Source organism: Homo sapiens, chromosome 7 (assembly GCF_000001405.40).
Source record: "Homo sapiens chromosome 7, GRCh38.p14 Primary Assembly".
NCBI classification, from domain to species: Eukaryota; Metazoa; Chordata; class Mammalia; order Primates; family Hominidae; genus Homo; species Homo sapiens.
Window position 1 is genome coordinate 66372307 of NC_000007.14, and position 112971 is coordinate 66485277.

The window sequence follows — 112971 nt, forward strand, 5'->3', positions numbered from 1 at the left end:
AAAAAACAATAAATAAAAAACAATGGTGATCCAAAAGCTGGGCATGGTGGCTCAGGCCTGTAATCCCAGCACTTTGGGAGGCCGAGGCCAGCGGATCACGAGGTCAGGAAATCGAGACCATCCTGGCTAACACGGTGAAACCCTGTCTCTACTAAAAATACAAAAAATTAGCCCGGCATGGTGGCGGGCGCCTGTAGTCCCAGCTACTCGGGAGGCTGAGGCAGGAGAATGGCGTGAACCCAGAAGGCAGAGCTTGCAGTGAGCCGAGATCGCGCCACTACACTCCAGCCTGGGCAACAGAGGGAGACTCCGTCTCAAAATAATAATAATAATAATAATAAAATAAATAAATAAAAAAGAATGGTCATCCAAGTGGAAATCCATTAAACAGAAACCCTCAAACATGGACCAATTCCAAAAATACAGCCACTGTGGGTGAAAATAGAAACTGCAGGTTAAAAAGAATCATGATACTTTTATCTTTTTTCATAATTTTAATGACTTGAATAAAAATGTATCACTTGCACATAGGCATTTATCTGAAGTTCAGAAATTCTCTCACCTTTAGTTTCTTCAGCTTCTGTTGTATCAAGCAAAGGAAAGTTATATATATATTTAAACTAAAACATATATAAAATACATAAAGTTATTTATTTATTTATTTAGAGACAGAGTCTCACCCTGTTGCCAGGCTGGAGTGCTGTGGTGCGATCTCACTCACCGCAACCTCTGCCTCCCAGGTTCAAGAGATTCTCCTCCCTCACCCTCTGAGCTAGCTGGGATTACAGGTGCATGCCACCATACCCAGCTAATCTTTGTATTTTCAGTAGAGACAGGGTTTCACCATGTTGGCCAGAACTGTCTCCATCTCCTGACCTCGTGATCTGCCCACTTCAGCCTCCCAAAGTGCTGGGATTACAGGTGTGAGCCATAGCGCCCGTCAGTTATTTTTAATCCATTAATCTATCTACTTATCTAAGTACCTATTTGCACAAAAAGAGGTGTGAACTATCACTTTTTTTTTTTTTTTTGAGACAGAGTCTGTTTTCCAGGCTAGAGTGGAATGGTGTGATCTTGGGTCATTGCAACCTCTGCCTTCCAGGTTCAAGCGATTCTCGTGCCTCAGCCTCTCGAGTAGTTGGGATTAAAGGCACCTACCACGCCAGCTAATTTTTGTATTTTTAGTAGAGATGGGGTTTCAGCATGTTTGCCAGGCTGGTCTTGAACTCCTGACCTCAAGTGATCCGCCTGCCTCGGCCTCCCAAAGTGCTAAAATTACAGGCATGAGCTATCATGCCTGACCATACCACCTAATGTTAAGAGTTATTTCTTGGTGGTTGAAAATTTCCTGATTTGCTACTTGCTTCTTTGTACTTTTCTTTTCTCTCTCTTGTCTCTCTCTCTCCCCCTCCTTCTCTCTGACAGGGTCTCACTCTGTTGCCCAGGCTGCAGTCTCAAACTCCTGGGTTTTAGTGATCCACCTCCCTCAGCCTCCTGAGTCGCTGGGACTACAGGTGTGCGTTACCATAACTAGTTTTTAATTTTTTATAGAGATGGGATCTGGCTATGTTGCTCATGCTGGTCTCAAACTCCTGGCCTTGAACAATCCTCCTACATTGCCTTCCGAAAGTGCTGGGATTACAGATGTGAGCTATAGCACCCGGCCTGCTTTGTACTTTTCTATAGGACTTAGATTTTACATAATAATTACAAATAATTTTTATAAAAGCAGTGTTCTAAACTTTTTAAAATTAAGCAGTGATTAAGAATGAGCTACAGAAAGTAGCAATAGTTCAGCGCCTATTATATACTAGATATTTTGCATATAGCAGATCACCTAATCCACATATCAAGGCAGGAATTATAGTCTTTATTTTCCAGTAGAGAAAACTGAGGCTTAGAAGCATTTGTTAATTCTAGAGTTACACTGCCACTGCCAAAACAAGTGGCCCCTCCCAGCAGCCTGCCCACTGCTGGTCTTATCAAATTCAAACCCCACTTCCACCCCCACATCTGTGCGCAAGAATGTTCACACACGCACACACACACACACAAACACACACACATTTCTGCAATATTTCATCTTCTTAGGCCAGGAACTTATCATGACGAACCAAATGCAATACCTATTTCCTGACCAAAGCTGTTATTCAATATCTCTATCATTTGAGAAATAGTTTGATTTCACGTTGACAAGGGTCACACTGAGGTCTTAAGAGAAGTAACAATTACAAAGCATCCTAGTCCCTGTGAAAGGGTGTGATGTTCAGATACATCCAGCCCTTTAAGATGCTCTGCTGGAAGGTGGTTGAGGTGCAAAGTACTATTGACTCATGGTCATCTTGGTCCATGGTCATTAATAATGATACTTTGTACTTCTTTTGTCTTTGTTCTAAGGGTGGTTTCAAAACCTGGAAGAAGCTTATCAGTTTCTAGGTATTCAGATATCTCTTTCACAATATATATGTGTGTGTGTGTGCGCTATGAAAATATACACACACATATATTCATATACAAATATATAACACATATACATATATATATTTACAGTATACTAATCAAAAAGCAAGTTCTTTTTTTTTCTTTTGGACAGTCTCACTCTGTCACCCAGGCTGGAGTGCAGTGACACGATGTTGGCTCACTGCCACCTCCTCTCCCCGGGTTCAAGCGATTCTCCTGCTTCAGCCTCCTGAGTAGCTGCGATTATATCACACATGGCTAACTTTTGTATTTTTAGCAGATACAGGGTTTCACTGTCTTGACTAGGCTGGTCTTGAACTCCTGACCTCGTGATCCACCCACCTCGTCCCCTCAAAGTGCTGGGATTACAGGCGTGAGCCACCGTGCCCGGCATAAAGTAAATTCTTAATGATCTATGAAAAGAAAATGGCAGGCCAGGTGTGGATCCCACCTGTAATCCCAGCACTGTGGGAAGCTGATGTGAGAGGATCGCTTGAGCCCAGGAGTTTGAAACCAGCCTGGGAAACATGGTGAGACTTCCTGTCTAGAACAAATATAAAAATTACCTGGGCATGGCGGCTCATACCTGGGGTCCCATTTATTCAGGAGGCTGAGGTGGGAGGATCACTTAAGCCAAAAAAGCAGAGTTTGCAGTGAGCCGAGATCACACCACTGCACTCCATCCTGAATGACGAAGCAGTACCCAGCCTCAAAAAAAAAAAAAAAAAAAAAAAACCGGAAAAATTGGTATCAAAGAAAAATTTAAAGTATCTATATTTACATAAATATATATAGTCATAGAATATTAAGCAAAAAGTAAATTATTAATAGTTCATGACAGAAAAATTGCAGGCAGGGCATGATGGCTCATGCTTGTAATCTCTGCACTTTGGGAGGCCCAGGCAAAAGGAATGCTTGTGTCCAAAAGTTTGGGACCAGACTGGGCAACCTAGTGAGAAAAAACCTCATAAAAAAAACAGAAATCAGCCAGGCATATTGGCATGTGCCTATAGTCTCAGTTACTGAGTTGGGAGGATCACTTGAGGCCAAAAGGCCAAGGATGCAGTAAGCCATAATGACATGACTACACTCCAGCCTGGGTGACAGAGTAAGAACCTAAGGAAAAACAAAAAGAAAAAAAGAAAAGAAAACAGTAAATAATATAAAAACAGAAGAAATGAAGTGAGAAGCTACCATCTCCGGGGCAAAGACAAAGGGCCAAAAATTCATTCCCACCCTCACCCCCAGCAGACAAAAAAACACCATGGGACATTAAATAAAACAGAAATCACTGAAACCACAGAGAAAAAATTTATTATCAATTCGTCAGAAATCCACTCTCAAGGTTAAAAGAAGAGATGGGGTTTTCCCAAGGCACTCTGGTGTGAAGTGAAAAAAATGACAGACCAGGGAAGATTTAGTCTCCTTGATGAGGTTCACCATGGAAGACGTAAAAGCTGTATCCCGAAGAAGGGAATACAAGGCAAGAGCAAAACCAGAAAACGCAATCATCAGGCAAAAGCGAGGCCTTGAGTGACCACTATGAGGCAGAAGATGGGCGTGAAGAGACAATCCTGAGACAGGGGCTGGTGTAAGAGAGGGCCCAAAAGAGGCCAGTATGGGGCAGGGGCCGCGCCCCTCAGGGCCTACGCCGGGCAGGAGGTGGGCCTGGCGAGGCCTACTTTGGGACGCTTTGGGCCACTTTGGGCCACATCGAGGAAGGCAGCTTGGGGCCGGGAGGCGCCGTCAGGCTGGGTGGGAGCTGGGCCCGGAGAGGCCACCGCGAGGCATGAGCTGGGCCCAGAGGGGCCAGCGTGAGGCAGGAGCCGGGCTGGTGGAGGCTGCCGGGAGGCCGGCACGAGCGTGGCAGGGGAAGGCCGCCGGGAGGCGGGAGCTGGGCCTGGAAAGGCTGCTGCGAGGTGAGGCAAGGTGAGGGGAGGCGAGGCGAGGCAAGACGCGGCCCTGGAGAGCTGGACTGGAGGAGGCTTCGGGCCTACGAAGGCCGCCGGGAGCTGGGCAGGAGCCGAGTCGAAGGAGGCTGTTTGGAGACGGGAGCTGGGCCCACGGGCGCAGACGCGAGCAAAGAGCTGGGCCCGGAGAGGAGGCCGGGAGGCAGCCACTGGACCGGGGGAGGCCGACTTGAGGAAGTTCTGGGCCTGGAGAGGCCACCACAAGGGAAAAGCTGGGCCTCAAGAGGCCGCAGCGAGGCACGAGCCGGGCCTAGAGAAGCCTTCGGGACGCAGGAGCTGGGCTTGTGGCGCCTGCCGGCAGGCAGGAGCCTGGCCTGGGGAGGCCGCGGCCGGGCACGAGATGAGCCTCCTCAAGAGGCCCCCGGCAGGCGGGAGCCGGGCCTGCCGGGGCTGCCGTGAGGCAGGCGGAAACGTGGCCTGGGGAGGCCGACGTGAGGCCGCAGCTGGGCCGGGAGAGGCCGCTGGCAGGCAGGAGCCGGGTCTCTCAGGGCCGCCGGAAAGCCGAAGGTGGGTCCGGGAGGCCTGAACGCAGGGAAGCCTGGGGCCTACAACGGCTGCCAGGAGCTGGGCAGGAGCTGGGCCGAACGTGGTTGTCGTGAGGCAGGAGCTGGGCCCGTGGAGGTGGCCGGGAGAGCTGGGCCTGGAGAGGCCGACGGGAACCAGTTCTGGGCCTGGAGAGGAGGCCGAGGGGCAGGAGCCGGGCCTGGAGCGGCCGCCAACAGGCAAGAACTGGGCCTGAGGTGGCCAGGCTGAGGCAAGAGCCCGGCCCCCATGGGCCACTGTGCGGGAGAAGCTATGGTTGTTCGGGCATCCAACACACGTGCTGTTCCTGGCGAGGCTTATTTCAGGACGATTTGGGCCTGCAGAAGCCATTATCAGGAGGCAGTAGCCTGGCCTATAGAGGCTGCGAAAATTTAAATTCTTGACCTGCAGAGGCCATGATCACGTAACATCTAGGCCTGGAGGGTCCACTGTCAGGCAGCGGCGCATCCTGAAGGGGCCTACAACAGGCAGGATCTCGGCCTGTGGAGAGGCATCCCCTGATCCTAAAGAGGCCAGTGTGAGTGATCACATGGCCCACAGAAGCAAGTGTCAGGCCAGATCGTCGCTTGGAGAGTCTGAGAAAGGCATGAGATGGACCTAAACAGACCATTGCGATTCAGCACCTGGGCCTATAGAGGCCAGTGTGAGGCAGGAGCTTGACCTGGAGAGGCTGGAAGACGTATGAGCTTGTCCTAAACTGTCCAGTGTGAAGGAAGAGTTTGGTCTGTCAAGGCCGTCGGGTAACAGGCTGTAACGTGGACTGGGAAAGCAACTGTGAGGCAAGGGCTGGGCCTCGGGAGGCTGGGGGAAGGCAAGACCTGGGCCTGGGGAAGCCATCGTCAGGCAGTAGCTGGGCCTGTGAAGGCCCCTGGGCAGCATGATCTGGGCCTGGAACGCTTGACTTGAGGAAGCTTTAGGCCTACAAAGGCCGCCAGGTGCTGGGCAGGAGCCGAGCCAAAATAGGTTGTTTTGAGTCAGGAGATGGGACTGTAGACCCAGCTGGGAGGAAGAACTGGGCCTGGAGAAGGCACAGGGAGGCAGCAACTTCACCTTGCGAAGCCGAACTGAGGAATTTCTGGGCCTGGAGAAGCCACCAAAGGGAAAAGCTGGGCGTGGATAGGCCGTTTTGAGGAATGAGCTGGGCTTCAAGAGGCAATGAGATGCATGAGCTGGGCCTCTAAAGGCTGCCAAAAGGCAGGAGCTTCATCTGGGGTGGCCACCTTGAGGGATGAGATGAGCCTAACCAGGCCATTAGAGGCAGGAGCTGGGCCTATCGGATCCTGCCATGAGGCAGGCAGAAACTTGGTGTGGGAAGGCCGGCATAAAGCAAGAGTTGGGTCCATCAAGGATGCCACAATGCAGGCAGAAACCTGGCGTTGGGAAGCTGCCATGAGGCAAGAGCTGGTCCTGTCAAAGCCGCTGGGAGGCCAAAGGTGGGCCTAGCAAAGTTGACTTTAAGAAGTCTGGGGCATATAGAGGCCACCAGGTGCTGGGCAGGAGCTGGGCCAAAAGAGGGTGTTGTGAGGCAGCAGTTGGGCCTGTAGACACAGCCAGGAAGAAGAGCTGGGAATGGAGTGGCTGATCTGAGTACATTGTGGGCCTGGAGGGTATGCCAACAGGCAAAAGCTGGGCCAGGAAAGGCTGCCGTAAGGCATGAGCCTGGCCTAAAGAGTCCATTGGGAAGCAGGAGTTGGACCTGTATACACCGCCAGGAGGAAGAGCTGGGCCTGAAGAAGCCACCATACAGCAGAGGCTGGGTTTATAGAGGCCGACAGGAGGCAGGAGCTCAGCCAGGTCGCAGGAGCTCAGCCAGGACAGGCTGACTGGAGGACATTTGGGTGCGCAGAAGCCACTCAGAGGCAGGAGCTGGGCTTTGAGAGGCTGCAAGAGGCAGGACCTGCCCAAACGAGGCCACTGTGGAGGAGGAGCTGACCTGTCACCACTGCCTGAAGACAGGGAGAAACGACCTGGAGAAGCCTCCGTGAGGTAAGAGCTTGGCCTGGAGAGGTCCCTCAGAGCCCGATGAGCTGGGCCTGTAGAGACCATTGTCAGGTTGGAGCTGGGCGTGTCCAGGCCAGTGGGAGGCAGAAGGTGGGCCTAGAGAGCTTGAATTGAGGAATTTTCATGCCGACAGTGGCTGCCGTGAGCTGGACAGGAGCTGGGCAGAAGAGTTTATTTGAGGGAAGTGTTGGGCCTGTAGACGGAACCAGGAGGAGGAGCTTGACCTGCAGAGGCCATCATGAGGCAGAGGCTTGGCCTCTATAGGCCAACGGGAGACAGGAATTGGGCCAGGAGTGGCTCACTTGAAGATAATATTGGAGAAAGTGACAGAGCATCAGGCATTAGATTCTCATAGGGACAGCGCAACGTAGATCCCTCACATGCATGGTTCACAATGGGGTGCATGCTCCTATGAGAATCTAATGCTGCTGCTGATCTGAGAGAAGGCAGAGCTCAGGCAGGAATGTGAGCAATGGGGAGTGGCTGTAAACACAGATGAAGCTTCCCTCATTCAACACCATTCACCTCCGGCTGTGTGGCTCCTTACAGTTCCATGGCTCTGGCGTTGGGGACCCTGCCCAAGTACATCCAGAAGGACCCTTCCACACCAGTCTTCATAGTGGTCAAGTGCAGCAGCCACTTAGCTCCCAAGGCATATGCCACAGCTGGCATTTCATCACAATCAACACTAAGTGGTAGCTTGAGTCATTGTGAGGTCACTTCCTGGAAATCAACAGCATCCCATTTCCCATTGCAAGGAGCTCAGCACGGCCCCTAAGATAACCAAACTGATCCCCAAATCCCATCTGTGTGGGTCTGTCTCCTGGGACCCTTCCCAGCATCAACTCTGTATTAGTCAGGGTCCAATCAGGAGACATAAACCACTCAAAAGCCCAAAGTGCTAAAATTTAATATAGATAATTATTCATTATAACAGGGGAACAGCATGAGAGATTGGCTAGCACAAAGTAAAGAGAATTCTAGAGAATATAGGACTAGCCAAAGTAAGGCATGGTGGCTCATGCCAGTAATTTAAGAAGCCAATGCAGGAGGATTGCTTGAGGCCAGGAGGTAGAGACCAGCCTGGGCAACACCCTGTCTCTATCCAAAAAAAGAAAAAAATTAGCTGCGTGTGGTGGTGCATACTCATAATCCCAGCTACTCGGGAAGCTGAAGTAGGAGGGTAGTTTGAGCCTGTGAGGTCAAGGCTACAGTGAGTCATGATTATGGCACTATAGTCAAGCCTGGGTGACAAAGCAAGACCCTGTCTCAAAGAACAAAACAACTATTTACACACAGAAAAGAAATAGGGCTAATAATGTATAAGATGTTGAAATGTGACAAATAAAGTAATAATAAAATCATAAAACAAAAAATAACTTATTAAATTATAATACCCTGTGCTGGCAAAGATGCAGTGAAATGGGCACTTTCTTATACAATGAGGGGTGTTTAAATTGTATGTAAGCCTTTCACGGTAAAGCTTCCAATTGTTTATTTATTTATTTATTTTTTTTTGAGATGGAGTTTCACTCTTGTTGCCCAGGCTGGAGTGCAATGGTGCGATGTCGGCTCACCACAACCTCCACCTCCTGGGTTCAAGTGATTCTCCTGCCTCAGCCTCTGAGTAGCTGGGATCACATGTGTGTGCCACCACACCCAGCTAATTTTGTATTTTTAGTAGAGACAGGGTTTCTCCATGTTGGTCAGGCTGGTTATCGCAAGCCAGAACTCAGGTGATCCACCCACCTCAGCCTCCCAAAGTGTTGGGATTACAGGCGTGAGCCACCACACCTGACCAGCAATTTTTTTAATAATAGAGACACTGTCTCACCCTACTGTCTCCTCCAAATCCTGGGGTCAAGCAATCCTCCTGCCTTGGCCTCCCAAAGTGCTGGGATTATACCTGCGAGGCACCCAAAACCTTGTCAATTTACATCAAGGACAATGAGAATGTCCATTCACCATGACTCACTGTAATCTTTCTTCTGGAAATACCTTGCAAGACAACTGAACCTAAACAAAAGGTCATCTGCACAAACACAGTGAAAATCTGGTAGTAACTGAAGACAGAGTGGTTAAGTGAAATAAGAAACAGTTATAAGAAATTAAACTATCTGGCCGGGCGCGGTGGCTCACGCTTGTAATCCCAGCACTTTGGGAGGCCGAGGCGGGTGGATCACGAGGTCAGGAGATCGAGACCACGGTGAAACCCCGTCCCTACTAAAAATAAAAAAAAATTAGCCGGGCGTGGTGGCGGGCGCCTGTAGTCCCAGCTACTCGGAGAGGCTGAGGCAGGAGAATGGCGTGAACCCGGGAGGCGGAGCTTGCAGTGAGCCGAGACTGCGCCACTGCACTCCAGCCTGGGTGACAGAGCGAGACTCCGTCTCAAAAAAAAAAAAAAAAAAAGAAATTAAACTATCTATGGTATTTATAGGCACCTGGTAGAAGGACAGTTAATGTTAGCTGCTACTTTTTTGTTGTTTTGAGATGGGGTCACTCTGTCACTCAGGCTGGAGTGCAGAGGCCTGATCATGACTCACTGCAGTCTAAGCCTCCCTGGGCTCAAGTGATCCTCCCACCTCAGCCTCCCAAGTAGCTGGGACTACAAGAACATGCCACCACACTAGGCTAATTCATGTATATTTCTGTAGGGATGGTGATTCCCTTGATTTCTGAGACCTGTCTCAAACTCTTGGCCTTGAGCCATCCTCCTGCTTCAACCTCCCAAAGTGTTGTGATTACCGGTGTGAGCCACCACACCTGGTCAGCTGCTTTTATATTATACCACTAAATTCAAAATTATTTGTCATTAAAAATTACTATTTTCAAGGCTATGGAACAATATGTGTCGTACAGCATAAGTGTAAAAACATATATGGTCGTCCGTCAGTATACAGAAAGGATTCGTTCCAGCCCCCCATCTCTGCATATACCAAAATCCATGCATACTCACGTTTCGCAGTCAGCCCTTTGGAACCCATGTATAGGAAAAGTCCAAATTATTAGTTGGGCATTGTGGCAAGCACGTACAGTCTCAGCCACCTGGGAGGCTGAGGTGGGAGGACTGCTTGAGCCTGAGAGGTTGAGGATGCAGTCAGCTGTGATAGCACTACCGCACTCCAGCCTGGACAACAGAGCAAGACCCTGTCTCAGGAAAAAAAAAAAAAAAAAAAAAAAAGGTTAGAAATTGTAATGATGTCTGTTGGGCAAAATTCCATGTAAGCAAAGTATAAATTAATGGAGCAATTGGTGATAAATCACTACGATTGACTTTCTGGAGTTTCTGACAATAAGGGTAAGAAAAATGCAAAACAAAGAGACAGAGGGTAAAAAAACAAATTAGGGAAGGATTCTACATGTTTAATAGGATGACACTGGCCATGTTCGTGCAGCAGCAGTATGTCACAATATGACATACCTTGGAGAGAAGTTAGCAGATGAGGAAGTTGACAAAAATGATGAGAGATGCAAAATACTGATAGCGATAGTCAAGTAAACCATGAAGAATTTCCATAACTGACATCAGCAAAGTGGGAATATTGTACAGTGTGTGTTGAAGTTCCTGTACAACAGTGTTTATTTGCCTTCTGTTTGTTTGTAAGGAATGTATTTACTAAAAGTTCTTCTTGCTGTCAAAAGAATATGTGTAAGTCATTAGAATTTATTCTTCTGTTTTTCTTTTTTAGAGATAGAGTCTTGCCCTGTCACCCAGGCTGGAGTGCAATGGCACGATCTCAGCTCACTGCAACCTCCACCTCCCAGGTTCTAGCGATTCTCCTGCCTCAGCCTCCCGAGTAGCTGGGATTACAGGCACGTGCCACCACGCCTGGCTAAATTTTTTTGTATCTTTAGTCGAGACGGGGTTTCAACATGTTGGCCAGGCTGGTCTCGAACTCTGACCTCGCGATCCACCCACCTCGGCCTCCCAAAGTGCTGGGATTACAGGCGTGAGCCACCGCGCCCGGCCTATTATTCTGTTTTTCTACTTTATCTTCTGGCCATCATCCCACAGCCTTAATTTGGAAATTTGTTTTTTAGAAAATCGAACAAGTGCTTGTTGTGGTGGCTCATACCTCTAGGATGGGAGGCAGGGGTAGAAGGGTCACTTGAGGCCAGGAGTTTGACACCAGCCTGGCCAACAAAGTGAGACCCCATGTCTACAAAACAATTTAAAGAATAGCCAGGTGTCATCATATATAACTACAGTCCCAGCTACTCAGGAGGCTGAGGCAGGAGGAGCCTTAGCCTAGGAGTTCAAGGCTACAGTGAGCTGTGATTGCACCACTGTACTCCAGCCTGGGTTGCAGAGGAGACCCCATCTTCTAAAACAAAACAAAACAAAAAAAGGAAAGAAAATAGGTAAAGTAGCAAGTTGTACGTGGCTTACTCTGAATATGTCTAAACTACATGTTCCCAATCTTTTTGGGTCTAGCATCCCTTTACATTTTTTAACTCTATTGAAGATCTCTTAAGCCTTTTTCTTTATATAAATAATTATATTAAAATTAGAAAATAAGACAAATTTTAAAATATTATTCATTACATATTAATAATAAAACCATTTCATGTTGATATAGTACAGGACAAATTTTTAAAATATACATTCATTACACATGAATAATAAAACCATTACAAGTTGACGTAAGTAGTACTTTTTTTTGGGGGGGAAACAAAGTCTGACTTACGCACGCTGGAGTGAAGTGGCACGATCTTGACTCACTGCAACCTCCGCCACCTGGGTTCAAGCAATTCTCCTGGCTCAGCTTCCCAAGTAGCTGGCATTACAGGTGCCCACCAACATGGCTGGCTAATTTTTATGTTTTTTTAGTAGAGATGTGGTTTAGCCATGTTGGCCAGGCTGGTCTCGAAATCCTGACCTCAGGTGATCACCTGACCTCAGGTGATCACCTCGGTCACCCAAAGTGCTGGGATTACAGGCGTAAGCCATTGTGCCCACACTGATTAATATATATAATTATATATATTACATATATTAATATATATTTACATATACATTAATGTTTACATACATATTAATATATATTTGCATGTATATTTATATATTAATATATTTACATATATTTTTATACATTATATATATTTACATATATATTTATTTATATATATATATATTTTTTGAGACAGAGTCTCGCTCTGTTCCCCAGGCTGGAGTGCAGTGGCACAATCTCGGCTCACTGCAAGCTCCATCTCCCAGGTTCATACCATTCTCCTGCCTCAGCCTCCCCAGCAGCTGGGACTACAGGTGCCCACTGCCACGCCCGGTTGATTTTTTTGTATTTTTAGTAGAGATAGGGTTTCACCGTGTTAGCCAGGATGGTCTAGATCTCCTGACCTCGTGATCCGCCCGCCTCGGCCTCCCAACAGATTCATATATTTTTTAAAACACTGATTAGTCAGGCAGCAATACTGGGCAGGGGTCTCTTCATTCCCAGCAATGCAAATCCCACTGCACGGCTCCGGGGTTGCAAGGGCTACAAAGCCTAAAGGCTCTAACTTATGATTTCATTACTTAATTTGTATTGTGACACGGTCCTGCTCTGTCGCCCAGGCTGGAGAGCACTTGTGCACTTATAGCTCACTGAAGCCTCGACCTTCTGAATTTAAGCCATCTTCCTGCCTCAGCTCCCCACTGGCTGGTACCACAGTTGAGTGCCACCATACCTGGCTATTTTTTAAATTTTTTTTGCAGAGTGAGGGGTCTTGCTATGTTGCCCAAGCTGGCCTCAAACACCTGACCTCAAAAGATCTGCCCACCTCAGCCTCCTGAGTAGCTGGGACTACAAGTACACATCAGCATGCCTAGCTACATTTCGTTTTACTAAATTTTGAAAAATATATTTATTGAGAGGAGGTCTTGCTATGTTGCCCAGGCTGGTCTCGAACTACTGCCCTTAAAAGATACTCCCATCTCTGCCTCCCAAACAGCTGGGACTACAGGCATGAGCCACTGCACTGAGCCTGAAGATATTTCTTTAATCTAGTATCCCATACTTAATAGGACTGGGAAAGACAGTAGTGTTTTTTAAAATTACTTAATAATTCGGTAAGAATCTAACTCAACCCTGACCCCTGCCTTCTCTCACATTCCACATCCAGTCTGACAGGAAATCCTGTTGACTGTCTTCAACACGTACTGAAGATCCCCACCCAGCAACTCCCTGGCCTCCTCCCCTACTTCTCTCCTCTGACCATCTCTCAACACCACCATGACCCTGGTCAAGACCACTATCATCTCCCACCTGGATGTTGCCACAGCTTGGCCCCCATGCTTCTACCCAAATCTTCCCACAGTCTTTCTCAACTCAGCAGCCAGAGAATGCTTTTAAATCGGCAGACATATCACGTGGCCTCTCTGCTCAGAACCCTCCTGAATTTCCTATCTAGCCCAGCAATAACCTCCCAGGGCTTACACGGTATGTACTGATCCCTGCCCAGCAAATCTCTGGCCTACTGCCCTAATTCTCTCCCTCTCTCCTGCTCCACTGGCCTCCTTCCAGAGCCTCAGACACACCTCAGACACCTTATTCTGTTTTTTCTACCTACAATGCTCTTCCCTCAGCACCTTGGCCAACTCCTTCCCCTCCTTCAAGTCTTTGCTCAATTTTTACTAAGGAGGCCACCCCTGACTATTCTATTAACATTGCCATCTGTCCCCATGCCTACCATACTTTTTTTTTTTTTTTGGAGACAAGATCTCACTCTGCCACCAAGGCTGGAGTGCAGTGGTGCAATCACAGCTCACTGCAACCTCCAATTCCTGGGCTCAAGCAATCCTCCCACCTCAGCCTCCCTAGTAGCTGAGACTACAGGTGCATGTCATCATGCCTGGCTGATTTATTATTTTATTTCATTTTATCTTAAGATGGAATTTCGCTCTTCTTGCCCAGGCTGGAGTGCAATGGTGTGATCCTGACTCACTGCAACCTCCACTTCCCAGTTTCAAGGGTGTCTCCTGCCTCAGCCTTCCTAGTAGCTGGGATTACAGGCGCGTGCCACCATACCTGGCTAACTTTTGTATTTTCATTAGATATGGGGTTTTGCCATGTTGGCCAGGCTGTTCTTGAACTCCTGACCTCAGGTGATCTGCCTGCCTCAGCCTCCCAAAGTGTTGAAATTACAGGCACAAGCCACTGCACTGAGCCATTTTTTAAATTTTTTGTAGAGACAGGGTCTCACTATGTTGCCCAAGCTAGTCTTGAACTCCTGGCCTCAAGTGATCCTCCTGCCTGGATTCCTAAAGTGCTGGGATTACCAGCATGAGCCACCATGCCTGGCTTTATGTTCATTTCTTCTTGTGGCTGCAACAAACTTTCCTACATTTAGTGGCTAAAAACACCACAAATCAACCATCTTTACAGTTCTGGGGGCCAGAAGCCCAAACTAGGTCTATTAAAGCTAAAGTCAAGGTGTCAGCAGGGCTGCATTCCTTTTGAAGGCTCTAGGCTCTAACATTTTCTCTTGGCTTTTCCAGCTTCTAGAAGCCACCCCCATTCCTTGGATCATGGCCCCTTACTCCATTTTCAAAGTCAGAAGTGAAGCATCTTCAAATCTCCCTCTCTGACCTCGGCTTCCATCACATCTCCTGCTCCAGTTCTGACTCTCCTACCCTCTTTCTTTTATAAAGATCATTGTGATTCACCTAAGGTCAAGAGTTTGAGACCAGCCTGACCAACAGGGAGAGACCTCGTCTCTACTAAAAATACAAATATTAGCCGGGTGTAGTGGCGCATGCCTGTATTCCCAGCTACTCTGGAGGCTGAGGCAGGAGAATCGCTTGAAGCCAGGAGGTGGAGGTTTTGGTGAGCCGAGATCGCGCCACTGCACTCCAGCCTGGGCAACAAGATCGAAACTCCGTCTCAAAAAACAAAAAAACAAAAAACCAAAAAAAAATCCTTGTAATTGCTGGGCGTGGTGGCTTCCACCCATAATCCCAACACTTTGGGAGGTCAAAGCAGGAGGAACACTTGAGGCCCAGAGTTTGAAACCAGCCGGGACAACATAGTGAGACCTCACCTCTATGAAAAAATAAAAATAAATATTAGCCAGACATGGTGGTGTGTCCCTGTACTCCCAGCTACTTGAGAGGCTGAGGTGAGATCGCTTTAGCCCAGGAGTTTGAGATCAGCCTGGGCGACATAATTAAATTTCATCTCTACAAAAATGAGCTGGGCATGGGTAACATGCATGTGTAGTCCCAGCTACTTAAGAGGCTCAGGTGGGAGGATCACTTGAGCTCAGGAGGTCAAAGCTATAGTGAGCTATGATCACAACACTGCACTCCACCCTGGATGACATGGGGAGATTTTGTCTCAAAAAAAGAACAGAAAAATATATTTGGTCTCTGTCCCTGGTTCCTGGCACAGAGCTTCTAAAGCTCTTATAAAGACCTCAGTGTTAGAGGTGATAGGAGCATCTTTTGTTTTAATATTTGGTCTTTGTCCCAGGTTTCTAACACAAGAGACTTTAAGAACTTTGGGATCTCCAGCATGACAAGAATGCATTTGGGGATATTGTTGAGATGATGAGTGGCTGCAAGCTCCTAGATTTCTTTAGGAGAAGGGCCGATTGCCAGAAAAAGCAACGACATGATTAGAGGCTTGGAACTTTCAGCCTCACCCGCTTAACTCCAGGAGGCAAGACGGGCTGGAGATTGACTTAATCACCAATGGCCAAGGATTTTATCAATCGTGCTTGCATAATAAAGCCTCCATAAACACCCTGAACAACAGGGATTGCAGAGCTTCTGGGTTGCTGAACATAGGAGATGCTGGGAGGGTAGCATGTTCAACAAAGTGCATGGGAGCTCTGTGCCCCTCCCCACTTACCTTGCCCTGGGCATCTTTTTTTTTTCTTTTTCTTTTTTTTTTTTTTTTGAGAAAGTGTCTGGCTCTTTTATCCAGGCTAGAGTGCAGTGGCACAATCTTACCTCACTGCAACCTAAGCCTCCCCAGTCCCCAGATCAAAACATCCTCCCACCTCAGCTTCCCTAGTAACTGGAACTACAGGTGCATGCCACCACACTCAGTTATTTATTCATTTATTTATTTATTTATTTATTTAATTTATTGAGATGGAGTCTAGTTCTGTAGTAACTGGAATTAGTAACTGCACACCACCGCACTCGGTTAATTTATTTACTGAGACAAGAGTCTAGCTCTGTTGCCCAGGCTAAAGTGCAGTGGTGTGATCTCAGCTCACTGCAACCTCCACCTCCCAGGTTCAAGCGATTCTCCTGCCTCAGCCTCCTAAGTAGCTGGGATTGTACGTGCGTGCCACCACACCTGGCTAACTTTTGCATTTTTAGTTGAGACGGGGTTTCACCATGTTTGTCAGACTGGTCTTCAACTCCTGACCTCGTGATTCACCCACCTTGGCCTCCCAGAGTGCTGGGATTACAGGCTTGAGCCACCGTGCCCAGCTTTTTAAAAATTTTTTACAGAGACAGGGTTTCACCGTGTTGCCCAGGCTGGTCTCAAACTCCTAAGTTTAAGCAATCCTCCTACCTCGGCCTCCCAAAGTGTTGGGATTACAGCGTGAGCCACTGCATCTGGCACATACATCTCTTTCATTAGCTGTTTCTGCGATGTATCCTTTACAAGGAACCAGTAATAGGAAATGTGGTGGCTCACATCTGTAATCCCAGCACTTCAAAGAGGCTGCGGTGGGAGGATTGCTTGGGCCCAGGAATTTGTGGCCAACCTGTGCAACATAACAAGACGCCATATCTACAAAAAATAAATTAGCCAGAAATGGTGGTGCAAGCATGTAGTCTCAGCTACTAGGGAGGCTGAGGTGGGAGGACCACTTGAGCCCAGGCAGTCAAGGCTGCAGTGAGCTATGACTGCACCACTGCACACCAGCCTGGACAACAAAATGAGACCCTGTCTCTCAGAAAAAAAGGAAACAAACTGTTTTTCTGAGTTCTGTAAGCTGCTCTAGCAAATGATTAAACCCCAAGAGGGGGTCATGGGAACCCCTGATTTGTAACAGGTTGGTCAAAAGTGCAGGTGACAACCTAGGACTTGCCATTGCAATGTGAAGCAAGGGTGGTCTTGTGGGACTGAGCCCGTAACCTGTGGGGTCTACGCCAACTCCAGGAAGTGTCAGAATAAAATTGTAGGATACCCAGTTAATATCCAGAGCATTGGAGAACTTGGTGTAGAAATTCCACACACACATTCAGTCGGAAGTGTGTGAGTAGAGACTAACATGGGCTTTTCTTTCACCTGTCTACCTGCTTAACTGCATAGGAGAGGCAATACGTGGTGCTCATGAACAAAGCAAACATTAAAGTCAGACCAGACCCCACATTTGACTCAGTCTTAATATCCAGGTGAGCTTGGGCAAATCACTCATTATTCCTAAGTCTTCATCACTTCATTCACAAAATGGGGATAACTGTGGCACCTACCTGTGATTTTGTGAGAATTAATGAAATATTATGCTTGATGTTATTGTGATCATTATACCTATTCCAAACTATTTGGCAAGGACAGTGATAGATGATAACATCAAAAGATTAGAAACTGTAATGAGGCCTCTTGGGCAAAATTCCATACAAGCAAATTACTATCTCTCCAAAGCATTCCTGCCACACTTAATTCACCATTCCCTGAATAAAATGTGCCGTCTTTATCGTCCAGGTCTTTACAGTGCTGGTCTCCCTACTTGAGCAGCTCACTCCATCCCAGCCCATTCCCCATCCCTCCACCTCCCCCTTCTCTGCCCACTCTCATACAATTCTTCCTCATCTTTCAGGACCCAGCTTCAATGTCACCTTAACTGGATGCTTCTCTCACCCTCCAGAAGTACTTCCTATTGCATTTGATGCATGAACTATTATTTGATCATTTTTGAGTCATAGTCCAAGTCTTTTTGTAACTGAATAACATGTTGCCCAGTCAGTCTCTCTTCCTGGACTCTGAAGTCTTTCATGGTAGATCCAGCTGGAAGTGACAAAAAGATATTCTTTAAAAAAAAAGGATGACACAGACAGACACAAGTTCTTAAACGTTTTAAATGGTATATGAAAAGCAAACAAAATTCAGAGGCTTATGGGGAACACTTAGGAAGCAAAGAATTACTGGGAACTTCATAAAGGGTTAATTTTTTTTTTTTTTTTTTAAAGACAGAGTCTTGCTCTGTTGCCCAGGCTGGAGCGCAGTGGCGCGATCTCGGCTCACTGCAAGCTCTGCCTCCCGGGTTCACACCATTCTCCTGCCTTAGCCTCCCAAGTAGCTGGGACTACAGGCACCTGCCACCACACCTGGCTAATTCGTTGTACTTTTAGAACAGACGGGGTTTCACCATGTTAGCCAGGATGGTCTCGATCTCCTGACCTCGTGATCTGCCTGCCTTGGCTTCCCAAAGTGCTGGGATTACAGGCGTGAGCCACCATGCCCGGTCTAATTTTTATTTTATTTTATCTTATTTTTTGAGACTGAGTCTCATTCTGTTACCTACACTGGAATGCAGTGGTGCAATCAGGGCTCACTGCAGCGTCAACCTCCTGGGCTCAAGTAATCTCCCATAATTTTTATTTGGTTTAAGAAACTCAGTCTTGGTTGAGCGTGGTGGCTTACGCCTGTAATCTCAACAGTTTGGGAGGCTGAGAGGGGTGGATTACTCGAGCCCAGCAGTTTGAGATCAGCCTGGGCAACATATTAAGACCCTGTCTCTACGCAAAAAACAGAGTGAATTTGTGAAAGGCAATTTTTTCCACAGACTGGGGGTGGAGGGAATGACTTCAGGATGATTCAAGTGTGTTACATAGATTGTGCACTTTATTTCTATTATTATTGCATTGTAATATACAATGAAATAATTCTACAACTCATGATAATGTACAATCAGTGGGATTTCTGAACTTATTTTCCTGCAACTAGACTGTCCATCTGGGGTGATGGGAGAAACAGGCATTAGATTCTCATAAGGAGCGTGCAACCTAGATCCCTTACACGCACACTTCACAACAGGGTTCGTGCTCCTATGAGAATCTAATGCTGCCACTGATCTGACAAGACATGGTGCTCAGGTGGTCATGTGAGCGATGGGGAGGGGCTATAAATACAGATGAAGTTTCCCCTCACTCACCCACTGCTCCTCTCCGGCTCTGTGGCCCTGCGGATGGAGACCCCTACTCCAGTGCATTCGAAAGTATCCATCCCATACCATTCTTCAGACTCATCTATACTACCGCAGCGGTCAAGTGTAGCACCCCTTAGCTTGAATGGCATATGCCTTGGCTGGCATTTCATCACAATCAACAGTAAGTGGTAGCTTGAGTTATTGTGAGGTCACTTCCTAGAAATCACCAGCATCCCATGTCCCACTGGCAAGGAGCTCAGCTCTGCTCCTTGGATAACCAAACCTATGCCCAAATCCCATCTGTGTGGGTCCATCTCCTGGTACCCTTCCTAGCATCAATTCTGTATTTCTAGGAGTCCAATCAGGAGATATAAACCACTCAGAAGTTTAAACTAAAATGGGCACGGTGGCTCACACCTGTAATCCCAGCACTTTGGGAGGCCAAGGCAGGTGATCGCTTTGAGCTCAGGAGTTTGAGACCAGCCTGGGAAACACGGCGAAACACCATCTCTACAAAAAACACAAAAATTAGCCAGGGGTGGTGGCACATATCTGTAATCCCAGCTACTCGGGAGGCTGAGGAAGGAGAACTGCTTGAGCCTGGGAAGTGGAGGTAGCCGTGAACAGAGATCGTGCCACTGCACTTTAGCCTAGGTGATCGAGACCCAGTACCAATAAAAAACAAAAAAAAGTAAAAAATATATATATAAATTTAATATGAAAAGTATTAATTATAACAGAGGATTGGCGTAATGACTGACACACTAGCACAAATGAAAGACGACTCTAGAGAATACAGAACTAGCAGAGGCCAGGCATGGTGGCTCATGCCTGTAATCCCAGCAATTTGGGAAGCCTAGGCAGGAGGATCGCTTGAGGACAGGAGTTGGAGACCAGCCTGGGCAACATAGTGAGACCCTGTTGTCTACCAAAAAATTTTTTTAAATTAGCCAGATGTGGTGGTGGTGCCCACCTATAGTTCCGGCTACTTTGGAGTCTGGGGTGGGAAGATCCCTTGAGCCTGAAAAGTCTAGGCTGCAGTGGGTATGGGTGGATTTTGGTATACACAGAAATGGGGGAGCTGGAACTAATCCCCCCCATATACCAAGGGACAAATTGTATCTGTTTTTACAATTATACTGTAGGATACATTATGTTCCATGACAATGGTAATTTTTAATGACAGTTTTTAATTGAGTGGAATTACCATAAAAATAATAAAAGTAGCAGCTAATATTTACTGAGCCGTTACTAGGTGCCTATAAATACCATAAATTTTTATTTTTTTTTTTTATTTTTTTTTTTTCCAGCAATTGGATTTCTTTTTATTTTATTTTATTTTATTTTATTTTTTTTTTTTATTGATCATTCTTGGGTGTTTCTCGCAGAGGGGGATTTGGCAGGGTCATAGGACAATAGTGGAGGGAAGGTCAGCAGATAAACAAGTGAACAAAGGTCTCTGGTTTTCCTAGGCAGAGGACCCTGCGGCCTTCCGCAGTGTTTGTGTCCCTGGGTACTTAAGATTAGGGAGTGGTGATGACTCTTAACGAGCATGCTGCCTTCAAGCATCTGTTTAACCAAGCACATCTTGCACCGCCCTTAATCCATTTAACCCTGAGTGGACGCAGCACATGTTTCAGAGAGCACAGGGTTGGGGATAAGGTCACAGATCAACAGGATCCCAAGGCAGAAGAATTTTTCTTAGTACAGAGCAAAATGAAAAGTCTCCCATGTCTACTTCTATCCACACAGACCCGGCAACCATCCGATTTCTCAATTTTTTCCCCACCCTTCCCGCCTTTCTATTCCACAAAACCGCCATTGTCATCATGGCCCATCCCCAATGAGCCGCTGGGCACACCTCCCAGACGGGGTCGTGGCCAGGCAGAGGGGCTCCTCACTTCCCAGTAGGGGCGGCCGGGCAGAAGCGCCCCTCACCTCCCGGATGGGGCGGCTGGCCGGGCGGGGGCTGACCCCCCACCACCCTCCCGGACGGGGCGGCTGGCCAGGCAGAGCGGCTCCTCACTTCCCAGTAGGGGCGGCCGGGCAGAGGCGCCCCTCACCTCCTGGATAGGGCGGCTGGCCGGGCGGGGGGCTGTCCCCCCTACCTCCCTCCCGGACGGGGCGGCTGGCCGGGCAGAGGGGTCCTCACTTCCCAGTAGGGGCGGCCGGGCAGAGGCGCCCCTCACCTCCCGGACGGGGCGGCCGGCCGGAAGGGGGGCTGACCCCCTCCACCTCCCTCCCGGACGGGGCGGCTGGCCGACCCCCGCCCGCCTCCCTCCCGGACTGGGCGGCTGGCCGGGCAGAGGAGCTCCTCACTTTCCAGTAGGGGCGGCCGGGCAGAGGCGCCCCTCACCTCCCGGACGGGGCGGCTGGCCAGGCGGGGGGCTGATCCCCCCACCTCCCTCCCGGACGGGGCGGCTGGCCGGGCGGGGGGCTGACCCCCCCACCTCCCTCCCGGATGGGGCGGCTGGCCAGGCGGGGGGCTGATCCCCCCACCTCCCTCCCGGACGGGGCGGCTGGCCGGGCAGGGGGCTGACCCCCCACCTCCCTCCCGGACTGGGCGGCTGGCCGGGCGGGGGGCTGACCCCCCCACCTCCCTCCCGGACGGGGCGGCTGGCCGGGCAGAGGGGTCCTCACTTCCCAGTAGGGGCAGCCGGGCAGAGGCGCCCCTCACCTCCCGGACGGGGGCTGACCCCCCCACCTCCCTCCCGGACGGGGCGGCTGGCCGACCCCCCACCCCCGCCTCCCTCCCGGACGGGGCGGCTGGCCGGGCAGAGGGGCTCCTCACTTCCCAGTAGGGGCGGCCGGGCAGAGGAGCCCCTCACCTCCCGGACGGGGCGGCTGGCCGGGCGGGGGGCTGACCCCCCCCACCTCCCTCCCGGACGGGGTGGCTGCCGGGCGGAGACGCTCCTCACTTCCCAGACGGGGTGGTTGCCGGACGGAGGGGCTCCTCACTTCTCAGACGGGGCGGTTGCCAGGCAGAGGGTTTCCTCACTTCTCAGACGGAGCGGCCGGGCAGAGACGCTCCTCACCTCCCAGACAGGGTTGCGGCCCAGCAGAGGCGCTCCTCACATCCCAGACAGGGCGGTGGGGCAGAGGTGCTCCCCACATCTCAGACGATGGGCAGCCGCGCAGAGACGCTCCTCACTTCCTAGATGGGATGGAGGCGGGGAAGAGGCGCTCCTCACTTTCCAGACTGGGCAGCCAGGCAGAGGGGCTCCTCATATCCCAGACGATGGGCGGCCAGGCAGAGACGCTCCTCACTTCCCAGACAGGGTGGCGGCCGGGCAGAGGCTGCAATCTCGGCTCTTTGGGAGGCCAAGGCAGGCGGCTGGGAGGTGGTTGTAGCGAGCCGAGATCACGCCACTGCACTCCAGCCTGGGCACCATTGAGCACTGAGTGAACGAGACTCCATCTGCAATCCCGGCACCTCGGGAGGCCGAGGCTGGCGGATCACTCGCGGTTAGGAGCTGGAGACCAGCCCGGCCAACACAGCGAAACCCCGTCTCCACCAAAAAAAAACGAAAACCAGTCAGGCGTGGCGGCGCGCGCCTGCAATCGCAGGCACTCGGCAGGCTGAGGCAGGAGAATCAGGCAGGGAGGTTGCAGTGAGCCGAGATGGCAGCAGTACCGTCCAGCTTTGGCTCGGCATCAGAGGGAGACCGTGGAGGGAGAGGGAGGGGGAGGGGGAGGGGGAGGGGGAGAGGGAGAGGGAGAGGGAGTATACCATAAATTTTTAAATTCCCCATAACTCTTCCTTATTCCACTTAACCACTTTATCTTAAATTACTCATGTTTGCTTCAGTAGCACATATACTAAAGTTGGAACGATAGATTGGCATGGCCTCTGTGCAAGAATGACATGCAAATTTGTGAATCATTCCATATGTTTTTAAAAAGAAAAAAATTACATCCGGATTTTCACTGTGTACATATGACCTTTTGTTTAGGTTGAATTATATCCAAAGATGGTATTTCCAGAAGTGAGATTACTGTGAGTCACAGGGCATGAGCATTCTTATTACACTTGATGTAAATTGTCAAGTTTTCAGGCATGGTGGCTGTCTGCTTATAATTCCAGCACTTTCAGAGGCTGAGGTGGGAGGACTGCTTGAGCCCAGTAAGTTGTGGCTGCAGTGAGCCATAACTGCACCACTGCACCGCTGCACTCCAGTCTGGGCAAGAGAGTGAGATAGAAGGTTGACTTTTTAATAGAATTTTTCTGTTCACTTAAAGATATGGCCAGGACTGTGCTATATGAAAATTTTCATAAAATAATTATCTCATCCAATTAATGTTGGAATTGGGAACAGAAAATGTTTTGGTGACTATTTATTCCTTCACTTGCTGTTATAGAAACTATTGCCAGTGGGCACTTAACAACGAAGTGTCATCTCTGAGCTACTCACAATGAAAGGTGATGTCTGGGGCCCAGGTGTGTTGAGGTCCCCATGTCTGGGCTATGGGTGCTGAGTGGGACTTACTTGTCCATCCATTTTCTGTATTCCAGCACTGGGAAACTTGCGTTTATCCATCTTGATAAAAGGTCATTTAAATTCCACCTGGCAAAAACCACAAATGGAAAAAAGGCCATGAAACTACAGGCTAGCCCTTGTTCTCAAAAGAATATTTAGCTAAGGTGGTTCTGTAAAAGAGGAATCACATTGTTGAAAACTCATCGCAGGTCAGGTGAGGTGGCTCACACCTGTAATCCCAGCCCATTGGGAGACTAAGGCAGGAGGATATCCCGTGAGGCCAGAAATTCAAGACCAGCCTGAGCAACAGAGCGAAACCTCATCTCTGCAAAAAATTAGAAAATGAGCTGGGTGTGGTGGCACATTCCTATAGTCCCAGTTACTTTGGAGGCTGAAGTGGGAGGATCAAAGTGGAAGCTGCAGAAGTAGAAGCTGCAGTGAGCTCTGATCTCACCACTGCACTCCAGCCTGGGTGACAGAGTGAGACCCTGTCTCAACATACACACACACACACAAACACACACACACACACACACACCCCTCATCTCAGTCTGCCCAGCCTTGACTAGTGAAAAGGGTCTTCTGGTTACAGAAGAGGTATGCTCTTTTTTAGGACAGGGAGGGACCAGCAAGCTTGTTCACAGCCTTTCCCTCATTCTCTGCTTAGTTTTCCAAGAACCTTCAGGTGGAAAGGGAGTCCCTGGAGAAAAGACCTAACTCATCAGGTTACCAAAGGAGAAATATGCATCCTTTGTCAATTAATAAATGGAACACCTGCCTTAAAAACCAGGGAGTTCTGCTAGGGTGAATCACTCCCTACGACCCTGACCTATGTAGGGAACATAAAAACCTGGAGTTTGGGGACCTATAATATTGAAGGCCACATTGCAGTTGTGGAGACCTTACCAAAGTACAGCCTTTCCACAAGCAACTACCAAACACCAGCTGCCTCTCTCCATGGGGCACAGCTGTATCTCTGGCTCTCGTTTCCCCCGGAGATGCTCTATTCCAGCCTTCTCTTACATTTTGTATCCCGCACAGTTCCTGGCATAAGGACTTACAACATAGCAGGCTGCTATGTTAATGGTGATATACTGCAGATCCAACCTGAAATTCCAGCAGGGCGCTTTGTGTTTGAGAAATTAAAGGGGAGAGAATGGACCCAGCCTGCTAGAATATAAAAAATTTAAAGAAGAAAAAAATATTAAAATAAAATTTTCTCCTAAAGAGCACTCAAAAGCACACTCCCACCAATGCTGGATCTATTTATCTCTCTCTTGCTTTTTTCTTTCTGAGATAGGGTCTCACTCTGTCACTCAGACTGGAGTGCAATGGCAAGATCACCGCTTACTGTAGCTTTCAATTCCTGGGCTCAAGCTATCCTCCCACTTCAGCCTCCCGAGTAGCTGCGATTGCAGGTGCATGCCACCATGCCTGGCTAATTTTTAAATTTTTTGTAGAGATGGGGTCTCACTATGGCCCAGACTGGTCTTGAACTCCTGGGTCAAACTAATCCTCCTGCCTTGGCCTAGTGCTAGGATTATAGGCTTTAGCCACTGAGCCCAGTCTATTTATCTTTCTATAACTCACATATTAAATCTTCCTCCTTAAATCACCTCCTACCCACCCATCTGCAGGGACAGCAAACACAGGTCTCAGAGGGTCAGGCAACCTACAGGAGGGAATGAGGCCAGAGTAATATGGGAGACCGGGGGGAACTGTAGCAAACTGCAAGGTATTCACTTCAACAGTTCTTCAACACTGTGATGGTCAAACCAAACACAGAAACAGGAAGCCCAGTTCAATCACCAGCAGCCAATGTGGGATATTTGATCCACATGCTACAGGGCAAACTGCTTACGATAAATGACCTGGTCTCCACCAACCTGCTCTTGAAGTCTAGCCGCTCCTGCCCAACTTCCTACACTCTACTGACATGACCCACATTCACAGTACTCTCCTGAAACTTTGCTTGTTCACTCTTTTATTTTCCCAACGAATATTTTTCTTTTTCTTTTTTTTACTTTTTTTGAGACACAGTCCCCTTCTGTCACACAGGCTGAAGTACAGCAGGATGATTATGGCTCACTGCAGCTTCCATCACCTGGGCTCAAGTGATCCTCCCACCTTAGCCTCCCAAGTAGTTGATATTACAGCCATGTAACACCACACCCAGCTAAATTTATTATTTTTTCTTTTTCTTTTTTTTTTTTTCAGACGGAGTCTCGCTCTGTCGCCCAGACTGGAGTGCAGTGGCATGATCTCGGCTCTCTGCAACCTCTGCCTCCTGGGTTCAAGCGATTCTCTTTCCTCAGCCTTCCGAGTAGCTGGGATTACAGGTGTGTGCCACTATGCCCGACTAACTTTTATATTTTTAGTAGAGACAGGGTTTCACCATGTTCGCCAGGCTGGTCTTGAACTCCTGACCTCAGGTGATCTGCCCACCTCAGCCTCCCAAAGTGCTGGGATTACAGGTGTGAGCCACCGTGCCTGGCCAGTTTATTATTTTTTCTAGAGACAGGGTCTCACTATGTTGCCCAGACTGGCCTTGAACTCCTGGGCACAAGTAATCCTCTGGCCCCCACCTCCCAAAGAGCTGGGATTACAGGATTGCACCAACACATCAGGCCCTAACAAACACTTCTTGAGCTCCTACTAAATACCAGGCACTATAATAGGTGCCCAGGAAACAGCAGTGAACAAGGTATAAGAGTTTCTGCCCTTGGCCGGGCGTGGTGGCTCACGCCTGTAATCCCAGCACTTTGGGAAGCTGAGGCAGGTGAATCACCTCAAGTCAGGAGTTCGAGACCAGCCTGACAAACATGGTGAAACCCTGTCTCTACTAAAAGTACAAAAATTAGCAAGGCATGGTTGTGCATGTCTGTAATCCCAGCTACAGCTACTCGGGAGGCTGAGGCAGGAGAATCGCTTCAACCCAGGAGGCGGAGGTTGCAATGAGCTGAGGCGCTGCACTCCAGCCTGGGCAACAAGAGTGAAACTCCGTATCAAAAAAAAAAAAAAAAAAAAAGTTTCTGCCCTCGCAGAGCTTATAGGGTAGCAGGAAATTGATATAGCTTGAACGTTTGTCTCTTCCAAATCTTATTGAAATTGAATCCCTAATGTTGGAGGTGGGGCCTGGTGGGAGGTGTGTGAGTCATGAGGGCAGATCCCTCATGAATGGCTTGGTGCCCTCCCCAAGGTAATGAGTGAGTTCTCTCTCTACTAGTTCACATGAGAGCTGATTGTTTAAAGAGCCTGGCACCTCCTCCCCTCTCCCTTGCTCCCTCTTCTCAACAAGTGACATGCCGGCTCCTCCTTCATCTTCCGCCATGAGAGGAAGCCTCCTGAGGTCCTCACCAGCAGATGCTGGTACTATGCTTTTTTTTTTTTCCTGAGACAGAGTCTCACTCTGACACTCAGGCGAGAGAGCAGTAGTGTAATTATGGCTCACTGCAACCCTGACATCCCGGGCTAAAGAGGTCTTTTTACCTTAGCCTTTCAAGTAGCTGAAATCACAGGCATGCATCAGTGTACCATCATACTTGGCTATTTTTTTTTTTATTTTTAGCAGAGACAAGATCTTATCATGTTTCCCAGGCTGCTTTTGAACTTCTGGGCTCAAGCAATCCTCCTGCTTCAGCGTCCCAAAGTGCCGGGATTACAGGTGTGGGCCACTGCTCCCAGCCTGGCACCATGCTACTTGTATAGTCTGCAGGACTGTGAGCCAAATAAACTGTTTTTCTTTATAAACTACCCAGCCTGAGGTGTTTCCTTACAGCAATGCAAAATGGACTAACCTAGGAATCACAGGCCAACACTTACCAGACTGTGATGAGCACATGACAATAGTACAGACTGGGACTGAAACATTCCCCAGGGGCTTCTTGTTGCATCATAGAGAGTAGGGTGAGACATCTTGGCTGAGGCTAAAGATGAGCAAAGATGAGAGTGAAAGAGTGATGATGGAGGTAGGGAGAGGGATTCCTGAAGGACCAGTGAAGTCCCCCAAGGAAACTGACATTCCTGTGGCTGGAGGGTAGGGATTTGGGGAGGCTGGTGCAGGATAAAACTGGGAAGGTGAGCAGAGGCCAGCTCTTACCAGGCCCTGTGGCCAAATTAGTTTGGACTTTGTCTTAAAGGCAATGGGCAGTCACCAGCAGGTTTTAATCAAGAACTATTTTGATCCAAATTTGCCTTTTAGGAGAATTCCTCTGGCTTCAGTGAACAGGCCGAAGTGAGCAAGCCTAATAGGAAGACAATTGGAGGCCCTCACAATAAACCAGTGTAAAAGAGAATAGGGCCGGGCATGGTGGCTCCTGCCTGTAATCTCAAAACTTTAGAAGTCCAAGGTGGGTGGATGGCTTGAGCCCAGGAGTTTGAGACCAGCCAGAGCAATGTGATGAAACACATCTCTACAAAACACAAAAATTAGTTGGGCATGATGGCTCGTACCTGTTGTCCCAGCTACCCCAGAGTCTGAGGCAGAAGGATAGCTTGAGCCTGAGAGGTTGAGACTGCAGTGAGCCAAGATCAAACCACTGTGCTCCAGCCTGGGCAACACAGGAAGACTGTCTCAAAAAAAAAAAAAAAAAAGAAAAGAGAAAAAGTTCCCATTCTTCACTTATTAGTGCCCTAACATTATCATGAGAACCCTGGTGACACAGTGAATTCAACTGTCATGGTAATTCAGCAACCAACACGTTTAATAATTATTGATTACCAATTGATATTGATTACCAATAATATCACCCCTGTGGATACAAGAAATAAGGAATTGTGTTTGTGCTATCATGGGAGCTCTCTGGATCTCAGACCATGACTTATGCTGAGAGGTAAAGACTTGAGCTTTTTGCTTTTCTCTCTGTAAGTGCTCAAGTGCAGCGGTCTCCAATTTTGGGGGGACCAGGGACCGGTTTTGTGGAAGACAGTTTTTCCATAGACTAGGGGCAGCGAAGGTCAGTTTTGGGATATATAAAGCACATTACATTTATTGTGCACTTTATTTCTATTATTATTACATTGTAGCATATAACAAAATAATTACATAACTCACCATAATGTAGAATGAGTGGGAGTCTTGACCTTCTTTTCCTGCAACTAGATGGTCCCATCTGGGGGTGATGGGAGACAATGACAGTTCATCAGGCATTAGATTCTCCTAAGGACAGAGCAAGATAGATCCCTTGCATGCACAGTTCACAATAGGGTTCGTGCTCACATGAGAATCTAATGTTGCCACTGATCTGACAGAAGGCAGAGATCAGGTGGTAATGTGGGGAGCGGCTGTAAATACAGATGAAGCTTCGCTCACCCACCCTTACTCACCTCCTGTTGTGTGGCCCAGTACAGGCCTGTGACCCAGGGATCAGGGGTCCCTGCTGAAGTGCATCCAAAAGGATTCTTCCCACACCAGTCTTCATAGTGGTCAAGTGCAGCAGCCACTTAGCTCCCAAGGCATGTGCCTCCACTGGCATTTCATCACAATCAACAGTAAGTGGTAGCTTGAGTCATTATGAGGTCACTTCCTGGAAATCACCAGCATCCCATTTCCCATTGGCAAGGAGCTCAGCGCTGCCCCTTGGATAACCAAACCCATCCCCAAATCCCAGTTGTCTGGGTCTATCTCCCGGGACCCTTCCTAGCATCAATTCTGTATTTGTCAGAGTCCTAACAGGAGACATAAACCACTCAAAAGTTTAAAGTGTTAAATTTAAAATAAAAAATTATTAATTATAACAGGGCAACAGCATAATGAGAGATTTGCTACCAAAAAGTAAAGAGAATGCTAGAGAATATAGGACTAGCAGAGGCCAGGCATGGTGGCACATGTTTATAATTTCAGCAATTTGGGAAGCCAAGACAGGAAGATTCCTTGAGGCCAGGAGTTTGAGACCAGCCTGGGAAACACAGTGAGACCCTGTCTCTACCCAAACAAACTAACTAACAACAACAACAAAAAACCTGGGTGTGGTGGCACACACCTATAGTCCTACGTACTTAGGAGACTGAGGTGGGAGGATTGCTCGAGCCAGGGCAGTCAAGGCTGCAGTGAACCATGATTTTGCCACTGCACTTCAGCTTGGGCAACAGAGGGAGACCCTGTCTCCAAAAAGAGTATAGGACCAGCTGATATAACAAGCAGTAACTGTCCCTACTGTCCCAATGCTGAGATACTGTGATCAAGGAAAAGACTCCCCCACTATGGCTGAGATCCAGCCCCCACTTGGAGAGAGCACAGTCATGGGTAATTCAATAGCAGAATTGCTGCATTACCACATGGTCGAACATGCTAGCAATCTGCCCTCTGGAATTTGCTGAAAATTCACCCTCTGGGGTGCTAGATTAAGCTATTAATGAACAGTTGTCTCACTACAAATCCACCCAGGCAGGTGCAGAGAAACTGCTGGTCACTGGGTGCTGCTGAGCACCGTGCAGGGCAAGAGCCCGGTACTGGAGAAGCTCAGTGCCTGTGGAGATTCGCACACCACAACCAGAAAGAAAAGCCTCTTACAAGGTCCCTCTAGTACTATGTACTGACAACATTTAATCATGTACCAGCTGACAGAAGAAGCATTTAAGGAACCCACCTCTATGTTTGCAGATCAGGCAGTGAAGGGTGAATATGGAACTGATGGGCAGTCATTGGATGGATAGCTGGTACATGACACGTTTCCTTCTACCAAGAAAGAAAGGGAAGAGAGAGAAGAGAGAGAGGACCAGGCATGGTGGTTCACACCTATAATCCCAGCAGTGTGGGAGGCCAAGGAAGGTGGATCACTTGGGTCCAGGAGTTAGAAACCAGCCTGGGCGACATAGTGAAATCCTGTCTCTACTAAAAATAAAAGAAATTAGCTGAGTGTGCTGGAGTTTGACTGTAGTCCCAACTTCTCAAGAGGCTGAAATAAAAGGATCACGAGTGTCTGGGGGTTCGAGACTGCAGTGAGCCGTGTTCACACCACTGCACTCCTGCCTAAGTGACACAGCGAGATCATGTCTCAAAAAAAGAAATGTTGGTGAAAATGTGGAGAAATTGGAACCCACATACATTACTGGTGGGAACACAAAATGGTTTAACTACTTTGGGTGTTTCTTTTCTTGTCATTTTATTTATTTATTTATATTTTTACTTTTTTTGTGTGACAGAGTCTCACTCTTTTGCCCTGGCTGGAATGCAGTGGTGTGATCCTGACTCACTGCAACCTCCACCTCCTGGGTTCAAAAAATTCTCCTTGCCTCAACCTCCCGAGTAGCTGGGATTACAGGCATCTGCCACCATACCCAGCCAGGCTGGTTTTGAACTCCTGACCTCAAGTTATCCACCCACCTCAGCCTTTCAAAGTGCTGGGATTACAGACATAAGCCACCGCACCTGTCTTCTTGTCATTTTAATTTGATTTTTCAAAAACCGAGACAGGGTCTTGCTATCTTGCCCAGGCTGGTCTCTCTTTACTCATAGGCTCAAGTGATCCTCCCACCTCAGCCTCTCATGTAGCTGGGATTACATCAGTCACTGCACCTGACTGGTGTAACCACTTTGGAAAACAGTTTCTCAAAAGGCTAAATGTACAACATCATAGAATGCAACAATTTCTCTCCTAGGTATATATCCCAGAAAAATAAAAATGTATGTCCACACAAAAACTTGTACATGAATCTTCATAGGAGCATTATTCATTAACAGCCAATACATGGAAACAACCCAAATGTTCATCAACTGAAGAATAAATAAAATGTGGTGTTTCTGTACCATGGAATATTATTCAGCCATAGAAGGAACGAAATACTGACACATGCTATGACAGGAAGGAACTCTGAAAACACTGTGCTAAGAGGGAAAAAAAAAAACAGCCACAAACAATCACATATTGCACAACCCTATTTATATAGAAGGTCCAGATTAGGCAAATCTATGGTGACAAAAAATAGATCAGTGGTTGCCTATGGGGAACACAGAAGCGTTGAGGGGAGTAAGCCACTAGCTTACTCCCCGCCATGTTCTTAGCTAGTGGCAAAGAACAGCGGATTTCTCTATAGGGTAATGAAAGCTTCTAAAATGGATAGTGGTGATAGATCACAGCTCCATGAATATTCTAAAAACCACTGAATTGCATACTTTGATAAACAAATTGCATGGTATGTGAACTACATTTCAATAAAGTTGTTATTTAAAAAAAGAAAATAGCAGACTGGACCCAGATGGCCCATGGCTGCCTATAATCCCAGCACTTTGGGAGGCTGAGACAGGAGGATCAATTGAGGACAGGAGTTTGAGATCATCCTGGGCAGCATAACACGATCCCATCTCTACAACAAAAAAATAAAAAATTTAGCTTTGCATGGTGGTGTACGTCTGTAGTCCAAGCTACTTGGGAGGCTGAGGCGGGAGTACTGCTTGAGCCCAGGAGTTTGAATCTACAGCGAGCCATGATCACACCACTGCATTGCAACCTGAGTGACAGAGCAAGATCCTGTCTCTAAAAAGGAAAGAAAAGAAATGCAAGTTTTTATCACTTTGTGAGAGTAACCAAGTTTGTAGAGAAACACATAAGAACAAGAGCACTGAATGGTGAGAGTGGGAGGCTGGTTAGGCTCATTGCTAGCTAAGGGACTTCTGAAAAATTCATTAGTAAAATCACAGCTCTGGGGGTCAGTCAGGCAGCCAAATGATGAATGTTAAATCCATTACAAATGCCCATCGTCTTTCTTTACATCCCTTCTAATGAAAAATTCCTAACTGCCTAAATAGCAAGTGTTCTCAAATGATAGCAGCTGTTTATTAAAGAAATAACACCTCAAATTTTAAAAACCATGAGTCAAATATTATTTTCTTCCTCCCATTTTATATGTGTGCAACCTAAAGAATAGAGAATTTAAGTAATTTTTCTAAGTGGCAGAGCACAGATTTAAATCCTATTACCTTGGCCTCAGAGTTTGTGCTTTATTTTATTTTATTATTTTAAAATTCACCTTTTTTAAAACCAAGAGGCTTATGCAAAATTCTGCTAGGATTCAAAAAAAGCCTCTTGCTTTTCCTGACTGTGGGTGCAGGCAGGGCTCATGCTGCATTTTCTTTACTTATAATTGGATGGAGACATGATGGATGGAGACATGACGACAGGAGCTCTCTTGGTCATTGTGCACCAGAAAGGAGAGTGAAGAGAGGCACAGGGAAGCCAGTCTTACCATGTTTGAGCAACTGAACCAATGTCAGCCTCAGCCTACCTGCACAATTACTTTTATGTGAGAAAAACAGGCATCTCCCTATTTTGATAATCACAGCTAGCTATAGTAGCAAACAATCCTCAAGTTATTCTTGGTAACATTATTCCTACAGCCTCAATCCTTTTAACTCATTATATTAGCTGTTCATTTCTCTGTTTTTCCTGACATCTAATTGACAACCAAAAGCTTATGTTATTAAATAAGCTTTGGATTAACGGGATCAATGAATGAAGAGTTTAAAGATAGCAAAAAAAAGTTCACAGAAGTACCTGCCAAATGTGCCAACTGACTACTATGAACTAATTTACTTTTGAGAAACATGCTATTTCTTATATGCTACTGACAGTGCCTATAAAAATGGTGCACATTAACTGGCTGTTTTATTTTCTCCCCAATCTTAATATCTAATATCCACAGACTGAGATTAGAGCACCAACGTATACAATGTAACTTCATACTAGAGTTAGAAGGGGATACAAAGTGTAGAAATCATAATCTTCTCCATAAAGTTCCTGTCACCTTGGAATTAACCTCCCCTTTACATAGTCTCATTGTTCACCTTGTTCACATCTTCATGGGTTCAGGCTCAGGTCTCTGTGGTCGCACAGTGTGTCTTTTTACCAAAAGGAACACCTCATGCACTTTTCCAAAAGGAGAAAAGTAAAGGTTTGAATGGATTTTTAGTTCTCGGCATTTTTGAACAGAAATAATCAGGTATTAAGTTGCTCAAAGATCCCCACAAGCTTTCATAGGAGAAACATCTAATTCATAACCAAGAGTTTATGTTATTAAGTAAGCTTTCCTTTAACAGGATCAATGAATGAAGAGTTTAAATACTCGCTCTAATCCCCATTCAGTCATCTGGTATACTCTCTGTGAGATATACTCTCAGTCATCTGGTATACTCTCTGCGTATGCCAGATGATTAAATGGAAATTATTGCACCACTAAACACCAGTACTGCAAACTCTTATTTAAAAAATCAACACCTAGGACAGAAAAAAATGATCCTAGGCTGGGCGCGGCGGCTCACACCTGTAATCCTAGCACTTTGGGAGGCCGAAGCAGGCAGACTGCCTGAGCTCAGGAGTTTGAGACCAGCTTGGGCAACATGGTGAAACCCCATCTCTACTAAAATACAAAAAATTAGCCGGATGTAGCCAAGCGCGGTGGCTCACGCCTGTAATCCCAGCACTTTGGGAGGCAGAGGCGGGTGGATCATGAGGTCAGGAGATCGAGACCATCCTGGCTAACACAGTGAAACCCCGCCTCTACTAAAGATACAAAAAAAAAAATAGCCAGGCTTGGTGGCGGGCGCCTGTAGTCTCAGCTACTCGGGAGGCTGAGGCAGGAGAATGGCGTGAACCCAGGAGGCGGAGCTTGCAGTGAGCCGAGATCGCGCCACTGCACTCCAGCCTGGGCGACAGAGCGAGACTCCGTCTCAAAAAAAAAAAAAAAAAAAGAAAAAAAAAATTAGCCAGATGTGACAGTGTGCGCCTGTAGTCCTAGCTACTCGGAAAGTTGAGGCAGGAGAATTGCTTGAACCCAGGAGGCTGAGGCTGCAGTGAGCAGAGATCATGCCACTGCACTCCAGCCTGGATGACAGAGCGAGACTTTCATCTCCAAATAAAAAAGAATGATCCTAACGCAGTTATTTCCTTTTGCAATTATGAGGAGATGGAAGAAATACCCATATTTGATGGTTGGTTGGGAACTGTCTTTGGTATTGTATGAAGTATTTTAATACTGTGAACATGAAAAGATGAGAACCCTGCAGACCCCGTGGGCATGGAGAGAAGGAAGTACATTAGAGGGTGTCGTAGGAAATACTTTGATTCCAGGCACTGCTGTTTAAACCACCCCTCAACTTCCTTTCCTTAAAAGAATAAAAAAAAAAAAAGCAGACAAAAGATGAAACATTCCATGTGACCCTCTGCACCCTTATTTGTTGTAATAAAGGAAAAGCATTTTAGGGATTTTCTTTAGTGCAGTTTATGATGTGATCCATGTTATTTACTCCCTGTTAATAATTTTCAAAATTTCAATTAAAGACATTCAGAAATTTAGCTTTATCACAGGCAGCTGTTCACAGGTAAAACTAGTTTGGTTACCTTCATCTGTATAAACATGAAGCTAGTGAATTGACATAACTATTAAACTGGAGAATTAACAGAAACATGGCAAGGACTGGCCCTTACCTTCCACAGTGACCTCAATTTCAGGAACCTTTTCATTACTCTCAGGGCTTCGTGGTCTTTTTAGAAACTGCGAAGCTGTAAAATAGAGCACAGAATTACTTTAGTATATTGTAGAAAAAAATACAGAAGGAGATGCTTTATAAGAGCAGAGCATTAAAATTCTTTCAGTTTGACTCTTTTCAAAGAAACCTGCAGAATTAAACTTGTAGTGTAATCCTCCACAGGGGGCTCAACAAAGCCATGGAAACATGAGTGAAGTGGGATTGCAAATGTGACACTTCCAACAAAATTTTTTTAAAGAAAAAGAAGTCCATTAAATAAAATACCTTAAAAAGGCAAGAAACTAACTGCAAGTCCCACAAAGATAGTGGACAATGATTCTGTGTGATTTAAAAAATGCTGATATAGAGTGTCTTAATGCAGTGAAATATAATACGAAATACAGGTAATCTCTTACCTTTAGTGTTTATTTTATTAGCCACTCCAGGAGGTAACTAGGAAATAACTAGTTCAGGTCTAGAAAGAAACTTACTTTTTACCAACAATGGTGGCCTCACAGCTAGTAAAACGGTTGTGATATGACCAGGGTTTTTTCCTAAAGCTGATCACAGAGTCATCCTGTAATGTCACAATAATTCCTATCATTGTGGATGAAAACCCTGACTTTTCCTTCCTATGACTGGCAAGTAATTGTCTGAAGAGTAAATTACTTCTTTCATGAAAAAGAAAATTAACACTAGTGTACTTTCTTCAGCCACTAAAGTTCTGCAGAAATGCAGATATAATAAGAAAAACTCAATCATCAGGCCAGGCATGGTGGCTCACACCTGCAGTCCCCATACTTTGGGAGGCTGAGGTGGGTGGGTCACCTGAGGTCAGGAGTTTGAGACCGGCCCGACCAACGTGGTGAAACATCATCTCTACGAAAAATACAAAAATTAGTCGGGCATGGTGGTGCATGCCTGTTATCCCAGCTACTTCAGAGGCTGAGGCAGGAGAATCACTTGAACCTGGGAGGCAGAGGTTGCAGTGAGTGGAGATCGCGCCATTGCGCTGCAGCCTGGGCAACAAGAGTGAAACTCTGTCTCAGAAAAAGGAGAAGAAACTCAATCATCAATATTTACTTGCTAATAAGATTGACCCAGGAATAACAGAGCAGAAAAAACCCAGCAGATTAAACTTCATTCAAGTACTTAGGTATAGTGCATGCCACCACAGTGTGTCTGAACATCGTGGAGGCAGCGGTCACTATTCTTGCACTGATGAAGATGACTGAGTACGGGATGGGGAATGGCAGGGGCAATGGAGAGTGCCAGGACTGTGGCTCAGAGCCAGGCTTTTCCATCAAGGACTTACAGCCACACCTGTCACCTCTAGCTAGAAAAACGTTTTAGTAGAAATGTCATTTTATTGTTTTAATTCCAGAAATGACGACAGTGGCAAATAAAACTTACTTTTTATTGTTGTTGTTGTTGTTGAGGCAGAGTCTCGCTCTGTCACTCAGGCTGGAGTGCAGTGTTGTGATCTTGGCTCACTGCAGCCTCTGCCTCCCAGGTTCAAGTGATTCTCCTGCTTCAGCCTCCCAAGTAGCTGGGATCACAGGTGCCCGCCCCCATGCTCACCTAATTCTTTGTATTTTTAGTGGATACAGGGTTTTCCCATGTCTGCCAGGCTGGTCTCGAACTCCGGACCTCAGGTGATCTGCCCGCCTCAGCCTCCCAAAGTTCTGGGATTACAGACATGAGCCACCACACCTGGCCTAAAACTTACTTTTTACCAACAGACTTGATGTTATTACTCCCACGGACGATCCTTTTAAGTCATGGAATTCCAAACCAGGAGGGCTTCAAAAGGGAATCCTGTCTGGCAAACCTTCTAAACATACAGGAACTCGGGGTTTGATTCAAACACAGGATATGGTTCTTTTACTGCCTCAGTGAGTCCAAGAGCTTAAGCTGAAAGAGAACATAATTTGTGAAAAATAAAATTTGACACAGACATTCTTTTATTTTTATCTGCATTCTCAAGTACATTATGGACAAGTTCCCTACAATCAAGCAATATTCACTTCATATTGAAGGCATTTTGCTTAGGATATTGGGCACATCTGAAGAACAAGCCTAAAAATTAAGTACTTTTGGGAGGAACATTTTAACCCTTTCACTCAAAAGAAGAGTTATGTTAGTAGCCAAAATGACCTCTGTGTTCTAAGCAGAAATGACCGAAGGCCATTCCACACACCAGTGGCCCTCGGCAGCCTTTGCATTCCATCAAGAGTCAGGGTAGCTGTTCAAAGACAGGTGGTGTCTATGATGCAACTAAGCAGCACTCAGTAAGTTCATGTCATCAGACACACAGTAGACAGGATTCCTGACAAGAGACAGGAAACATCAGCACCAGGTATTGAAATAATGGACAGGAATGCCCCAGGAATGCTGTGAGTGCTCCCCAGTCCTTACTTCCTTCTCCATGACAGATACACCTAAAACTGAAACATACTTTCTTGCTGAGCCTGTTCAGAATCGTTCAAGACAGCACTCCAGGAAACCTCTGTCAACAAATCTAAGTATTTGCCACACGTGTTAGCCAGATTTGAAGTACAGACAGTGGAATGACACTTATCCCAACGCCTCCCTTCCTCTCCCATCCTGACACATGAGAAAGCTGAATCCAAGAGAAATGAAGTCACCTGCTTGGTTTCGATAGCAAGTGTAGTAGTAAAAATAAACCAAAGCCCAGTTTCTGGGACCTTCCTTTTTTAGGTCCTAAACTTCTATAATTCATTCAGACATAACCCTTTACTGATACGTTATCAAATTAAAGACCAACAACAGGTGAAGGACTATGAGTCCCTTCATGTTCATATGAAAGGGCAAGACTCTTATCTCCAAAAAATAAAAAATAAAAAAATATTTCAATTTAAAAAAATAGTGTGATGGTCTTTGGCAATGTTTAAATAGAAAAGAAGAGTATCACTTTCAAATAAGCTGACACTTTCTGAACATGTAATAACCAGGGTCACAGAATCACAGAGGCCAGTGAGAAGACTAAAAAGTACCCCTGTGAGCCCCAGTGATACATACACCACCAGGAAAATTTCCTGTTCCTGTCGCTCCAACGAATCCACAGCAACATAATGTCGGCAAGTGACATGATCTGCCTCCCCTACCTCCAGGCAGCCACAGGGAAAGTGGAGAGCAAAGGGACCATTCCCTGTGTCACTGATAAATGAGGCTCAATGGGAAACACGAAGCATGAGGGGCACCCAAAGTTAGATGACAAGTTCAGTATCTCCCCTTTGTCTTCCTGCTTCAGGTATTATCTGCATCTTCTCTTTTCATGATAAGGAAAGAAGCAGCAATAGCAATAGCGTGTCTAAATGTGGGACTACCCATCGAGCATCATGGAACTTAATATAGAAGTTTATACAACCCTGAGAGCTTTCAGAACCTGGTGTCCTAACATGTACATCCAAGTTTTCTAAAGCTCTTGACCAGGCAGTAGACTATGAGCCCCCAGGAGTTCACGCAGGTTTTCTAGGATCTTCACACTGCTAACCACAGTCATGGCAACGCCTTCATTGCCTTTTTAAACAATTGTTTTCCCAATTGTCCCCTTAAAATTGGGCAGTTTAGGCTGGGCACGGTGGCTCACGCCTGTAATCCCAGCACTCTGGGAGGCCAAGGTGGGCAGATCACATGAGGTAAGGCGTTTCAGCCTGGCCAACATGGTAAAACCCTGTCTCTACTATGAAATACAAAAATTAGCTGAGCATGGTGGTGGATGCCTATAATCCCAGCTACTCAGGAGGCTGAGGTATGAGGTATAAGAATCCCTCGAACCCAGAAGGTGGAGGTTACAGTGAGCTGAGATAGTACCAGTGCACTACAGCCTGGGCAACAGGAGTGAAACTCCATTACACACACACAAAAAAGAAGCAGGCCCAAATATATATTTTTTTTGAGACGGAGTCTTGCTTTGTTGCCCAGGCTGGAGTGCAGTGGCGCGATCTCGGCTCACTGCAAGCTCCGCCTCCTGGGTTCACGCCATTTTCCTGCATCAGCCTCCGGAGAAGCTGGGACTACAGGCTGCCGCCACCACGCCCGGCTAATTTTTTGTATTTTTAGTAGAGACAGGGTTTCACCATGTTAGCCAGGATGGTCTCGATCTCCTGACCTCGTGATCTCCTGACCTCCCACCTCAGCCTCCCAAAGTGCTGGGATTACAGGCATGAGCCACGGCACCCAGCCAGGCCCAAATCTTAAAGTAAAACTTTTAGCATAGAAAATAAGAATTGGTGAGAACTCCATTCCCTGGTTACTTACCCCATAGGCTGAAGAGCTGCCTCTGCCTCTAAGGATCAGGGCATTCTGTTTTTGATGGCAGAATCTAAGTCAGAATGCAGCACAATCCCTGAAAAGTGAGAACATCAGGGTGAGTTATCCTGACCTTGAGACTGCTTCTCTCTTTCATTAAAACAAAACAAAACAAAATATATATATATACACGAACCAAGAAGCCGATCCCCTCTTGCCACCTCAGTTATTTGAACTCAGCTACTCAAGGTCTATTTTGTCGAGATCAAGGGCTCCCATGAGTGACTGTGAGGCAGATCTGATCACTCAGAGGGGGAAAGGTAACCTCATAAAACCTGAAGATGTGAAAGGAGAACATAGCTGCTGCTCAGAAACTCCACTAGCCCATCTTGAAAAGAAATTATCTACGAACAGAGTAATTCCCAGTTTCCAATTCTAGGCCTTATAGTTTTGCTGAGTGTCCCTAAACTTTTCTTTTCTTTTTTTGGAGACAGAGTCTTGCTCTATCCCCCAGGCTGGAGTGCAGTGGTGCAATCTCGGCTCACTGCAACCTCCGCCTACTGAGGTCAAGCAGTTCTGATGCCTCAAACTCCCAAGTAGTGGAGATTGCAGGTACATGCCACCATACCCGGCTGATTTTTGTATTTTTAGTAGAGATGGGGTTTCACCATGTTGGCCAGGCTGGTCTCGAACTCCTGAACTCAGGTGATCCGCCTGACTCAGAAACCCAAAGTGCTGGGATTACAGGCATGAGCCACCACGCCTGGCCTTCTGCTCTTTCTTATTTTGCCCACCTAATGTAAGAAAACTAAGGTAAAATACATTTTTTAAGCAAACTAAAAGGAAGCTCTCTAGGTGGTATGGCTACTATACTCAGGAGACTTTAACTTCCCTTGACCCAAAAATGGCTATCTGGAAGTCAGCATCCTCAGAGTACACTTCAGATGCAAACTAGAATACATCAGTGTAAACTAAGGAAGTCCACAGCCTTTGCTTGAGTAAAACTAGATGCAACAGGCCGGGCGCCGTGGCTCACGCCTGTAATCCCAGCACTTTGGGAGGCCGAGGCGGGCAGATCATGAGGTCAGAAAATCAAGACCATCCTGGCTACCACGGTGAAACCCCGACTCTACTAAAAATACAAAAAAATTATCTGGGCTTGGTGGCGGGCTCCTGTAGTCCGAGCTACTGGGGAGGCTGAAGCAGGAGAATGGCATGAACCCGGGAGGCGGAGCTTGCAATGAGCCGAGATCGCGCCACTGCACTCCAGCCTAGGCGAAAAAGCGAGACTCCGTCTCGGGGGGGAAAAAAATACACCAAGCGTGCACCACGCCTGGCTAATTTTTGAAACTTTTCTACAGACGGGGTTGCGTCACGTTGCCCAGGGCAGTCTCGAACTCCTTAGACCAAGCCATCCTCCCCCTCGGCCTCCCAAAGTGCTGGGATTATAGAGTCCAGCCAGCCTCATGTTTTCTTTAAGCAGTCCCTCCCTGTTGCACAGTTGGATAGTTTATTTTTTTATTTTTTTAGACATGGTTTACCTCAGTCTCGCAGGACGGAGTGCTGTGATGGGATCACAGCTCATGGCAGCCTTGAACCTTGGGGTTCAAGGAGCTGGGAAGTTGAGGTGAAACTACTGAGACTGGGTCGCGCCACGTTGCTGAGGCTGCTCTTTAACTCCTGGCCTGAAGGGATCCTTCCGCCTCGGCCGCATCCAGACATAGTTTTCTAGTTTTGACCCACAGAAACAGTGCTGGGTCGGAGTTTGTCAACTACCCATCTCCAGACAGCAACACAAAGGACCTGGCAGGGAGGTCGCGGTTACCAAGCTCCACTCTAAGGAGAAAACAGCCTAGCTCCAGGCACTGTACCGTCACTGTGACGTCGCGGAAGGCCCGGTGCTGTGACATCGCCGAAGACACGCGCCTTCGGCGAACGCCCGTCCCCGTGACGTCACCAGAGGTGCGCCCAATCGGAACTCGAGGCGGGGCTGCGGGGGAGGGGGGCCTGGGTCTTCCAGAAGCGCGCATGCGCAGGCGGGTGGCCACAGGCAGCTGTCAGCTTCTGCAGGCTCGGACCCGGCGGCAGGCAACAATAAGCTACAAGGGGAGCTTTACCACTGCCTGGATTACTACTACCTGCGCGTTGGGCGCAGCAAGGGCTTGACGCTACTGGAGCACGCGCTGCGCACCAACCTGCTGGCGCCCAGCGGGCACAAGCACAAGGTGGCGCAGAAGCTCCTCAATGGACAGCACAAGCCCGCTAGAGCCAGCTGCAGTCCTTGCCACGCACTCGCCTCACCTGAGGCTGTGTAGGTGCGGCCCCCAACACCTAACCCAGCCAGGTACCGGGGACCACAGCAGCGTCCCCTGCCGCCCAGCGCCGCTCATACTGGGCAGGGTTGGCCCCCTCTGAGGCTGCCCCGCATTAGGGAGCTGCACCCCCTAGCTTGACATCTGATGGCTGTTGCAGCAACATTAAAATCTTTGGAAATTTGTAGGGTGGTAGAAGGGGCTAGGAAACGAAGAAAACATCTTATTAAAAATAAAAGCGATCGGGCCAGGCGTGGTGGCTCACGTCTGTAATCCCAGCACTTTGGGAGGCCAAGGGAGGTGGATCACGAGGTCAGGAGTACAAGATCATCCTGACCAGGATGGTGAAACCCCGTCTCTACTAAAAATGCAACAATTAGCCGGGCGTGGTGGCGGGCACCGATAATCCCAGCTACTAGGGAGGCTGAGGCAGAGAATTGCTTGAACCCGGGAGACGGAGGTTGCAGTGAGTCGAGATCGCTCCACTGCACTCCAGCCTGGGCGACAGAGCGAGACTCCGTCTCAAAAAGAAAAAAAAAAGAATTGCTTGAGCCCGGGAGGTTAAGGTTACAGTAAGCCGACATTACGCCACTGCACACCAGCCTGGGTGACAGGACAGAGTGAGATCATGTCTTTAAAAAAATATATATGCAAGTGACAGCTTTTCTTCCAGTGCTAATGCTCAAACTGAGTAAAGTAATTGGGCCGGCCCCGTGGCTCAGGGGCCCTTAATTCCAGCACTTTGGGAGGCTGAGGTGGGCGGATCGCTTGAGCTGAGGAGTTCCAGACTAGCTTGGGCAACATGGTGAAACCCTGTCTCTACAAAAATACAAAAAATTAGCTGGGCATGGTGGCGCGGGCTTGTAGTCCGCACTACTTGCGGGGCTGAGGCAGGAGGATCGCTTGAGCCCAGGAGGTGGAGGCTGCAGTGAGCGGTGATCTGGCCACCGCACTCCAGCCTGGGCGACAGAGTGAGACACTGTGTCAAAAAAGAAAAAGAAAGTAACTGATCTATGTTTTTGTCTGATTTCCTACAGGATACCAAAGGACCTGTTCAAAGTATTTTCTGTAACTCCAACTGTAACTTGGTTCTAGAAGGAGAGAATCCATGTTTGGTCAACAGAACTTTTCACCCTGACTTCAGTTTACTGCTTCGATATCTTTTCCTAATTGATTGTTAATTAAGTTCTGCCTAGCAAGTATAAAAACCTCTGCCTCCTGGGTTCAATCAATTCTCCAACCTCAGCCTCCGCAGTAGCTGGAATTACAGGTGCCCACTACCACGCCCGGCTAATTTTGTGTGTGTGTGTGCGTGTGTGTTTTTTTTTTTTTTTTTTTTTTTTTGAGATGGAGTCGCGCTCTGTCGCCCAGGCTGGAGTGCAGTGGCGTGATCTCGGCTCACTGCTAGCTCCGCCTCCCGGGTTCACGCCATTCTCCTGCCTCAGCCTCCGAAATAGCTGGGACTACAGGCGCCTGCCACCACGCCCGGCTAATTTTTTGTATTTTTAGTAGAGACAGGGTTTCACCGTGTTAGCCAGGATGGTCTCGACCTCCTGACCTCGTGATCCGCCGGCCTCAGCCTGCCAAAGGGCTGGGATTACAAGAATGAGCCACCGTGCCCCGCCCACATTTTAGAAAACGAATTCTAAGGCACAGAGAGTTCAAGTACCTTTCCAAAGATGACACAGCTAATTAGACAGTAGACCAGGTGGCCTGACCCCAGGACTTTTGCCCTTGACCTCTACACTACCATGTTGAGCACAGCAGTAAATATTTCATACAGTTTTATACAGATTTTTCCTGTTGGTTGTGGTAAACCACGTATTGTTGTTTTGAGACAAGGTCTTGCTCTGTTCCCCAGGCTGCTAGTGTGAAGTGACACAAACATGGCTCACTGCAGCCTCAACCTCCGGGGCTCAGGCAATCCATTTCAGCTTCCCAAAGTGCTGGGATTACAGGAATGAGCCATCATGCCTGGCCTCACACTATATTTTAATGCTTTTTTTGAAAATAGAAACTTTTACCAATGACTCACTTCAAACTAATGATAAGGAAATGATGTTATTCTCTTTTGTTTTGTTTTTGCATTTTTTTTCTTGAGACAGGGTCTTGCTCTGTTGCCCAGGCTGGAGTAGGTAGTACAATCATGGCAGCCTCGACCTCCCAGACTCAAGCAATCCTGCCCCTGCTTCCCAAGTAGCTGAGACTACAGGTGCATGCTACCACGTTTGGCTAATTTTTGTTGTAGAGACAGAGTTTCACCATGTTGCCCAGGCTGGTCTCAAACTCCTGGGCTCAGCTATCCTCCACCCTCAGCCTCCCAAAGTGTTGGGATTACAGGCATGAGCCACTGTACCTGGTTGATGCTGTTCTTTTAAATGCATTTTTACTTTTTTTTGAGACGGAGTCTCACTCTTTCTCCCAGGCTGGAGTGCAGTGGTGCAATCTCGGCTCCCTGCAGCCTGGTCTTGAACTCCTGACCTCAGATGATCCACCCACCTCGGCTGCACACAGTGATTTTGCTCATTTTAGATACTAGAACTTTTTAATTAAAAAAAAAAATTCTTTTTTTGAACTGCAGTGCAGTGGCATTATCTCGGCTCACTGCAACCTCTGCCTCCCAGGTTCAAGCGATCCTCCTGCCTCAGCCTCTTGAGTAGCTGGGACTACAGGCACATGCCACCAAGCCCAGCTAATTTTTGCATTTTTAGTAGAGACAGGGTTTCACTATGTTGGCCAGGATGGTCTCGATCTCTTGACCTCATGATCCGCCTGCCTCAGCCTCCCAAAGTGCTGGATTACAAGCATGAGCCACTGCGCCTAGCCAAAAATAAATAAATAAATAAATTTGAGACAAACTCTAACTCTGTCATGCAGGCTGGAGTACAGTGGCAGAGTCACACCTCACTGAAGCATGAGTCTGGGAGCTGAGGCTGCCTTGAGCCATGATTTTGCCATTGCACTCCAGCCTGGGTGACAGAGAGGTCTTGTCTCAAAAAATCCATCCATCCATCAATCAATCGTTCCACTATAGGTAATCTGTCATTTGCTGTTTAACTACTTTCAAGGTTTTTTTTGTCTTTAATTCTGAGAGGTTTGTGACATATCCTTGCATAATTTATTTAATTTATCCTGTTTGTGGTTCATTCTCCTTCTTAAATCTACAGCTTTCTGCCTTTGAAAATTTGGGGGAGATCTTCAGCTGCTATTTAATTTTTTAGCCATATGCATTTTTCTCCTCTCCTTCTAGGACTCCAGTGACAAGAATGATAGATTTTTTTTTTTTTTTTTTTTTTTTTACCGTCCCACCTGTCCCTAAGCCTACACTTTAAAGGTTCAATTTTCTCTCTGTTGTTCACATTGGGAATTTCTATTGATCTATATCCCAGTTAATAGATCCATTCTTCAGTCACTGCAATTCTAATATGAATTTTTTTTTTTTTTTTTTTGAGATGGAGTCTCTCTTTGTCGCCTAAGCTGGAGTGCAGTGGCACCATTTTGGCTCATTGCAACCTCTGCTTCCCAGTTCAAGTAGTCATTCTTGTGCCTCAGCCTCCCGAGTAGCTGGGATTACAGGCATGCACCACCGTGCCCAGCTAATTTTTGTATTTTTAGTAGAGACAGGGTTTCACCACATTGGCCAGGCTGGCCTCGAACTCCTGAGCTCAGGTGATCCACCCGCCTCAGCCTCCCAAAGTGCTGAGATTACAGGTGTGAGCCACCATGCCCGGCCCTCTAATACGAAATTTAAGAACTTCCAGTTATTATCAGTTGCGATTCTAAAATTTCCATTTGGTTCATGTCTCCAGTGGTTTTGCTGGGGTTTTTTCATTTGTTTGAAGCATGTTTCTCTTTACTCATTGGTGAATTTTTATGATGTTTTCTTTAAAATCTTTGTCAGGTAATTCCAACATATGTGTCATTTGGTTCAGATATGATTTTTTTTCTTGACACAGAATCTCGCTCTTGTCATGCAGTCTGGAGTGCAGTGGTGCGATCTTGGCTCACTGCAACCTCCACCTCCTGGGTTCAACCTATTGTCCTGCATCAGCCTCCTGAGTAGCTGGGATTTTACAGGCTCCCATCATCGTGCCTAGCTAACTTTTGTACTTTTAGTAGAGACAGGGTTTCGCCATGCTGGCCAGGCTGGTCTCAAACTCCCGACCTCAGGTGATCTGCCCCCATCGGCCTCCGAACATGCTAGGATTACAGGCTTGAGCCACTGCACCCGGCCATTTTTTTTTCTTTTTTCTTTTTCTTTTTTTTTTTTTTTTTTGAGACAGAGTCTAGCTCTGTCTCACAGTCTGGAGTGCAGGGCGCAATCTTGGCTCACTGCAACCTTCGCCGCTGGGGTTCAAGCAATTCTCCTGCCTCAGCCTCCCAAGTAGCTGGGATTACAGGTGCCCACCACCACGCCCGGCTAATTTTTGTATTTTTAGTAGAGACCGGGTTTTGCCATGTCGGCCAGGCTGGTCTCAAACTCCTGATCTCAGGTGATCTGCCTGCCTTGGCCTCCCAAGGTGCTGGGATTACAGGCAGGAGCCACTGCGCACAGATGGTGAGTGATTTTTTTATTGTGTCTTGAAAGTCTGGGGTGTTATATTAGGAGGCTCTCAATCTGATTTAAATATTCTTTAGCCAACATCACACTGGTGGGAAAAGGGAGTTGCGACCTCATTACCATGGGTGGAGGCAGAAATCCAGGCTCCCCTCTCAGCCCCCACCAATACCACAGAGATGGTGGAGAGGACAGGAACAAACAATTCATGCTCACCTGGCAGGGCTGGAAGTTCAGTCTCCACCCAACCTCTACTGACACTGTGGAGAAAGGGAAGTGCCCTACACTTCCAAGAGCAGGGGGAGGAGTTTCAGGTTCCCCATTCAACCTTTTTTAACACACAGAGGATCCTGGGGGGAAAAACTAAGTACAAATTTCTTTTTTCGGTGGGGTGGGGCACAGAGGCTCATGCCTGTAATCCCAGCGCATTAGGAAGCCAAGGTGGGAGGACTGCTTGAGCCCAAGAGTTTAAAACAAGCCAGGACAGCTGGGCGTGGTGGCTCATACCTGTAATCCCAACACTTTGGGAGGCTGAGGCGGGTGGATCATGAGGTCAGGAGATCGAGATCATCCTGGCTAACACAGTGAAAGCCCGTCTCTACTAAAAATATAAAAACTTAGCCAGGTATGGTGGCACGCACCTGTAGTCCCAGCTACTTGGGAGGCTGATGCAGGAAAATCGCTTGAACCCAAGAGGTGGAGGTTGCAGTGAACTGAGATCGTGCCACTGCACTCCAGCCTGGGCGACAGAACAAGACTCCAACTTAAAAAAAAAAAAAAAAAAAAGTGAGAGGCTGTCTCTATAAAAAATTTTAAAATTAGCTGGGTGCAGTGGCACACATGTGTAGTCTCAGCTACTCAGGTGGCTGAGAAGGGAGGCTAGCTTGAGCCCAGAAGGTCCAGGCTGCAATGAGTAATGTTTGCAACACTGCACTCCAGCCTGGGTGACAGAGCAAGACCTTATCTCATAAAGAAAAAGAAAAAAAAGAATTTCACGATGGCAGCTACAGAGCCCTAAAGTCCAAGCACAGGGCACTGTGCAGTCACATCTTTGTGCTTCTCACTCAATTTTCTGTTTTTCATAACGATCCTGAAAGCTCTTGTTCTCTATAGGTGATTTATATTTGTTTCTATTGTAAATTAATTGTTTCTCCATAATATTTGCTAAGTAGTTAGTAATAATATATAGGAAAGTCATTTTGTACAGTTAGTTTTTATGGTTATTTTAGAATTTCATCTCTAAGATGGAGATGAAATTCTATAGTTTCAATATAAATTCTTTTGGGTTTTCTTTTTTCCTTTTTTTTTTTTTTTTTTTTCTGTGAAAGAGTCTCACTCAGGCCAGCATGCAGTGGTGAGATCACAGCTCACTGCAAGCTCAAATTCCTGGGCTTAGGTGGTCTTCCCCTCAAGCCTCCCCAGCAGCTGAAATTACAGGTACACACTACCATGCCCGGCTAGTGTTTTATTTTTTGTAGAGATGGGGGTCTCGCTATGTTTCTGATGTTGCTCTCGAACTCCTGGCCTCAAGCAGTCCTGCTGCCTTGCCTCCAAAAGCGATTACAGGTGTGAGCCACAACACCCAGACTTCTCTTGGGTTATCTACATAAAATAACCATTTACAAATAATAGCTATTATTTGTTCTAAGTTCAGACAACAACCCCATGAAGCAGTAATATTATTAACTCCATTTCACAACTGAGGGCTCTGAAACATGAGATTTGTTCAGGGCCAATGAGCTAATAAGTAGCAGAATAAAATTCAAAACCAAATCCAAGACTTCCAGCTCCAGAGTTCATGTCCTCACCACCAGACAATAATAGCTCTATACTGATTATGTTAACTCCTTTTTTATCTACTTTTATTTCTGTTTGAAGACTGAGTATCTTGACAAATGTCTCCAATGTTTCATTTTTAGGAATGATGATGGCTGCAGCTTAACCAGAAAACCTTTGTAGCATGAGAGTATTAATAATAATGTATATTTTCCTAAGAAAGAATCAAATCAATTTTTGGAACAGGGGTGGATTGCAAAACTTTATTAATAAAGACTTCTGTTCCAAAGGTTTATTCTAATCACATTTACCCTACATAAAATACCAACACCTTCTTGTTGCAAAAACAGAAACTCCAGCCATTGTATTGACACTGACTTAAGAGAAATAGAAACCTCTACATAAGGCAAGAGTCCGTACCAGAATAATTCAACCAATATGAGAAACCTCCAAAAAAATCAATTCAATGACCTACTTTAAAGATATGTGAGAGTCCCCAAAAAGTCAGTTTTTGTGGGAAGTTGGTATGCAGTTGATATGGTGCAATCTTGGCTCACTGCAACCCAACCTCCCATTTCAAGGAATTCTCCTGCCTCAGCCTCCTGAGGAGCTAGGATTACAGGCACCTGCTACAATGCTAAGCTAATTTTTGTACCTGTTTTGAGATCTTTTAGGCAATTTATCAGAAATGCTCCCTAAACATCCTGGTTTCCCGTCCCCCCACCCCTTACTTCGCAGGGTCTTAGCACAGAAAACCAAGTCCATAAGCTGCACCACTCCAAATTGATTAGCTTCACAGTACATTTAGTCGAAAGCAAATAAGCAGAGTTTAGTAGGAAGAAAAAGGAAGAATTCAGGTCAGGAGTGGTGGCTCGTGCCTGCAATTCCAGCTCTTAGAGAGGTCGAGGTTGGAGGACTGCTTGAGCCCAGGAGTATGAGACGAGCCTGGGCAACATAGTGAGACACGATATCTCAAAAAAAAAAAAAAAAAAATTAGCCCAGTGTGATGGTGCATGCCTGTGGTACCAACTACACAGCAGGCTGAGGTGAGAGGATTGCTTGAGCCTGGGTGGTCAAGGCTGCGGTGAGCTACGATTGTACCACTGCACTCCAGCCTGGGTGACAGAGTGAGGCCCCGTAGCAAAAAAAGAAAAAAAAAAAGGGGGGGGGGGGAAGTATTCAGCCTTATTAACTTACAGATAATTAAATACTGTCTTGCCTAGAATCAATAACCACTGTAACAAAACAATGCTTGAAAATCACTTCACATCCTCTGAACTGACCTTTTTAAAAAAATATCTCAGAAAATGCTATACAAAAATGCTACACAAAGCATCTTTGTACTGGATGTGAGAATACAAAAATTAGCCAAGCGTGCTTCTATGTGCCTGTAGTCCCAACTACTCAAAACAGTGAGGCAGAAGGATGGCTTAAGCCCGAGGGATTGAGGCTGCAGTGAGCTATGATCACACCACAGCACTCCAGCCTGGGCAAGAGAGCAAAATCCTGTTAAAAAAAAAAAAAAAAAATTCAGCTACTAGAATCCAACACACTTAGGCCTACAGTGGCCAACTCTACAGCATGTGGATTTTCACTAGCTACAGAAATCACGACATTCACACCTGCTAATTGGCAGAGGGGATCAAGTAAGGTAATAAATTTAATCTCAAAATAACATTTTAATTCTCCCAGAGAAAAATTTCACTACCCACGACTACCACTAAGTCCAAGCAGTGGGCTCTCATGAATGCCCAACCTTTTCCAACAAGCGTGGCGGACAGCAAAGGGTGCTGAAGCACGTGGTGACAGCACTGCTGGAGAGGCAGCGTGCCTCTATGGGTGCACATCTGCCGGTAACTTGGAACATCATAAAAGAGCCAAGGCAGCTTAATTTTACACCAAATTCTTGCCACTAGCAGGAATAAAACTTTCAGACTCTGGCCAGGCAGTGGGGTATACCAAAGGGTTCTTTCAGCTCTTAGATCATCCCTGAGGTCAGCTTCCTGGGGAACCCTCCTTGGCCCATCTGCCATGAAAGACAACGTGTGGGGGACAGATACATTGGGCAGTGCACAGGCCTTATCTTAACTTTTGAGTGCTTTTATTCCCTTATGAGGCTACTGTGTGAATTACATAACTTTTGCTTATTTTATTGTTTGGTTCCTTTAATCTTTTAATTCTAGGTTATAATTACTGTTACTATGTCTTGATCTATTTATTTTTCTTTTCTACTTATATGGAACTTATAAATAAGAATTGGGTAAGACTGGGTAAGACTTTTTTTTTATAACTTACTTTTTATTGAAAGTATCTTGCATTCATGATGGATGCTTTCTGGGTTTTACCACATATTTTAATGTAAAAAGTTAAATTATTTTTTACATGCAAGTAGTGTGAATAATTTTCTCCACATGGGAACAATGATTATAAAAACATGACATCCCACATGGGTTAAGTGTCTTTTTAATTGAAAAGCTAACAAACTGTCCAGTTATATTTCTCCCAAAAAACCACAAACTGGGTAGTAACCGAGTCTCTAGGCAATATATTTAAAACTAAGAGGATTAAAAATAAAATTAAAGAAAAAGAAAACAAGTCCTCAAATGCAATGAAGGGAGCCCTGCTACATACAGACTAATCATTACAGTGGTACTCCTTGACTGCAGGAGGCTGGAAGACATCCTAGTTAACTCCACTCAGAACATTTACTTCAAGAAGCCTTTTTCCAGTTTCCAACTCATGAATAAAGATAATATTTTGTTAATTCTATTCCAGAAAACTTTTTTGCAAGTTGTTTTATTTACAATGCCAACTTTTAAAAGGTCACTAAAGTTAACTGGACAATAAACTAGGCAGACATTACTTTACAAAAAAGAAGGAAAACCCAAAATGCCACTTATAGAGAACCCACAGTTCAGTTTTATTCAGAGCAAAAAAAAAAAAAAGAAACTTTTGATCATACTAGAAGAAACTCAGCCATAGGTTTGGAATCTGTACTCAAACTGCACATGCAATGAGGACAATATTCTGCTAATACAATTGACTTGCCACTGCTTTTGTCTACTGTTTGTCTAATATTAACAATTATAAACAGAGCAGTGCAACTAGTATTTGGAACAATCCTTACAGTGTTACAGTGTCAGGCACAACATTTCACTTCTCTTCACACCACTGGTTCTCTTTGCGTACCTGGGCTTCCTCCTCTTCAGTAAAGTCATTTTTGATATTGAATGTCTTGCGAATCTCCTCAGGAGTTTTCCCCTTGATCATATTGGCAACAGTCTTGCATGTAACATCAAGCAAACCTTTGATGTCTAAGTAGTTTGCAGCCCGAATGAGTTCAAAAAGTGTTCCTTGAGCAACTTTCAGGAATTCTTGGTCCCAAACAGGGATATCGTCTGTTTGCTTTTCTTTGTTCTCATCATCTTCAGGGGGAGGAGGGTCATCCTTGTGGTGGGTGCACCACTGAATGACCTTTTTTAATACTGCTGCATTCACATTTGGTAGAGGAACTGGGTCATCTCCTTCATCATCCATTCCCAAATCTTCCAACGTGGTCTTGATAGTCACAGATTGTTTGGCAATTTCCACATCAACTGCAAATATCTCTCCATCAAAACTCTGCAACTGAATTGAAGGCATAGTGTTTGGTGTTAAGGAGATGGCCAGCAGGAGGCTGACGAGAGCTGGGAGGCATCAGCGGAGGAAGAGAAAAGTGGAGGACGAAGCCACTACCGACTTTTTTTTTCTTTTTTTTTTTTTTGAGACAAAGTTTTGCTCTTATTGCCCAGGCTAGAGTGCAGTGGTGCAATCTTGGCTCACTGCAACCTCTGCCTTCCAGTTTGAAGCGATTCTCCTGCCTCAGCTTCTCAAGTCGCTGGGATTACAGGTGCCCGCCACCATGCCCAGCTAATTTTTTTGTATTTTAGTAGAGACGGGGTTTCACCATGTTGGTCAGGCTGGTCTCAAACTGCTGACCTCGTGATCCACACACCTCGGCCTCCCAAAGTGCTGGGATTACAGGTGTAAGCCACAGCGCTTGGCCCAAGATTGGGTAAGATTTTTAAAGCCATTTTTAATACCTTCATTTATCTTTAGACTTCTGCCTTTTATTGGTGATTTTTATTCTTTTAAAGTTTAAACCACTTTCTTGTTAATCTTTATTTTTCAATGTTCTTTCATCTGGCATCCTGTTCATCTTTATTGCTGACATTTTGAAAGCGAGTAAAAAGTGAATTATGTTTTATCTGGATGTGTGGCTGCTATTGCCATAAGGCATGGCTGGGGTGGAAAAAGGGAGAGAAGGGAAGGAAAAGGAGAATAAAGGAAGACAAACACCCCAAGGGATCTCTTCCACATGCTTCATCCTGCAGAGACCCCTTCCTAGCATCCTCTGGCCTGAAGGAATTCTTCGTGGAACTCTTTGGATTCCCATCCTGGTGTGTGATTCCATGATTTGCACTGCTTCAAAGTCTCAACTAGGAGATATGTGAGAAGAAAGCAACATACAGGAAACTCACTGCTGTCTAATAATTTCCCTCCCCAGCCTGCCTGCTATGATTTACTTTTCAGAGCCCTGCATAATTGCTCTATGTCTTCTCCCAGGGCTCTGCCTTCTCATGAATAGGAAGTATAGAGCTGAGTGTGCACTCCATCTCTGCTGGATCCAGGTGTCCAGGCTTATCTTTAATGGTGGTGTGAAAACAAAGGCTATACCTCCTCCAGGTCATGGCTTCTCAACATGGACACTCCTGACATTTGGGGCTGAATAATTCTTTGTTGTAGGGAACCATCTTGTGCCTGTAGAATGTTTAGTAGCATACTTGGCCTCTACCCACTAGATGTTAGTAGCACCCCACAGCTGTGACATTTTAAAATGTCTCCAGGCCCGGCTTCGTGGCTCACACCTGTAATCCTAGTACTTTGGAAGGTAAAGGTGGGAAGACCAATTGAGTCTAGGAGGTTGAGAACAGTCAAGGCAACATGATGAAACTCTGTTTCTACAGAATGTAAACAACAATTAGCTGGGCGTGGTGGCCTGTGGTCCCAGCTACTTGGGAGGCTGAGGCGGAAAGATCGCTTAAGCCTGTGAGGTCAAGGCTGCAGTGAGCCATGATTGTGCCACTGCACTCCAGCCTGGGTGACAGAGAGATCCTGTCTCAAAAATAAATAAATAAAAATGTCTCCGGATGTTGTCAAATGAACCCAGGACCACTAGTGCCTGGCTGAGAACCACTGCCCCCATAGCCACACAGAAGTCATGCAAGCGGAGCCAAATGGGAAAGGGTGTCTGTCAACAGATGAATGGATAAAGAAAACGTGGCACACATACACAGTGGAGTACTATTCAGCCATACCAAAGAACGGGATCCAGTCATTTGCAACAACATGGATGAAACAGGAGGATATTATGTTAAGTGAAATAAGCCAGGCACAGAAAGACAACCATCACATGTTCTCACTCATTTGTGAGAGCTAAAAAATTAAAACAACTGAAGGATGTTTTACCAGAAGGATGGTTAGCAGAGGATAGGAAAGGTAGTGGGGGGCAAGGGGGATAGTGGGGATGGCCAAGGGGTACCAGAAAAGTTAGAAAGAATGAATAAGACCTAGTATTGCTAGCACGGAAGGGGAACTGTAGTCAAAAGTAATTTAATTGTACATTTAAGAGTAATTAAGAGAATATAACTGGGTTGTCTGTAACATAAAAGCTAAATGCTTCAGAGGATGAACCCCATTTCCCCTAAGGTGATTACGACTCATTACCTGCCTTGATCACAATAGCTCATGGAACTCATAAATATATACACCTATTATGTACACATAAAAATTAAAAATTAAAAAAACAAAACAGAGAGAAAGGGAAATTTCCACCATCAGCCACAGGCCCTGACACTCTCTTTGTCCTAAACTCTTGGAGCTAAGAGGAGCTGATGATGGACTCTCTGGTCCCCTTCCTGGGGTGACACACACTTCCTTTCAGAAGTCCTGAAGAGTGTTCGACCTCAGGGCAGAGCACTTGATGACTCTCAAAATTTTATGCAGTTCTCTTCAACAGACCTCGTATTACTTGTCAGCCCAGAACATGAGTTCTCAGCCCTAGAAGAATGTGACCCACACTGCGTAACTTGACAGGCAGCCTCTCCTATCAAGTCTCAATATTTCTGGAACACAGCTACACTTCCCTGATCCCTTGGGCAACCCACCCCTACTTTCACCACTGATGGGTCACAGAAACACTCGCTACCAGCTGACGCCCCAATGAACCATGCCCTACCTGGGTGAAAGAGGCCAGGAAGGCCGGGGACTTCCTTATTAGCAATAGGTCGTAAAGGCTACGTTGGCTTGGACAAAACTCCCATGGAACACTCTAAATGTAAAGCAGCTGATCTTGAACTTTCTAGTAAGAGTCAGGAAAAACAAAAGTCCCAGGTCCATATTCAGGCTTTTAGAAGGCCTCCAGCTTCAACCTCTTTTTTTTTTTTTTCACCTTCAACCTCTTATGAGGTTCCCCGAGCAAAAGGTGCGGGGGGCAGAGTAGTCATGACCTATGCCATAGAATAGCAGAAAAGCTTGCAAGAAAAAAAACACATAGTATTGACCTAGGCCACTTGGATTCTACCCCCAGAACGTGCACAGGAAATTACAGAAACCAGTAATTTACTTAACAACAGGAGTTGACATGGGAAGATACACAAAGAGAAGCAGAACCCGAAAAGTGGAAGAATCACATCAGCAGAGAATGCCTGGAGCAGACCCTCTTCTGCGTAGAGGCAGTAAGATAGCCCACTCCCTAGAGGACCGTTGGGGCTGAGGTCCTGAAAGACTCCACCAGATTCTTTATAAACCTGATAATACCTTAAGCAAATCTCCATTTCTTCTGTAGCTTGGGTGAGTCTCTGGTTCCTGTAACAAAAGAAGCCTACTCGATGGCCAGCCTCCAACACTACTATTATCAGTTAACCCACTTCCTTTCCAGTAGAATTTCATTAACAATGTCTACATGAACAAGCCTTTCCAAGGCCTCTTTCTAATAAAGGAGACACTGGCCAAAGATGACCATCTCTCCGTTAAGATTTTCTTTTTAATTGAAACGTTTGTGCTGCACTCTTCCTGGGTCATTCCCATGAATGAGAAACAAACCTTATTAGGAGGCTGGACCTGTCTAGAACGGCAGCACCACATCAACCTGGGGAACTTCATTTATTTCCTGATTAAACCAGAAAAATAACTCACAGCGCTTCTCTAACAACCAGTCAGAGGCATCATTTTACTACGTTACTCCAGCGTGAGGATTACCTTGCCTTACCAGTTCCCTTCCTCTCTCCAAAATTATTTTGAATATATAAATGCAACTGAATCTTAAGAAATTTGTTCTATCATGGGAACAGTCAGCTGAATTTAAAAAACTACATAAAAAAAGAACAAAAAAAATTATTCTATCTGTATTTGACCTTAGTTTAGTTCAATGCCCAAGAAACGAGACCATAATCCCTGAAAATAAAGGGGGAAAAGAGTTAACCTGCTCTTCTGAATGCCATCAAATTCATAAAACTAACAATCTTACAAATCACTTTTACTACATTCCAATGTACCTTCAATAATCTGCATTTTACAAAGTTATACACTAATATTACAGTAAAATGTTAACTTTAAGGGGAAAACATCCCAATAAAAAGGCTCTTGGTTTCACTGACCTGTGATTGCCTTCAACACCGTATCAGACACTTCTGGGATGTCTTCATTAACAGGGACACACAGCATCTGAGGTGTAACCCAGTGAAGGGCTCTAAAGGGAGAGAGACAGTAAACAAGAGCTCCAAGGACAAACCGTGACCATTCGTCTTGTCACCTCCTTCAGTTTAGGGAAAGCCTGAGGCATCACTGACCACTCAGACAATCCCAGGCCCACACACATCACCTTTCGAAGTACTAGGTCAAATGACATGACAAAGCAGCTAGGATCCTAAAATGAGACTTCTCTTCTGTACTTATCACAAGAATGGAAGGCCATTTGCTGACTGAAGTGACGTTACACAGTGCTACCAAGACTGAAATGCACTCGGTATTTGAAAGTGACGATTTGAGAATTGGCTGCTGCCTGTCCTCACTGTCTACTGTGTTAATGTCCTTTTACACTCAGTCCTCAACTACTTTTTTTGTGGGGGATGGAGTCTCACTCTGTTGCCCAGGATGGAGTGCAGTGGCATGATCTTGGCTCACTGCAGCCTCTGCCTCACAGGCTGAAGCAATTCTCCTGCCTGAGCTTCCCGAGTAGCCAGGACTACAGGCGTCCACAATCAAGCTCAGCTAATTTTTGTATTTTTACTAGAGACGGGGTTTCACCCTGTTGGCCAGGCTGGTCTTGAACTCCTGACCTCAGGTGACCTACCTGCCTTGGCCTCCCAAAGTGCTGGGATTACAGGTGTGAGCCACCACACCTGGCCTCAGCCCTCAATTTCTAAGGCACACTGGAGCTCGCGTAGGACGCCACAGGCAGGATCACCATACCTGAATCACTGTGTGTTTCCTGGTCCCACCCTAACTGCACTCCAACTACCCTGCTGCAGGCCTCCCCTCTTGCTTGGTTACTGCTTTCCTTCTGCATCTTGGTCCAGGGCCCCTCTGGTTACTTCTGGCTCCTGACCTTGGGCTCCACAACTTCAGCCTGCCCAGTATCAACTCCTCACTTCAGCTGTGAAACTTCCAATACAGATCTAGCAAGTACCAGCCCCTTGTCTGGAACCTGGGACTCCGAGTCCCCTCTCCTCTTAGAACAACTCATCAGCTCAGCCTTGGCCCTGTTCCCACACTTGGGTGGTCTCTTCCTCAGTGTCCACCGCAACTGGAGTACACAGTGCTGGGGTTCACCCCAGTGAGCCTGGAAGACTGGGTGCTGTGGGAAATGTCATCAATCCAATGCTAGTGAAAGATGTGACTGGGGAATGGTGAAAAATGCACACCACTGGGAGGAATGAGGAAAGAGGACATCCACTGACTTGTTATTTTTTTGAGAAGGAGTCTTGCTCTGTTGCCCAGGCTGGAGTGTGGTGGCACGATCTCGCTTCACTGCAACCTCCGCCTTCTGGATTCAAGCCATTCTCGTGCCTTAGCCTCCCAAATAGCTAGAAGCACAGGCGTGTGCCACCATGCCTGGCTAATTTTTGTATTTTTAGTAGAGACGGGGTTTTACCATGTTGCCCGGGCTACTCTTGAACTCCTGGCCTCAAGTGATCCACCCACCTCAGCCTCCCAAAGTGCTGGGATTACAGGTATGAGCCACCGGGCCCAGCCGACATCCCCTGCCTTGATACGGATATTCACAGCTTCCTGCTTGAGGAAATGGTAATGGACCAAGAACACAGTCCCCCTGTTCCTTGGAGAGTTCAGAGATTGAAAACAATCTCAAACACCAAACACGACTTACCAAAAGCTGCCTTGAGGGAGATGGATAGGTGAGGTCACCACATTCCTTGTCTTTCTGACACCACAGAGCAGCTTCCACTCTAAGGAAGCAGAAACATGAGCTGTTGCTTTCTCTTAAGGTTTGAAACTCAGATGCCTTATTTTCCCCCAATATGTTCTTCCATCAGTAGGTAGTAAGCATAAAGCAAAACAAAATAAGCAACTACCTGATCCTCTTTTGAATGGCAAGATCTTTCATCTCATCATCAGTAGTTTCTGGACAGAACACATATTTATAGAGATGAGTCATGATGTACTTTTCAATCTGATCCATTTATCTTCTCAACTCATTCTGGAGGCACTGAAATAGCCAAACAGAAAAGCTCAAGAGAGTATATATACTCCTTGTACTGATAGTAAGTAAGCCACTCCTTGTACTGGCAGTAAGCATAAAAGTACTCACAGATTATATTAATCCTTCAGGAGAGTAAAACCCATCCATTAACATTATTTCCAGTATCCACTGTTGCAGGATTTTTCCTTAGTTCAGCTAAGGACGGGGTCCTTGTCCGTCTCAAGGCCACAAAAATTTAGGCTTACAGACGGTTTGAATGGTGAGTAAGGCAGGGTTTTATTGGGACTCTCACAAGGCCAGAGTCCCTGCTAGAGTGCTTTCTGCCAGCAGCTAGAATAATGGGTTTTACACAGTAAGAAGAGGTGCCAGGCTCCTCCCCGCTATCAACGGTGCAAACTTCAAGTTCCACCCCAGTGCACAGGCCAGCTGGAGTTTTTCTGGGGACCCCTTCCTACCTAGTGGTGTCTCACCATGACCATCTCATTCTTTTTGCTATATCTACATACTCTTAAATAGATTTAATGCATGTTTTGATAATTTACATATTTTATGGACACTTCTATTTATCTAACCCACCAAACATTTTTGGTGGCTTTATAGCATTGCATTATATTAACTGACTTATTCAACTCTCCTCTACCGCTGTGCATTTGGGTTGCTTCCCCTCTTTCATTGTTGTGCACTGTAGCAATAAATAATTTTGTAAGGACTATCTTCTTCTGAGTTAAATTCTCTGTGATACATTTCCAAAAGTGGCATTAACCACTTAATAAGAATAAACACCGTTACAGCACTAAGTATCTATTGCTAGCCACACTCCTCGGAAACTCAGTGCACACTGTCATTAACCACGTGTATGCGCTTATTTCCCTATGGCCCTTACAACAGTGGGCTTGATAATTTGTATTTGGTTTTACTGATTTTATACATAGAATATATGCATTTATTCCTCACTTTCTGCCAAAGAATATTTAAAGTCTATTTAAAAGATAAATGCAGTTCAGCACAACGGACTAGAAAATAAAAAGAGTAACAAATAACTGTAATCCCAGTGCTCTGGGAGGCTGCAGCTAGAGGATCGATTGAGCCTAGGAGTTTGAGACCAGCCTGGGCAACATAGTGAGAACCCATCTCAAGAAAGAAAAGAAAAGAAAAGGAAAAGAAAAGAAAAGAAAGATAATTTTAAAAATTTTTTTAAAATTTTAGGCCGGGCTTGGTGGCTCACGTCTGTAATCCCAACACTTTGGGAGGCCAAGGTGGGCAGATCACAAGGTCAGGAGATGGAGACCATCCTGGCCAACATGGTGAAACTCAGTCTATACGAAAAATACAAAAACAAAAGTATCCGGGTGTGGTGGCGGGCACCTGTAGTCCCAGCTACTCAGGGGGCTGAGGTGGGAGAATGGTGTAAACCTGGGAGGCGGAGCTTGCAGTGAGCCGAGATTGCACCACTGCACTCCAGCCTGGGCAACACAGAGAGACTCCATCTCAAAAAAAAAAAAAAAAAAAAAAATCACACATGGAGAGAGACCTAAATGACAAGACAGAAATGTTTTCCTGGAAGATGTCTAAATTAGTCAAGAGTCAGCCCATACATCTGTCTCTAACTAAACTTCTTAGCAATCATCATTAAGATGAAAACAGTTACGTAATTCAGGGTTCAAAAGATGAAAGCATGGTGTTTTTTAATTGGAGCATTTAGTCCATTTACATTTAAAGTTAATATTGTTATGTGTGAATTTGATCCTGTCATTATGATGTTAGCTGGTTATTTTGCTCGTTAGTTGATGCAGTTTGATGAGTTCATGTCCTTTGTAGGGACATGGATGAAATTGGAAATCATCATTCTCAGTAAACTATCGCAAGAACAAAAAACCAAACACTGCATATTCTCACTCATAGGTGGGAATTGAACAATGAGATCACATGGACACAGGAAGGGGAACATCACACTCTGGGGACTGTTGTGGGGTGGGGGGAGGGGGGAGGGATAGCATTGGGAGATATACCTAATGCTAGATGACAAGTTAGTGGGTGCAGCGCACCAGCATGGCACATGTATACATATGTAACTAACCTGCACAATGTGCACATGTACCCTAAAACTTAAAGTATAATAATAAAAGAAAAAAAAACTTAAAAAAAAAAAAGATGAAAGCAAACAAATTCTTCAGGTGAAATTCTGACACCAAAATCAAAAATTTCTCCCAATGGTTCTCACAAGGATGTCACAGTAGAAGAACATGAATAAGGCTGAGAACAAACCCCCAGGACTGGCTGTCACAGACCTCATCTACACAGGCCACTGACCTCACACGCCAAGCACCGATACATCCTGTGGAAGCCTGCAGCAGTCGACCATCTGGCTTAACTCTAAAAGGAAGGCAGGACACTGGGGGTCAGGGGCAGTCACCTCATTCCCTCAGTGAAAATGGCCAAGCACTCAAGCACACATGTGATCATGGTGATCACAAGTCATGGGATCACCTTGACTGCAGCCCTAATCACTGTCAACTAGTTACCCATATACATGCCATTTGGTTGAATTAAAATTGATCCCTCAACTATAAAAGCCTAGGTGCTACCTTTAGTAAAGTTTAGATATTTCACTATATGAAGCTCTTATTTATATTCATGACTTCCCATGTTTTATTTTTTATTGCACAGATTTTTAAAAAGTTAATACTATTAAGCCTTTTATCTGGTCATTAAAAACAATTCTTTTGGCTGGGTGCAGTGGCTCACGCCTGTAATCCCAGCACTTTGGGAGGCCGAGGCGGACGGATCACCTTAGGTCAGGAGTTCAAGACCAGCCTGGCCAACATGGCAAAACCCGTCTCTACTAAAAATACAAAAATTAGCTGGGCATGCTACTGCACACCTGTAATCCAGATACTTGGGAGGCTGAGGCAGGAGAATTGCTTGAACCCGGGAGGTGGAGGTTGCAGTCAGCCAAGATCATGCCATTGCACTCCAGCCTGGGCGGCAGAGCAACACTCTGTCTCAAAAACAAACAAATTTCTTGTAAGTTTTTAATTTTATTTCTCTTTTTTTTTTTTTTTAATATATAGAAACAAGGTCTCACTATGTTGCCCAGTCTCGTCTCAAACTCCTGGGCTTAAGTGATCCTCCTGCCTTGACCTCTAAAAGTGCTAGGATTACAGGTGTGAGCCACCGTGCCCAGGTAAAACAATTTTTTGATGGTTCAATTTTTGCTCCTCTCTACAGCTGAAATACGTATCCTAAGGTACCGTTCATATATTTTTTTCTTTTTTTTTTTTCCCCGAGATGGAGTCTCGCTCTCTCACACAGGCTGCAGTGGTGTGATCTCATTGTAACCTCTGCCTCCCTGGTTCAAGCGATTCTCCTGCCTCAGCCTCCCAAGTAGCTGGAATTACAAGCATGAACCACCACGCCCAAGCTAATATTTTATTTTTTTATTTTTTTGAGACAGTCTTGCTCTCTTGCTCAGGCTGGAGTGCAATGGTGTGATCTTGGCTCAGTGCAACCTCCACCTCCGGGTTCAAGTGATTCTCCTGCCTCAGCCTCCTGAGTAGCTAGGATTACAGGCACCTGCTACAACGCTCAGATAATTTTTGTATTTTTAGTAGTGATGGAGTTTCCCCATGTTGACCAGGCTGGTCTCAAACTCCAGTTTTTGTATTTTTAGTAGTGATGGAGTTTCCCCATGTTGACCAGGCTGGTCTGAAACTCCTAGCCTCTACTCATCTGGCTGCCTTGGCCTCCCAAAGTGATGGGATTATAGGCATGAGCCACCATACCCAGCTCATATCCTAATCTACTTTCTTCTCAATTTTTTCATGTTTAGCTCTTTGATTTGGCTGGAATGTAAGGTGCATGGTATGAAACAGAACTAAAACTCTATACAAGTGTATCTGTCATCACCATCAGCAGTTAGTAAAGCACAACCTTGTTCCCCCTCGTCCTCCAGGTGTCATGTAACTTGCTCCTGAGAAATTAAATCTATTTCTGAAATCTCTGGCTGATTTCACTGTTCCGTATTTTCATTTTTTACCCAAATCTCATCTAGGTGTGATGACTTTCATTTTAGAATATATTAAAAACTCTGCTGGATTTGGAAACATCCCCGCTTCACAAATTCTTGCTTTTTACCCCCTCACACAAAAAAAAAACATATGGTATATTTGTTTCCCTCTTTTTCTATAATAAATAATGTAACACAGTGATTCAAATGATATTTTAAGTGTTTATACTGACCTGCAAAGTATTTTTTTTTTTTTGAGACGGAGTCTCACTCTGTTGCCCAGGCTGGAGTGCGGTGGTGCAAACTTGGCTCACTGAAACCTCCGCCTCCCAGGTTAAAGCAATTCCCCTGCCTCAGTCTCCGAGTAGCTGGGACTACAGGCGTACGCCACCACGCCTGGCTAATTTTTGTATTTTTAGTAGACACAGAGTTTCGCCATGTGGGCCAGGCTGGTCTGTAACTCTTGACCTCAAGTGATCCACCTGCCTCAGCCTCCCAAAGCACTGGGAGTGTGATGACTAGGTTTTCACACTGGGTTTTCATGTGTGAGATATGCCTTGCTCAAACCTTGTTACAGCACTGGCACATTGCCTGTCGGATGTGAAGAAAGACAAAAAAAAGACCCTCATGCACATAACGGTGGAACTTGGCTCTGACAGGGTTCAGCTTGGTGGTGCTTGCTGAACACTTCCTGAATCTGACCTTCACTCATTGTGAGAGTTTCACAGAGGTTCTTCAGGTGATGGTTATTGTCTTTAATTTCTTCTTCTGGAACACACTGTGTTGCCTTCTCCAAAACATCTGCAACCTCTAACGAGTCCTTGCAGAAGCCCTGAATGCTACACATATTTGCCTCCTCCACCAATTTTTGGCTGCTCTGCTGCAAGCCCTCAGTATCTGCCAATGCTTGCTTATCTTCTTCCACAACCTCCTTCAGTTGCTCTTCTAACTTGACTTCTTCCATGAGTATCTTGTCCATAGAGGGAGTATCTGTCCCCCATTTGGTTTGGATCCACATCCTCTTCCAACTGCTGGCAACTGTTCTTTTGTTTTGTAACTGCGTGCGGAACAGAGAAGGCCTGGAGACAATGCCAACACCGGGATACTGTGTGGCACCAGCCTCACGCATGGAGCTGCCACGGCTGCTCCAGGTTGATGATTTAAGTTTCCCCTCGCCTATCACTATATGCCTCTATGACACGTTTTTAATTATTTTTATTCCTTCAGCGTAATTATCAAATACATCTTTCATCTACTTTTCTTCCTTAAGACTTACAGATGCTGAGAGCTCAGAGCTATTTCCACTGCCTCACTTCTCATCCTCAGTGCTTCTAGTTTTAAACTTAGGTCCTGGGTTGCTAGCCCTGCTGAAGTTCTCACAATAAGCCTATTTGCTGGTTAAAGTATGTTTTGGATACATACTTCTGTTCTTCTTATAGTAATTACACAGCAGGGCAAATTAATCCTTGCATAAATATATAGTTTAGAAGAATGGAGTGATTTTAAAATATAGAAGGACACCTATCTTTCTACTTATTCTGGGAAAGATCATGGAAATGAAGATATAGCCATGTCTTAAACTGTGTATTTTTTGTCCTCATTCAGGTACAAGGCTTTAAGTACATAACATATAATCAGTATCTCATTTTTTTTTTTTGAGACAGAGTTTTTTTGCTCCTGTTGCCAAGGCTGGAGTGCAATGGTGCAATCTCGGCTACCTGCAACCTTCGCCTCCCAGGTTCAAGTGATTCTCCCGCCTCAGCCTCCCTAGTAGCTGGGATGACAGGCGCTTGCCACCACGCCCAGCTAATTTTTTGTATTTCTAGTAGAGACAGGGTTTCACAATGCTGGCAAGGGCTGGTCTCGAACTCCTGACCTCAGGCGATCCACCTGCCTTGGCCTCCCAAAGTGCTGGGATTACAGGCATGAGCCACCATGCCTGGCTCAGTATCAGATTTTTACAGAAGGACTGGCTAGAAAAAGACCAATGAAACAAGCAAAAGGTGTTATGTTGTGCTTAACTGCTTCCTGAGAAAAAAGAGCTTATCAGAATGACTATTAAGAAGTCTTGGTGTAGAAACTGAATTGATTGCCATGAATGGAGTATTAAGGGATTAATAAAAATTAAAAAAATAAAAATAACTGAATTGAGAAACCCAAAAAATGGGCACCCCAGCCCATTTTAATAATAATTATTATTTTTATTATTCAAGTTATGTTGTACATACTAGGTTTTAAAATTTAAAAATTTAAAAATTAAGCTTTATTAATTTGGCTCATCAATTTAAATTCTTGCTATGATGATTTGTAAGAACAGAAAAGTAGCTGGTGACAACCGTATGTTCAACATAAAAGGATTTTGTGTAAATGACATAGTTGCCTGTCTCATTTGCAATAGAAATATCTTGTTTAAAGGACCTATAGAGGTACTATAAGAGTATGCATGTTTTAACATTAAATAGCTACTAAGAATAGCAAGAAAGAAAACAGAGCAAAATAAGCTACAGAAAAGTATTAGCAAACAACAGTATTTGCTGAATAGCACTAGGTGCGGTGGCTCACACCTGTAATCTCAGCTCTTTGGGAGGCCAAGTTGGGAGGATCACTTGTAATTCAGGAGTTCAAGACTAGCCTGGGCAACATAGGGAGACCCCGTCTCCACAAAAACTAAAAAACTCAGTCAGACATGGTGGTGTGCGCCTATAGTCCCAGCTACTCAGGAGACTAAGGCAGGAGGATCACTTGAGTCTGGGAGGTCAAGCCTGCGGTGAGCTGTGACTATGCCATTGGGCTCCAGTCTAGAAGACAGAGTAACACCCTGCTTCAAAAAAAGAAAGGAAGGAAGGAAAGGAAAGAAAGAAAGAGAGATGTGTTGCATAGTAAAGCATTACATGGAAATATTGCAGTGGGTATGAAAATTATGTAGGTGCTGAAATTTAAACTCTAAAAACAAAAAACATGTAAGTGTAGATAAAGTGTTTCTTGATAAAGATAAAATGGCTTAAAAATTTTAATGCAGTTCGGAAAAGATTTAATTTTCTAGACTTGACCCATATGCTGAAAAGGCTGCTCACCGCCGGCATATACTGGGATTGGTGAAAACAGAAATTATGTGGGAAAACATGTGGGCAAGAGCAGATCAGTCTTCTGGATCTCAGAAATTTTAGAAAGCATAATACTGTGGGATCCAGTAGGAACAATTATCCGTTTATGGCAAGGCTGCCTGGGCAGTTTTTAAACAGGTAAGAATGAATTCTCATATTGCATAGGCCCTTAGGATGCCATCTAGAAAGTTTAGTTGGTGGGAATAACATGAATTTAAAGTTTTTGAGCAGTTTTGATAAACTGAGTACAAAGGCTATTTTATACTACCACATTCTTCACAACGTCAGAGGAACTGCCCCAAGAAATTTATATGATTACTGATCTGAAGTTAGTTAGGTTAGTTCAGGTGTAAAGAGTGTTTATTTATTTATTTCAAAGGACATTAACTTGCAGCCAAAGGCCAAAAGGGCTTCTCTAGGGACATCCAGTTTAAAAAACATTTCTTTCATATACAATATGTGCAGACTTCATGTTGGTCACTAAAGATACCTGAGATACATGCATAGGACTTGGCCACCTAACCATGAAACACGTAGTGTAGAAATGGAAAATAGGTGGCTTAGTGGCTCTTAAAACAGGAGAAATCTGAGGCCATATCCAGGTCTCTGATATAAACTAGTGATGCCTTACAAATAAACATGGTGATATTTGTACCAGTTAATTACCTCTTTACTTTAGTACACTAATTTAGAAGTCTACTAAATTATTACAGAACAAGAACACATCACACTTCTGAGCAAAAGAAAAACATCAAATCCAAGTTGAGCAATTTTCTAAAACATATTATTATACAGCATATATGCTTAAGTACTACAGTATACATATTCTAAGTTAGTATAGCTATCCCGTCAACATTTCAGGTGGGCTCAAGAATAAATACAAAACCTCAGTTTTTAGTTCTGATAAAAATGAAAGATGTATGTCACATGAACTCCGAATTTTTCCACATTAAGATATCTATCATGGTTCCTAACTTAAAAAAAAAAATCAATAACAGCTCACTTGTTTTAACTCCAAATATTTTACTCTAGAGAGAAAAAATATCTAGAGAAAGACAGCTACTTACTTACACAGTCTAATTACATTTCTGAAGGGCAAGAAAGCAAGCTTTTCTCCTTTACAAACTGAATTCAATATCTAAAAATTATTTCAACACAAGTCCACTGCTTATTAGCCTAGTGATTGCTGACCCCAGCTAGAATATAGCTAAACAGTTAAACACCCTGCTGCTTTTCTAATTTCCTTTTTCTTTCTAAGACTTCCTTACTGCATAGAAGGAACTTTTGGAGCTAATTCTGAGTTTAATGGTTATAGAATGTTACAACAGAATTAATCCCTATTTACAAAATGATTTCCTTTACAGGGAGTCTCATGAATTATTGCCACTGAAATTATGGGTCAGAAATTATGGATAAAAGAAACAGGTGTGGAAGTCACAACTACTTGACATTGGCAAAATCTAGCTGTGTAACCTGGACAAGTCACTTATCCTCTTGGGCTCTCAACTTCCTCATCTATAAAATAAAGGGACTGAAACTCCATAGCTGCTAAAGTCCCTTTCTTGTCTAAATTCTATCTGTCCTTTCTCTAACTGAATGAAAAAATTCAAAATCAAAATACAAAAAACAAAACAGAATTCAACAACAACAACCCTTAAAATTACTGCCACTGGCCTAACAATGGTTGCACAGAGTTAAAGGTCTACTATGGCAGTTTATACTATTTACAAGGTCACAAGTCAAAAAGGCCTGTTACTAAAGCACATAATTCAAGTGGCTTCAAGGTCAGAATTTCCACACAAAGATGATTCAAACACCACTGAGTTGCAGTGGAAAAGTACTAGCCTAAGAGTTGGGTTTTAGCTTGATTCAGAGGCTTTTCTTAGGTAAGTAATTTAACATCTCTTGGTCTTGATTTTCTCAGGCATAAAATGACAAGGTTGCACTATATTATCTCTAAGACCTTTCCTCAAACCAAAACTCTATGTTTCTATGTGATTATTCTCAACCTACCCTTTTGTAATGCATCCCTTCCAAAAACAGCTTGGTCAGTTTATAGATTTCTTGGCCTGTCTTGCAGAAGGTCTTGAGAAATTCTATGAACTCCTTAGACACTCTATCCATTTCAATGCTGGTTTGCCGGTTTATGGAAGGACTGGGAGCTTTTGCTTCCTGAATTTCAGCTGGGAAAATTAAACATAGTAAGTTTCAAGACATAAAAGATCCATGCATGGAATTACTTTAAGTATCTTACCTAAGGTTATTTAAATTATGTTTCATCAAAGTTAAACTTGAATTTAAATCATTTTATGTTTGAGTGGTTGGACAACTTCCCTTAAACTAAATCTGTTTTACAAGTAGAAAGTATGAGTAGACAAAACTACATTATCTAAAAGATATTCCTACTGAAATAAAAGTTGTTCTATTAGTATTTTCTTTGCCAAAATCTATCATGCTTTGATCTATCTATTCAATCATGAACACTGAAATGGCACCACTAGGCTTCTCAAAGACTGCTGGAGTTTATAAAACTAGTCAACAAATAGAATAACAATCAATAGAAGCACTGAAATGTTAGGTACTTATAAATGTCAGACAACCTTTCCAAATCCCATTTTACTTAACAAAAAGGCAAAGGTTAATGTGTTTATGTGGAGACTCACAATTATTTACCCACCATTTCGTTGGTGAGTCATACTGATCAAAGTGAAAGAACGCATCCAAAGTATTAATAGCAAGATGAACACGACAAAGCATAAAATGAAGAGACAAGGGAAACATGCACTACACTATCCCACCGGCTGGGCAGACAATTCTTTCCCCTCTTCAAATAAACACACTGAAAGGAAAATGGAACATTTACACAAGAGAGATAAGGATGTTGTAACAGGCAGTAAGTGCTTTCAGAAAGTATGAACTACCACTTGGTCTCTGACCACATTCTAAGCCTCCTGATTTTGAACTATGCTCTCTAATGTTTATAAGGAATTTAAGTTCCCCATATCCCAATGATTTCCTAAAAATAATTTTTTAAAAAGGTATGTTTTATTTGATTTTTTTTTTTTTTTTGAGACAGAGTACTGCTCTGTCACCCAGGCCAGAGTGCAGTGGCAAGACTTTAGCTCACTGCAACCTCTGCCTCCTAGGTTCAAGCGATTCTCCTGGCTCAGTCTCCAACTAGCTGCAATTACATGCGAGTGCCACCACACCCAGCTAATTCTTGTATTTTTTTTTTGTTTTTGAGACGGAGTCTCGCTCTGTCGCCAGGCTAGAGTGCAGTGGTGTGATGTCGGCTCACTGCAACCTCCACCTCCTGGGTTCAAGCGATTCTCCTGCCTCAGCCTCCCAAGTAGCTGGGACTACAGGCATGTGCCATCATGCCCAGCTATTTTATGTATTTTTAGTAGAGATGGGGTTTCGCCATGTTGGTCAGGCTAGTCTCGAACACCTGACCTCAGGTGATCCGCCCGCCTCAGCCTCCCAAAATGCTGGGATTACAGGCGTGAGCCACCGCATCTGGCCAGAAAGTATGTTTTAAAGATATTAACCTACCTATTCTACAGTTTCTTAAATTTTTTTTTTTTTTGAGACGGATTCTCACTCTGTCACCCACGCTGGAGCGCAGTGGATCTCAGCTCACTGCAACATCTGCCTCCCAGGTTCAAATGATTCTCCTGCCTCAGTCTCTCAAGTAGCTAGGATTACAGGCATGCCCCACCACGCCCAGATAATTTTGTATTTTAGTAGAGACAGGGTTTCACCATGTTGACCAGGCTGGTCTCAAACTCCTAACCTCAGATGATCCTCCTATCTCAGCCTCCCAAAGTGCTGGAATTACAGGTACAAAACACTGCGTCTCGCTCTCAGAGTAATTCCTTATAATCTTTGATCTTCAGGAGTTTTTTGTTTTTTTTTTTGAGACGGAATTTCACTCTTGTTGCCTACACTGGAGTGCAATGGCGCGATCTCAGTTAACAACCTCCACCTCCTGGGATCAAGCGATTCTCCTGCCTCAGCCTCCCGAGTAGCTGGGACTACAGGCATGTGCCACCACGCCTGGCTAATTGTGTATATTTAATAGAGAAGGGGTTTCTCCATGTTGGTCAGGCTGGTCTTGAACTCCCGACCTCAGGTGATCCACCAGCCTCGGCCTCCTAAAGTGCTGGGATTACAGGTGTGAGTTACTGTGCCTGGCCTAACATTTCTATTTCTCCAAAATTTTCTACTAATAAAATCTTACATGTACCAAATGAAATATGTACATTTTAGCATTACTGGTAATAGCAAAAGACTGGAAATAACTGGCCATCACTGAGGGACTAAATAAATTATCCTTTAATCCATAAAATAAAATGCCATAGGGTTTTAAAATTAAAAAGTATGCTTCTTGTGTACTGATATGGAAAGAGCTCATAAATGTATTGGAAGCAAAAACATAAATTAGCAACATAGTGAGATGCGCTCTCTACAAAAAGTAAAAACATTAGCCAGGCATGGTAGTGCGTACCTATAGTGCCAGCTATTTGGAGGGGCTGAGGCAGAAGGATCGCTTGAGCCCAGGAGTTTGACTGCACTCCAGCCTGGGTGACAGAGTGAGACCTGGTCTCAAAAAAAAAAAAAAAAAAAAGTAAGGTATGTACACTGTGCTATGTTTTATATAAAACGGGGTAGTGGGGTAAGAATATACGTTTTTATAAATTAGAATAAAAGCACAGAAAGAGGATACACAAGAAACTAATAACAAAAGTTCTGGGAAAGTAGGGGAACAATAGGCGGGACGCGGTGGCGCACGCCTGTAATTCCAGCACTCTGGGAGGCCGAGGTGGGCGGATCACGAGGTCAGGAGATCAAGACCATCCTGGCTAACACGGTGAAACCCCGTCTCTACTAAACATACAAAAAATTAGCTGGGTGTGGTGGCAGGCGCCTGTGGTCCCAGCTACTCGGGAGGCTGAGGCAGGAGAATGGCATGAACCCGGGAGGCGGAGCTTGCAGTGAGCCGAGATCGCGCCACTGCACTCCAGCCTGGGTGACAGAGACAGACTCCATCTCAAAAAAAAAGAAAGTAGGGGAACAATAGCAGTGGTACTTAGGAACTAGATGGGCGAGAGACAAAGTAGAAAGGAAACTTCTAACCGTATCTGTTACGTTTGAGTCATTTGGATATACTACCTATTTTTTTAAGCACATAAATAAATCAGGTACAATCTAATTCAAAACAAAAAGAGCAACATCTTTTCTAAAATATTTTTTATGTAAATAAAAAACCAAAGATTGTGCTGACATCTGTATGATTAGGAAAAAAATCTTTATCAAAAATCCTTCTCTGTCAGATAATTCCACTTCCAGTCATGACGGAATAATCTGATGGCATCAGGTTTACCCTACTATCTTAACAACTGCAACGTCAAATATATGAAAGAAAGGTTTTCAGACATTGGACGACAGGTAAACAGCAGATTAACTCCTGAAAGACAGGAAACAAACACAGTCTGTCCTACAGTGTCCCAGCTCACTGCTGGGAGAGTTTTAAAGTCTTGGCACAGGGAGAGGCCACTCAAACACAGCTTAGCTGAATTGCTGAATTGAGGAGATAGCATTTGGAGTTCAGGGAGGCCAATGTGACCAGAATTTGCATGGCAAAATATCATGCAAACGCTATGGAGGGGAGAGGGCTAACAGAAAAAGCTCCAGGTATCTGCAGAGGGTTCCCTTGAGTGTGGCTGAGTACTACACATGCATATGAGGAAACTACCCAAGATGAGAGAAAGAACCACCAAGTAGCATGTAGAACCACAGCACGAAGGACGGGAGGAAGAAATATAAGAATCCTGTTTAAGATTCTTATATGTAAAGTCGTATAATACTATTATTAAAAAAATTTTTTTCTGTAAAGTGGTATAAATATTACTTGAAGGTAAGTAAGTTAAAGATGTATTCTGTAAAGCCCAGAACAACCGGTAATAAAAACCAAACAAAACAAAACAGAACAAAGAGGTGTAGCTAACAAGCTGATAGTGGAGGTAAAGGTGTGGTCATAAAGAAGGCAAGAAAAGAGGAGAAAAGGAACTAAGACAAGATGAGATAAACACAAAGAGCAAGATGACAGGGGTAAAACTTCCCTTATCAAAAATCACATTAATTACAAATGCTATAAACAGTCTGATTAAATGTCAGAGATTATCGTATTAGATTAAAAAACAAGACCTCACTTCATGTTGTCTGTAAGAAATTTACTTTAAATATAAAGATACAAATATGTTAAAAACTAATGAAAGGAAGAGGATACTCTGAAACAATGAAATAGAGCTTAAGTGGTTATACCAATGTTAGACAAAGTAAACTTAAGAACATGGACCATATTATCAAGAACACAGAGAGGTATCTCATCATAAAAAAGGGGTTAATTCTTCAAGAAAACACAGCAATCCTAAATTTGTATATACTAATAACACTGTTTCAAAACACATAAAACAAAATTTGATAGAACTGAAAGGAGAAACAAATTCACAATGATATTTGGAGATTTCAATAATCCTCGCTTAGTAATTGACAGAGAGATATTTTTAAAAAGTCAGTAAAGACAGAAAACTTGAATGATGTTATTAACCAACTTGACCTACCTGACATTGACAGAACACTCAACCCAATAAAAACATAATACATATTCCATCTGACAAAATAATAATGGTAGTATAAACTTACATATAGGTAATGTCTATTATGCACTAGGTACTTTTACAATGCTATTTTGTATAATCTTCACAAGTCTATCAGGTAGTACACTTATGATATTTACAAATGAGGAAGCTGAGGCTTGAATATGTTAAGTAACTTGAATAATGTTGCAGTCACTTATAAAGACTGGAATTTGAACCCAGGTCTGTGCACTTAAATCCAAACCCTGAGCTGTTGACTATGCTATAACTACACCTCAGTAAGCCAGAGAGGACTGAAGACTCTTTAGAATAACACCAATCCCTCTGACTTTGGAGGTCTGTACACCAGTCAAAGACAGGAAAACCCTACTCATTTCCTTTATTGCTTTGCTTACAACATGCTTCCCTCCCACACATACTTTTCCAAAGGACACTTTTGCTTAAAAAAGAAAAAAAATCTCCTTTTAAAATGTAAATGAAGATTAATTCTATTAGCTAGTTATGACCATACAAGTTACTAAAATCAACACTTTGTTGTTTTTCTCTAAGCTTCCTAAAAATCAACCCCTATTAAGAGGCCACAAGTTTGGATTAGAGAGGGGAAAGTGAGAGACAGTTCAGGTGTTTGGTACACAGGGAGGAGGTTAGTTATGTTTGAACAGCCAATAGGGATTCAGTGTGTAAGGTGAAAGAAGTGAAGAAGAAGGAAATATGGAAAAGAACAACCTCACCCACATTACAGTTCATAGTTTTGGCTAGGGCTCAAATGGCAAGTGCTTGCTCTTCAACTTAAAGTCACCTTGCGTTTTTGTTTGTTTGTTTGTTTGTTTTTTTAATCAGGGTCTCGCTCTGTCACCCAGGCTGGAATACAGTGGCACGATCACAGCTCACTGCAGCCTCAACCTCCCAGGCTCAAATGATCCTCCGACCTCAGCCTCCAGAGTAGATGGGGCTACAGGCACTAGCCCGGCTAATTATTATTATTTTTAAGAGATGGAATCTCACTATGTTACCCAGGCTGGTCTTGAACTCTTGGGATCAAGCGATCCTCCTGCCTCAGTCTCCAAAATGCTGGAATTACAAGCATGAGCCACTGGACCAAGCTGCACCTTATGTTTTTAATACAGAAACAAAGCTTGTATTTCAGGAATAGCAAGTAGACCATGATTATCAAGCCTTCCATTGCCCAATCTCTCTCTTTTTTTTTTTTTTTTTTGAGGAGTCTCACACTCTGCAGCCCAGGCGGGAGTACACCGGCGCATTCTCGGCTCACTGCAACCTCTGCCTTCCAGGTTCAAGTGATACTCCTGCCTCAGCCTCCTAAGTAGTAGGGATTACAGGCATGGGCCACCATGCCTGGCCAATTTTTGTATTTTCAATAGAGACAGGGTTTTGCCATGTTGGCCAGGCTGGTCTCCAACTCCTGGACTCAAGTGATCTGCCTGTCTCGGCCTCCCAAAGTGTTGGGATTACGGGCGTGAGCCTCTGAACCTGGCCTGTCTCCATGCTTCTTCCACAGCCTGCAGAACTGTGAGCCAAATGAACCTCTTTCCTTTATAAGTAACCCAGCCTCAGGTATTCTTCTATAGCAATGCAAAGGGATTAAGCCATTGTTTTATGTACCTTACAGGATAGCTACCAAATTCAGGAAAATTTACATTGATAAAATACTTTTACTCAATTGAAAATCCATATTCCAAGTTTCTCAATTGTTCACAATGAGCAGTTCACAATTTTCCCAACCTTTGTTTCTCTCAGCATGACACTTCTGAAGAACACAGGCCAGGTATCTTGTTGAATGCCATTTAGATTGGGTGTCCTCATGACTGGATTCAGGTTGTTAAAAATTTTCGGCTTAGATATTTCATAAATGATGTTGTGTTCTCAAAGTGTCATGTCTGGAAGCACACATGACATCTATCCTTGCCTCCTACATCCCCATTTTATAGTTACCATTTCTCTATTTATAATTAATAAATAATCTGGCTGGGCATGGTGGTTCACACCTGTAATCCCAGCACTTTGAGGCTACAGTGGTGGGATCACTTGAGGCCAGGAGTTCAAGACCAGCCTGGGCAACACAGCGAGACCCACCTCCCGTCTCCACAAAAAAAGGAAAAAAAGAAAAATAAACACATAAATAATTCATTGGCAGTGAATTTGAGATCATGTTCGTAACTTGTTTCCTGGGAAACTCCCTCCCCTCATCCAAGATTTAGCACCCAGATAAACTTTACCTGAATCAATTTTTGCTACTAACATGACTATAACCTCTCATTTGTGTATTTCTCTATTTTTTTTTATTTTTTTTTTATTTTTGAGATGGAGTCTTGCTCGTTGCCCCGGCTGGAGTGCAATGGCATGATCTCGGCTCAGCACAACCTCCGCCTCCCGGATTGAAACGAGTCTCCTGCCTCAGACTCCCAGTAGCTGGGATTGCAGGCATCTGCCACCACGCCTGGCTAATTTTGTATTTTTTTAGTAAAGACGGGTTTCTCCACGTTGGTCAGGCTGGTCTCGAACTCCCAAGCAAAGGTGATCCACCCACCTCGGCCTCCCAAAGTACTGGGATTACAGGCGTGAGCCCCCGTGCCAGCTGTATTTCTCTATTTTACTAGTTAAATTAACACACGGATTATTATTTTGTTCAGTTATACTTCATTTATTGTCCTTATTTATTGATTTCTTCACTTTATTTTTTTTTTAAGACGGAGTCTCGCTTGTTGCCCAGGCTGGAGTGCAGTGGCACGATCTCAGCTCACTGCAATCTCCACCTCCTGGGTTCAAGCCATTCTCCTGACTCTGCCTCCCAAGTAGCTGGGATTACAGGCACACACCTCCACACCTGACTAATTTGGTATTTTTAGTAGAGATGGGGTTGTGCCAAAAAAAAAAAAAAAAAGACAGAGATGCGGTTGCACCATGTTGGCCAGGCTGGTCTCGAACTCCCGACCTTAGGTGATCTGCCTAACTTGGCCTCCCAAAGTGCTGGGATGACAGGTGTGAGCCACCGTGCCCGGCCTTATTGTCCTTGTTTATTTTGACACTCAAATTATCCCAGACTTGGCCAGTGGAAACCCCTCCAAGCTGGCTTCTAGATCTTCTGAAATGTAACCAAAATATTGAAGGGGCCTTTTTTTCCCTGCCCCAGCCCCAGAATCAGTCATTTCTCTAAGAAGCCCTGGCTCACTTTAATGAATAATACTATTTAGAATCTAAGGTCTGGGTGGTATTGGTATTTTAACTCTAAAAAAGAAAAGATACGCTTTGGAGGATCACTGTCTTTAGATCTGTTTGTGAAAGAGGTACACAAGATTCTACTTGGGATGACAAGATTATAGGAGTTCTGAAAGAAAAGGGCACTTTGGAATGTATAAGCAAGTGATCTCAGCTTGGCCAACCACTATGACTTCCTCTATACAGCTCACTCACCATGACTGTGGAGACTAAAACACTTTAACTGAGTCTTTACAGTCAAGACATTCCATTTACTTTCTCTGAAAGTGAATCCAACTCTAAAAAAATGTGAAAATATTCTTCAAATTCCTTAGAAGGTTATTTGTATTTTGTCTGCTACCAAGCTGCTGTGTATGGCGAAAAGCTTTCCTTTATGTTACTAACAGAAACAAGCAAAATACCAAGAGCAAGGGCATCACGGACTAAAGAAGATCAAGAATACAAAATCCAAAAAGTCTGTTTCTAGTCTAGACCCAATACATTAAAACTGCACTTAGGCTAACCTTATCCAAACACGATGGCCAAACAAGTAATCAGTGTGAAATGCAAAATTTACCTGGCTAACTTATATTAAGTGATCTGTGAAACAAAGACATAATGGAATCTTCTCTTCTAACATAAATTTTCAAATACTTTAAGATCTTTATCCCCAAAGCTTTCTACTGACAAAAAGCAACTAAAGAACAAAAAATAGAAAGTACAAATCTACCATTCAAAAAGATGCGGGGTGGGGAGAAACAAGAACAAAGGTAAAAACCATTCTGCATACACATTTTTAAAATAAAAGTCACTTGGATTGTTTCTTTTTTTAACTAATTAATTTTTTCAAAGATGGTGTCTCACTCTGCTGCCTAGGCTGGAATACAGTGGCACAATCACAGCTCACTGCAGCCACTAACTCCTGGGCTCATGTAATCCTCCTACCTTAGTCTTCCAAGTAGCTGGGATTATAGGTAGGTACAAGCCACTGCACCCAACTCGAGAATGGTTTCTTTTTAAAGTACAGACTCTGCACTAAATTGTAAATCTTCTTTCCATAGTATCATGCACACTGTACAGAGGCTTTTGGGACACAGGTTTTTAAAACCACCAAGGAGAGTCAGCGAATATAAATGACAATTATGTACTTAAGTAACAGAAACTTGATTATATATATATATTTACTATTTATTATATACATTAAATAACCTGGGTTTCTGAAGTATACACATTGAATAAAGGAATATAATGGAAAAATATTGACCCAGGAGTTAGGAAACCTGAGTTCTCATGCACAAACTCATCGTTCAACCTTGGGTAAATTAGTTAACCTTTATGGACTTTCATATTGTCATCTGCAAAATGAGGCTATTAGAGCTGATAATTCGATGATTTTTTTTACTATTTCATCTGTTATCATACTTACCATTTCACTACATATCATCAAGAAACAGACTTTAAGCTAAATAGGAATGAAGGAACTTAATAATAAATGGCCTTGAGCTCCCTGCAAGATTATTCTATCAGAAGAATAACTTGCATTTTAAAAAAGCTAACACTTACTGGAGATCTACTGTGTGTGTCGGGCACTGTGCTAAGCTCTTTACATATGTCAACTAACTGAATCCTCATCAAATGTCTCTGATAGGTATTACTGTCCCTCAGTGTGGACAAGACTTGGTTAGTCCGCCCAGGGTCACAAAGCTGGTAAATGACAAAGCTAGGACTCAAATCAAGAGTGACTCCAAAGTCACCTTACTAACCACCTGAAAATTTCACCTCCTAATAAATAAATCATAAGCTGAATACATTCTTATTTAATCTCTGGCAGGTGCTAATTTTTTTCCCCTTTTTAGTAGAGACAAAATAGCTAAAACTGGCAGCCAACCAAGAAACAACTTCAAATTAATCATGTAATCATGCCACTGTGCCCAGGGAATTTTTGTATTTTTTGTAGACATGGGATTTCACCATGTTGCCCAGGCTGGTCTCAAACTCCCGAGCTCAGGTGATCCATCCATCGTGTCCTCCCAAAGTGCTGAGATTACCAGGCATGAGCCACTGCACCTGGTATCAATGTCTTAAAGAGAACTGTGTTTTTGGTAAGCAATATTTCCTTTTATTTCCTTATAATAAAACAAAAGGAAACAGCAAAAGTCACAAAACCTAGAAGACTGGCAAGGGTCTTAAGGGTAACAGTGTCTTATTATTCATTCCCCTGCCTCCAGGGGAGACCTCATTACAATTACCCCAGGGTAGGAACTGGGGAGCAAGTGATGGGGCTCCCAGAGAACAGGTCTTCTGACAGCATCAGTGTTGGTTCCCAGTCTCCCTCATCATTTCACATTAACTGTATAACTGAGTACCAACATAAATTTTCAGAGACCGAGGCCTAACCACAGAGATTCTTTCTTGCTTCACGTTGGGCCATTCAACTGGCTTGTCTGCTCAATTATAGAACAACTGTGACTTAAGTGACAATCTTCTTGCTGGTCATATGGCATTTTAAGAAGCCAGGTGAATATGATCACCTACATACAAATCCATGCACTGGAAAATAGCTACTATGGCTCACTTTCATCCCTCCAGGAGCCCAATGTGGGCCTTTTCCTATATGTTCTCAAGACACAAGCTGTCTCTCAAATAAGCTCTCGGGCAGAAAATCTCTCTCTCAGATGACTTTCAAGCCTAGAAATCACCATTTCTGACAAGCTATGAACAGTGAGGGTATTACCACAGAACAAACCAGGATCCACAAATAAAGGCACAAAAACCAAAACATCCAAAGAGATAGTCATTTGGATGGGGATGAATTTCATAAACAAAACTATCTATTTCAATTCTCTTTATTCCTCCTACAGAGTAAACAAATTTCTCTAAAACACAATGTCTTTCAACTAAAGAGAGTATTGGTTTCATATATTGTCTGACCCTCAAGCCCAATTTCAGTGTCAAATCTGAGCTGATGATCTCAAAAAGTTGACAGAAATTACAAAGCTGAGCCTATGAGCATTGGGGATCTCCTCTGTGTCTCACTCAGGCAGAGAAGAAAAAAAAGAGTATCACAACATTACCCTTCTTTGATCCGACCCTGGAAGACGTACTGAAGATTTCTTCACTGTGGTAATCTTGCGGGTCTTCTCGTTGGTTTTCTTTCCTTCAAACTTGGAGAATGTGAGGGATTGGGCCCCTTGGCTGCTCTGACTGCTGGCAAAGGCCTCTTCTTCCTCCCGCTGGAGTCTGCAATTCAAGAGAGGATTAGAATGATCTAGATATTCTCCAAGATTTCTCTGTATCTGAAGGTTATTACTCCATTAATTCAGGAGGATCTAAAGATTTTAGAACTAGAGACTAAATACGCCAAATCAGTCTGAGGTCTCACATAGCTACAGGATGGACGGCTCTTCATGCACTACAGATTTCAAATGGCATCTTCTCATGCTCATTCAGCAACTGGTCTAGGGTTACATGAAAGAAATCAAGTCTAGTCCTTTTCCCCAACAAGCTCAGTGAAATAAATAAAGTCTAGTCCTTTTCCCTAACAAGCTCAAGCTTGGAACAAACAAAAAGGTAAGTAAACAACTGCTATATAATGGGACAGCTGCTACATCAGAGAGTAAAAATTGAGTGCTATGAGAACACAGGAAAGAACAACACAATCTGCTGGAGGAGTCTGATGAGGCTTTACAACGGTGATGTTTGGGGTGAGTCTTAAAGGACAAATAGGATCCTTTTTTGTTTCTGTTTTTTTTTGTTTGTTTGTTTTTTGAGACAGAGTGTCACTCCATCACCCAGCCTGGAGTGTAATGGCACGATCTCAGCTCACTACAACCTCTGCCTCCCAAGTTCAAGCAATTCTCATCCCTCAGCCTCCCAAGTTATTGAGACTACAGGCACACACCACCACGCCTGACTGATAAGGATGATTAGGATTCTAAGTGAAAGGACATTCCAGGAAGAAGGAACTACAAATGTGCAAGCCTGTGGTTTGCTTCACAATAAACTGAATGTAGCCAGAGCACTGGGCGTGTGATGAACTGTGATGCTGGATACACAGGAAGGCACCAGAGGGTAGGGAATCTTGCCTGCTAAGCCCATTGCTAAGCCTATTCTGGATTTCATCATGTGGTGGGGAAGCAAGAAAAACTGCAAGTCCAAAAAGTTATTGTTGTCAGATCTGTGCTTTAGAAAGATCATGCAGGTAGCTATGTGAACAACTTGAAGGATAGAGAAACTAGAGACACGGACAGGAATTAAGCGTATATTATAAAGGTTCAAGTAAAAGAAAATAAATACCTGGAAAAGAAGAGGAGCAAAGATAAAATGCAAAAGACTTTTCTAAGTTGGAACAAATGGAACTTGGTCAAATTGTAGGTGCCAAGGGAGGTTAAAGAGAAATCAAGAATGAAACCAAGGTTTTTTAGCTAACTTGGTAAACAATGATGCCATTAATTGACTCAGGAGAAGGGTTAGGAGGAAAATGTTCAGAATGCGGAGAATAATAAATAAAAGCAATAAATTTGGGTTTGGATTAGCTGCATGTGAACCATCTGTAATAAATCCCAAAAACAGGCCGGGTGCGGTGGCTCACGCCTGTAATCCCAGCACACTGGGAGGCCAAGGCAGCCGAATCACTTGAGCTCAGGAGTTTGAGACCAGCCTGGGAAACATGGTGAAACCCTGTCTCTTCATAAAATACAAAAATTAGCTGGGCGTGGTGGCATGCTCCTGTAGTCCTAGCTACTTGGGAGGCTGAAGCAGGAGGATCACTTGAGCCTAGGAAGCAGAGGATGCAGTGAGTTGAGATTGCACCACTGTACTCCAGCCGGGGTGACAGAGCAAGACCCTGTCTCAAAACAAAACAAAAAACTCAAGCACTATCTATAAGACAGTGGTTCTCCAAGCGTGGTTCCCCAGACAGCAGCAGCACCATCACCAGGCAACTTGTTAGAAATGCAAATTCTCTAGTCTTACTCCCAAACTACTAAAATCAGAGACTCTGTGGGTAAGGTCCAGCAATCACTGCTTTCACAAGCTTTCCAAGAGATTTAGCAGGGTCACAATTAAAAGCAGTAAGAAATAGAAACAAAAATCACAGGGGAGGTGCTAAGTCTGAGTATGGAATCGGGACACTTCTTTCTCTGGGACGGACAAGAAGTTAATATAAAGGTATTAGTACATTTTTATGTGGCGAAGGGAGTAAGCTGAGGCAGTTCGTGCCTAGTGGCCTCTACTCTGTTTTTGAAACAGGATCTGCTACTGACAACATCAGGCATGCAGTGGAAACCCTGAGGAGATCATTCATGTTCTTGGCTAAAATTTTCTCTTTGATGACCACAGTCACTGAAAGCAATGTGTAATTTCTAATTCTCTGAGCTCACCACAGGTGCCAGCAAAGTAGTCACTCAACAAATATTGGCTGACTGGATGAAAAAACAAAAAAACTAGCAAGAAGAGTTGGCAGAATTCCATTTGCCTTTCTTCTGTTGAAGCAGTTTTAGAATTTCTAAAATGCTCTGGCAAAGAATTAACATTATTCATGGCATTTTATTAGTTCCTATGCTCAGTAGCCATCCCATCATTTAATTTTTTTTTTTTTGAGACAGAGTCTCACCCTGTCGCCCAGGCTGGAGTGCAGTGGCACAGTCTCAGCTCACTGCAACCTCCGATACCTGGGTGCAAGCAATTCTCCTGCCTCAGCCTCCCAAGTAGCTGAGATAACAAGTGCACACCACCACGCCTGGCTAACTTTTTAAATATTTTTAGTAGAGATGGGGTTTCACCATATTGGTCAGGCTGGTCTCAAACTCCTGACCTCAGGTGATCCTCCCACCTCAGCCTCCCAAAGTGCTAGGATTACAGGCATGAGCCACTGCGCCTGGCCCATTATTTAATTTTTAACATCATTATATTTCCAGATAATACAAACTGCCTTTGAGTAACCTAATTTTTAAGGAAAAGTTAAATTTCTATAATGCAAGGACTATGTATACAAGTCAACAGATTTCTACTACTGTGTTTTATCACTGAGCTAGATGCCACGCTGAATATATTAAAAGAATGAGGGAAATAATGCTTGATGAGTGCCATTTGCAAGCCCTGCACTGGGTACATCATATTTATTAGCTCATTTAATCTTCACCAGGAAATATGCCTATCTCCATTCTTCCATTCCAAGGAGCTTATTGTCTACATTTGAGAACCAAGATTAACATAACCCAAAGAATATAATCAGAAGTTAAGACATACAAAAAATGAAGAAAATACTCAAAGCTGTTCATTAAAGGTTGACTGAGAAGAAGAGGGGAAAACATCCTTTTCCTTAATTTTAAACTGACTTGCTGATAGGTCAAAGCAGAAATTTAAAAAAATGTATTTGGATGGTGACAGAAGTATGTATCCAGTCACGCCACTGTTCAACCGCCCCTAGTTAAGTCCTTTTACCACTCCGCCAGCTCCCAGTCCTCCTGAATCTCCTTCTGCCTAGCTTTGTGGTACTCTTCCCTCCAGCACTTGGAGCAGAAACCCTGCCAGTCAGGGTTGCCGTAGTAACCACATCCTTTCTTGCACAGGAGGTCCGACTGATGCACATGAATTCCTCAGCGTTCAGACTTAAGGCTCATCTTCTTACTGCTAACCAATGAACAAATGACAAAGTGCTGTTGAAAAGGAATTATCATTCTACTAACTAAAGTCTTAGCAATTATGAAGAAAAAGTGAGTGCTTCCATTATCTTCAGGCTGTAAGAGAGGGAAGAAGGGAATGAAGGAGGGAGGGAATGAGGGAGGGAAAGAGAGGAGGAAGGAAGAAGGAAAAAGGAAAAGTTAACTATGGTAAATTCCTGAAACAGTCATATTAAAGACTTATTCCCTGCCGAAAATACACAGAACCCATTAAGAAAGGGCTAACATTGGATTAAATACCTAAATGTAAAGGCTGGAAACTAGAAAACTTAGGGGAAAAGCTTCCCAACACTGGATTTTGCAATGACTTCTAGGATATGACACCAAAAGCACAGGCAACAAAAGCAAAATCAGACAAATATATTAATTACATCAAAATTTAAAATGTCTGCACAACACAGGAACCAACTGACAGAGTAAAAAGGAACAACACACAGAATGAGAGAACATATCTGCAAACCACATATATAATAAGGGGTTAATATCCAGAATATAAAGGAACTCCTACAAGCCAATAACAAAAAAAATAATAATAATAATCTGGTTAACAAATGGGAAAAGGACTTCAATAGACAATTCTCCAAAGATATACCAACAGCCAACAAACATGTGAAAAAATGCTCAACATCACTAATCATCACGGAAATGCAAATCAAAACCACAATGAGATATCACTTCATACCCATTAGGATGGCTACTGTAAAAGAAAACAAACCCACGATGGGCATAGTGGCTCATGCCACTTTGGGAGGCCAAGGTGGGAGGATCACTTGAGGCTAGGAGTTCAGGACCAGCCTGGGCAACACAGCAAGACCCCATCTTTACAAAAAAATACAAAAACTAGTGGGGTGTGATGGTGTATGCCTGTAGTCCCAGCTACTCGGGAGGCTGACAGGAGGATCGCCTCTCCAGGAGATGGAGGCTGCAGTGAGCTATGATCACATCACTGCACCCCAGCCTGGGTGACAGAGCAAGGCCTTGTCCAGAAAGAAGAGAAGAGAAAAAAATTGAAGTAACATCATAATTTCCAAAGTCAGTTTTCTTTTCCACTGTGTAATATTTAAACTCATTTGTTCATAGTCTCACAGCTGTATGGTAAATCGCTATGTAACAATTTCCTTTCAAACTGAAACCACATGGTCCTCATTCTTCTCCACAATAACAAACTGCCAAAGAAGCACAGTAAAAAAGCAGCACTCTACAGCATTCATTCAAGAGACTCACATGTGCAGATAAAATTAGGCCCTATATCTTGGAGGTCTCATTAATTTAACTCAAACATTTACTAAGTGCCAACTGTGTGCAGAGAATTAAGCTAGATGGCACTGGTGATGCAACGGATAGAACACGTCCTTGCCCTCATGAAGCTCATAACCAAAAGTACAGCCAGACTGAAAAACGCGGAAAAAGGGAAAGTGTTAGGAAACTGTTGGGGAGTAACACACATACAAATTCTGACCTAGTGAGTATAGAGAGACCACTTGGGGATGCTGGTGATAGACCTTAAAGAGCCTTGTGTTGAAAGGGTCTTGGAAACATGACAGAAAGAGGAAGGATATTCTGGACAGGAAGAATGCCTTTCACAAAAAGCTCAGAAGCAGGAAGGCAAATGTAAAATATGAATGATGTAGTATAGACAGAAGGTAAACTAAAGAAGTTAGGTGGGAAGTCAAATCATCATGGATTTTTAAAACTCGAAGCTACCAAGTGCGGATGGAGAGTCACCAGCTATCAAACCTGACAGTATACAGTGTGCACTACTTTTGAGGATTCTGAAAAGCAAAATGGAGATGTGGGGAAGACCAGAATTGAAAGTATCACCCAGCCATCTAAGAGATTACCACTTTCTCCCATTCAATACCACCAGCCAACCTGGAAATGGGCCCCACAGCACAGAGAAAGCTCTTCTAGTTGGGGCTTCAGGCATGTGAAAGGGAAATCCTAACAGCCAGAGAGAATATGGGGATCCCCCCACTTACCATCTCCTCCTTCTCTTGAGCCACAGTGCCCAGCAATCGTGTGCTTTGTCTGCAGCTATGGCTGAAATGAGAGTGCAGGAGCCAAACTCTGAGGCAGGAGAACTATCAATTTTTCCCAATCTCTATCCTTGGTCTCAAATGTGCAGGCAGTGGTGGAAAGACATGGCAGAGTGGAGTAACTAAATCCACAGTTTTCTGGACAAAAGAAAGAAAATATGAGCCCTTTGAGAACAAAAAGTGTGGGAAAAATTGCTGAGGAGAACTCAAGAAAGCAATTTCTAGGCTTACCCTTAGGCTGCATATGCATGGATCTGACGCTATTCCGTACCAAAGGTTTCCAAATTGGAACTAACGGAGAGACCACTATGCAGGTCTCAGATCAGCACATACATGAAACAGATGGAAACAGCACTACAAAACTCTAAACAATATACTGACATTAAAGCCACAGCCCACAGAACCTGTATACCAAACTTGGCAACACAACAAAACACTTTTGCTCTGGGAATAACTGTTTAGAAAATGAAAAGACAAGCTACAGAATGGGAGAAAATAATTGCAAATCACCTATTTGGCAAAGAACTTACATACCCAGAATATATAAAGAACTCTCAAAACTCAGTTGTCAGAAAACAAACCACCCAATTTAAAAATGAGCAAAAAATCTCAACAGACACTTTACTAAAGAAGATATACATACTGGTGTCCCACATTTCCGTGAGAAGCCTTTGCTACATACTGTCCAGTCAAAGATGTTTGTATATTGAACATCCTTACAAGAGAAAGATGATAGCTCCTTCCACAGCAGAAGACAATTTGTTAACTGTCCAGTACAGTAAATATAATGTCTCCCTTCATATCAAAGGTTTGAGACATTTGTTTGCCACCCCTTATGAGATCTGAGTTCCCTGAGCTTGGATTTCCTACTTGTGTCGTTGCCCACAGGGAATTTACAGGGCAAAGGTAGTCCACGTGGACATGAAGCTGGTTCTGCTGATGTCCTGTGACCTGTGTCCTCCTCTTTTGCCTCCAACCCAGGAGTTTCATGTCTTGGGCCAATATCCATGAAACCATGGAGACTAACTTGCTACATTTAAGTAGGGAGAACTCAAAATTCAGGTCCCTTGCAGTTATTGACATGGTGGCAAATAAGCATATGAATACTTGTTCAACATTGTTCAGTCATTAGAGAAATGCAAATTAAAACCACCATGAAATATCACTCAAATCTATTAGAATGGCTAAAATAGAAAATACTGACACAGCCTGGGCAACATGGCAAAACCCTGTTTCTACCAAAAAAAATACAAAAAAAATTAGGGAGCAATGGTGGTGCATGGTTGTGGTCGCGGCTACTCAGTAGTCTGAGGTGGGAGCATCACTTGAGCCTGGGAGGTGGAAGTTGCAGCAAGCCAAGATCACACCACTGCCCTCCAGCCTGGGAGACAGAGTGAGACCCCACCTCAGAAAAAAAATAAATACTGACAATACCAAGCGGTAGCAGGGATGCAGAGCAACTAAAACCCTCATACCTTCCTAGTGGAATGCAAAATAGTACAGACACTAGAGAAAACACTTTTATGGTTTCATAAAAATGTATACATACAATGACCATCCAACCATGCAATCCCTCTCCTGGGTATTTCCTCTAAAGAAATAAAAACTGCTATTTACTCAAAATTCGGTACTTAAACAGTTATAGTAGCAATATTTGTGATGACAAAAAAATGACAACTAAAATATCCTTCAATGGGTGAATGAATAAACAAACTATGGTGCCTCCATACAACAGAATGCTACTCAGGAAAACAACAACAACAACAGGTATTAGTACACCCAACAACTTCGATGAATCTCAGAGGCTTTATGCTGATAGAAGCCAGAATCTTAGTTCCTTCTGGCTGCAGTAACAAAATACCATAAACTGAGTAGGTTATAAAAAACAGAAATTTATTTCTCACAGTTCAGGAAGCTGGCAAGTTCAAGATCAAGAAGTCAACAGATGTTGGTGTCTGGTGGTTCACTGAAGGTACCTTCTCCCTGTGTCCTCACATGGCTAGGCTCTCTGCCGTCTCTTACAGGTGCACTAATCCCAATCATGAGGGCTCCACTTTCATGAACTAATCACCTCCCAAAGGCTCCACCTCCTAGTAGCATCACCTTGTGGTTTAGAATCTCAACATATGAATTTGGGGGACACACAAAGATTCAGACCATAGCAGTCATCTTAAAAGTTTACATACTGTATGATTCCATTTAGGAACTAGGGGTAGGAAAGAATGTGACTATAAAGGATTAGCATAAGAAAGTTTTTTGGGGTGATGAAACTGTTCTGTATTCTGATTGTGGAGGTGTTTACATAAATCTAATAAAATTAAAAAATTCGCAGAACATTATACTCCTCCCAAATCAATTTTACTCTATGATTAAAAAAAAAAAAAAAAAAAAAAACCTCGGCCAGGCATGGTGGCTCATGCCTATAATCCCAGCACTTTGGGAGGCCGAGGCAGGTGGATCACATGAGGGCAGGAGTTCAAGACCAGCCTGGCCAACATGGCAAAACCCCATCTAGTCTATTAAACATACAAAAATTAGCTGGGCATGGTGGCAGACATCTGTAATCTCAGCTACTCGGGAAGCTGAGACATGAGAATCGCATGAACCTGGGAGATGGAGGTTGCAGTGAGCCAAGATCATGCCATTGTGCTCCAGCCTGGGCAACAGAGGGAGACGCCATCTCAAAAAAAAAAAAAAAAAGAAGAAGAAACTTGAGAGGCAATTTCTAGGTTGGATTAGGGAGAAGTACAGAACAGGAGACACGGATACTGACCAAGAGACAACTACAATTAGAGGACTTGAGGTAACACAGTGGGTAGCCAGGCGTGGTGGCGCTTGCCTGTAATCCCAGGTACTCAAGAGGCTGAGGCACGAGAATCGCTTGGACCTGGGAGGCAGAGGCAGAGGCTGCAGTAAGCCGAGATCACACCACTGCACTCCAGCCTGGGCAACAGAGTGAAATCCTGTCTCAAAAATAAATAAATAAATAAGAGGTAACACAATGGGAAGGGAAAGATGACGGGTGGTAATCTACCTTAGAGGTCAGATCTGTAAGAGTTATTTAATGAGACCTCGCGGGGAGAGGGAAATCTAATTAGAAAGAACTCTCAAGTTCACTGTTTACTTCGTCTACAAGGTTAAAGCCTCCCATAGTCAGGATTTAGATCTAAGACACCAGCCATTTATAAATAGTAGATGAGGCTTAGGTAGAAACAAAGAAAATGAGAAGTAGAAAAAAAAAAAAGAAAAGAAAAATAGTCCTAAAATGTTAACCTGCAGAAACTTTAAAGACCATCTACTACGTCCTATTGTAAGAGATGAAGATATTAACATTAAGAAATCATAACTTATTCCATCAAAAAGATATTAAGTGGCAGAGACATCACTAAGCTTCCTTTTTTTTTTTTTTTTTTGGAACACAGGATGTGTCATTCAAGCTGGAGTGCAGTGGCGTGATCACAGCTCACTGCAGCCTTCACTTCCTGAGCTCAAGCAATACTCCCACCACTCAGCCACCATGCCTGGCTAATTGTTGTATTTTTTTGTAGAGGCGGTGTTTTGCCACGTTATCCAGGCTGGTCTTGAACTCCTGGGCTCAAGTAAGCCTACACTTAGTATACCAAGTCCTGGGTTTCAAATTATTTTGAAAGTCTGAGCTAATCTTCTCGCCATTATCATCCTGATGTCCCTTTTCTTCCCTTCCAAGAGAAATGAGCAAAAGGAAATACCTATTTTTTCCATAGATCAATTAAGTTTTTAAAATTTTGTACTACAAGTATGATAATACTAGTAGATGTTACTAAAATGAACATAATTTGGGGAGTCTGCCTAGCACATGTGCAAATATCTCCTGTGTATCAGGAAACTGTCCTCCGAATCCACAAAGATAAGCTGGCAGAAGCTATGTTTGTATAATTTGAATGGTCCCCCAATTCAGGGTCACAGCTGATTGCCCCAAACTGTGTCAGAGTCTTTTGCTTGGAGTTTTGCAAATGGGACTAAGTCGGGGCTGTTCTCTTGAATGATGGAGCTGTGTGACATGACCATCTTCCATCAAGTGGTCCAAGTATCAGGACAGTCCACAGAGTGAAATAGACATACGCCAAGAAGCAGAGAAAGGTAGAAGGTCCTGTACGTCCTGAGTGACTTCAATCTCCCAGTTCCAATCCCTGGCTAAGGTTTAGGTGCACGCCCACCCTCAGATTCTGAGTCATACACCCTGGTCCCCTAACTGCTTTTTTCTTTTTTTATCAAGCTAGTTCCAGTACAGCCTATTATCTATGCCAAAAGACTTGTACAGATGCTCTTTAAGAGCTAGAAAAAAAATAAAGGAGTGCTCTGTGGATTACTTGGCACACATTAAAAGCTCAGTATGAATTAGACAGAAACAATAACAATAGCTCCGAGTCTAAGAAGACTTATTTGGTGTGGACCATGAAATCACAGAGATCAGTCAAATCTGCACTCAAACCCCAGCTCTGCTACATACTAGAAATGTGACTTTAGGCAAACTATGTAATATTTCTGAAACTCCCTTTGCTATCTCCCTCTCCAGCCTCTCTGCTCCTATCATTCTCTATCTTTTCACCAAACTAAGCCTCATAGGACCTGTGCACCCATAACCTTCACTCTCTGGTGCTACAACTGTGATTATGTCACCTTACACTGCGAAAAAGACTTGGCAGATATAATTAAGTTGACTGATAATGGAAATAAGGAGATTATCCTAGATTATCTAGATGGGCCCAACAAAAGCACATGAACCCTAAAATGCAGAAGAGAACAAGGACCCAGAATGGCCAAAACAATCTTCAAAAAGAATGTAAGAAAACTTACATTTCCTGATTTCAAGTTACTACAAGGCCACAGTAATTACTACAGTGTGGTACTGGTACAAGGACAGTCATAGAAATCAATGGAATAGAATTGAGATTCCAGAAATAAACCCACACGTCTTCTGTCCACTGATTTTCCACAAAAGTACCAAGACCATTCAATGGAGAAAAAAGAGTCTTTTCAACAAATAGTGCTGGGAAAATTGGATAGCCACGTACAAAAGAACGATGTTAGATGTTAGATGCTTACTTCATACCATGTACAAAAATTAACTCAGAATCAATCAAAGACCTAAATGTAAAAGCTAAAACTAAAGCTCTCAGAAGAAAATATACAGGTAAAATTTTCACACTGGATTTGACAAAGGATTTTTAGATATGACACCAAAAGCAGGAGCAAAAAAAGACAGATAAATTGTACTCCAACAAAATTTTAATCTTTGTGCTTCAGAGGACCTTATCAAGTGAAAACAGAACCCACAGAATCAGAGAAAATATTTGCAAGTCATTTATGTAATAAGGAACTCGTAAACCAGAATACATAAAGAATTCTTATAACTCAATAATAAAAAGTAAGTAACAACTGTTTCAGCGGGTAAAAGATCTGAATGGACATTTCTCCAGAAAGAAAGGCAAACAGTCATGAGTATGTGAAAAGATGTTGCACATCATCAGTCATCAAGGAAATGCAAAACGAAACCACAATGAGATGCCACTTCACATCCAGTAGGGTGACTAGAACCAAAAAGTCAGAAATAACAAGTGTTGGCAAGGATGTGGGGAAACTGGAACCCTCATACATTGCTTGTAGAAATGTAAAATGGTACAGCCATTGTGGAGAAGTCTGGCAGTTTCTCAAATGATTAAACAATATTACCATAGAAACCAGCAATTTCACTCCTAGACTAAGAGAAATAAAAACGTGTCCAGAGAGAAACTTGTACATCAATGTTTGTATCAGCATTATCCGTAATAGTCCAAGAGCAGAAACAACCCAAATGTACATCAGATGATGAATTAATAAACAAAATGTGGTATATCCATAAAATGGAATATTACTTGGTCATAATAAGGAATGAAGTACTGATATATGCTACAACATGGTGAACCCTGAAAACATGCTAAGTGAGAGATGCCGGTTATAAAAGACCACCCGTTATATGATTCCATTCATCTGAACATCCATACCAGGGAAATCTAGAGACAGAAAATAGAGTGGTGGTCACTGAGCACTAAGAGGGGAGAGGATGGGAATAAAGGGGATAGAGAAAGGGCATGGGTTCCTTTTTGAGATGATGAAAATGTTCTAAAGTTGACTGCGGTAATGGTTGTTACTTAATTGTGCACTTTTAAAACGGAGAATTGTATAGTATGTGAATTACACCTCAATAAAGCTGTCTTTTTAAAAAACAGAAGAGACACAATGTGAAGTTAGAGTCAAAGCACTATTTATGGTTTTGAAGCTGGAGGAGACTAAAAGCCAAGAAATTTGAGTGGCTTCTAGAAGCTGAGAATGACTTCTGGCTGACAGCCAGCAAAGAAATGAGGACCTCAGACCTTCACCACATGAAAATGAATTCTGCCAACATGAGTGAGTCTGGAAGGAGACTCTCCCTATCACCTCCAAATAAAAACCCAGGCTGGCCGATGCTTAATTCTGACCTCCTGAGGTCCTCAGCAGAATACCCAGCGGAGCCTGCTTGGACCTCTAATCTACAGAACTTAAAGAGATAATAAATGAGTGCTATGGACTAGGGGCGATGGCTCATGCCTGTATTCCCGGTACTTAGGAAGGCTGAAGTAGGACGACTGATTAAGACTAGGAATTTGAGGTTGCAGCGAGCTATGACTGCACCACTGAACTCCAGCATGGGCAACAGAGACCTTGTCTTTTAAAAAAAATAAAAATAAAAAATAAATGAATGTTGTTTTAAACTGCTATCCTTTCCACTTCCCCCTTTGCTGGGAGAGCCTTTGCACATGCTGTTCCAATGTGAGGAATGCTATGCTCCTTGCTGTCCAGGTTGTGGTTTCTTTCTCATTGTTTAGATCTAAGCTTTCACATCAAACTGTGAGAGGCCTTCCCTAGCCTCTGTGAAATACTACCTACCCCAACCTACCCAACCCTCTCCTCTGTCCTGGGCCAAATGCCGCTTCTCCATGTCCTATTTCTTATTATTCTTTGGGAGGGGTAGAGGCGGGGTCTCACAACATAGCCCAGGCTGGTATTTAACTTCTTACAGATGTGAGCCACCATGCCTGAGCTTCATGTGCTATTTCTTTCTCTTTTCCCTTTTTTTTTTTTTTTTGAGACAGGGTCTCACTCTGTCACCTAGGCTGGAGAGCAGTGGTACGATCATGGGCTCACTGCACTCGACCTACCCAGGCTCAAGCGATCCTCTCACCTCAGCCTCTTGAGAAGCTGGGACTACCAGCATGTGGCACCACACCTGGCTAAGTTTTGAATTTTTTTGTAGAGACAGGGTTTCGCCATATTGACCAGGCTGATCTTGAATTCCTGGCCTCAAGTGATCCACCCACCTTGGCCTCCCAAAGTGCTGGAATTACAGGCATGAGCCACTACACCCAGCCTCCATGTCTTATTTCTAGTAAATATTTTTTATTTACTTATTTACCTGTTGGTCTGTCTCCCTCACTGCCAGAATGCAATTTAATGAGGACAGAGACCTTATTTTCCTTCTCCACTGTTACATTTCTAGTGACTCAAATAGTACCAGTGTGGTGTTATAATATATATTGACTTCTGTCCACGGTTCCTGGCTGGTAACTACCATAGCGCTCATATTAGGCATTTTTTTTTTTTTTGAGACAGTGTCTCACTCTGTTGCCCAAGCTGGAGTGCAATGGTAAGATCTCGGCTCTCTGCAACCTCTGCCTCCCGGGTTCAAGAGATTCTCCTGCCTCAGCCTCCCGAGTAACTGGTACTACAGGTACCTACCACCATGCCCAGCTATTTTTGTATTTTTAGTAGAGACGGGGTTTCACCATGTTGGCCAGGCTGCTCTCGAACTCTTGACCTCAAGTGATCCACCCACCTCTGCCTCCCAAAGTGCTGGGATTACAGGCGTGAGCCACCAGTCCCAGCCCCAGGCTTTTGTTACAAGGTTGGGTGTGTTAGGCCTCGTGGGCAGCTTCTCTGATTTTCTTCTGCCCTCCTTTCACCTGCCCCAAGGCAGGACTCTACTCCCCGTGCCTTTCTGATGACTGGTCTTAAACCCTCCTCAGGGAGGGGCCCGCTCTATACTCTCAGGGATGAATGCTGATGTCAGGAAACCTCCACAAAAACCCAAGAGCACTGGGCCCAAGAAGCTTTCAGATAGCTGAACACAGTGGAGGTTCCTGGAGGGTGTGCACCCAGGGAGAGCATGGAAGCTCGCATCTTCCCCCATTCTTCGCCCCCAGCATCTCCTTCCTCTGGATCCTTTGCAATATTTGTTGTAATAAACCGGAAAACAGAAGCATCTCCCTGAGTTCTGTAAACCACCTCAGCAAATTCATCGAACCTAAAAAGGGAGCCATGGGAACCCCAACTTGAAGCTGGTCAGTTAGAAGTCCTGGAGGCCCGGAGTTGCAACTGATGGGGGTTAGGAGGGGCAGTCATGAGGACTGAGTCCTCACCCTGTGCGATCTGACACTACCTCCTGGTAGATGGTGCAGGAAGTAAACTAGAAGACACCCAGCTGGTGTGGTGTGTAGGGGAAGAATCCCCACACATATGGTCACGGAAGTCTTCTGTGTTGATGATTACTGTGGCGTGAACAGAGGAAAAATACAGTTTGAGAATTGTTTTTCCCTACACAACCAAGCATATCATACGTTCTCAAATCTTTGTTGAAAGAATAACTGAATGAATAAGGTTACTGTAGAGACTATAGAATAACATGGCTATAGAGCAATGATACATACTAAATGCTTAATAAATACAAAAGTCCCTTCCCCCAGGGTCAGGTGCAATGGTTCACGCCTATAATCCCAGCACTTTGGGAGGCGAAGGTGGGAGGATGGCTTGGAGCCAAGCGTTCAAGACCAGCCTGGGCAACATAGCAAGACCCTGTCTCTATTATTTAAAAATGTTTAAAAATCTCTTCCCCTCATGAGTGATTAGCAATTACGTTAAAATTATACATGCTGGCCGGCCACGGTGGCTCACGCCTCTGATCCCAGCACTTTGGAAGGCTGAGGCGGGCAGATCACGAGGGCAAGAGTTGGATACCAGCCTGGCCAACACAGTGAAACCCCATCTCTACTAAAAATACAAAAATTAGCTGGGCATGGTGGTGCGTGCCTGTAGTCCCAGTTACTAGGGAGGCTGAGGCAGGAGAATCACTTGAACCCGGTAGGTGAAGGCTGTGGTGAGTCGAGGTCATGCCACTGCACTCCAGCCTGTGCAACAAAGCAAGACCCCATCTCAAAAAAGAAAAAAAATTATACATGCTCATCAACTTTACAAGGGAAAATAAACATCTATGGGATGGTTAAACAAACTGGGGCATGACCACACAAGAGAATACCGAACACTAAAAAGAACAAACTGTTAACACATGCAAAAGCCTGGATGCTCAAGAGCAAGATGCTGAGTTTTTTAAAAAGTCCATCTTAAAAGGTCACATACTCTAGGATTTATACTACCTTTCCAAATGACAAAACTACAGATATGGAGGACAAATTAGTGCTTTTTCCAGGTTAACAGTGGTGAAGGCAAGGGAGAGGAGGGGAAGGAAAATAGTATAAGCAGTTAACTCAGCAAGCTGAGTTGCTCAAATGATGCACATTCTCAGACGAGCCTGCTTCTGAGACTGGCCCTTGGTCAGCGCCTAGAAACTGAGGTCTTGTACTAGCCCTATGCCCTAAATGATAAGGGTGTTTTGTATGCTTACGGTACTGAACCACACTGTACCAGCTTCTCTAGATATTTTATGTGAACTGTATGATTTATGGTAAACACCTGCTTTCCTTCTGGAGTTGCTGTAATAGTGATCAGTCGCAAAGGAACTACATGCCTATGTGATATGGTCTGAATCTGTGTACCCACCCAAATGTCATGGTGAATCGAAATCCCCAATGTTGGAAGTGGGGCCTGTGAGAGGTGATCTGATCATGGGGCAGTTACTCATGAATGGTTTCACACCATCCCCTGTGGTTCTGTGCTTGTGAGATCTGGTTGTTTAAACGTGTGTAGCACCTTCTCTCTTGCTCCTGCTCCCACCAGGGGAGACACTTTGCTCCCCCTTTGCTTTCCACTATGATTGGAAGCTTCCTGACGCCTCCCTAGAAGCAGAAGCTGCAATGCTTCCTGTACAGCCTGTAGAACTGTGAGCTAATTAAACCTCCTTTCTTTATAAATTACTCAGTCTCAGGTATTTCTTTATAGCTATGTGAGAATGAACAAACTAATACACTATGTGACCCATCTCCAATAAAAGCCCTGGATTCTGAGGCTCATGTGAGCTTTCACAATAGAAAACACTTCACATGTGTTGCTAGAGTTTATGGCTGGGGAAGTAAGCACAAACTGGGCAACTCTACGGAGAGAAGACTCCGAATCTTCACAATGCTCGTGTCCTATAGAATCTTCTCAATGCACAACTACCCTTTATTAATCCTGCTTTGTATCCCCTCACTGTAACAAACCATAGCAAAGAATGTCCTGTGAGAGCCTTGAGCGAATTACGAAACCTGGGGGCAGCCCTGGGGACTGCTGACATAGGATGTGACTAAAAGGGCATAAGGGAGGTCTTTCGGGTAATGGAATAGTTCTGTATCTTGACTATGGTGGTGGCTACAGGAATCTATGTATGAGATAAAATGTGCATGACACTATACACATACATTGCACAAATATCAAATTCCTAGTTTCGACATTATATTATAGTTATGTAAGATGTAACCATTAAGCAAACCAGAAGAGTACACAGGACCTGTCTGTATTATCCTTACAGCTTCCTATGGATTTGACGTTATTAATTATTCCAAATTCTAAAGTTTTGTTAAAAATCACACATGAATGTTTTTTAATAAAAATAAACACCTATCATGGGACTAATGTGTATCAGTTAAACACAACACTCAGATCATTCTGCTGCTTCTAAGTATAAAAAGAGAGCAAGGGTACCACCAAAAGAGAGTGCCATCATTTGAAAGGCTATGTGGTGGTGCCGACAGCTGTTATGGTAGAAGGCAGGAGAGTCGGCACACCCAGATTGGACATCAGAGCTACAGACAGCATATCCTGTAAACACAGGAAGAAACATGGGGGATCGACTGCATGAGACTCAACTCTTTCCTGGGCAGACAGACCTGTCCCTAGACAGGTAACCACCACCAGCACTGCTTCCAGGAGGGAGCTCCAAGGGGCCACATGCCACTCCTGTTTGAGCACTGCACTCCAATAAATAGGAGCTTGATTGAGCAACCTGGGCATAAAGAATGCACGATTCAATTGGTCCCACTTATGTCAGGGAAGACAGAGTAAAAATGATCTCTGCTGCTGGGACAGTTAGGATTCTATAAATTGTGCCCCAGGGCTAGGATTTATTCTAGGTCCAGGTACCTACAAAGACCAGAGAGGTACAAAGCTTACTTACAAAGCTCACAGAACTATTAGTGTTCTTTCTTAAGACTCTGGATGCAAACCAGTTTCATCTCAGAAAAGCAAAACCAAAACACTTTACAGATGTGAGTAGTTTCCCTCTATCCTTGAGCGGGCCCTGCTTCCTATTCTTGGGTTCAATGTCATGCCCTCAGAGGTCATTCCTATCTCCAGACAACTCATCTGGGACTTACAGGAAACATCCAATCAATTCCAGCAAAATGATAAGCTATCCATTGACCTCAATTAAGAAATAAAACTTACAGGTGATTTTTTTCCCTTAAATTTGTTTTTTTTTTCTAGTTGAAGCAAAGAATACTCATTATTTACAAAACCTGATATATATAGACAAGTAGAAAAAAAAGTTTTAGTCATAGAGTCACTGTATATGGTACATATTCTTATAGTGTTCCCTTGCACTCATTCAACAAATATTTATATACTGATTGATTACTGAATGACAGGCACTTAGGACACAAATATAAGTAAAAATAAATCATTTCAGTCCTTGTGGAGCTTACCGTGTAATATAAGAAATATGACTGTATATCTGGAAGGCCTAAAGAAAATAAAACACTGTTACTGCTGAGAAATTAACTTTAAAATGGCTAACTTTCATAAAAGAATTCATATTTATGTGAAATAAGCTAAATAGGTACACGAAATCTGTGGAACTCTTGTAACAGACAAACAATAACAAGTTAGAAAGTATAAAAAGAGATATCAGTCAAAATAGCATGAATATGTAAAGACTTATAGAAAATATTTTAATGAGAAAATTATAATCCACATGGAAACACTGAGATATACTTAACGCAATGTGCGAAAATAAAATCTTATAACCATGTCAAACATTCCAAAATGTGTAAGTTTACTACAAATGGCAATAAAAATCCCACAAGACTTTCTGGAACTCAACAAAATGATTCTGTCAGCAAAAATAAACACTAAATTATTTTTTGATTTTCTAAATTAATTTTCTGAATTTTTATTTGCAAACTAGTTAGAAGACTGTGAACTCAAGAACAGACCTGTCAAACCACTACAGGACAGACTGACTCAAAAATGAATCTAATCTAATCTAATCTAATATAAGGTAATTTAATGTTAGAAGAAGGAGGGGAAGGGGAAATTTTCAATAGTGTTGTAATAACTGGTCAGCAATCTGATACCCCCTACATTAATTACAGGTATCTTTAAAAAGTTAAAAGTTTGTAGAAACAAACAGAAAATAGAAAGAACTAAAATGAAGTATTCATGAAAGTTCTAAAGAGGTGAGGGTTATCTAAGTTTACAAACTGCAGGGAAAGTCAAAATGGAAACAAAACTTAAAATACATAAACTGAAACATCTAGCTGGTTCTTGATAGGCTATCTGTAGCCAAAACATAAAAGCAAATAAGGGACTAGAAAAAAAATCTGAAGTAAACAGGACAATGAAGTATTTTATTAAATTCAGAAATAGTACTAACAAAATTTATAAACCTTTGATAGCCAAGCAGGACAAGGTTATGAGCAGATCATGACCTTGAGCAGACCGCAAAATGTGAGCAGTTTGCTAGAAACAGAAACGGAATGCCAAAGGGTATGTGCATTTAAAATTCTGACATATACCAAACTGGTCTGACAAAAAGGCTATACCATTTACATTCCCACCTACAGTGTATGAGGGAATCTGGTCTCCCATAACCTCATAAGCATAGCATTATCGAACTTTAATTTTTGTCAGTCTGACAGGCAAACAAAAAAAATTCATTTAACGTGCTTTTCCCTAAGGTTAGCCACCTTTACAGATATTTATTGGCACTAGTATAATTTCTTTGAATAAATTAACTGTCTTTGCTCAGTTTTCTATGTCATTACTGTTTTCTTTCGATTTATAGGTACTCTTCTTAAATATTTTTCAGTCCTCAACTTGATGGTATGAAGACACCGTAATTCTAATAAAAGACTTATTAGCATTTGCAATCTGTAATCCAAGTTTCACCAACTTTCATATGATTAAATACAATGCTTCCAAAATGAATGTGAATGTCACACAGAATCAATGTCAGAGTTTTAATGTTAAATATAACAAAACAAAGTATCCAAACATTAGTCTAGACAAATAATTCCAAATGATAATCAACTCCCTGGAATAAAATGTAGAGTTGATTGCTGCTGGAATGAGCAGAGCAAGCAGGGGAGCATTCTTAAGGAATGAGTTCTAGACAATGGTCTTCTATTGTACTAGATCACGCCCTCCTTGATTAAGCAAAATTATAACTCTAATCTGAGCATGCCATTCTCCGGACTAATAGCTCAAAATTACATACAAGATTATCTGGCTACTGTAGCCTACTTTGTACCATTCTCTATGCCCTCGCCCAGGGAAGCAGCACAAATGGTCAATTTATTCAATAAGTCACTGACCAAAAATTATTTCTCTTAACTCCACTAAAGTAACAGCAACCTGCAATACATGAGGTGGTCTCTGTGTTAAAGGCATTTCTTTATTTTTTCTTTCCTTTTTTTTTTTGGCACAGGGTCTTGCTCTATTAACCCAGGCTAGAGTGCAGTGGCATGATCACAGCTCACTGTAGCCATGACTGCCCAGGCTCAAGTGATCCTCCCCACTTCAGCTTCCCAAGTAGCTGGGACTACAGGTGTGCACCAGAATCCCTGGCTAAATTTTTTGTTGTTGTTTTTTGTAGAGACAGGATCTCGCTATATTGCCCAGGCTGATCTCGAGCTCCTGGCCTTAAGCAATCCTCCCACCTTGGCCACCCAAAGTACTGGGATTACAGGCAGGAGCCAATGCACTCAGCTCAGTTTTTTTTTTTTTTTTGGGGGGGGGGTTCCAGCGGTATATTTTATTTCTTTAGAACATCGGTTGCAAAGCTGTTTAGATCTTTCAAAAACATCAACTCTTCTTTTTGACGACAAAATGGTGAATAAATTCAGAACTACAGTTTGTGAAGACACATGACATTTATGATTCATGAAATAGAAATCATGTACTGCTAAAATAAAGTTTCAACTGAGAAATGCAGATTTAATTAAAACTGCACTCTATTCAGTGTTTGAATCCCTACTACGAAAATCAACTGTACAATGATTACTGAATAATCATCTCAAATATAACTTCGGGTGCTGTTTAATGTCACCTTACAGCAGAGTTCTTAGACTCAGGTGTGCATGGGTACAATATCAGAAATTTGTTCAAACTGTAGAAACCCTGAGGCCTGGTGAAACACAGCCTTAGAGTTCTGGAAGGTCACTGAAAAACCATCACTTCTCCTCATGCCAAGGAATGAAGGACTAATGCATAGAACATAAAGGTACATAAAAATGTACATGTCTTTGTTGTGTTATCAACACAGTTATTGCATTTGAACTCTATGCATTCAAACCTTAGACTCAATTACAAAGTGACTCTAAGCATTTCATAATTTTCTAAAAATGTTGATAGTGCAGGCATGTCTACTATTTTTAACTCAGAAGGGAGTTCCATGGAGTTTAGCCCAGTATTTTGGAGCTAGAAGAGAGAATCAGTCATTGAGTCCAAAACTCTACAGGTCAGAAAATGAAGGAGAGAGGGGTCACCTGTGCTCCTTTGGTCAAAGACTTCAGTTGAAGGGTCAGAGAGAATCCAGGCCATCTCCTGACTCGGGATTCTTCCAAGTTAGCAAATACATGATGTTTTCATTACTCAGGGAAAGTGTATAGAACTACTTTCAAAAATATTTTAGGGACAATACACTAGAAGTGTTATCAAGAGATAAATCGCTTTGTAGTTAAAAAGTGAAAACTACAGCCTAAATGAAAGGAAGGGAGAATAAAAGGAAAATCGTATTTTTTTTCAGCTGTCATTATACAAGAGATGTTGCCCCCATTTACCAATGAAAAGACACTGAGGGCCACAGTGTCCCTCTGAGACCCACTTTCCAGGGTCACATAGCTGAAATATGTGGCCAAAACAGTATCTTTCCCAAGGCTTACAACTGTAGGCCCTTGTACTACACTGTGCTATACCTGGTAGGAAAGAATATAGATACACAAACTAAAAAACATCACTTATTTTAAAACTCTTGTTATTTCATGAAATGGCAGACCATAATGATTTGGTGTGGACATTAAACAAAAAGAGTTTATACGCCTCATTAAGACAATTTTCTGGAGCTTTGAATCCATGGTTTATACATAATTGTTCAGTATATTTTGTTTAGCCACAAAATCACAATTGTTAAATCTTTAATTACTGAAATATGAAGTTATGCAATTTATTTTTGAAATCTGTGTATGCTACTCACCAGATTTTTGTTCTTTAAAAAATATTTTGTTTTGCAATTTTCCAAATACAGTAGCCTCACAGTGCATATAGCAATCGTAAGACTTTATCAACCTCTGGTTTCCGAACTCACATCCAACATTCATCACTTTCCTCTATTGAAATTATTCCCCACTAGTGGAGTATTTCTTTTCTTTCTAGTGCAATGACATGCTACAGCACACCATCTTATTGTTTGTGAAATCAATATTTAAGTTGATTCAGGAAAAGTGTATGGAACTAATTTCAAACATCTTTTAGGGACAATTCACTAGAATTGCCCCTAAAACCAGTTATAAGATAAAACCAGGAATTGGATAACAATGATGGACAATATTGTCATTGTCATCCAAATCTTGGTTTTATCTTGTAACTTAATTCAGAATGTTATTTGATGCCTACTTAATGGCTAGTGTTGCTATGTTTCTTAAATACTCACATTGTTTTTCTAATGGTAATACCATAAATCTAAGCCTGGATCTTTCTTTTTACAACTGATAAAAAGTGCATTATGATATTTTAACTGCTATTTACCTTCCTCAGAGAACTGCTGATTCTTCTATGCTGCATAAATATTTATTATTTTAAGGTAATTTGTAATCTAATATTTTGAAGATTCCAAATACATATTTGAAAATACTATTTTCCTGGATTCTAAGTTGCAATAGGTTGAATTAACTTAAAGAAAACAACTTTCCATATGCAATAAGCTATTTATCTGATTACCAACACCTATACAAGGGAAAAATAGCGTTAACTGAAAAAATTATTTTTACTAATGGTTTTTTTTTTTTTTTTTTTTTGAGATGGGGTCTCACTCTGTTTCCCAGGCTGGAGTGCAGTGGCGCGGTCTCGGCTCACTACAACCTCCGCCTCCCAGGTTCACACCATTCTCCTGCCTCAGCCTTCCTAGTAGCTGGGACTACAGGCGCCTGCCACCACGCCTGGCTAATTTTTTGTATTTTTAGTAGAGACGAGGTTTCACCATGTTAGCCAGGATGGTCTCGATCTCTTGACCTCGTGATCTGCCCGCCTCGGCCTTCCAAAGTGCTGGGATTACAGGCGTGAGCCACCGTGCCTGGCCACTAATGGCTGTTCTTTAAATGCTTTTTTGTATGTTGACTTCAATAGGGGTTTGTTTGAAATTGTGCAGTTTCACATGTCAGATACAATAAAGCAGCTTCAGCAAAAAGATTCAACCAAAGAGAAGCTACAAGTCCCTCAACTTGCCCACATTCACATTCCCACATTTCCAATTTGTTCCTCCTGCTTCAGTCAGTACCTAGCCTTGGCACGGCTGCTTCCTCTTCTCTATTTTTTTTTTTTTTTTTTGAGACGGAGTCTCACTCTGTCGCCCAGGCTGGAGTCCAGTGACATGATCTCGGTTCACTGCAACCTCCACCTCCCGGGTTCAAGCGATTCTCCTGCCTCAGCCTCCCGAGCAGCTGGGAATACAGGCGCCCGCCATTACGCCTGGCTAATTCTTTGTATTTTTAGTAGAGACGGGGTTTCACTATGTTGGCCAGGCTGGTCTCGAACTCCTGACCTCACGATTCGCCTTCTTCCGCCTCCCAAAGTGCTGAGATTACAGGCATGAGCCACCGTGCCAGGCCCTCTCTCTTCTATTTAAAAGGATAGGCACAGCCTTTGGAACTGAATGTCTTTCCTCAGGCCTCACAATAGAAAATGAGGAAAGTTCATTGTGACAACTGGCTGCCTTAAGAAACAGAATTTGGGATTCTTTCCCTTCCAGCTCCTGTTGAGTCAAAGGCAAAGGCAATAACCCAATAAATGTGGTGAGACAATAAACGGAAACTGACATAAACATAGCAATAAAAGCCTACTTCCTTCTTGACAATCAATACATAATGGAATGGGTATGATTTCACACCATAAAAGATCAGAGAATAACAGAATTTGGGCTGAAGAAAGCTTAGAAAGAAGCCACAACATTTTCCATACCTTTTGATTTTCAAAACGATATCTTAAGATTTGTCCAGAGTATTTTTCAATTGTTTCAGTGAGGCTCAGTTTGACCACATGTAACCAAAATAGAGAATTTCATGGAGGATGGTCACAGGATTGGCTTAGAAATGTAATCCTGTGAGCTGTCCCGTTTTATAAAGGATAAGGTTCGGATGGCTGCACCGAATGTTCCTCCTTTCAACGAGGCTGGGCCGAGTTGGGCTCCCAGCGGCTAGGGCATTTTTAGTCCATCTTGGTCTCTCACCTCTGCCTCCTGCTTAGCTGTCAGAATGCCAGGTGGCTGTGCAGCCCAAAGCAGCCCACTCCGTTTTAAACTTGCTCAGTTTGCAATCAGGTAACCCGCTACTGACAACAGAACCCTCAAGGCCTGTTTATATGCGGTTCTCAGGTTTAGGTCTAGGGAAGTTTCCAGGAAGCTTAGTGTTCAGGGAGGAATTCGTTTTGCTTTTGCTAATCAAAGAGACACAAAAGCACAGCTGAGTCCCGAAGCTGGCACACGGGAAATGGAGTACAACTGTCCCCTCACCAGAGCATGCAAAAATCATTTGGGGAGCGGGGAAAAGGTCCCCACCTTCCCCGAGCCTGGGGCACCCTTCATGCCACGGCCCCAGCCAGTGGTGGTCTCGACACCATGCTCAGTGCAGTGTCACACGCCAGAGCTGGAAAGGGGAGGTCCAGGCCCAAGTAAAGTGACAGAGTAAGGACACGGTGGTGGCCAAGGGCTGTCCCCTAACCCCAGTTCCGAAAGACAGTGTGGAAGTCCGTCAGCGTGGCAGCCCTTGAAGCGCTCTGCTGGTCTGGCTGCGGTCCCTCCCCTGTGCACCCCCACCTGCTGTGAAGCTCCCCAAGCTCCTTCTTGCCCAAATGCTTTGGAAACTGCCAAAGGACACTCAGAGGCCAGGGAATGTGACAGGCAAGCATAAATATGCAGAAGAGATGGCACCAACATAGCAGGCACGCAGGGCCGGCGCTCGTAGGGGTCGGGGATCTGGAGCCAGGCCTCCTACGCGGCGGCTGCGCCAGCGGTGCCAAGACCGACAGGCGGCATCGATGCACACCGGGCACCGAGTCTGCAAAAGGGGCCCTGAGCGGACTGCCGGACATCTCGCAGACTTCGGGCAGCGATCGTGGCGGCCGCCTCCCCGGGGCTCCACGGCCGACCTGCCGCCTGCCGCGGCCATCCCCGGCCCACTCCTGCCAGGCCCCCGACCGGAGCCCCGGAGGCACCCGCTCTGAGCGGCCGCGCAGCCCGGCTGCATGGAGCCCAGCGCGGTGCTCCGGCTGGCCAAGCCAGACACGGCGCAGGAAACCGCCACCCACCAAGGCAAGGGCAGGAAGAAGATGGCGGCGGCTGTGGCGGCCGCGACAGCGGTGGCCTCAGCTCAATATTTTTTTCTCAAAGGCATATCATAGTTTTAGCTTTGCTGCAGCCATTTCATCCATAATCATTTGCTGTGGCTGGGTAAAGTGATACACACATACTGGTTTAGAGAAATACATGCGCACACTGGTTTAGAGAAATACAAAACGCAATGCCTAGACCTGAAATGTATTTATTTAGATTTGTTAGATGGTGCAGTCAAGTAAATATTTGTGTTATGCTTTAAGCTTTTAAGAAATCTCTTGTATCTAAGATATAAGACACATATGTAAATGACATCCAACTAAGCTGGATCAGGCCAATGTACTGAAAAAGGGCTACCATATGTTGCTACAGGGCCTCACCTGTTGGCCAGGCTGGTCTCCAACTCCTGAGCTCATGTGATCCACCCACCATGGCCTTCCAAATTGCTGGGATTACAGGTGTTAGCCACCACGCCCGGTCTAAATTCTCAACATAAATAATAAAAGCCAGAAGATAATTTGACAGCGCTGAAAGGTTCTAAAGTATGATGGCTTAAAAAAAAAAAAAAAAAAGCTGAAAGAAGAAACCTGCCCACCTAGCATCCAGTGCTCAGTAGCTGTTTCCTTTAAAAACTGATGGCAAAGGTCTGGCGCAGTGGCTCACATCTGTAATCCCATCACTTTGGGAGCCCCAGGTGAACAGATCACGAGGTCAGGAGATTGAGACCAAACTGGTTAACATGGTGAAACCCTGTGTCTACTAAAAATACAAAAAATTAGCCGGGCATGGTGGCACGCGCATGTAATCCTAGCTACACGGAGGCTGAGGCAGGAGAACCACTTGAAACCAGGAGGCGGAGGTTGCAGTGAGCTGAGCTCGTGCCACTGCACTCCAGCCTGGGAAACAGAGTTAGACTCCATCTCAAAGAAAAGAAAAGAAAAAAAGAAAAACATAGCCCAGCGCAGTGGCTCACGCCTGCAATCCCAGCACTTTGGGAGGCAGAAGAGGGTGGAAATGAGGTCAGGAGTTCGACCAACCTGGCCAACATAGTGAAACCCCAACTCCACTAAAAAGACAAAAATTAGATGGGCTTGGTGGCGCACGCTTGTAGTCCCAGCTACTCGGGAGGCTAAGGCAGGAGCATCACTTGAACCCAGGAGGTGGAGGTTGCAGCGAGCCAAGACTGCGCCACGGCATACCAGCCCAGGTGACAGCGAGAGACTCCGTCTCAAAAAAAAAAAAAAAAAAAAAAAAAAAAAAGATGGCAAAATAGACATTTTCAGATGAGAAAAAAAAAATTGTTATGGGAAGACATCCACTGGAAGAAATACCAGGGGGAGCTCTTCAAACTGAACGGAAAATTACCCTACCCCAACTGAAACACAGAGATGCAGAGGGAGCCTGGCCCAAAATACAACTTTTATATCCACTGGGTAACACAAAAATTTGTGTGACTCACTTTATTGCAGTGATGTGGAACCAAACCCGTAACATCTCCAAAGTATGCCTGTAATATTTTACAGCAGCCCTAGGGAAAAAAACATACCATCCAATAAGAATTGTTGTAAACTCTACAAATAATTAGAAGAAATGAGTTTTCCACAAATTTACATCGAACTCTGGGTTCACAGCATCATTCCTTCTTTACAAATAGGGCAATCGTACATCCCAGTTAGCAAGCAACAGTCCTGGCCTATAAAAGCACCCCCCTTGATTCTCAAAAGTGACCTCCTTTGGATAATAAGTTGCATGGTCATCCTATGTATGAACCCATTTAGAATACCTTTCTGTCTGTTCACCTTCAAATCCTACCCTGTTCAAGGATCAAGTGACATCTGACTCCATCTTCCCCACTCACAGGATAATTTTCTCTCCAGTTCCTGTAGCTTTTTATAAATACAGCCATTATAATACTCATGTCCTATTACAATTACTTGCTTACATGTCCACCCCATGCTCTTAGCCACTTAGCACAGTGCCAGGAACTGAGCAGGTACTCAACAGATGTTTTCTAGGTTTCTCAAACGATTAATCAGAAGACTGACAAAGTACCTGCAGAGACAGTGTTCTCTCACTTTTGTCCCTTCCACACTCTCCAGGGCCCAGTGAAGGTGGGAGTAAAAAATTAGCGAACAACTAACTTGACAAGCAGTAGTTCTCAGACTTGAATGCACATCAATATCACTTGGAAGACTAGTTAAAACACAGAGTACTGGGTCCCACCCCAGAGTTTCTGATTCAGCTGGCCTGGGATAGGGCCTGAGAATTCAAATTTAACAAGTTTCCAGGTGATACTGCTAGGAACTACCTTTGAGAACCACTGCTATAAAGAAAACACCATAATTATGAAAATGCCCATTTCTTCTCATGACTTTATTCCTAATGGGAGACTCCCTTTTCTGAATATGAGGGAATATCATCCCATGACAGAAAAAGATCATCCCATGGCAGAAGGCAGAAGGACAAGAGAGTGCGAGAAAGCAAGAGGGCAACAGGGGCTGAACTCTCTTTTACAATAAGCCCACTCTTGTGATTACTAATCTATTACCAAAATAACAACATTAATTCATTAATGAGGGCTCTCTTATTAGGCCCCACATTCCAACTGTTGCATTGAGGATTGAGTTTCCAGCACATAAACTTTAGGGGACACATTTAAACTACAGCAGAGCTTTTATGTAAATTCAACCAACAGGAGATGGGAAAATCAAAGGCATGAGAAAGACAGCAAGGGTGAGCAGAGAAGTATGTGCAGGTTAAGGGAGAAAGTCACAATGAATCCTCTAGTGCAGACTACTTTATCAAAAGCACCTAAAAAAGATCTCATTAACTCCCCGAACTCACCTCCACCCACATCTAAAGAGCCACACACAGCATCACCAAAGGCAGCACAATGAGAACAGCGTTCTCCTCAACAGATAGGCTGTGAGTATCCAGACAGACACCCGACCTCAACAGCTCCAGAACAGCCCCAAGACAGCTCCTCCCTAACCACCACTCAAGTAACCAGCTGGAAAAGTATTCAGAAAACCCGCATCCTGACACACCACTACCAAACAACTTAAACAGCAAAGAACAACCCATTTAAACAGCAATGCCAGCTGCCAGGAAAAGCAGGGACAATAAGTAGAGGAAAAGCAGACTCCTTGGGGTCCGCCAAGACACAGTCTCTCAGCATCAGCACTTTCAAATGTAGAATCCACACACCCCTGGGGCCTGCGGAGCTCCACAAGGCATGCTGTCCTCAAAGATAAATGAGCAGGCAAACTGGACAGAAAACCACTCAGGGTATTACTCTTTAAAATATCTTTACAGGGTCAAAGACAAATGGGTCTACAGGCTATGTGTATTCCCAACAGATTCTGAGAATGATGTCACTATCCCTTTCAAGATGTGTTTAACATATCTTGTGTTAAACAAGATGTGGACACTTGTATTCCTGCCACTGAACACCACTGCTTTGCTAATTTGAACTGATTCCAGCTAACACTACCCCAGCTCCCTGGATCTGGTTACCATTAGCCAAGATTGTCATCCATATTGTAACCTTTTAAAGAGTCCTAAAAACTACTCTTCCAAGACAAGTAAAAATATCTGCCAAAGAAATGAAGAAAAAAGATTCAGAGAGAGAATAGAATTAACATACTACCAAGAGAGCAAAAAGTGAAGGAAGAGGAAAAACTAGGAAAATCATATGTGGACTCACACCTATTTCCAAAGTGGGCTAATATCCTTTTGCTTGTGTCTAAATGAGGTACCAATTTTAAACTGCTACTGAAAAAAAAAAAAAAGAGAGAGAGAGAGAGAAAGAAGCAGGCCCAGGCCCAGGCCCAAGCCCAGGCCCAGTGGCTCACACCTGTAATCTCAGCACTTTGGGAGGCCAAGGCAGGTGGATCACCCAAGGTCAGGAGTTAAAGACCAGCTTGTCCAACACAGTGAAACCCCATCTCTACTAAAAATTTAAAAAAACTAGCCAGACGTGGTGGTGCATGCCTATAATCTCAGCTATTTGGGAAGCTGAGGCAGGAGAATCATTTGAACCCGGTAGGCGGAGGTTGCAGTGAGCCGAGACAGTGCCACTGCACTCCAGCCTGGGCACCAAGAATGAAACCCCATTTCAAAAAAAAAAGAAGCAGGCCCAAATCGTAAAGTAAAACTTTTAGCATAGAAAATAAGAATTGGTGAGAATTCCATTCCCTGGTTACTTACCCCATAGGCTGAAGAGCTGCCTCTGCATCTAAGGATCAGGGCATTCTGTGTTCGATGGCAGAATCCAAGTCAGAATGCAGCACAATCCCTGAAAAGTGAGAACACCAGGGTGAGTTATCCTGACCTTGAGATTGCTTCTCTAGCTCTTTCATTTAAAAAAAATATAAGAACCAAGAAGGAGATCCCCTCTTGCCACCTCAGTTATTTGAACTCAGCTACTCAAGTTCTATTTTGTCAAGATCAAGGGCTCCCGTGAGTGACTGTGAGGGAAATCTGATCACTCAGAGGGCTAAAGGTAACCTTATGAAACATGAAGATGTGAAAGGAGAACGTAGCTGCTGCTCAGAAACTCCACTAGCCCATCTTGAAAAGAAATCATCTACAAACAGCGTAATTCCCTGTTTCCAATTCTAGTTTTGTTGGGTGTCCCTAAACTTTTCTGCCTTTTTGTTTTTTTTTTTTTTTGGAGACAGTCTTGCTCTATCCCCCAGGCTAGAGTGTAATGGTGCAATCTCGGCTCACTGCAACCTCCGCCTCCTGGGTTCAAGCGATTCTCATGCCTCAGCCTCCCAAGTAGTTGGGATTACAGGTACACACCATCACACCCAGCTGATTTTTGTATTTTTAGTAGAAATGGGGTTTCACCATATTGGCCAGGCTGCTCTTGAACTTCTGACCTCAGGTGATCTGCCTGCCTCAGCTGCCCAAAGTGCTGGGATTACAGGCGTGAGCCTCCGTCCCCAGCCTTCTGCTCATTCTTATTTCGCCCACCTAATGTAAGAAAACTAAGCTAAAATACATTTTGTAACCAAACCAAAAGGAAGCTCTCTAGGAGGTATGGCTACTATACTCAGGAGACTTGAACTTTCCTTGACCCAAAAATGGCTATCTGGAAGTCAGCATCCTCAGAGTACATTAATGCCGGGTGCGGTGACTCACACCTGTAATCCAGCACTTTGGGAGGCTCAGGCAGAAGGATCACCTGAGCGAAGGAGTTTGAGACCAGCCTGGCCAAAACACAAAATACAAAATTTGGCCAGGCATGGTGGTGCGCGCCTGTAATCCCAGCTACTCAGGAGGCTGAGGCTGAGGAAGGAGAATTGCTTAAGCCTGGTGGCAGTTAGCCAAGATTGTACCACTGCACTCCAGCCTGGATGACAGAGTGAGACTCTGTATCAAAAAAAGGAAGAAAGAAAAAAAAAGCTTGAGTGATCCCTACACTGCACATGTTCATATTGATAAATCAAGGAGTGCCTGTATCGAGCTTCAGCAAAAGATTTTTTGGGGAGGTGAAGGAAGGAGCAGTTCCATCAAATTAAAAGATTAATTTTTAAAAGCTTAAAGATTAATCTGTGCTTTTAAAAAGGATTTCACAACTATGTTACCTGTTGTATTTGTTCTAGGCTGAGTAACGTCAGTTGTATTATAAGAAGTTCTGATCTGTAAAAACATAGTTGATATTAGTATTATAATAAAGCATTTAGAAGAAATCTATAGGCCTTTCTCACACAGCTGTGCACTGCTAATAATAATAATTATTATTATTATTGAGACTGAGTCTCATTTTGTCACCCAGGCTGGAGTGCAATGGCACAATCTCGACTCCCTGCAACCTCTGTCTCCCAGGTTCAAGCAATTCTCCTGCCTCAGACTCCCGAGTAGCTGGGACCACAAGTGTGCCCCACCACACCCAGCTAATTTTTGTATTTTTAGTAGACACAGGGTTTTGCCATGTTGGCCAGGCTGGTCTCGAACTCCTGACCTCAGGTGATCTACCTGCCTCAGCCTCCCAAAGTGCTGGGATTACAAGCATGAGTCACTGTGCCCAGCCAATTTTTAAACATGGTCCACTCTGCCTTCATTTTACAGTGAAAAAACTCATTCTGGTGACTTGAATTTTGAAAATAGCAATTTTCAGACACTCAGGTGAGACCATCTAGATGTCTCCAAAGTCATCTTTTTTATAAGATAAATATGCAAAAGTCACTTTTCCCCCAAACCAGCTCAATTCTGTTTCTGAATCTTGGATGAACTGTCCCACAACACAGCCAGAAGCAGCTTGCATCATCTTAAACCTTTCCTCTCCCTTATAACTCAGTCCCAACAAATATACACAGATACACAACCCCAATCAGTAAACAAGACTCTGCCCACTTCAACATTCCTTCCATGAGTAGAGAGAGGCCTTCTGTTCCTACCCCCCACACTCAAACTACCCACTGTGTTATCCTTCAAAATCAACCCAGAATAATCTTTCTAAAGGACAGATCCACATTATTTTAAGAGAGAAGTGCTATGAGACCATTTAATGACTACCACTGCTTTTGTAGGATCTAAGGCCTTCCTCCACTTGGCCACCCAAGTCTATCTATGCAATCCTACAATGCCCACATGGCACTCCTCACTCCACACAGAATAGGTGAGGTATGTGAACATGTGAGCATACCTGACACCTCCCTGCCTTTACTCATATTTGAAACACGTTCCCTCCCTTCTGGATGCACAAGTGACTGATTGGGGTGTGCCACCTACCTCCTGAAGCTGGTTTATCAAGTTGTAAATCTTCATGTGTTGAATTCATAAGATCATGTCTGAAAGGTGAGAATAAATAATATTCACTAGGCAATATTCAGCAAATATCCGCTAGTATTTATTTAACATTTAATCACATTTAACATTTCATCACCAAGGGTGGTTTTGAAAAGAAAAGACAGGCTGGGCATGGTGGCTCACGCCTGTAATCCCAGCACTTTGGAAGGTAGAGGCTGGCAGATCACAAGGTCAGGAGTTCAAGACCAGCCTGGCCAACATGGTGAAACCTCATCTCTACTAAAAATACAAAACTTAGCCAGCCATGGTGGCAGGTGCCTGTAATCCCAGCTACTTGGGAGGCTGAGACAGGAGAATCGCCTGAACCCAGGAGACAGAGGTTGCAGTGTGTCAAGACCATGCCACTGCACTACATCCTGGGTGACAGAGCAAGACTCCAAATCGGGGAAAAAAAAAAATTAAGAAAAGAAAAGACAATCTGGATGCTTGAGCACCACTAAATCTTCATTTGAGGTTTCTACAAAGTAACAAAACAAAGTAATAATTGCAAATTGTCTCATAACGTGCTTCACAGAGCATGTGTCCTCAAAAGTAAAGTGGTAACTTTGCAACCCACAGGTATTTGAAGCACATTACAAAAATCTTAAATGGGATCCTTTAATATCACATTGCATTCAAGACTATCTTCCTCTACACATCTAGAAAAACAATCATATATTCCCACATATGCTTTAAAAATCTCAGGCCTAAAAACAAGACATGGATACTATTCTATTTTTAGCAAAAGTAACAGAAAATTGTGAAAGAAAATGTCAGTTGCACGCCAGTCAGGTGTGGGCAGTGTTCATGTTTCGAAAGGTAACACTGGCATGACTGACTCAATGTTGGACCCAGGTAAATTAAAAAGTGGTACATAAAAATACATAAAACAGGCTGGGCGCAGTGGCTCTCACCTGTAATCCCAGGACTTTGGGAGGCCGAGGCAGGCGGATCACCTGAGATCGCAAGTTAGAGACCAACCTGACCAACATAGAGAAACTCTGTTCCTAATAAAAATACAAAATTAGCCAGGCTTGGAGGCGCACACCTGTAATCCCAGGTACTCAGGAGGCTGAGGCAGGAGAATCTCTTGAACCCGGGAGGCAGAGGTTGCAGTGAGCCAAGATGGCGCCATGGCACTCCAGCCTGGGCAACAAGAGTAAAAACTCCGTCACACAAAAAAAAAAAAAAAAAAAAAAAAATTCCTGTGGGAAGGCCTTCTACATAAAGATCTTCAACATGAGACTGGAAAAAAGGGGTGGACCTTTGGCTTTTACAGCTTGAGCTATAAGGACAAAAGGAAAAAAGGATATCATTTAAACACAATATGTAGAAAAAAATATTGAATCTGTATTGCTCTTTAATTTTTATAATCTGAACTTCACTTGTTTTTGTAATTGAGTCAAAAGAAAAATATTATGAGTAAAATAAAAACACCACCAAAAATGCTAATATTCTGTTTATCAAAGTCTGCAGTGAAATATCCCATTACAGATGAGTGCAGTGACTCACACCTGTAATCCCGGCACTTTAGGAGGCCAAGACGGGTGAATCAACTGAGATCGGGAGTTCGAGACCAGCCTGGCAAACATGGTGAATCCCCATCTCTACTAAAAATACAAAATTTAGTCAGGCAAGGTGGCAGGCACCTGTAACCCCAGCTACACGGGAAGCTGAGGCAGGAGAATTGCTTGAACCCAGGAGGCACAGGCTGCAGTGAGCTGAGATCACAGCACTGCACTCCAGCCTAGGCAACAACAGTGAAACTCCACCTCAAAAAACAACAACAACAACAACAACAAAAAAACAGTTAAGAGAATCGTGGAGCTGTGTCCTACTCATTGTATTTACTTTCCTAAAATAAAACAACATTATAGAAAACATTATGACCAGGCGCAGTGGCTCAAACCTGTAATCCCAACTCTTTGGGAGGACGAGGCAGACGGATCATAATATCAGGAGTTTCAGACCAGCCTGGCCAACATGGTGAAACCCCATCTCTACTAAAAAATTACAAAAATTAGGGCCGGGCGCAGTGGCTCATGCCTGTAATTCCAGCACTTTGGAAGGCCAAGGCAGGTGGATCATGAAGTCAGGAGATCAAGACCATTCTCGCTAACATGGTGAAACCCCATCTCTACTAAAAATACAAAAAATTCGCCGGGTGTGGTCGCAGGTGCCTGTAGTCCCAGCTACTTGGGAGGCTGAGGCAGGAGAATGGTATGAACCCGGGAGGCGGAGCTTGTAGTGAGCCGAGATCGCACCACTGCATTCCAGCCTGGGCAACACGGCAAGACTCCATCTCAAAAAAAAAAAAAAAAAAATTACAAAAATTAGCCAAGCATGGTGGCGTGCACCTGTAATCCCAGCTACTCAGGAGACTGAGGCAAGAGAATTGCTTGATCCTGGGAGGCAGAGGTTGCAATGAGCCAAGATAGCAGCACTGCACTCCAGCCTGGGTGACAGAGGAAGACTCCATTTCAAAAAAAAAAGAACAGCTAGCAGGTGCCATTTGCTATGGGGAGACTAGGGATATGATCTTGCTGCAATCCTTCCATTTTAGTAAATCTTAACAGTGTGATTCCATTGTTTTGTCCCCATTTCACTCCAGAAGCAAAACAAGTATGAAAACCAATTCTACTTCTGTTTCTTTCAAAACACATCTAACAATTAAGAGATGAAAAAAAGAAAATGAGTTCACTGTTTTAGAGAGTATTCGAATTTTGACAACGTGAGGCCAGGCGGAGTAGCTCTCGCCTGTAATCCCAGCACTTTGGAAGGCCGAGATGGATCACCTGAGGTTGGGAGTTCGAGACTAGCCTGATAAACACGGAGAAACCCCGTCTCTATTAAAAATACAAAATTATCCGGGTGTGGTAGTGCATGCCTGTAATCTCAGCCACTCGGGAAGCTGAGGCAGGAGAATTGCTTGAACCCAGGAGGCAGAGGTTGCAGTGAACCAAGATTGTGCCATTGCACTCTAGCCTGGGCAACAAGAGCAAAACTCCATCTCAAAAAAAAAAAAAGAATTTTGACAACATGAATTCTCCTATCCTGGAACATAATTAATAGTTACAGGCATATTATTTCATGTGGAAGGTACCATTTTAAAAAAAAACAATGTTAAGCATTAAATAATTATTGCACATAATCTTTTTTTTTTTTTTTTTTTTTTGAGACAGAGTCTTGCTCTGTCGCCCAGGCTGGAGTGCAGTGGCGGGATCTCGGCTCACTGCAAGCTCCGCCTCCTGGGTTCATGCCATTCTCCTGCCTCAGCCTCCCAAGTAGATGGGACTACAGGTGCCCGCCACCACACCCGTCTAATTTTTTGTATTTTTAGTAGAGATGGGGTTTCATCCTGTCAGTCAGGATGGTCTCCATCTCCTGACTTCGTGATCCACCCGCCTCGGCCTCCCAGAGTGCTGGGATTACAGACGTGAGTCACTGTGGCCGGCCTGCATATAATCTTCCAATCTGACTTAAGACTGAAGACCTACCTCCTGAAGCTGGTTTATCAAGCTGTAAATCTTCACATCTTAAATTCATAACTTCATGTCTGAAAGGTGAGAATACTTAATATTCACTAGGCAATATTCAGCAAAGTAACATCCACTAGTACATATTTAACATTGAATCACCAAGGATGGTTTTGAAAAGACAAGACAGGCTGGGCACGATCG

General features: G+C 44.0%; 1 long non-coding RNA gene and 7 pseudogenes across 1 annotated transcript, besides 3 other annotated features; 2 read left to right on the forward strand and 6 right to left on the reverse strand.

Annotated features, from left to right (window-relative positions):
• Positions 1 to 3737: 3737 nt before the first annotated feature.
• LINC00174 (long intergenic non-protein coding RNA 174) lies at positions 3738 to 28102 on the reverse strand. The gene is made up of 5 exons (NR_026873.1): positions 28016 to 28102; positions 27386 to 27489; positions 23573 to 23650; positions 9931 to 10125; positions 3738 to 7697 (listed from the first exon to the last, which is right to left on the reverse strand). It is a non-coding gene; the product is annotated as a long intergenic non-protein coding RNA 174 (long non-coding RNA).
• Positions 15859 to 16359: an enhancer, noted in NCBI's record as "H3K4me1 hESC enhancer chr7:65853152-65853652 (GRCh37/hg19 assembly coordinates)". NCBI's record gives its function as "activates a minimal SCP1, AML or CMV promoter by ChIP-STARR-seq in primed H9 embryonic stem cells {active_cell/tissue: H9 hESC(primed)}" and the evidence as "EXISTENCE:reporter gene assay evidence [ECO:0000049][PMID:30033119]".
• Positions 16360 to 16860: an enhancer, noted in NCBI's record as "H3K4me1 hESC enhancer chr7:65853653-65854153 (GRCh37/hg19 assembly coordinates)". NCBI's record gives its function as "activates a minimal SCP1, AML or CMV promoter by ChIP-STARR-seq in primed H9 embryonic stem cells {active_cell/tissue: H9 hESC(primed)}" and the evidence as "EXISTENCE:reporter gene assay evidence [ECO:0000049][PMID:30033119]".
• On the forward strand, positions 22885 to 22980 carry LOC124901822 (uncharacterized; annotated as a pseudogene).
• Positions 34982 to 36933, reverse strand: GTF2IP9 (general transcription factor IIi pseudogene 9; annotated as a pseudogene).
• On the reverse strand, positions 50336 to 51680 carry SKP1P1 (S-phase kinase associated protein 1 pseudogene 1; annotated as a pseudogene).
• Positions 55643 to 81328, reverse strand: RABGEF1P2 (RABGEF1 pseudogene 2; annotated as a pseudogene).
• Positions 62201 to 62312, forward strand: LOC124901855 (uncharacterized; annotated as a pseudogene).
• Positions 62227 to 62951, reverse strand: GRPEL1P1 (GRPEL1 pseudogene 1; annotated as a pseudogene).
• Positions 93107 to 93307: a silencer, noted in NCBI's record as "peak6547 fragment used in MPRA reporter construct". NCBI's record gives its function as "represses an SCP1 promoter by STARR-seq MPRAs in K562 erythroleukemia cells {active_cell/tissue: K562}" and the evidence as "EXISTENCE:reporter gene assay evidence [ECO:0000049][PMID:32103011]".
• LOC107986704 (uncharacterized) lies at positions 100707 to 103186 on the reverse strand (annotated as a pseudogene).
• Between the last annotated feature and the right edge of the window lie 9785 nt (positions 103187 to 112971).